The 125,000-nt window shown below is 39.3% G+C and overlaps 4 protein-coding genes, 7 long non-coding RNA genes and 2 other non-coding genes across 18 annotated transcripts in view; 8 read left to right on the top strand and 5 right to left on the bottom strand.

The window, feature by feature from the left end:
• ilf2 (interleukin enhancer binding factor 2) overlaps positions 1 to 12,112 on the bottom strand; it is a 14,011-nt gene extending 1,899 nt beyond the window's left edge. The window contains exons 1-14 of one of the 2 annotated variants that reach the window (XM_047604949.1): positions 11,957 to 12,111; positions 11,523 to 11,582; positions 10,988 to 11,030; positions 10,531 to 10,635; positions 10,342 to 10,419; positions 4,072 to 4,174; positions 3,397 to 3,462; positions 3,197 to 3,313; positions 2,560 to 2,638; positions 2,365 to 2,452; positions 2,124 to 2,185; positions 1,916 to 2,030; positions 1,604 to 1,694; positions 1,309 to 1,467 (exon numbers count right to left, since the gene is read on the bottom strand). In XM_047604949.1, coding sequence (XP_047460905.1) covers positions 1,316 to 1,467; positions 1,604 to 1,694; positions 1,916 to 2,030; positions 2,124 to 2,185; positions 2,365 to 2,452; positions 2,560 to 2,638; positions 3,197 to 3,313; positions 3,397 to 3,462; positions 4,072 to 4,174; positions 10,342 to 10,419; positions 10,531 to 10,635; positions 10,988 to 11,030; positions 11,523 to 11,582; positions 11,957 to 11,961 — 1,164 coding nt within the window. In that variant the 5' untranslated portion in view covers positions 11,962 to 12,111 and the 3' untranslated portion in view covers positions 1,309 to 1,315. Of the gene's footprint in view, positions 1 to 1,308; positions 1,468 to 1,603; positions 1,695 to 1,915; positions 2,031 to 2,123; positions 2,186 to 2,364; positions 2,453 to 2,559; positions 2,639 to 3,196; positions 3,314 to 3,396; positions 3,463 to 4,071; positions 4,175 to 10,341; positions 10,420 to 10,530; positions 10,636 to 10,987; positions 11,031 to 11,522; positions 11,583 to 11,956 lie in introns of both variants that reach the window. The other variant, XM_047604950.1, reaches the window with a different exon arrangement.
• An 11,058-nt stretch (positions 12,113 to 23,170) lies between these two features.
• LOC125019548 lies at positions 23,171 to 25,783 on the bottom strand. Its single transcript, XR_007114086.1, has 3 exons — positions 23,813 to 25,783; positions 23,492 to 23,658; positions 23,171 to 23,319 (listed from the first exon to the last, which is right to left on the bottom strand). It is a non-coding gene; the product is annotated as an uncharacterized LOC125019548 (long non-coding RNA).
• On the top strand, positions 23,198 to 26,109 carry LOC125019549. Of its 2 annotated transcripts, XR_007114088.1 has the most exons (3): positions 23,198 to 23,344; positions 23,426 to 23,597; positions 25,774 to 26,109. It is a non-coding gene; the product is annotated as an uncharacterized LOC125019549 (long non-coding RNA). The 2 variants fall into 2 exon arrangements; XR_007114087.1 differs by having other exon boundaries at positions 23,314 to 23,597.
• A 1,218-nt stretch (positions 26,110 to 27,327) lies between these two features.
• snapin (SNAP associated protein) lies at positions 27,328 to 34,302 on the bottom strand. Its single transcript, XM_047605187.1, has 4 exons — positions 34,089 to 34,302; positions 29,690 to 29,736; positions 29,475 to 29,593; positions 27,328 to 27,941 (listed from the first exon to the last, which is right to left on the bottom strand). The coding sequence occupies exons 1-4, from the start codon at positions 34,202 to 34,204 to the stop codon at positions 27,834 to 27,836; spliced, it is 390 nt and encodes a 129-aa protein (XP_047461143.1). The 5' UTR covers positions 34,205 to 34,302; the 3' UTR covers positions 27,328 to 27,833.
• Positions 34,303 to 36,041: 1,739 nt separating this feature from the next.
• chtopa (chromatin target of PRMT1a) lies at positions 36,042 to 60,560 on the top strand. Of its 2 annotated transcripts, none has more exons than XM_047605186.1 (6): positions 36,042 to 36,308; positions 42,424 to 42,496; positions 43,430 to 43,580; positions 57,380 to 57,554; positions 59,575 to 59,721; positions 59,842 to 60,560. In XM_047605186.1, the coding sequence occupies exons 2-6, from the start codon at positions 42,432 to 42,434 to the stop codon at positions 60,042 to 60,044; spliced, it is 741 nt and encodes a 246-aa protein (XP_047461142.1). In that variant the 5' UTR covers positions 36,042 to 36,308; positions 42,424 to 42,431; the 3' UTR covers positions 60,045 to 60,560. The 2 variants fall into 2 exon arrangements, with proteins under 2 accessions (XP_047461142.1, XP_047461141.1); XM_047605185.1 differs by lacking the exon at positions 36,042 to 36,308 and adding an exon at positions 38,987 to 39,191.
• An 11,305-nt stretch (positions 60,561 to 71,865) lies between these two features.
• Positions 71,866 to 75,330, bottom strand: LOC125019598. Of its 3 annotated transcripts, XR_007114101.1 has the most exons (5): positions 74,864 to 75,330; positions 73,853 to 74,119; positions 73,569 to 73,731; positions 72,863 to 72,899; positions 71,866 to 72,726 (listed from the first exon to the last, which is right to left on the bottom strand). It is a non-coding gene; the product is annotated as an uncharacterized LOC125019598 (long non-coding RNA). The 3 variants fall into 3 exon arrangements; XR_007114099.1 differs by having other exon boundaries at positions 73,569 to 74,119; XR_007114100.1 differs by lacking the exon at positions 72,863 to 72,899 and having other exon boundaries at positions 73,569 to 74,119.
• Positions 75,331 to 76,071: 741 nt separating this feature from the next.
• On the top strand, positions 76,072 to 81,262 carry LOC125019597. The gene is made up of 7 exons (XR_007114098.1): positions 76,072 to 76,195; positions 77,002 to 77,063; positions 77,552 to 77,579; positions 77,765 to 77,802; positions 78,301 to 78,362; positions 78,787 to 78,830; positions 80,888 to 81,262. It is a non-coding gene; the product is annotated as an uncharacterized LOC125019597 (long non-coding RNA).
• LOC125020633 lies at positions 77,865 to 78,002 on the top strand. Its single transcript, XR_007114233.1, has one exon. It is a non-coding gene; the product is annotated as a small nucleolar RNA SNORA8 (small nucleolar RNA).
• On the top strand, positions 78,410 to 78,541 carry LOC125020638. Its single transcript, XR_007114238.1, has one exon. It is a non-coding gene; the product is annotated as a small nucleolar RNA SNORA18 (small nucleolar RNA).
• A 12,507-nt stretch (positions 81,263 to 93,769) lies between the features above and the next one.
• Positions 93,770 to 95,071, top strand: LOC125019599. Its single transcript, XR_007114102.1, has 2 exons — positions 93,770 to 93,804; positions 94,677 to 95,071. It is a non-coding gene; the product is annotated as an uncharacterized LOC125019599 (long non-coding RNA).
• A 4,380-nt stretch (positions 95,072 to 99,451) lies between these two features.
• LOC125019467 lies at positions 99,452 to 122,580 on the bottom strand. Its single transcript, XR_007114072.1, has 5 exons — positions 122,496 to 122,580; positions 115,824 to 115,890; positions 115,570 to 115,721; positions 114,725 to 114,876; positions 99,452 to 99,989 (listed from the first exon to the last, which is right to left on the bottom strand). It is a non-coding gene; the product is annotated as an uncharacterized LOC125019467 (long non-coding RNA).
• Positions 114,814 to 119,344, top strand: LOC125019466. Its single transcript, XR_007114071.1, has 3 exons — positions 114,814 to 114,918; positions 116,087 to 117,622; positions 118,705 to 119,344. It is a non-coding gene; the product is annotated as an uncharacterized LOC125019466 (long non-coding RNA).
• A 1,576-nt stretch (positions 122,581 to 124,156) lies between the features above and the next one.
• The window catches only part of LOC125019741 (CMP-N-acetylneuraminate-beta-galactosamide-alpha-2,3-sialyltransferase 1-like), a 10,230-nt gene continuing 9,386 nt past the window's right edge, over positions 124,157 to 125,000 (top strand). Inside the window, exon 1 of the mRNA XM_047604704.1 lies at positions 124,157 to 124,246. Coding sequence (XP_047460660.1) covers positions 124,157 to 124,246 — 90 coding nt within the window. The remainder of the gene's footprint in view (positions 124,247 to 125,000) is intronic.

Raw genomic sequence — 125,000 nt, 5'->3', positions numbered from 1 at the left:
CACAAGTGGTGAAAACAAAATTACTCCAGGAGCTCAGAGACAACTCATCCAAGAGGTCACAAAAAACACCACAAGAACATCTAAAGAACTGCAGGCCTCATGTGCCTCAGTTGAACTTTTTGGAAGGTGTCCGTCCCATTACATCTGGTGAAAAAGTAACACTTCATTTCAGAAAAAGAACATGATACCAACAGTAAAATCAAATCGTTGAGGACAGACAGCACCACTGAGCCTAAACTCCTTCTCCGCTCCTCCACCACCAAATCCAGTTTGGTATCCCCAGGACTTCTTCGGAGGTTAAGTGGGAATCTCAGCCTGGCATCCAAAGCACTTAGGCCTCAGTCTGGCCAGCTCAGGGGACGTGGACAATGCTAGCAGTTGATAGCAGGAACACACCACCGGACACAACGGCCACTCCACCCAACACCAAACCATGAATTCTGCTTCTACCTAAAAACCCTGAAGGAAAATGTCTGGCCATTGGTTGGTGACCTCAAGTTGAAGAGAACTTGGGTTCTGCAGCAGGACAATGATCCAGAACACACCAGCAAGTCCACCTCTGAATGGATGGAGACAAACTACATGAAGACGCTGAAGTCAAAGCCCTGACCTGGATCTTGCCGAGATGCTGTGTCATGACCTTAAAAAGGAGGTTCATGATGGAAAACTCTCCAATGAGGCTGAATTACAACCATTGTGCAAAGATGAATGGAACAAAACTTCTCCTCAGATAGAAAAGACTCATTGAAGTCATCACCAACACTGTCGAGGGTGTAACAACCAGTTGTTATGTTTAGGAGGCAATCACTTTTTTTTTTTTTTTACCACAGAGGCATATAGGTTGGGACTTTGTTATTTGTTCATAATAAAAACCTTAATGTAAAAACTGTATTTTGTGTTTACTTGTGTTATCTTTGGCTAATACTTAAATTTGTTTGATGATCTGAAACGTTGAAGTATGACAAACATGCAAAAAAAAGAAAAAGGAAAGAAATTAGGAAGGGAGGCAACACTTTTTCATACCACTGTATGTGCAGTGTATCATTTATTTCACAAGGTTTCAGCTTGTTAAACTATAAGTGGGCTTGATTTAGTTATTGATTACAAATCAAACTAAGACTCGGATCAATTAGAATTAAAGTGTTAATATTTGAATGGGTCCCGGACTACTTTGTACTTGGGCCCACAGGTCAAAAAGATTAAGAACCCCTGGTATAATAAACAGCTAACATTACATTTAACTATGCTAGCACTAATAGTTATGTACAGTAGTGGAACATGCGTGTTAAAATGTAGGACCGCTCCAACCTCTTCGTTACTCTTGGGTCTCCATGCTCTCATCCTCTCCATCTCCTCCTTCCTCCAGAGCCTCCTCTTCTTCTTCCTTCCTCTCTGGAGGTTTCTCATAGGCCTTCTCCGAAGGAGTTACAATCACACCATCCCATGTAGACATCTCTGTTGCCAGATCTGTGACGACAAATTATTGTGTATTAATTCAAACCCGCACACTTTCTTGGTTGATTAATCTCTAAATGCGGAGAGGAATTTTATATCTGTCTACTGTAAAAGCCAAAGTATTTGCTAGTGAATAAAATTATCTTACAGCTGGCATCTCCCTCGAGACCAAGAATCTTCCTGTAGCCTCCATGAGACAGAACCCTCACCAGTGTCTGCGCTGTAAAACACACCATGTCCTCCACAAACGGGAAAAACTTAGTTATCTCACATTGAGTTGAGGCAACATTTTAAGAGAGATCGTCTCTGAAGTATTCTCAGCTATGGTGCCGTTTTTTTTGCAGTCCAGCAGCAAATATGTGGGACAGCCATTATTTGTTGAATTATTTAATCAATACCCATTACTAGCTAGTACCAATGTCAATTATCACATGCAATAGAGAGATAGAACCAGACCTACCTGCTGTTCCAGATTCATGACTGTGTGTACTCTGAAGTTTCCACTTTCGCATGGGTCAGTGATTCCCACAGACCCAGGCAGAAAGAGACCAGCAGCCAACATCTGCAGGCAGCGTCTTTAACGGTTCAAAACAAAGTCTTGCTAAATTGTCCTACATCTACATAGTGCCAACACAGAGAAGGGAAAACTAAGGACAGTGAGAGCCAACCTGTAGGCCATGTTCAGCGACAGGGGCTGCCTAGAGGGATTGTTCATCACTGCTGAGTGGCCCTGGAAGTGGACAGACATAAAGCTCAGTACTATGAAACTGTCACTAATTATGTAGTTTACCAAACAGTTTCTAGCTAGTACACAAGGTTTGACCTATACTGCACATGCAGTCAGTCACAATCTTTTGTTATGTACTCTGAGTGCAACATTGTATGAAATGTCAGGACTCTGGGACTTACCAAAAGATCCAGGATCCAGGGTGTGAGAGGTTCAAAACCAGGGAACCGCAGCCTCAAGTCTTTCAGCAGGCGAATCAGTACTTTGACCCTAAATATTAAGGAAATAAAAAAAAAACTTGAACTGTTTCATGTGATCACAAACATATTGCTACAGCAGAGAACAGCAGGCCTAATGTAAGTAGTAAATTTACTCACGTTGACTGAGAAGCATTCTCTTCAAACCAGCGGGCGTGGCGGATGGCAGCAAGTGCACTCTGTAGTACCTTGATGTCCACTGAAGAAAAAACACAAAGAAAATGCGATCCATCTAGAGAATGTGGAGGCATGTGGCATTCTTCAGACTGTTTTTTATATATATATACATATATATATATACATAGAAATTGTGCGATGAGACAAGACAGTCACATGGGCAGACAAATATGGTCTGAACAAGGTGGTTATAAGATCGACAGATGTGGCAATAGTGACAAAAATATTATAATAGTATATAATATAATAGTAAAAACGATAGTACGATGAAATTTCAGGGGGGTCTGGTCTGGTCGAGATGGGTGGAACATGAGTAAGTAATATCCACATGAATGGCAGGTCCAAACATAACAAGAACATTGTATTGTTACAATATAGCCAATGTTATTTACTTCTCCTGTCAGCAGTATTACATGGCCAGGTAATAAAGCTTTTGAGACCGTGAGACCGGAGGAATTCTCTGCCCGTTCCTCTAAATCTCTAGTTACTTTCAAAAGGCAGCTAAAGGATTATCTGTTCAGACAAGCACTTGGGAAATGTGCATGAATCAAGTATGTTTGACATAAGCGTAAGCTCATACAGTGCAGCTCTGGGTCCAGCTTGCGAAGGTTGGGAGGGACCGTTGTGATGAGAATCTTGACGGTGGCATCAGCTGAACTGATCTCAAAGCCTGTCTCATTGGTCAGCATGGACAGTACTGAAACAAGTGACACATCAGTAATTCACTAAACCTTGACAAGTTATTTGAGAGCTAAAACAGCACTGCATCCTACATGGTACCTTCAGTAGGGTCCTGTGTTCGAAGGGTCTCCACTACTTTATTCCCAAGAGCAGCAACTGCCTCCACTGTGGGGAAAAAATATCACTTAAATTCAACATTTAACTTATCCCCTCATAACAGATTCATCTGTATGCCAAGAAAATTAGGGGGGAATTTGTGTTGGTATTGTGGTGTTTCCCCTACCATTAAATTAGTGAGAAGCACGAGGATGAGTGAGTACCTAATTGTAGATAAGTAAAGAACTTGAGTAAAATACTGACGTTACACATCAATCAAAAAGCCATAAAGGCTGATAAATTTGCAGCAACTTCCTTTAAGCCTCTTTCACACTGAGCGAAACACCCAGTGATTTATTCTAATATCAGCAGCCTTTTGAAAGCCCGGGGGTTTGACTTGTCAAACCGAAAGCGTTACAAAAAACACCATGCTGTTCATTGTTTATCTGTGACATGTGTAATAATGATGTTGTTGACGCAGTCACATATGAGAGGGAGACAAAAAACAGGCACGTAGCTCTGACAATGAGACTTCTGGCGATATGAAAGCGCAACAAAGGCGGGTAGACCTGGGATTTTCAGACCTGGGTTGACCCACCTTTGGTGGAATTGTTGATGTGAAAGGGGTATTAGACCGCATTACAGTTTGGATTATTACACTTCACAGTAATCACTCACATGTAGGGAGGATCTTGAGGATTACAACCAGGTCAGCAACATTGTGTCCTGTTGTCATTGTGCCCTTCTTGTATGAACCCACTTGACGCACCTCTTCAATTTGCTGTCAAGAGACACGGGTAAATCATTGTTAACAAAGATTAATAATAAGGTATACATTACCTTTCTTGGCCTCTCTCAGACCCTGCTATTTTTCTAAAAACATTAGCTATCAATGGTAGGACAAACAAGTACATAAGGATCGTTAAGGACAGAAGTCAGTAAAATAAATGTCACTTTCTGCCGTGTGATTTTAATTGGATTCCAAAATATGAGGTATCTGAATCATACTTAACCAAGAATTAGAGGAGATGCCCTCGTCAAACTAATTTGGTGTTACAAAGGACCCAATCAAGTTGTGAAAAATGAGTGTGGTTGAACCTCTCACTCTGGAGAAAAGTTATTATAAAAGTGAACATAGCTCCCAAATATAACTATGTGGCTTTGATGTTACCCATCACAATATCACCTACCAATTATAAACAATATGAAAATATAATCACAGTTTTTATGGAGAGGGAACCGAACCAGGATTAAGATAAGTAAATCATGTGCCTCAAAAGACAAAAGTTGGATTAGGACTAACAGACGATATAGCGACTTTAGTTTACTTGAAATGGCCAAAGTTGCTAATTATTGGGAACAAGAGGAAAATGAAGTAGACTGATTAAATATTGAGTAGAACTTAATTCAAAGGAGAGGTCAATTCAGAGAGTCAACACGACAAATCAAATTCTTATTCAGTCCAGAGAGGTTTGGGTGAAGACGCATTGTATTCTGAAACTGCCACAGTATGTATCCTTGTGGAACAATAACAGTATCTTTATTGTGAAAACACCCACATACTGGAAGTGACAGCACTCTATCGGCATACGTACAATAGGAGCAGGACCGGTTGAACCAATACGCTCACTACGCATGTTGCGTAGGGCAAACTCATAGAGGCCCCGTGGGGGGAAAAAAACATGATGACGTGAACGTCTGTCGCACTGGTGGTGCACGTCAGATTCCCAATGCATGTGCATCAACCTAGCAAGATGAAGTGGAGTTATCCCTCGGGGAGTGAAAAACGAAAAAGAAACTGCATGAAAATGAACAGCGGGAACAGCAGTCAGGTAACTCTCCTCTCCGGGTGGGAGAGTGGGAGGGATGGGGGTTAGTCGGTGTTTGACCTACATAACAGGGCGGTGAGCCCTGGGTGAACCCCGGGCAGTCTCTGTGTGCGTCTTGCTGGCTTCTACAATTTAAGTGTTATATCAATCATTCTGAGTGTAGTTACAACTGCACTTATACAAAATGGAAAGTAATGGATAAATATTTACCAAGATTGAATTTTGTTTGCTTGGATAGCCCACAGGCAAATACAGATGCAGATATATTAGTGAATAAATAAAACTCGTGAAATATTAGGACAATGGTGCTAAATAGGCTAAATAATAATCTAAATCATCTACATTTTAAGTACAGTATCTGAAGATAAAACAAGTGCAGCCAATTTGATGGAGCTGAATGGAAAGTAGCCTTATCTATATTTTACAGGTGCTATGCTTAAGTTTCTAACAAGCAGCACAGAGTCGAGCAAGTCAGCCAGCGGAGGGACAGAACCAGATAGGACAGACACAGATGAGCTACCTTCAACCAGCACAGATGACTCATATGCAGCTGGCTCAGGCAGTACAAGCAGCGGCACAGGTCCAGTACAGCCACCGTTGTCAAGTACAGACACGGGAAGAACAGGTAGCTTCAACCACTATTCACACAACCATGTGTGCACAGCAAGCATCAGAAGCGAGCTCAAACCCTAAAGCAACAGACTCTGCTCCACCATATGATCCAGCAGACTGGCCCCCAATCTTAACGGACTGTATGCGGACTGAGTTAGTGCGCAGAGGTCCATTCAAGCCAGGAGTAGATTTTTCTTACCCCAAAGACAAGTCCAGAAGAGGGTTCCATCCAGGATTATTACAGAGGCGGCTGCCACACAGCGAAAAGATTACCAGGAGCTGGCTTTCATATTCGGTTAAAAACAACGCTGTGTTTTTTGTGTGTGTTTATGCTGTAAGCTCTTTTCCACAAAAAAAAAAAACACAAAATAATAGGAGAAGGTGTTAATGACTGGTCAAATATCAATGCTATTCTGAAGCAGCATGAGGGTAGTCCTGAACACACAAGCAATATGATTAAGTGGAGAGAACTTGATCTGTGTTTAAGTCGTGGAAAAACACTTGACCACATAGAAATGACAGCTTTGGAGGCTGAAAGAAAGAGATGGCAAGATGTCCTTACAAGCCTCATAAGTATCATACAGTCTCTAGCTGAAAGAAACCTAGCATTCAGAGGTTCGTCAGCTAAGCTCTTCCGACCAGATAATGGAAACTTTCTAAAAGAGGTTGAATTATTAGCTACATTTGACCCTGTTTTGGAAAACCATGTCAAAAGAATTAAAGACACAGAGACATTAGAGACACATGCTCATTACCTTAGTAAGGACATACAGAATGAGCTGATACAGCTTGTGAGTGACAGGATTCTCACAACTATTGTGGCTCAAGTGAGAGACTCAAAATACTTCTCCATTATCTTAGACTGTACACCTGACATTAGTCACCAGGAACAGATGTCCATTATCCTCAGGAGTGTGGCTTTAAAGGGACAGCCACTGATAAAGGAGCACTTCCTCTGCTTTGTGAATGTTGAGGCTACACCTGGCTTAAGCCTGTCAACAGTCATCTTGGACAAGCTGACTGATCTGAAAATTCCATTTGACAACTGCAGAGGGCAAGCCTATGACAATGTGGCCAATATGAAAGGTAAACACCGAGGAGTACAAGCCAGACTGTTGAGAATGAATCCCAGAACTGTGTTTGTTCCATGTGGTGCACACACATTAAACCTCGTCATTGCAGATGCCACCAATCCTCCAAAGATGCTGTTGGTTTTTTCAGCCATGTACAAAAGCTGTTCACCTTTTTTGCTGCTGGCACCCAAAGGTGGAATATCTTGAAACAACATATGAACATAACAGCGAAGTCATGGACTGACAAGATGGGACAGCAGGCTTCAAAGTGTCCATGCAGTCAGGTATCAGGCCTCGGAGATTCAAGAAGCCTTACTGGAAGTCAGTCAGAAGATTAATGATCCTGTGGCGAAAGTGGAGGCACAGTCACTTGCAGATGAAATTGGTTCTTACTGCTTGTTGATTTGCTGTGTATGTCTGTGAAGGTTCTCAGTGATCCAGGTCATGGTATTCAAAAGAAGCATTAAATTAAGCTGGACTTGTAGAATTTCGTGAAGAGGTTTCGCCACTCAACCAAGTAGCTTCTTCCATTCTGATTAACTAGTGGGAAATTGAGGTTTAAATAGGAAAAACTCTGTGGGCACCACCCACCTGAAACTTGCTTGACCAGAAACTGGGGTCACTAATTTCCATAATGGTTGGTACTTACCTGTCGTTGAATGGGGGGGGGACTATGTGCCTAGGCTACTTCACCCTATGAATAGAGCTCTAACAAGGATATGCTATTGTTGGTGAGAGCCTGGAGGCTCAAGGCGTGAATGGTGATGAAACTTCTTGGGGACAGAAGTCAAAATCGAATTGTAAATCACAGACAAAAAATCACAGACAGTGAAATGAACAACACCAGCAGCACTCAGGCATCACCAAACCATGACAGTGCCTCTACCATTTTTGACAGTAGATACTGTACATGCTGGAGATAATGCTTGGCCTGGCCTTCTGCGTACCCTCACATTAGTAGGAGGAAGATAGAGCTGCAAACTAGACTCGTCTGATCAACAGAATCTTCTTCCAATTCCTGACTGTCCAGTTCTTGTGTGCTTGGGCCCAACAATGCCAGGCGATCCTTCGTCTCTCATTGATCGGGAGCGTCTTGACAGCCTTGTAGGACCTTAAGCCATGATCTAAAAGTGGACCACGTACAGTGTGGGTGCAACTCTAGACACCAGTTTAGTTTGACCACTGCTGTTGGAGCTCTTGTGATGTCATTTGGTGTTTTTCCCTTCACATGTGGATCAGGATGCAGTCATTTCTTGCTGAAGAAACCCTTGGATGCCCAGATCTTGCTTTGTCTTCCATGCTGTTGGTTCATCTGTATTTCTGCAGAGTGTATACAACTGCTCAAGGACTGCATCTGTACTTTCTGGTGATCTTGAGGCAGCTGAACCCATCGTGGCTGAGAATCTGTATCTTCAGGCGTGTTTCCTGTGTTAGGTTGCTTGTTTTAGCCATTTCTGTTTCTGAAGATCTTTCAAATATACTGTCTTTATATAGACACGAAGAAAGGCAACAGAAAAATGTTTTTTAATAAAAATCACAGCCTTCATTAGTGGATCACTGGTACCAAAATGACCCAGTACTCAAAATTTCTTATTATGGAACCAATCACTTTTAAAATTTTAATGGATGCTTTAGAATGTTTAGTATTTTGTCTGTGCCTTTACTAAAAGAAATTGCACTTGAAGAGTGATTCTTAATGCAACTTCCTTGTCCTCTGATATAAGCAACTAACAAATCCGATGACCGAGGGAGTGATGCAACATAAAGTCGGGAGAACATTTGCATCAAAATGTATCACACATGCAATTAAAAAGCTGAATTTTATTTCAGTATGAGATTTTAAATATGCACACATATACTATGTTAGTGTCTGTTGTGTTTGTCCTCTTTAAATATTATACTCTTTATATTATCAGAAAACGTCTAACCCTTAGATGCATAAGTGTGGTCAAACATTACCCCAGCAGTTGTTGTTTTGTTTTTTGTTTTTTTGAAAAATCTTTGTAATTTCAAATTTTCATAATTTAATCCGCTTTGTATTCCTCGTATAAGTTTTCTTTGACATGAGGCCATTTGGATGTATATCCAATCACTATAGTTTATAGTACCCCACTTTTCGAAACATGCGGTCAAAAATAACGGCAAAAAACAAATGAACAGTGATGAACTAAGCCCTTGAAGATACAGTAGTGACCAATGCAAGTACGCACTGCATTTGGAGTGCTGTTAGGTAAAAAATAGTTTTAAAGGTTTTAGATGTAGGAAATGCACCATTACTGAGCAAAAAACAAGCATTATCTATGGAATATCAAAGTTAACCCAGGGAACCTTTGATTTTTATCAAATGTGACTGACAGGTACACATTTACTGTTGATCCACACAGCAGTGTGTTATCTTTTTTATACCTAATAAAATATGTACTGCTATAAAATCCAGATAATGCGACTGGAATCGGAGTTATCATCGGGTAATGCGTGTCCACATGCTCCACAACCACTGTGCTGGCGTGTGACCCCAGAACAAAAACATCGAAGAAAGCCGATTGCAGAAGAAGAATAAGAGAAATGGAGCTACTAGAAGAACCGTCTGAGGGATAGCGCGGATCTTACCTACACCAGAAGTATCACGGACATTACGTACGAAATTATAACATGAAACCAATCAACCGGAAATCGTGTCGTATTAACGTGGTATTATCCCGCTGAAAAGACGCTTATCGCCAGCTTGTGTGGATGAGGAGAACAGTTATTCGATTTTCTTGCGCTGCATGTAAACTGAAACAAGGACTGTAGTCAGAAAGTTGAATTTTAATCTTAGCTCGATTAAGCTCTGCATATAAACGCACTGAGTCATGTATGGTGGTGGTCGAAGAGGCCGTTGTTGTGGTTTGGCAGCCACGTTTTCTATCAGTCTGCCACAGGGCAGCTGAGACTACTGAGGTGATTTACCATCACTGAGTGAGCAGATGAGGCAGCTATGACTACTGATGGTAAACTATCTCAGTAGTCACAGCTGCCCTGGTGGTGGCGGTAAACTACCTCAGTAGTCTTTGGGTATTGAAAAAAATCGATGAATTATTATTATAAGTATTATTATTTTACCTTTCTAAATGCTGTTTTATGATACAATTTTAATAAAAAGTGATAAATGAACATATCAAACATGAAATAATTGTTTTGTTGTCCAAAATACAATGAAAAGCATCATCTTTAACTAAAATGAAAAATTTCTTACGTTTACGGCATAAAATGCATTGATTCTAAATGAAATAAAAGTTTATAAAAGCAACTAATCAATGAAAAGAATCATCATCTGTAGCAGCCCAAATCATGATACAAGTACAAGCATACACAACATACAGAGTTACTGAGTATCAACTAAATAGCAATGTAGTCATCACTGACTCACTTAGAATATTAGATGCATAACTCACCACTTCAAAGTTTCCAGGTGCAACAATCAGGTTGTCGATGACATTATTGATCTTAGTTACCAGGGATAAGATGGACGACTAAATGCAGGAACACACCAGTTAAACAAGGTTTCTGAAGCACACTGCATGTGAAAAACAACAATTGGTGAAAGAGGCTTTTATATTTCCTATGCATGTTTGTGGACTGACCTGCTCTGCAGGTGTGGGGCTCAAGTCCTGGTTTCTCTTCAAAAGACTTTCACTGAAAGCTGTTTCATCAGGTGCATGCTTCACTCTGGGGAAGGCCATCTCACACTTTGAGAGAAACGACAGTCTTCTTTAGTACTCACACTGTAGCTTAGTACTCTGCTACTTTACTATCAGCTTAATCACACGAGTAGACTACATCATAGTTTTTCACTATGTAAAGTTTACATTATACCTCCTAAAATGTACACTTCTTATTTAATTCACAAAATGTGTTATAATGTACTTCAAGACCATTCCATCTTTACCCACAATCACATAAAAAGTGACGCTTGCTCTTCAATTTGCAGTACTCTGTCTTAACAACATTCGCAGATTCAGCACTACCACCACTTCAATCAACTATCGTGTACCGAACCATGACAGCAACATCTCACAAAATAGATTTTTTTTTACTCACCACGTAAAAATCAAATGGAATGTGTGGAACAAATGGACGGTACCTAAACAGTAATAATGAAAATATCAGTTTGTAGTTTAAAAAAGAAAAAACACACAGAACAACATATGTATCTAATATAGGGTTTATTGTTCGCACATTATTTTAAACAATATGATGTTGACATGATGATGCTGATCAGTATTATTGTAAATCAAAATTTCCTTGTTGTACTTTCTAAAACTGTTCTTTGTGTTTAGCATAATTTCAAACAAATGAACAGTGATGAACTAAGCCCTTGAAGATACAGTAGTGACCAATGCAAGTACGCACTGCATTTGGAGTGCTGTTAGGTAAAAAATAGTTTTAAAGGTTTTAGATGTAGGAAATGCACCATTACTGAGCAAAAAAGAAGAGGGACGGTTTGAATTATTTCAGTTTTTTTGTTTTGTTTGTTTGTTTGTTTTAAATGCCAGGAGAGTTTAATGGGAACACCACGTCCCTGAATCTGTCCCTGAATGATAATGCGATGAAGACATCTGTGAGAACTGCTCACCCCTGAACCAGTCCACCACGGGATCCAAAGCGGCCTCCTCGCCCCCTTCCTCGGTCTCCTCTGGATACAAATACAGAAACGTGTGGAAACTGCTTATGCAACACACATTTATTCATCAAATATAACGTCACCGTTTTGATAACGTTGCCACGACAAATTTAGGGCATCTGGACCGTGCAAAACACACAATCACACACCACAACACGCCTAACTACGAAAACACATTTGTATATTAAAGATGGAATTTGTCACTTGACTGGCATTTCAGTTTTGTGGTAGGCTTTGAAATACACGCTGCTAACACCAAGCTACGCTAACTTAAGTGGCTAAATGCTCCGAGTTAGGATTACTTCCGCAGGAGACAAAAACATCATTTCAAAACATGCAAACATAAAACTCTAAACATAATGCAAAATGTACGACAATACAGTTACCTCATTGTGTACGACGTTTTGATTACCAAATGCCAATATTCTACGTGAACAGTTCCTTTGTTGAATGTCTTTGTAGCTACTGCTGCCGCTTCTTCTTCCTATGCTTTGTTTATTGGCGGGTTGTAACCATGTCTGTAAATGAGCATACCGCCACCTACTGTATCGGAGTATGTAACCCAGATTTAATTATATAATGCTCCTAAATTCTATTATATAATCCCGTGTCCTTTAAATATTCTACAGGAGCTCTCTATGCGCCGTTTACACCCTCTCCTACAGTTCCTAATATAGCATATTTAATCTCTTATTCGCTCCTGCGTGTATTTCTTACAGTGTAATAATATATGCTCCACATTTTCTGTCATTTTAAACATCACATGTTTGATGTGTAAAATGTCTGATTGACTTTTACCTACGATATACAATGTTTTGTTTAAAAACTTTCTCCTCCTTTTTGTGTCTACTCATCACACCCTGTGCATTGATAGATTTCTGTACACTCTAATAATTCCTTCCACTATATCTGTCCCACCGGGTTTCCCACTTTCTCATAATTTTTATTTATTTATTTATTTTTTGATGAGTGCTTTAATCTCTCCTTTTCCCCAAACTACATTTATTATATCTTGCATCTTGATTGCTTTGTTAGATATTCTGTGTGCTCCCTCATTCCCTCCCTCACACCCAGCAAAGTCTCACGTCTGTTCTTAGCATGTTCAGTCTGAATAAACTTTGCTGAGTTTCCAGCTTGATTTTGTACTTTTAATACTAAGGCTGCAAGAGAATCTACACAATATACTTCTTCTATCCACTGCAGATTTATGATAATGGCCACCATTTCTGCTGTATAGACTGGCAGCTGATCAGATAATCTTCTTCCAACACTATAGTTCATTATTGATACATATACACCAATTTCCACTATACTGTATATATATCTAAATAGCTATATATAATATTTGTTTCTAAAGTATTGGCTGGTCTGAGGTTCCTTTTCACTATAATTCTCACATAAAGCAAGTTACTAGGACTGCTTTCTTTCACCTACTTAATATTGTCAAAATTAGAAATATCCTGTCTCAGAGTGATGCTGATTGTTATAATTAATTTCTGTCTGGCTGCCTGAATAGCTCTTTAAAAAGCCTCATTCAAAATGCCACAGCAAGAGTAGGCCTACTGACAGGAATTATCATCCAGTTTGAGCTTCTTTTTATTGGGCCCCTTAAAAATCTAGAATTGAATTTACAATCCTCCTCCTTACATACAAGGCATAGCTCAATCATATCTGAAAGACCTCATAGTACCATATTGTCTCAACAGATCACTACAGTTTCAAAATGTTTCAAAAAGTAGAATGGGAGGTGTAACAAACTGCTGTATATTTATGGTGGATTTATATTTATGGTGGATTTACAACCGTATCCTACGGTTGTAAATACTACTGTTGTTTCCTACTGTATCCTACCTATTTTATAATAATTATAAAATACTGTTAAATATTCATCCCTCATATGTAAATGAACAGCATAAAACAGTATTGGTAATTAATTGCTGTAAATTTACGGTGGATTACTACAGTATCTTACTGTGTTTTAAAATAACTACTGTAAATACTGTATTCATGCTTACATGTAAATTAACAGTTAATGTTTAGTTAATAATAAGAAGCTGTAATTTACCAGCATAAAACAGTATTTTCTGTCAAGCAGTGGAGACATCCCTTCTCAAGTCCAGTCATTATCCATCAGCACCTTACTGACAATTGTGGGCTTATGTTTCTATTTTGATGATAGCACTTCTTTACTGATCAAACTCAAACTCCTCAAACTCCTCATTTTTGAGTGACAATATGCTAACTGGCTATTCCTGAACTTGACTTTGGAGAGCACAGCTCCATCATATAATTCAAGAAGTCCATGTGGAGTTCAGCGGTTCAGGTAAAGTAATGATATGCTTATCTCTCGAAACTGGTAGTGTCCAATGTTGTTTTGTCTGCATGATTAATGAACTGTTGACATTTCAGTCGTTTTATTGGGTTTGTTTCATTAGTTCAGATTGATGGCTACGTGAAAGCAAGCTCTGTAACTAGCTTGAGCTCAATTAGGTGTAGGTGTTGCTGACCTTCATAGAGTATTTGTTATTGTAAAATGTATGTGTCATTATTATTATTAGTTTATTGCATTGGGACAATGCACATTAATCAACACTGATGCATGAGTAATCAGTGTACATGCACCAGTCTTAGCATAGATGCTAATTTTCAGCCGTAGTCCCAAGGCAGACACAACACAGACAAAGAAGACTTTAAAACAACATTCATACAAAAGACAATTACAGAACCCGACACGGACAGACAATGTCGACACAGACAGACAGTATCAGAACAGACATGGTCCAAGGAGCCAGAGAGTATACATTTTTTATTTTTTTTGAAAAGTAAGTAGTTGTCACTGCTCTGGTTGTGTGGTGGTTACTTGTTCCAGCTATGTGTACCTCCTAGAGATAGAACTGTTTGGGAACATTTTGTTTTACGCTTCAGTACATTACAGTCACCTCTAGTTAGAGCTCTTGTTCTTCGTCCTTCAATGCTTTTTCTCTGGATGAATTCATTCAGAGGTGGGGGGTCAAGAGCATTTACAACTTTGAAGATGAGACAGGTATCCATAAAGATTTGATAACTATCAAGATCAAGAATATTATACCTTTTTAGGATATTACAGTAATGAAAGTGAAGAGTTTTCCTGTCTAAGATTTTAACTTCCTTCTTGAGGAGACTTGATAGGCTTGACTTGATAGAAATCCGAACTACATTGGATGGAGTGCGTTATGCCCATTATTGAGATGATCTGTTAACTGCAGTGTAATCCATTTCTCTGACATTTTTGAAATGACTGGCAAAATACTTATCAGCCAGTAATTCTGTAACTAAGTTTTGTCACCAGTCTTCAGATTTGGAGTACCCTTAGCAGTTTTCCAGGTTGATGGAACTCTACCCTGATTTACGGACAGATTTATTAAGTGTGCAATTGGGTGTGCGAAGAACTCTCTATGATGTTTTATAAGGTTACAGTCAAAACCAAAAACATCTCTAGCCTTTGAGCTTTTGATTTTTAGGACCTCACGAACAGTTATTTCCCTTAAGCTAAAGACTGGCTTTCTGTCATCTATAGAGTTATGTGGAGTGTCTGGACATTTAAAATTCACTGTCAACTCCTCAACTGAATGTATAAAAAAATGTTGAAACTACTAACAATGACATCCAGGTCGTTTATAAGAATACCATTCACCTGGAGCTGCATGTCATTTGGTGTTGTGTCTTTGATTTTTTCAATTGTCATTCGTCCCATCTATCATTTCAATGAAGAAATCTGCTTTAGCTTTATGAGTTTGTTTTGTTACTTTGTTTCTAAGTGCTGTAAATGTCTGGCAGTCACAGATAAGTCCTGTTTTTAGAGATACGTACATCATCCTTCACCCAAGGTAGTGCCTTTTTATGCTTTTTGAATTCCACTGTTTTTGTGAAGCAACCCAGAAATTCCATAACACATTCAGAAAAGGTGCTGCAGGTGTCCTCAACACCAATATTCATTAATACATTGGACCAATCATACACTGGCAGAGCATTCTTCGCTTTTAGATATTATATGGTAGCTGCTAACTCTAATGGGGCTAGTAGGACGTTTCCAATTAATTTTTCTTGAACATAGAATGAAATTATGGTCAGAGAGCCTGGATAAAAAATTAAGTTTTACTGATCCTATCTGGCTGTGACAGGCTGGCGACCTGTCCAGGATGTACCCCACCTTCGCCCGATGCAAGCTGGGATATGCTCCAGCAACCCCCCGGAGCCCTAGTGAAGGATTTAGCGGTATGGAAGATGAGATGAGATGAGATGAGATGAGATGAGATGAGATGAGATGAGATGAGATGAGATGAGATGAGATGAGATGAGATGATCCTATCTGGTTTATTTGTGAATATTAAATCAGTTGTTGTTTTAGATGTCTTGGTTATTCTTGTTGGACGCTGAATGATTTGAGTAAGGTTGTGATTATCTGTTAGTTGCTTCAGTTTTTTCCTGTCAGATTTTTTGTCCCAGTTGATATTAAAATCACCTAAGAAAATAGTTCCCCTTTTGAGATCATTGCATTTTAGGATGGTTTTAAGTTGATCATAAAATGTATTTTTAGAGGAAGGAGGTCGGTACAAACATTTAACAGTGAAGGACATTTCAGAGGAAATGGTAATGTTGAGTCCAGTACATTCAATATCTATTTCTGATGGCCATTCAATTGATTCACACTTTAAACAGTCCTTCACGTGAACCAATAATCTACCCCTCACCCTAGTCCCCTGTCTCTCCTAAACACCTTGTAACTTGAGATACTGATGGCAGCTGTTGGTGATGAAGAAGTTAACCAGCTTTCAGATATGGTTAATATGTCAACGTTGGAATCAACCAATAAGCGTTTGATTTGGTTGGTTTTCCCTAATATAATACGTTTGTTAATATGGCCCAGTAGTAGTGCCTTTGGCTTAGAACGTGAGTCTCAGATGACCTTAGCATTGTTAAGAGTCTGAAAGAAGTGCATTTTTTGTTGTTTCTTTCGCTGGATTCAGAGATTTCAGTCTAGTTGTCCTCATTTAATGTTGTAGTAACATTAACATCTTAGTGATTGTTACATTATTAAAGTTAATCGCCAATTTTGTGAAGATATAACTAACTTGTGTTAACTTGTGCTTTTATAGAGCTGACACAAACAGGAAGGAACGCAGGATTTTCCAAAGGGAGTGAGTTAGGACCTACAATTACTAGTCTCTCACCAAGTTTTTACTCTGTTTAATCATTTTGTCATATAGGCAAGTCTGCACATTTAAACTGCATGATATTATCACATTAGCCACGTTTGGCTAACATACATTAGCCTACTTTGTTTTCTTAAATGCTAGAAGTTATTGCTGAAAGCTGAAAATACATTTTTGTTGTCAAAGACAGACATTTAACTAAAGCAAGATGATATTGTGTGACACATATGCTACCACAATGGCTGCTAACACGGAAGAGCTCTGCTCTTGGTTCTGCAACTCCTGCTGGACCATACTGGACTCTGTGGCTCCATTAAAAACTGTGCAGCCTAAAACTAAACCTGAGCCCTGGCTTAATGACAGAACTCGAGTTGCTAGACAGGAGTGTCACAGAGCTAAACGCAGGTGGAAGAAAAATAATTTGCATGTTTCTCTTCAGATGCTAAAAGACTGTTAGCGTTACCAGAAAACTGGCAAAGAGGCCAAAAGAGAATACTTGGCAAAACCTGTTGAGTCCAACTGTCATAACCCATATGTGCTATTTAAAACCATTGATACTGTTCTTAATGCCCCACAGCCTGTCTGCACCGAGACATCCCCCGAAATATTAAGCCATCAGGATCTCCCTGTGATACTGTCCCTCCTCACTTTTTCAAAGAGGTCTTTTCCTTGTATAAGGGAGTGAGTTTTGGCCATTATTAACAGCAGTCTGCAAACCCTGCTGAAGAAACCTGGCCTTGATTGCAGTGTGCTGGCCAACTTCAGACCCATCTCCAAGCTGCCTTTTATCTAAAAATCTTAGAGAAAGTGGTTCATGCTCAGTTAAAAATCATTTCTTGATGAGCATAATGTCCTGGAGGTCTTTCAATCTGGTTTTAAAACATTGCACAGCACAGAGTCAGCTCTACTGAGAGTTTTAATGATATATTCCTGGCAAATAACCGTGGGGATTTTGTTGTCCTTGTCCTGCTGGACAGTCTTTGACACTGTGGACCATAACATTCTATTGGAATGGCTTGAAAACCTAGTGGGCATTCGCGGTACTGCTCTCGCTTGGCCCAGGTCTTATCTGGCAGACAGGACCGTGCATGTAAGCCTTGGTGGGTCTGAGGCCCGCTCCTCTGTTATATGGGGTTCGACAGGGTTCAATTTTAGGGCCTCTGCTATTCTCCTTGTATCTACTCCCTTTGGGCTCCAGCTTGAGGAAACATGGTATTTCCTTCCATTGCTATGTTGATGACAGTCACGTATATATTCCATTGAAGAAGAAGGATGCATTTTCAGTCAAACCACTCCTGTTATGTTTTGAGGATATTAAAACCTGGATTGCCTTGAACTTTTAAAATTTTAATGAAAAGAAAACAGAGGTGATGGTGTTTGGTCCCAGTTACTTGTGTGAACCTCCTACTATTGACTTGGGCTCCTTGGCATTTTATGTGAAGCTGGTAGTCTCAGCCTTGGGTTTTAAGATGGACAGTGATTTTAAACTGGATTGTCAAATAGGTACTGTAGTTTAGTCCAGCTTTTTTTCACCTAAGGCAGCTGGCAAAGGTGAAGCCTTTTCTTGCACATCAACACATTAAGACAGTAATCCATGCCTTCATTACATCTTGGCTGGATTACTGTAACACACTTTATTTTGGGGTTGGCCAGTCCTCCCTTGCACGGCTCCAGTTGGTCCAGAATGCGGCAGCTCGTCTCTTAACCAGAACATGTAAGAGAGAGCACATAACCCCCATTCTGGCCTCTCTTGACTGGCTGCCTGTGCACTTTAGTGTCCATTTTAAGATTCTTTTATTTGCTTTTAAATCTTTGAATGGTCTCTCTCCGCCTTACCTCTCTCTCTGAGTTTCTTCATCCCTACAATTCTGCTTTGTATCTCAGGTCAGCTGATCAGTTGTTCCTGGAGGTACCAAGGTCCAAGCGGAAGCTCAGAGGGGACAGAGTTTTTTCTGCTGCTGCTCCTAAATTGTTGAAAAATCTACCACTGTACATCAGACAAGCCCACTTGCTGTCCATTTTTAAACCTCATCTTAAAACCCATTTTTATTCCGTGGCGTTCAGTCCAGCATAAGAGTCTGCCCTCGCTTGGTGCTTTTAGTGCTTTCTATTATTATTATTTTCTATTGTTTTGTTGTTTTTATTGTTTCAATGCTTTTACCGTTTTATTTTTTTTATTGCTTTTAATTGTGTTATGTTTTATGCTCTTATTTTATCCATGTAAAGCACTTTGTCTCGGCTGTGGTCAAATTTGACTCATTTTTCAATGAGTTGACTTATTTTCATGTTTGCCAGCCTGGGTTACCTCCCTGCCTTAGCCATAACCTTTCCGAGGGCATAGTTTCCTTTGATTTGGCAATCTACATTAAACATCTTGTCATGGTGGAGAAGCATTTCACATATCTTGATTTGAATTTGCCATATTACTCAGTTCAAATATCTTGGAAGTGATGCAATAAACCCTGTGAGGTGACCCCAGGGGTGGAAAAACTGTCTGGACATGCAGTTCAAAACTTTGTCTTTTTTGTCTTTTTTGTCTTTGACTTTGCTTTGTCAGGGTGTTACCTGTGCTGATTGTTGACAAAATGATGAACCCAGTTGACTGTGAGGTATGGTGGTTAATTTTTCAGCTCAAGGAGATTGTGGACTTCATCACTGCTCCAGCTATTTCTACAGGTCAGGTAGTCTATTTAGTTGTCCTAACAGAGCAGTATTTGGATTCTAGAAGACAAACCTTTCCTTATCACCCACTTAAGCCCAAGCACCACTATATCTTCCATTAGCCTGAACTCACCTTTCACTTTGGACCACTGATCCACTTGTGGACATTAAGGTTCGAAAGTAAACATACATACTTCACGCGATGTGCGAGAAAACTGCAAAACTTTAAAAACCTGTGTGGTACCTTAGTGGAGAGACATCAACTTTTGCAAGCTCTTCTAGGTGCTGGCTCTCGTTTCCCACCAGATGTTGTGGTGGAAAGATGCACACTGTTTGTCTTGGAAGACCACAATGAAAACATCACACAATCAGTGGCACAATTCAACTTTGATCCTAAGAACACTCTAGTTACTCATGATGTGTCAGTAAAGGGGACTGAGTACAGGAGTAAAATGTTTGTTGCGATAGCTCATAATGACGATGACCTTTTTGTTGGGAAAATTAAACAGGGTCTTATTAGTTTGTGTGTTTTTTTTCATCACTAAACAGTATCAAGCTGTGCGTCTGCCAGAAATTGGTGTTTATTACATTACACAACTGAAGACAGAATACTGCTGTGTTGCTCACGAGAACCTACTTGACTATTATCCATTGACAGAATACACTGTTTGGGGAATGTCACTCCTAATTCTTCATCATTCTATCCCAACCTTTTAAAAGAGTGTCTTCACTGGAAGAGAATATCAAGAGGATTCTCCTTAACACTTTGCCCAGTCTCTCTGTGGAGACACAATTAGAGACAGTTTTCACGCTTCAGACATCTGGTGTAGAGTCTGTGGATGGCCTGAAATACGTCCTCAAAGACTTACTATCTGTTATACAGCAGAGAAAATTACTGGACGTCTTCAAATTAGATAATTAATAACCAAGCCATAGATTGATATGCACATTTTATTTTCATTCAGTTTAATCATTGCTGCATAAGGTGCATGCTAATAATGACTGTACGGTATAAGTATTGAGAATATTGATTTTCTTCTTTAAATGGGACCTATTATGCTTTTACTTGTCTTTGTCCTATATACAGTATATATATACATACATACAAACCACCAAATGGTGTCAGCGGTGTACCTCCAGATGACGTAATATGGCCTGATGTATATGTGGTACCATGGGACAAAATGCCCAAAGAAATAGTTTCAGCCATTACAAATGGTCAAAGACCTTCCTCCAAGTGGCGGTGCCAGATGATCCTTGTGCTGGTGGATGAAATTTGAAAATACAACAGCAACCCCACTTGTTTCCAGTGCCAGACAGTTTGCCAGAACATTATTAGGCAATACCCAAAGAGTGTCGCTGATATGACAAGAAAACTAATCCTCATTGCTGGAGGCTTTACCTCACTACTTCAGCAGGTAAAAACTCACACTGATAATATCAATTCCAGCCAGAGATCTCATCAGGGGAGACTACTGGCACTTTGGAAGAGAAGCGTTATCGAATTGAAAACATTTACAAACAAGAGGGCTTGAATGGAGGACAGGGGGTGGAGGTGATACATGTCATGGAAACGACCTACAGTCCTCATCGTATCCACATAAATCAAATGCCAGCATCCTCCATTGAAGATCTAACGATAAAATGGCCATACCGTTTTACACAGAGGGGCATCTACGCTCAGTTACTTCAGGCAGGGCTGGCCCGTGGCATAGGCAGTATAGGCAAATGCTAAGGGTGCCGTCCAGTGGGTGCCACGATGAGTGGAAGAAAAAAAAAAAAACTTATATTTTTATTGTTACTTTTATACTAAAACTAATTGATACTATTATTTCTTAGTATGAAAAGAATAACCCCACATGTATGGTACTGCATAGAAAAGCCTATTAAACACTAATAATACCTCATTAAGAAATTAAACATTAGTAATTGTCAATAATGATAAATCAAGTAGTTCTCGGAGCGATGTGCACATCGGAGACACATTAATGCACAATTAACACACGTGTTTGTAACCATGGATGGAAATAAAAGTATGCACAAAGTGATGAAGATGAAGAAAATGGTATTAACAATGGCAGCCTTGGCTTTGTTAGAAGATCTCGCAAATGGCAACATTGGGCGTGAGACAGTATTTAGAAAACGCGAAGATTTACTTGCAAACGACGACAAGTGGCTCATGAGTCGTTTTCGTTTAGCGAGGTCAGTATTACTGGAGCTGTGGGCAGAGCTACAGCCCCAGAGCACGACACAGTGCGGAGCCAGGGGTTGTCCGTGCCCACACAGGTGCTGACCACTTTGGGGTTGCTGGCAACAAAGGCTTTCCAACCTGAACTGGCCCGAGCCATGCCAGCTGTGTGGGACGGCATCATCAGAATGTCATCCAGATAGCTACATCAAATTCCCATACAATGCTGTTGAACAGGCCAACATTAAAGCGCAGTTTACAGCAAGAGCCAGTTTCCCTAATGTAATCAGAGCTATTGGCTGCACACACATACTATAAAAGAGCCATCACAGGATGAATTTGTTTTTGTCTACAGGAAACATTTTCATTCCATAAATAATATGTGATGCGCAAATGCAGCTCACTAACATCGTGGCAAGATGGCCTGGTTCAACGCATAACTCGTTCATTCTGACCAGCAGATCTGTTCTGGCAGTGGTATGCAGTGGCGGTGTGCCACGTTGTGCAGGATGCTACTGTAGCTGTGCCAATATTTTGATTATATTATAAATGTTTATTTTGATATTATCTAGGTGAACATTCCCAAAACTGTGTGATGGTGTCTGTATTTCTGTTTTAGTTTTTTGTTTTTTGATTTATTGATATACATAGTTCCGGTTTATTCGTCGTAGCACAGGGGACCTTAATTAATGACGCACAGAGTGTGACGCATGTGCAGTGTAGCCACACCTTCCCGCCCAGAACTTGGGAAGAGTGTATAATGGTAAGCTGTGTAGGGATGCTCTCTCTCATTAAACTATGCTAGCATTTTCAAAAGTTGGTTCTTCTGTTGGAAACGTCCTGAAAATGTAGGATCAGGTTGTTTGTAATGTTTTGGTGTGTTTTAGGTATTGTAAAAATGTTGTTTCTATTAGTTTGGTCAGTTTTGAGCCTCAATTGTATATTTTCTGTCCTGCTGCAGCTGCTGAGAGAGAGCTTGTGCCTGTGTCTCTGCTCACTGTGTCCCCCCTGCTCTGATAGGTTCGTCACTAAATTCATTATTAAATGGTTAAAACTGTTAATTTTATGATTTTAAATGGTCTGCCTAGAGGGATATCCACAGTATGAGTGTGTTGTACTAATTAAAGGACATAGGACACATAGAAAAAACGTTTTTATTTTATTGAAATAGGGACCCAGGTCACTTTGAATATGCTATATATTGCTTTGTTTGTTGTTTATTATTGATGTAAATTAATTTAGAAATGCAAAATTCATATTTAATGGCACATTTTGGTGTGTACATTTTATTTGTAATCATATATCTATATTCATTTTCCTTAAAAACAAAAGGCCCAGAACCTGGGAAGAGTGTATAATGCTGCTGAGAGAGAGCTTGTGCCTGTGTCTCTGCTCACTGTGTCCCCCCTGCTCTGATAGGGAATAAAGTGCAGATCCCACATTCTGGCCCTGGAGCATTTATTCTTCAAGCAACCAGATTAAAGCTGCTACACTACGGGGCATTACAATGTGGCACACCTTCGCCGGTCATAGAGCAGCACTTCCCGCAACCTGTCCAAGCAGCGCCAGGGTCTCTTCAGCGGGCAGATTGCCCTCTCCACCACTGCCCGAGTTCAGGACTGGAGGTCATTGTATCCCCTCTCTTGATCGGTGCCAGGGTTGGTGAGAGGGATCAACAGCCACCTTCTCAGGGGGTAGCCAATGTCCCCTGGGGTCAAATGAAGGCAGAAAACGTGCGAAATAGATCTAGTTTCCTTTGTTCATACACCATTTGATTGAATCACACTAACTTTTTTCTTTCTTTCTAATTATAGGTGCTTCAGTGGGAAACGAACACTTAGGGCAAAACAACTTTATTAACGGATAAATTATTTACTCACCGAGAAGCCATCGATCCTGCACCATGCCAGCCTCCAGCCTGTTCCCAACCATGCTGTTGGTCAGAATGAACGAGTCATGCGTTGAACCAGGCCACCTTTCCACGATGTTAGTGAGCTGCATTTGCGCATCACATATTATTTGAACATTTATGGAATGAAAATGTTCCCTGTTGACAAAAACAAATTCATCCTGTAATGGCGCTTTGATAGCATGTGTGTGTGAAGTCAATAGCTCTGATTACATTAGGGAAACCGGCTCTTGCTGTAAGCTGCGCTTTAATGTTGGCCTGTTCAACAGCATTGAATGGGAATTTGATGTACCTGGATGACATTTTGATGATACCGTCCCACACAGCTGGCATGGCTCGGGTCAGGGTTGATCGACACACTCCTGACCGGTCAGCCAGTTCAGGTTGGAAAGCCCCTGTTGCCAGGAACCCCAGAGTAGTCAGCACCTGTGTGGACACAGATGGGCTGCAGCTCTGTGCACAGTTCCAGTAATACTGGCCTCGGTAAACGAAAACGACTCATGAGCCACTCGTCGTCGTTTGCGAGTAAATCTTTGCGTTTTCTAAACACTCTCTCGCGCCTAATGTTACCATTTGCGAGATCTTCTAACAAAGCCAAGGCTGCCATTGTTAATACCATTTTCTTCATCACTTTGCGCATGCTTTTATATCCACATACGCTTACAAACACGTGTGTGTTAATTGTGCATTAATATGTCTCTGATGTGCATATCCTCCGAGAACTACTTGATTTCACGTTATTCATGGGTTTCACAGTGACGTCACACCGTCTCAACGGCGCCATCTTTATGACGTCAGATACAGGAAGTACGCTGTCGATATGCTGTCTATCTGCTGTGCGGTCGGCTGCAATAGAGCTAAAGCAAAAAAACACAGGACTTACGTTTTTATTAACCATTTAAAGCCTGAAGGATCTGTCAAAGTACGCCGATTTTGACTTACCGTACCTCACAGTTGTTTGCGCTATTGACAATATTCAAAGTGTGGTTGAACACTGGGAAGTTGTGCTTTTGTCTGGAAGACCTTCATGACATCTCAGGGGTATAACTAAAAACTTTGTTTTTACTAACAAATTCCTCCAAAAAAAACTCTCTTCCTGGGGCTCCGTGATCATGCTTCGGTCCTCAACCTGGAACCGACAGCAGTGGTGCGTTATCATTACCACAATGGCAGCTCTTTTTTTTTTTTCCAGAAAGCGCAACTTCAAAGTGTTCAGCCACACTTTGAATTTCATCAGTGAGTTATGGTAATTCAAATACTGCAAGCTTCTTTTTATGTGCACATGGATGTTCAGGTCTTAAAGGGTTAATGTTATGTATGTTTGTTTTTGTTTTTTTGTAAATATGTTTTATTCAATTTTCAAACATTTTCTGTGAAAAGGATGCAAATACCTCTTCTATGCGTAAGTCACGGATTGTTCTAATCCCATTTTCAAGCCATAGGTTGAATGCAGGGTCTGTACAAGAAGGAATGAACATGTGATTTGATTTAATGAGAGAGAGGATTGAAGGCCCTTGCAATCCAAAATGTCTTTTGACTTTTGACTATGACTATTGTGTTTGAGCTCAAGTTACTGTAAATAAAGGGTAAGGCCAAACAAATTACTGAATTTAAAAAATGTTGACACGAAGACAACTCTAATCACACCCATTCTGCCTTTCGTGCAATTTGTTTATCTTTGAACCAGTACATTAGCTTCTGTATGCTGCAAGCCCAATAGTAGAAGAGAAAATTTGGTAGGGCCAGTCCACCAGAGCGCTTTGATCCCTGGAGAACAGTCTTATTGATACAACTGGGCTTGTTCCCCCATATATTAATATTAGAATTTGAATGGGTTCGACCAGAAATGTCACTGGGTCCGTGCCTGGACCGGGGTGATGCCTGGCTTAGACCTTTCTGTGGAAATGATCAGTCAACTAGGCGCTGCGTCATCACCTATCGACTGCGGTAGTGTTATGATTACGCATCAGTTAGGCAGACAGTTAGACGTTCAAAAAGTACCAATAACAGTATTGTTTGTCCAGAATCTTAATGACACCCCAGTACCGTTAAGATTCTGGACCGGTACCAAACAATACTGGTACTCTGTATACATCCCTACCCCTGATCCACCAGGAGAGGTCCATACTGGCAGGACTGTTGTCGTTTCCTTTGCAAAATTCTGAGACCACAAAACAAGCTTTTAGGCACATTCCCGTGCTAACGAAAAAGGATTTAAAACTTTTCTCCCATTTATGTATAATCTACCAACAGGCACCAGAGTTAAAAACGACTGGACTTCTCCGCACCTGGACCACCTGTGGCAGATAAAGATCACCCGCTCAAGCTGTTCAGTGCAGCATCCAAAGAGTTCCCATAAGTAGACTATTACCTTCATATTTGAGCAGAGTTGATGTGTGTTGTAACTACATGAAACTTAAACAAATAATAATTAATTTAAGAAATTAGGTTCCATTTGCATTCACAGTCTACTTCTCATTTTCATTAAACTCATTTCAGTATCCTCATCATTTTCTATTACCCCATTATTCATCATATTATTTATTATTCACTATTCACCATTGTAAATAAACCACATATTTTACTTAAGTCATTGTCAGAAGGTCCTTGTGAGCTGGAAATAGATGATCCCTGTACTGAGAGCTTACGCCTCAGATATGAGATTAATTATTTACTTATAATTAATATTGATCCAATGTTAATTGATTAAGTCTTACAGGATACAGTGTATGCCTGTGAGTGGTGCCCCCTTTTGATGAGTGCAGTTATTAGACTTGATTGTTTAATAATTTGATTCCCCCTACAATTCTGTATTGATGTTTTTATAGACTGGGTAGCTACATGCACCGTAGTATAAGTGATGTCTTTAAATTCACTTGATTTTGGCAGTAAAAGTGACTCGCCGTAGTGCATCCGTGCAGCAGTCCGTAGCTGCTAGATCCATGATCAGTCACAACCGACAGTTTTGCAACAGTCACTTTGAAAAAGTAATCTGGTTACAGAGTGGTGATTGCTCCCTTAAAAAGTAACCTAGTTACTTCACTGATTACTTGTTTTTAAAGTAAAAAAAGTAAAAGTAAAAAGTGGGATTCTGGAAGTTAAATAATAGAATCACAATAACAGCTAACATTTTCACAAAATGTATGAATTATTTTTCTTTACCTGTTTGGTTAAAAAAAAATCTTGGGAATATCATACAATAGACTGAGGTTGAAAAATACATTATACCCTAAACTATAAGTACTGTACAAGTACTTAAAACACAAGTTGCGTTTTATATAGGCAGTGGATTTTGTTTCTCCATGTAAAAAATTATGGATTGATTTAATTGCTTTATGCAAAATGTACAAAGCATGGTATAAATAACTCTGGATAATCTTTGGCCCAGTATAGGATCACTGACTACAACACATGACAGAGTGAAGCTAATGAATATGACGGATTCATGTGTCACTCAGTTATAGGAGCAATAATAATAATAATTATGATAATAATAATAATAATAATAATAATAAGTACAAGCCAGTTAATTTTTCATATGTCGTGCATCTTGATGGTCACACAGTCACAAGTGCTTGACACCAGCTGGTCCCTACATATCGCTAGCTTCCACTGAAAATGCTATTGGACCCTGCTGCTTAGAACAAAAAAATGTAAATCTTAAACATTTATGTTCTGGCCGACAGCAGAATATGTTTTCATTAGCCTGTTGATGAAGTCACAATAGAACAAAATGTATTAATGTATTATCTATAAACATTCAAAGTCATGCAAAGAATATCATACCAACAATGAAAATCACAAGTGTTTGTGCATGGGATTGACGTCTTTAATTTTTCTTGGTTGGGATAATAGGAAGCAGGTGAATGCTAATGTTCTAAAATCAGTTAAGAGACTTTTTTAGACCACATATGTTCTCCCAGACCAGACAGCATAAAGCATGAAGATGGATGAAGGTAAACCTTTCTAAAAATTTTGCTAATGAGTAAAGGTATACGGTAAAATCAATGGATTTCATGTACATTAGAAGACAAATACTACCAACATGTACTTGTTATACAGAATGTGTAATCCAGTAACACCATAAGAAATGAGTCCTTTTTTCCAACATGACAAGACATAATGCTACACAAAGCTGATGAATGCTGAGAGCAACCTGAAGTTTTATGATGACAAAAGCAGTGCAGAACATCAGCAAGTCATCAGACATCAAATGAAGACTGGTGCCTTGGTGTTGCAATTTCCTGTCTTGACATATCCCTTCTGGCCAGAAAAGCTTGCAGTATTTGCGGTGTAGAACAAGTGAAGGAGCCTCAGGTTTTACTGGGGGAACGAGAGGTGAACACTCCTGATGCCTCCAGCATTGTCTTTCGTCTTGCTGTCTCTTTGGCCACATTGTGGTTGAGACGCCTCAGACGTTCCTGGAGACAGATATTGAAGTTACCTGACTGTATCACTTTCTGTTTAGCTCTATTTGCACATAACAAAGTCTAGTGTGTTCAGCAGGAGATGAAACAACTCCATTAGTTTAGCTAAGAGACTGAAAGAATATGAATAAGCTAAAAGTTAAAGTCTTAACGCTTAATAACCAGTCAGCTTAAGTACTATTAATTAAAAACACAAGCGGTCTACCATTTCCAGTGTTTTACCTGTTGTCTTATAGAAATATAAGCTAATTTTAACGCTTTATTTTTTCTGTAATGTTGGTTAACTGTTGAAGGCTCTGTCACATTGGACAGTGTCTACACTAAGCTATGAAATTAAGCTAATATACAAAAATGTTTGACTCATGTACTCTAAATCAGTGGTTCCCAACCTGGTGGATCACAAGGGGTGCCCCAAAACTTGTCTGATCTGAGCTCTCCATCAGTCTTCCCCTGTGTCATCAGTCACTAGATTTTAAACCAGTAGCCTATTGCGTGTGTCTCCCTACATGTACAATACAATATACAGTTAGAATACTATCTACAGTTTTTTGTATAAATGGATCTTTTCTGATCACTGTACCATCTTAAGAATATAGCCAGAGTCTGTCCGTTTCTCTCTCAGGCTAACATGGGGATGCTGCTTTTATCTCCTGTCATCTGGATTACTGTAATGCTCTGCTCTCTGGTTTTCCCAAAAAAATAATTTCCAACTTACAGTTACTACAAAATTCCACCGCACAAGTGCTGACAAGGACCAGAAGGCGGAAAGACATTACACCATCGCTGCATTGGCTCCTCGTCCGTTTCAGCATCGATTTTAAGGTTCTTTTAGTAGTTTTTAAATGTCTTAGAGGTCTTGGGCCATCTTATTTGTTTGACCCGCTATTACTGTATGAACCCTTGTGAACACTGAGGTCCTCTGGCTCTGGCCATACTACAAGTACTATAAGTCCAGTTTGTCATCGAGGGGCGGTGGGGGGTTTTGGAATTGGACCTGCGGAAATTGATGACCATTTCCGTGGGCTTGGTGGTGTTCAGATGCAGGTGGTTCCTGAAACTCCGCTTGCAAGGAACAGTGCCAGCACCGTCCCTTGGGGAGCCCCCATGCTGCTCATGACTGTCTCAGATACCTTGACTGTCATATGTCTTTTCGTCGATACATCACAGTGTGTTTTGCAAGCTGCACAGCTGGGGCCAGGAGAGTGCTGCAGCATGCGATGCAACACATGTCACACATACTAAGCAATATGGGAGATGCGAGAAACGGACAAAGAGAGGCACTCTTCTTATTATTTACGGATTTCGACCATGTGTCAGACCCTACTTCTTGCTCAATACAGCTGGGATAGGCTCCAGCACTCCCACAACCTTCCACAGCACAAGCGGTTGCAGATAATGAATGAATGGATGGATGACTCCTCAGAGTAACGTATAGAAATGCTTAGGGTTGAAGTGTACATGTTAACACCCATTGTTAAATGTATTGATGTGTGCTGTTTTGAAAACAGGCCATTACTAGTCACTCACCTGAGCATTCTGAAGTATGTTGTTTACAAGCACCACTCTGCGTCTTGCATTCAGCAGCTTCTTTACATAAGGGTCCAGGTCTAAGGCCACCTTCTGATGTTCATTTATCCTGCATAACTCTGAAATGAATGTACATTACACATGACTTCATGAACGTAACTTTAATGCTGATGTTATAGTAAGATATTGACAAGCTAATTAATACAGAAAATTACCTGTGGCCAGATTGTCAACGTGTTCCCTCAATTCTACCTGGCTTTCTCTGCAAAGAATAAAGTAATGACATATAAGGTTTAGGGTATGCGCGCGCACGCATGGACGCACGCATGCACGCACTATGAGGGGCATTTTATGCCAGCGAACTATACTAAAACGCATATACAGCGCCTATGCGATGATATCAAACCTGTAATGTGCACGTGTAAATTCCATTCCATCCTTATCAAACTGACAAAAGGTAGGCTTACAGGTACCTGTTAGTCTCTCTCACTCTCAAGGTTATTGAATTGATATTGATATTGAATGATATTGAATTGATAATTAATGATAGTAAGGGTGAAAGGGATAATTGAAATAATTTCAGCCACTTAAAAATAAAAATATCCTGACAGCTCTGTTGGGGCTTGGGGTTCATCTATAAGTTATGCTTTCTTATCAACAATCCCGTATGAACCTGAGACTATGTGTAACAGCTGATCTGTGTAGATATGCTGCAGAACATAGAAAATGAATAACTGTCAGGTCCTGATGATCCAGTGTACCAGTTTTGCATCTGAGCAATGGTACAGTCCCTGATATACCTCAACATCCTGTTATAGTTACGCAGCATTAACGCGTGTGTCACTATTGTACTAAAGCCAACAGTTCAGATGCCTGGACGTGTGCACGTGTGACTGAAATAGTCTAAACTGTCACATCGTCTCTCTTGGTAATACATGGACTGCTTGAATTGTGACGTGAAGCAGCTGTTAAACTCGAAATTTGTCATCATAAAGTAAATGATTATTTCTACACTGAGACAAGCGTGCGCACAGGTGTCCGCTGCGTTAACGCCTGGTACGGCACTGGAATGACGCCTCCCTATATGATTTCCACAAACACTACACAGTGTGTGACTACGCTCATGTAGAACTGTACTTAACAGTCACACGTGGTTTTCATGTTGCGTATTTGAGGCATAGTTCACCCTTCACGTTGATGTATGCGTAACAACGCGTGTGCAGCGTCTGCGTGACGCCTATGTGAAGCTCGCCTGTCCGTTCAAAGTGAATGGAAATTACACACGCATGTTAGAGGTTTTAGTATAGTTCGCTGGCATAAAATGCCCCTCATATAAAATGCCCCTCATAACATGCACGCACGAATGCACAGGGCTGAAAGCCTTATTTCAGTCCCACATTACATACTTGATCAGGAGAATCTATCGATCTATAAAGAAATTGATATTGGAGCAGCAGGCAAAAACTTTGTCAGTGCCCTCTTTCACACTACGGTGTGTTGGAGGGGCAGCCCGTTAAGAAATATTTCTTATCACTGGTCAACTCAGTCTCAGACTTCCTAAACTAATGTTTTTCCTGTGGAAAATTTTACTTAGATCCTTAGGCAGGTTGTATGTTGTCATTTCCTTTTAATTTGGCACTTTGTGTTTCCATGGGTAACTCCAAAAACTCTAAAAATGTCTTTGTACCACTGAGTTACAGTTGGAGGTTTCTCACTGATCCAATGAAATAATATACATTTTTTGGTTAAAAATAAGAATTTATTGAGTAATGTTTTGACCCGACTGATATGTATTATTTTGGGCCGATGCCAATTCTGATATTAGCTGATGCATCAGCTGATTAAATTTTTACATTTTTCAATAAAAAAAAAAACAAAAACAAATGACCTGCTTTTGATGGCTTAAATATAGTTTAAAAAAAGTTTTATTATCAGAATTTGTGAAGAACAAGCAGCATATGAATATTTTGACATAAAAAAAAATCGAAAACATAATAAATATTAAAATGGACCGGAAACACTTTTGTGAGGGTCTATTTGGGGAAGAGGGGTCGGGGGCTCCTGTGGCCACGGAGTTAGGGGCAGAGGTTCATAGTGCCACTCAGTTCAGACCCGCTGGCACTGATATAGGCTGGGGTGGACACAGAGGATGTGAAGCTGGCACTCCCCATGAAAGAGGTGGAGCTCAAAAAAAGAAAAAAGAAAAACGCTGAGGTGGCAATTGCGATTCAGCATGATATGAGAGCCAATCAGTCTTTTATGTTTCTGTGCTCTGCTCGCCTCTTATTACTGGCTTTGTGGAAGTTGGACATGTGCACGTTTCCCTGTATGCGGGGTGCTTTGCTTTCTCGTTAATGATTTGGGTGAGGGACAGTTTTTCTGGGGTCGGTGCCTGGGTGTGCAGGGGTTCGCCCAGATGTCACCCTGTCACGCTGGGGCTGGGGGAGCTGCAGTGAGTGGGGTCTCCATCCGCCTCAGGGGGACCCCAACCCCTCCGGAGGGTAGATGGGGGGTGTAGGTGATGCTATCACACCTAAATTACAGAAGCTGCAGAGCTCAAGTGGTGCTCCTTGGGAGAATCCTTTCAGGCCATGGTGTAGGTATGACAGCAAACCACAAAAACTACATAGTTTCACACGCAAAACCTGTTACTGTGCAACATATGATGGCATTTCTAGGGATGGCATACTACAGTAAAACTTACATACCTGAGTATGCTGAAATCGTACCCCCTTTAACAAGGCTTCTTACCAATGCAGGACATAGCCTGCTAAAGCTGTCATTCTTTTCCCTCTTTCATTTATGTCATGATTAATTAATTTAACATTATGGAATGATTATGAATTGACAACAGATGTCATGCATTACACAGACATTCAGTGAGGTAAGAGTAAATGTCAGGGTAGGACAACTCAGGGCATTGAGTGGTAGGCTATATGGACATACGCCCCTAATTTTTTGTAATGGGGGGATTTTGTAATGGTTTGTCGTCTATTCAGGCATCCACATAAATTAACGAAAAGTAATCACACAGGCTATTTGTGTTATTCACTCTGGATTCAAAAAAGTGTGGTTCCAGTCACTGAAAGATCTAGATCCGTAATGACGGTCGGCAGAAACGTTCAAGACTTATGCGGTTCCAACCAAAAATTGGATTCATATAAACGTTGACCTTAAACAACCCCAAAACCAACCCTCAGTGCCTGTGCCTGTATTATGTATATCCTTCTCGCTCTAGACTTCTCTCCGCTACCATATGCTACACTTCCATTACCTAGTACTGATCTTATTAATGCAATGTATAATATATATATTCTACTACTGCTTAATCCTCACTAGGGTCGTGGGGGTTGCTGAAGTCTATCCCAGCTGCAATCGGTGAGAGGCGGGGTACACCCTGAACAGATCGCCGGCCTATTGCAGGGCTAAAACAGACAAACAACCATTCGCACTCACACTGCCAGGCCTTCTCGCTGGGAGGCATCAGCACTAACCACCAAGCCGCTGTGCCGCCCCAATATATAACCTTTTTAATGAAAAACATCTTCTCCTCCTTTTTACATGGAGTCCCATCATCGAAAAAAAAAAAACGCTTTTCCTATATCTGTTGGAATACTTATTATGATATGACTACATCATAATACTTATGGTGAATAATAATGGACTTATTACATTCCTCTTAGCACTCCTTATAAGAAAGACTACTGATTTGATATCTCAGCACCGATCCTTACCCCACTCCAGTTTTCCTACCAAAAATAAAGTCTTTAACACAGTATTCCCAGTAATACCCATTTTTTCCAAATTGTCAACCTGGCCTGGCACCTCTGCCCAGAGGAAACCCATGCAAACATGGGGAGAACATGTAAACTTCATGCTGTGAAGCATCAGTGCTACCAACTGCGCCACAGTGCTGCACACACTCGAGCTATATTACTGCATCCATTGTGTTTCTCCCCTTCCTAAAACCACTCTGCTATCAGTAGTATCTGCATTTTTTTCCTTTTCCATTTATAGTATTAATAGTTGGGATGGCATCATAATTAGGTGCTTTTATTAAGATGGTAGAATTCAATTACAATTTAACACAAACAGTCAACATTATCACAATGTTATCAGATAACTGTTGAAATCACATATTACTGGACGCCTATAAAGCACATTTTTTAAAGAATTATAGGGTCTGAGAGATTGTTATCTAAATGGTGATAGACACCTCCATTCAGATAACAATGCCTACTAATCAAATTTGATAATTTAAATTCGGCAAGAGAGCGTGTCTTACAAAGGGTAGATTTATTAGTTGATATAAGTAATATTAAGAACTACAGTTTAAAGCTGCATTTGGAGATCAGTAAAATCGTTAGTTTTTCGTCGAATATTCCTAACAAGCTCTTAAAACAAGTTTTAAAACCCTATGTACGGTCATGAGGGCAAAAGGCCAAAACACGTTTAGGTGTGCGACACACTCAATGACTCAATGTGTTCAACGCTTCAACTGCTAACAGTCTGTCTCAGTGAGTTACTGTCAGTGACGGATATTCACGTGATTTTCGCATGTAACGTCTAATACAGATGGCAGTTTAAATACACTAAATAACTTATAGATGTTACCTGACAGAGTGAACGTGCAAATCCAGCTGCTGGATTGTTGGTCTCAGGAGGTCGAGCAGTCCTTCGGCGATAGCTTCTTTTTCTGAAGAAGCTTCGCACACAGGCGCAGCAGCCATTTTGATGAACCATCAACCCCACAGACATAATAAAGAGCAGGCTGCTCCAGCGCGAGAAACGTCACTACCATCTTGGACCGGTCTAAACCAGGCGGCTGGTTGCAACCTCCTGGTCTGAGCGATGAAAGCCCATGCGGAAGTGCAAATAAATGCAGTTCATCGAGTGGCCGCTTGAGGCTGGCTGCAAAAGGGAGCAAAACGCCATAGACCCCCATGTTAGAAAGTCCAACTTTACAACACATGTTTACAGCCTGGTGCAAAAAATGTTTTTTCTAACTCATTTGCTTATTTTTCATTAACGTTTAAAATTCTGCATAATTAAGGGCGTTCCCGCTTTGAGTGACAGGGGGCGCTGCCAGATCGCTAGCTGCTAGCTTTGTTCTCTCTGCTAGTCCTCATCTGAGCTAATGAGTTTAAAGTTTTGGTCCGTTTTGGATCATTTATAAAATAATAGTCTGCTTTGCTGCACCTCCTAAAAGACCATCCGGTAAGTGAATTTGGAGAATTATTGTTATGGTCGGTGTCAGTACCTAATATAGGCAGTCCGGTAGCTCAAGTTAACTATCTAAATAAACAGAAAGGGCGGTCTACCGTCTGCCACATGAACAACTCTTTATTATGTGAGTATTAGGTCAGCTGGACAAGGGGCCATATTAACTCGTTGATAAGACGCATATCACCACCTATTATTCGCCTGTTATTCGATTTTCTCCATTGCATCGCACAAGGACCACATTCAGATATGTGATGATTAAACTGCATGTAAATACATTGACTGACACAGATCAGATTGGCTCAGACAGAACAATTGTAGAGCTTTTCTAATTTCAATAAATTCTGAAAGAATATTTCATCAATATTTTTGATGTACTGTATGTCTTTTATGTGTTTTTCCCAACAAAAGGGATGGAACATTAATTAATTTGCATGCCAGTTCCAGTCCATTTTCTGCTGGTTCAATGTGGCGTGTCACCGGGTCACCTCAGACAAGGTGGCGGCATATGATGACACTGTGTCCGTATCTGCAGTGGAGATGTCCTCCGCTGAAGAGCTTCCATCTCCATTTGCCAACATTTCAGCCATTGTTTGTGAATGGCACCGAGGATGTTTTCTTGGTCAGAGAACACATTGAAGAGACATATTGAAGAGACACAGTTTGGCATTGATAACCATGATTAAAACTTGTTGCCTTTTTAACAAAGAAGCTATGCAAAACTGTCCTCTTTCAAGGGTTTTAGCTCAAACCGTTTCATTAAGATATATACTGGCTCTCATTAAATTTTCTTAGTCTTTTTTATGCCTTTTATCTTAATCCTAAACCTATTTTATGTCCTAATGTAAAGCACTTTGGCTTCTCCTGTGGTTTTTAAATGTGCTATATAAATAAAGTGGATTGGTGGTATGTATTTCAAATATCTTTCAAATATCTTTGTGTGCGTATTTATATGCATGTGTATATAATTATAGTGATTATGTTCATAGAATCAGATGTTATTTCTCCTACTTTTAATTAAGTAAAAGGGCTGAATAGCACTGTCTGTATGTGTGTGCATTATGTCATACACTACAAACATCATAAATATTCTATTACTGTTAAGTCTGCGCAAAGTATGAAAAACTGTTTCTCAATGTAACTACTCATCCTGTATGATTGTCACATGTCTGACATTCCTGTGATTTATTGTCACATTAATTCCTTTTAAACAGATTAGTGGATGACCGGTCCAACATGGCGGCCACACGGCTCGTCAGCTTCCATAGGTGGCAGCAACCAATGTGGCGTCTATCCTTTATTATGTCTGCGATCAACTCAACCACACAGGAAGTTACGAAGGTATGACGTTGGGGTCATTAGAATAGAGCTTCACCATTTTCTTACCTAGCTGCACCATTTTAAGGAGAAAGCACGGAACCTTATCTCGAATTTTAAAAATATTCTGGATACCATTCAAATTCAACGAGAGTATGCTTTAGAGTTTTTACAGCGCTTGTTTAAACAGCTTTAATAAGAAAAGAAGAATATAAGGACACGGACACGTCGCGCCGTAGTAGCAAGCTAACCTAGCTGAGTAGTAGGCTTTTCTCCACGGACGCAACATATACAGTAAGTAATAATTTACAATATATATATGCGTATTTAAACGAGTTAAAATTATTAGGTTATTACTGACATTGCGTGCAAATAAATTTGACAAACAGGATAGCCAATATTTGCCATGTTTGAATTAATATAGTTTACGAAAGAGGTTTGCAAATTACACTACAATTGTATGATTTTGAATAAAAAATATATGCCGTCTGTCGTGATGCAGATATTTAACCTTTGGAGGACAGCAGCTACCGACAATATGATGTAGGATGACACTTGTGGGCTCAGTCAGAAGTAGACTTGGTTCGAATCCTTGGACCCACTATATATTGTGCCACAGATTACCTGCCGAATTATAATTACACGATTTAAATGTCTTTCATATCTTATACTGTTTCTATGCGACGAATCTACTGGACACGTCCTACGTGTTAAATAAAGTATAACTATCTATCTATTCATTCAACTGTTTTTGGCAACACCATTTCAGTTGGCTAGGCTAAACAGTGAACATACTGTTGTATTTAATACAATACAGTTTAACTGCACCACAAACTATATCCTCCAAAATGATCACAACGTTGATAACGTAATCAGAAAATTATAACGTTCATGGAGGGAGATGTAGTCTGGCTGCTATATTAGAATGTGGTTGTTTCCAGTTGTGTATCTTACTAACTACAAAGGAGTTATAGTGGTTGAATGATGTGAATATTAGGTTTTCAGTCAGATATCTGTGGTTCAAGCCCTGTGATTAGCAGAAGTAGGGCTGGGCAATATGGACCAAAACTCATATCATGATATATTTAGGTTTAATATCAATATACTATATGTATGGCAATATTTGTTCTGCAGAGTGCGCTAAATGTTGAGTCAAAGTAAAAGCCAAATATGATACAGTAGTATTATTGAAAATGGCTATTTAAATGAAGTTAAACACAGTGCAGTACATAAACGGGTTTCTTCAGCTTATTAAAAAATTAAAAATTATGCTTAGCTGTTCAAACAATAATATAAAAAATAAAAAATACTGTATAACATGAGCAGCTTTTTTGAACTTCTAAAGCTTCATGTGAGGTTCACATTTAAATAAAGGTATCTTAGAAAAAATAGCCCATAAAATAAAACAGACCAATCTTTTTCTAACAAATCCTCAGCTTGAAATGAAGCTTACAACTTGTCACTTTTCTTGTCATAAGGCACACAGCTGGATAATGAAGCTTGCAGTGTGTCTTGTGTACACATACATTTGGGTGTGCGGTAGGGGTAGGGGGTCATGAAGTGAGATCTGCCCTCCTTCTCAGTTGCTGTTAATGTCTGAGGAGGTTATAATATTTTAGCCAGTGACTGTATGGACAAACCCACCGTGACGTCACCCTTTGGATTCTGAATCTCGAAAATGATGCCCGAAGTGGGCGGAGCCTGCGGTCGCCATGTTGGATGAGCTTTACTCCGCCCACAATCGGATACTCCAACTCCAACAGGCTACCGAGCTAGGCTAATCGCTATCCGAGGTGCTAGCAGTCGGCTAACACAGTGGGCTCGCTCCCGGTTACAAGTTATGAGTCACATTTCACATCTGGGCTGTACTAAAACTCAGCGATGGAGTGATGACTTTCAAAGTGTTCTCTACCCAGATTCAAGTCCTGCTAGTCCAGTTCTTCATCTCATGTAGAACATCTGGGTCACCTGAATTTTACACAGACAAACATATAAAATAATGTACATAATGTGTATGTGTACGAAATATTATTACGCATATTCACATTTTGGTTCCTCGATCTTAATTTATATTACCGTCTAACCTAAACTACTACCATATAAACCTCGTTTCAATACCTAGAGTAACGTATATTATGTATGAACCCATACAGTAATATAACATTAATATTTTCTTTTCCGTATTTTACCGTAACATTGGTCGCATGGAAAAGGTAACGTGAACGAGACATTAATGTCTCGTACTTTATGTGGTGAATTAATATTTCCCAAGTTGACACACTTCAAAGTATTATTAATTATTATTTACAGTTGACGTCGGTGGCGGTTTGATAGATCCCTCCCGTTAGCCTGGCTAACAAACCGGAGCCTCGCTGGAAGGCTAGCCTAACCCCGAAAATCCACCGGGTCCGTCTGCGTCGCGCCTCGCAAGCGTCGCATATTTGGTCCGTCCTCCACTCTGCGTCAGCACTCACCGGGCACGACATGGGCGCGGCACCGTAGCGCTGGTTTGCGAGCCGGCCATATTCACGCGGTATCACGAGATCACGCGATAATCCTGGACGTACACGAGACTGCGGGATTACATTCCAGGCTTTGTCCGCTCTTGTATTGTCCTTATAAAAAGAATGTGTTGGATCATAAATGATTTTATGCTGCTCCACTTCAGTTTGTAATGTTGATGTGAAGTTGTGTGCCTACGTGAACGGCGTATTGTGTTTTATTTTGAAAGGGGGCAGAAGTGTTTTACGTTGATTCTGTGTCGTATTTCCTGTCATGCGAGCTTGGCGCGGTTTAGCAACGGCTCAGTCAAAACTAGAACTGCTACGGAATGATAGCGTAATGTTGATCTAGCAAAAGGAAATACGACCCGGAGTCTGTTCATGGTGTTTTATTTTGAAAAAACGACCGGATTCGCTCCGCAATTTCTGTCTGACTTCCTGACCGAACGATCCGCTCTCTGTCCAGTTTGACGCGTGTAGCTCGCATCGAGCGTCAAAAATAGGACAGAGGCGTAATGCCCGAGTGGCCGAGCGTCGAGACGCTTCTGGGACGCGTCTGAAACGGAGCACTACAGAGCCGGTGGAGATTGATACATTGACTTTAATGGGCGCGTATTACTCGCGATGACGCGACGCTTACAATACGCGACGCGGACTGACCCGGTGGATTTTAGGGGTAAGACTTATTCATTAGCTGGCTAATTAGATAGTTAACTTCAGCTACCGGACTGGCTAAATTGGGCACCGACACCGACCATAAGAATAATTCTCCAAATTCACTTACCGGATGGTCTTGTGGGAGGTGCAGCACAGCAGACAATTATTATTTTTTATTTAAAATGATCCAAATGGGCCAAAACCTCAAACTCAGCCGAAAAGTTGTCATTAGCTCAGGTGAGGACTAGCACAGAAACCAAGGCTAGCAGCGAGCGGCCTCTGGCAGCACCTGTCACTCAAAGCGGGAACGCCCTTAATTATGCAGAATTTTAAACATTAATAAAAACTAAACAAATGAGTTAGAAAATAATCCTCCTCCATACAGTTGTTAGGAATAGTGAAATAAACCATTGAGACTTAAACCATTTTTGAACCAGGCTGTAAACATGTGCTGTAAACATGGCTAATAATGCTGTAAAGTTGGGCTTTTTAACATGGGGGTCTATGGGGGTTTTGTGGGAAAAAAACCTACACTTGTCGTGCCTCGTACAAACTTAACCTTTGGCCATTCACCTCACATAGCCGACATTTTTAGTCGGCTATGAGATTGGATATGTTAAAATCGTTTCTTACAGTACTGCCTCTAGAAATAGCACATGCATTGCAAACTGCGTATCGCAGATCTTTCTCCCAGACTGTGAAGTTCCATACACAATTGACTTCTTGTTTCAGCTGATCAAGGAAAATACACAGGTGATGCACTCCCTTCCATCAATTGCAGCTCCAAAAAAAGAGAGAAAGGGTATCTCTTAGCATAGTGATCGTGCAACATGCCAATCAAGAAACAAACATCAGCCACTGCCATCAGTCATGTCATGGCATGATGGTAATTTATGAGGCAAATCTTGGCCGACACCGATGTTCAGCCAATGTATCGGTGCATCTCTAGAAACAGATCAACTTCTTCATATTCTACTTACTATATTTTGTCCTTACTGATGCTGTTTCATAACTTCTGGATTGGCGGGCAGTGAACGCGGTGAAAGGTTAATTCCCACGATGTCCAGTGTCTTGAGCAAATACCTAAAATCCCCAAATTGCTTCTTGGACACCCTGCATGTTCACCCATTGCACCAACCATTCACATGTCCGGATCAGTATTTGCGCGGATCCAGGTATTTTTTAAATGAGTGACTAAATGAGATGTAACAAAATGAAAATATTATATCACGATTACTGTAACCAGAATTATCACGGTATTGTTGAAATCTGCTCATATGGCACAAAGAAGAAAATTTAATGTGGACTTCAAGAAGACGTTTTTATATGCACAGTAAAATACAGGAGAGGAAGCTGCAAAACACTTTAATATTGACCTGGAAAGGTGTGTATCTGTTTATGTTTATAATTGTATGAGTGATGAACTGACACAATGTCCAAACATAGAGCAGTTTAAGAACAAGTATAAAAACATAATTTTTAAAAAGTACAGGAATAAGACTGATTAAAGATCATGGTGGTTGACATAGTTTCTTTTATTCCTTTCTTTGTTTTTTTTTCTCTTGATGACTATTGGATTTACTATGATATTAGTAGTTGGTTTACTTTGTTTTTGTTAGGACTATTATTGTTATTTGGAAGTGGGTAATTATTGATTACTTCTTCCCACCCCTTTTTGAACATGCAAAGGACAAACGCGTTTGGCTCTTTGGTTGGTGTTGTTTTTTATGTTTATTTTTTTTATTTTATTTATTTTGTTATGTTTAATTATTCACGTTCAAAGTAATTTTTTATTTTTTTATTTTTTTTATTGTGCTATAATCCTGGGCTGCCGCAATTGGTCAGAGCGATGTTCAGGAATATTATGTGCCCAAAGAATGAGGTCAGCTGACACCCTAAAAAAACAGAATCCCCGGGTTATTCCATCATCATGGATTTCTTCTTCTCTGATTGCACGGGCATATTCCAAGATGACAATACCCCTATTCTCAATGGATTAGTTTTACCTGAGGACCATTACGTCTGTCTTTCATGTGGTGCATTCACACGGGATAAACAAACTCTGTTTTACTCAAATGCACGATGCGTTATGTCTACTTTCAGCCTCACTCCACTGCGTTTTAGAGACAGTTTTAATTACTTTGCAAATTATAATGGATGATAAAAATGTATTTTTGATACTATTTATCCTAAAGAAGAAATTATCAACAACCTGGCGGTATTTAAATCAGCTCCACCTTTGCCGATGAACACATTAATGAGTGATTTCATGGTTTCATCTGTCTAAACGGGAGAATAGTTCAGCGACATCTCAACTAACATCTGTCCAAACTTTGAATTAAAGCATATCCACGTCATAATTCTTAAGAGACAAAAGGCAGAAAAACGCAAGCTGCAAATCAAACAAAAGTCGCGAAAAAGTAAGAACTCACCCTTAAATCACAGAGATGTCGATTTGCACTGGATTAGTTTTATCAGAGGACCTCTGAGTTACAAGAATTATGGTAGGTTATTTGCAGTGTAATTTTTACTTTACAAATCATTGACATGGATGATTCGCACGGGATTAAGATCACAGATGACCTCTGCGATTGATAGAAATTACCGGAGGAACACAGGTAAAACGAATCCCATGCGAACAGGACTACTGCCAGTATTCATGGGGTATCAAATTGTGAAAGAGTGGTTCAAGTCAATTTCACACATGGATTGTCCACCACACTGTCCAGACCCGATACAGAAACGGATACAGAAGGCAGGCTCTGTGGTACAGGAACAGCAAGGGCCTTGAACAAACTCCAGTCCATCATGAACACTGTCCACCACATGACACCATAGTCAGGCAGAGAAGCTCATTCTGTGACAGGCTGCTGTCTCTGTCTTGCTCCACATACAGGTTGAGGAGGTAATTTGTCCCTTAGGCTATAAGACTATACAACGCCTCCCTGTGAGGAAACTCACTGGACTTTGGTCATTTCTGCCAATCCTTTTTACGCAGCATTATACATTCATATTATTATGAATATCTTTTTATCTGTGTCTGTGTGATGAAGCTACTGGACACCGAATATCCCCATAGGATAAATAATAATAATATGTGTGACAATACTATCATACTACCATGCTTAAATTTCGGGTGATGGGCTAGACTAGTCTAGACTGATACCATAGGTACTTATGGTTCAGATTTTGCTTACTTGCTATTTAGGGATTAACTTTTTTTTTCTTTTTTCTTTCTTGTCTCTCTGCAGGAGCCAAAATGACTACAGCCTCCTCCCAAAAAGTTGTCCTGAAAAGCACCACCAAAGTGTCCCTAAACGAGCGGTGAGGCGCTACGCACCCTGTCAGCAATTTGTCACAAGATGCAATGGCCAGCCTTGGCTTGTGAAGGCTCTAGTATTCTCTGCGAAAGGCTACTGTTGGGAACTGGACCTTACATGGATGCTCCTCTGACTGTTCCCAGTGTGTGCACAGCTCACTCAACTTTTTTGGCCCTTTCAAGATTTGTTGGCAGCAGATTTAATCTAATTACAATATTAGTATGGGCCAAATATCTTGTGTGAGCAGTACATACAAGTAAAAAAGGGGGGAAGCTAGTGGTCATGCTTGCTAAGCCTATACTGGACTAGACACTGTCCTACAAATTCCTTGCACAGGTTTGCACAGCAGTACTGTCTACATCAAGTATGCACCTCTAACAGGCCCAGGAAAGCGAGAGCTTAACCATGGAGATCTTTGTTCTTTCTGCTTCGTAGATTTGCCACTCGTGTTCCATCATTGTCTTTCTCTCTGCTCAAAGAACAATTATTCAGTCCGAGTTTGGACGTGACTAAGAGGCCACCTCCACCCTCTCTCTACACGTCACGGTCCATGCTGTAAGTGGCTGAATGGCCGGAAACGCCTCATGTCCAGGGCCTCATCCACGCCAGTCAGTTTGAGGCCTGTAAGTGGCAGAAATGTGGCTGTTCTTCTGGAACCTACACTATTTCTGTTCTGAAGCACTTATTTATTCATCTTGGTTTGCCTTTATTCATATTCTAATTTGAAAACGTGAGCCAAATTCAGTTATAAATAACTTGGTATTGCGATATGATTGAGGTAAAATAAGTGCCAAACAAAAGAGCCACCACACAGTCAGGGTGACTGCATCCATAATAAGTAATGACTTGATGTGGAACCCTGCTTCCTCCTCCTCCTCTGTATATCCCCTGTCCCCGTCTTTTACGTCCTCCCTTTTTCTCCCTCCCACCTCTAAAGCTTCACTAACATGCTGAAGAACAAGCAACCCACTGCGGTAAGCATTCGAGCCACCATGCAACAACAGCATTTGGCTAGTGCTCGCAATCGCCGGCTGGCTCAGCAGATGGAGAACAGACCCTCAGTGCAAGCTGCCTTGAATCACAAGCAGGTAAGGGCAAAAATCTGATGAGTGCCAGTGAATCCATTTATTGTCAAGTATATAGTGAATTATACTTTGACATTTAACAATTCTGCGATTGTGCAAATTGGTAATAGGAGTATCCAAAGTATCCACTTACAACTAAAGAGGACATATTATGAAAATCTCACTTTTATACATTAAGTCGTGTGTTTGGCATATCTGCCAACTCAGAAAAGCTGTTAAAAATCTGGGGTATGAAGGGCCTGGGAGCTAAAAATGTGTTGTTTTAAATTTTACCATATACCATATCCCTTTGTGAGGTATATGGTTGTTCCGAATATTAGAATCGTCCCTGAGCTCTGTCTCTACATGGCTTCAGATTGTCCCTCCTTCCGCCATATTTAATTTCAGCAAGCATTGGATACACATTTTCAGACATCTGTGAGTAGCTGGAGAGACGGTACACGTGAATGTGATTAAAATAAATGGTTGGAGTGAGACAGTCATCAACAACTTTCATGTTTGAAGCGCACACTTCATGTCAGATAAGATTCATATCTAATGCAGCAGCAGTTTCAGCCTGGATAATGTTATAGGTTAGAATAAAGTGTGACTGAAATTACATTGAGTTGATCATCGTTTGTGGGATTCTTGTTATATGTTAAAGCTAATGTTAACTGCTAGGTAACACATCGTAGTTGTATGTTTCTGGTGTATCCAAACAGAAGTTGCATTTGCTACGATCAGCGTTGCCACAGTTACCTTGAAAAAGTAATCTGATTACTGATTACTCATTTATTTTAATGATTACTTGATTTTCAAGGCTAGGTAAGATTTAAAGTTACCTTATTAGTCTCCATTTTTGTAATATCTTCGTTGGAAAAGCTTTACTTGATAAAGACAGCCCAGACTTCATCCTCTCTGTGTCCTCCTATGGTCAAATCATCCATCCAGTTAGTGAGAGTGTAGGGGTTGTGAATGTAGTCCCATCAGTCAGAGTCAACTTTTCACTCACAGTCTCCGGGAGTGAATGTTGTTGTTCTCTAAAATATCCGTTTCCATGTCCATTCTTGCCAAAACATTCTGTTGAAATATACTAACTGGAGTTTACAGGCTATTGTGTTTGAGTTGATTTTCCACCTGCCTGTTGTGGCAAACTGCAAAATGTATCTAAAACAGCAGGATGTGTCTCCATTTGTAACAACTGAAAATAAACACTAGTTAATACATTTACTCTTATATAATTTTCTTGTAACTATTTTGTATTTAACTTGTATTTTAGTACTCTCTACTGCTGTAACATAAACAAAGAAAAGAAAAGACCTCTGCAGCTATCATTATTATTAACATAATTGTAATGATAACCATTGCCACGCTTGTTTTGTTAGGGAATCAGAATTACTTCATTAAACCCAAGGGTCTGAAGAATTTTCTTCCCAAGACTATCTGGAACAACTGATGAAAAATCAAAATAAATCACGGAAAGGAAGAAAGACATTGCACCCACAAGCAGAACATATATTAGTGTTTTTATAAATAAAATAAAGACTAACTACAATATATTTTAGTTAAGTTTATTTCGAACATGTAAAAAGCAAACAAAAATAATCATACAGGAGTGGACACAATGAACACAAAATAAAAATAAACACAAACTGAATATTTTACATACCAAAAAAGGAGTGGCAGATGGTATAGACTTGATTAATAATTGAAATATCTCATTGTACTGTATTGCAACTTTGTTTCTTGGGCGTGTTTAAGCTGAATGGAACACAGTCCATGACCGACATACTTGGAGTTTAACCAACTGATTAGTTTGATCTGGTTTCATGGATAAATATAGCTGGGTGTCAGCTGCGTAGCAATGGTAGTTTATGCCATGTTTCCTAATATTGCATGTATAATGCATTATTAGGAAACATGGAATTGTATTTGTCCTAACACATAACCCTGAGTAACTCCATAACTTAATTTTTTGTATTATAGACGACTCATTGTTGACATGGACAACCTGGAGTCCATGTTAGCTGACCTGTAACCTTCAATTGGAATGACTTCAGTCAGGATGAGAAAAAAGTCTCCATGTAAACCTGGCTATTGTTGTCGTAAAGATGGAGAGTAAATTTATTAGGCTAGGAGAATGTGTCCTAACTGCAAACAAAGGACTGTAGTAAAATCGTAAAATGATAATAACTAATATTAAATGTTAGGATGTAAATTTTGCAATTTAGAGTTAGAATATGATCCTACTATATGTGTTCTATATTAAACTCGGCTTAGTACAGGTTATAAATGTACATTGTTATTATTATTATTCAGCATTCAATTTTAAGCTATTCAAATAAAACACAGGTTCAAATCTTCAATTTTTTTTTATCTATTTTTTGTGACAAAGTGATCCACTTTAGTCTCAGTAGTAGACTGATGGGAGCAAGATGCACTGTTAGATTCTCCTCTATTATTGCAGCATGTCTCTGGGATTTTACCTGAGGACTGAATAGGCCAGGGCTGGGCAATTAATTTCTACAGGGGGCCACATGAAAAATCTGAAGTGTGTTGGAGGGCCAAACCAAACAATAACTTGAACATAATTCTGCTCAATATTATATACAGTGGGGGAAATAAGTATTTGATCCCCTGCTGAATTTGTAAGTTTGCCCACTTCCATAGAAATGATCAGACTCTGGTTTTTATGGTTGTTTACTGGTTATGGGTATAGACAGAATATCAGTCGAAAATGCATAAAAAACACACAATCTAAAAGTTATAAATTGTTATGTATTTTATTAAGGGAAATAAGTATTTGATCCCCAAGCACAACACAAGTCAGTACTTTGTAGAGAAACCTTTGTTGGCAAGCACAGCGATGAGACGTTTCTTGTAGTTGGTCACCAGGTTTGCACACAGCGCAGGAGGGATTTTGGCCCATTCATCTTTACAGACAGTCTCTAAATCCTTCAAGTTTCTTGGCTGCCTCTTGGAAACTCGGAGCTTCAGCTCCCTCCACAGGTTTTTTGATCGGGTTAAGGTCTGGAGACTGACTAGGCCACTCCATGACCTTAATATGCTTCTTCTTGAGCCACTCCTTTGTTGTCCTGGCAGTATGTTTTGGGTCATTGTCATGTTGGAAAACCCACCCACGAGGCATCTTCAGTGTTCTTGCTGAGGAAAGAAGGTTTTTGTCCAAGATGTTACAGTACATGGCTGCATTCATTGGCCCCATAATGCGGTGAAGTTGCCCTGTACCCTTTGCTGAAAAACAGCCCCAAAACATGATGTATCCACCTCCATGCTTAACTGTGGGTATGGTGTTCTTTGGGTCATACTCACGTTTTTTCATCCTCCAAACACGGCGGGTCGAGTTAATGCCAAATAGCTCAACTTTGGTTTCATCAGACCACAGCACTTTCTCCCAAGCCTTCTCTGAGTCATTTAGATGTTCACTGGCAAACTTAAGGCGGGCCTGTACATGTGCCTTCTTGAGCAGGGGGACCTTGCGGGCACTGCAAGAGTTCAATCCATAACGGCGCAGTGTGTTGCCAACTGTTTTCTTGGTGACGGAGGTCCCAACTGCTTCCAGATCATTAACAAGCTCCTGCCGTGTTGTTTTAGGCTGCTCCCTCACCTTTCTCATCATCATCCTCACTCCATGAGGCGAGATTTTGCGGGGAGCTCCAGACCAAGGACAGTTGATGGTCCTTTTATGGGTCTTCCACTTGCGAATAATGGCACCAATAGTTGTCACCTTCTCACCAAGCCTTTTGCTGATGGTTTTGTAACCTATACCAGCCTTGTGCAGGTCTACAATCTTGTCCCTGACATCTTTTGACAGCTCTTTGGTCTTGCCCATGGTGCTGTAGAAGTTGGAATGTAAGAAACTGATTCTTAGAGCAAGTGTGCTTTATATACATGACGAGTTAAGATCAGGAGTATTGGTAATTAGTTGACTGAGCACAGCTGTGTGCCACATGCGCACCAGCCAATCTGTAGGAGCCTGAATTCTAAGTGAATTGTTAGGGATCAAATACTTATTTCCCTTAATAAAATACATAACAATTTATAACTTTTAGATTGCGTGTTTTTTATGCATTTTCGATTGATATTCTGTCTATACCCATAACCAGTAAACAACCATAAAAACCAGAGTCTGATCATTTCTATGGAAGTGGGCAAACTTACAAATTCAGCAGGGGATCAAATACTTATTTCCCCCACTGTATATTATATAATTTCCTCCCATTGTAAAAAGCAGTAAGTTATATATGTTGATAAGCTGCTACTGGTAATCAGACACATACGAATATTCTGTAAATATTTATTTCAATTTTTGAGTTTTGGTGTAGGTTGGAGAGGAAAATGAAACACAATCAAGTGGTTTTGGATATAACACATTGGAATGTTGGAAACTTTGTCCTCTCTGGAAAACTTCGGTGGACCAAGGAGGGACAATGTAGCGACCATGTAGCTACATGAATTATTTTCTGTATCTCAATAAATCTCAAATGTTTAACCCTTTAAGACCTGAATGTCCGTCTACCCATACAGAGAAGCTTGCTGTATTTGAATTACCGTAACTCCCAGATGGAGAATATTCAAGTTGCGCTTTCTAGAAAAAACGCTGCCATTACGGTAATGATGACGCACCGCTGCTGTTGGCTGCAGGTTGGAGAGCAACGATCGCGGAGCCCCAGCAAGAGAGTGTTTTTTGGAGGAATTTGTTGGTAAAAACAAAGTTAGTTATACCCTTGAGATGTGACAAAGGTCTTCCAGGCAAAAACACAACTAACCAGTGTTCAGTCACAATGAATATTGTCAATAGCACAAACCACTGTGACTTAGGGTTACTCAAAATCGTCCGCTTTGATGGATGCCAGCGATCCGTTCAGGCTTTTGAGGGTTAATAAATGGCAGAAGCTGTTTCAATCTTACTTTTTGAAGAATTGACGAACGAACAGTGCCATGACGTAAATAATATATCATGGCTCAAAATAAAAGCAACACAGTCATATTGCATGCACAGCATAAATACTTGTTCATTTGTGCTTATGACTGACATACCGCAGGCCAGACGGGAAAGCCCAAAGGGCCGTATGTGGCCCGCGGGCCGTAAAATGCCCAGGTCTGGAATAGGCTCTCAGAACCTCTCAGAAAATAAAATTTGCGAGGGAAAATTAAAAATATATGTATATACTGTATATCTAATCAACCAAAGGTTTTGTGACCTCCATTTAGTACCTCCGCGGACCCCTGTCCAGACCTTTTTTGGATACAGGACATTCAAAAAACATATGGGGGACAGTTTCTATTCCATGATTACAAAATGAGCAAGAGGTGTCGATTAAAAAAAAAAATGCTAGAAACTATTTGCGGAGTATATGTAGTGTGGAAATATGGTTTAATAACCATGATCTTTCCTGGTCCATATCCATAATCTGTTCACATTTGGATACGTTTAATAACACATTTCATGAGTTTTGGACTAGTTGGAGCTTATGGAGGGAATTGTGAGGGAGACGAACAGGAGAGTTGCAGTAATCGAGACAGGAGGTGACGAGACTGTGGACAAGAATGGAGGCAGTGTTGGGGGTGACAGAGGGATGGAGTCGGCTGATGTTTTTTGGAGTTGGAGGTAGGCAGTTTGAGTGGTGTTGTTGACCTTGTTGTTGTTGTTGCTCTTAACCTTAGGGGAGGGGGAGACTGAGGAGCTATCGATGAGAAGTTGGAGATGGGGTGAAGATTATTGTAGTTGTTAGAATCAGAAACATTGTTTTTAGGCTGATGACTGGTTGTGCACTCCTTATTTCTCTACCAAAACTACTAATACGTTGAAAACTCATATCTTTTACAATATTAATGAATAGTAAGTTGATCGCTAAAATAAATGAGCAAACAGCAACATGGCACGGTGCAGAAGCAGGAAGTGACGCAATATGCTTGCACACATGACAAACATCATGAGCACCAGCCAAAAGGAGATTTGTTGCCAAGGCAAAACTAACTATCTCATGTGGTTATATCTCCCAGGAAGAGATGGGCAGGGTTACAAGAGTCTATTCTCATGAGGGAGCGGGATTGTGCCAAACAGCTCACTGTTTTTGACATGGTGCATAGGGACCTGTTAAACACAATCACTGTGAGATATTGTTTTAACCAATGCATGTAGCAGAGATTGTATCAAGTCATGAAAAAAGCAAATCGACTTCTGGAAATGGGTGTCCATTTCCCCCTTTAATGCAAAGTTTTAGGATGGGACATAGCTTGCTGCTGATTATTCTGTATTCAATATTAGTACTGAAACTCGGGTGTAATGTGAAAAGACGCATATTTAATGCAATGTTTTTCCAACTACTACTGGTGAAATTGTAACTACTGTTCATACCAGCTCTTATTAATGCTCTGTAGGCAAGAGCTTTAGCAAAAAAGTTCAATACCTATTCAGCACCTCTTGGTGACGACAAGGGTCACTGGAAGCTCATTTCAAAAATACATGCTCTTCACCAAGTACAGAATCGACTGGCAGTAGTAGAGATTGCGTTCACTTTTATACACAGGTCCTGCATTAGACACGGCTGCATAGACAGTCCTGATAGAGTGATGTCTTGTTGATGTCAACCATAGATGATAAAGGGGCTTTAGATTGGGTGCCTCTGTGCCTTATCCATGGCCTATTTTCCTACTATTTGATGGTGCGGATAAGAATGAGCATCTTGTATGACAGTTTGACCTGACCTTAAAATCTCTGTGATAAACTGAGTGATAAACTGTGATAAAATCTCTCTCTCTCTCCTTTCATGTATTTGTATATTAACATAATGATTAGAATGATTTCTAGTTCTATCTGCTGTTCCTTAGCCTATGAAGCCATCTCCAAATGACGTGGCAGCACACATGTGCCAACGTACAGTAGTATGATCTGACATACGGATGAATTGTTACCCAGTTTAGTTTTATTTATTTGGAACATTCACTCTTGTGAACTCTTGAAGATTGTAATTTCTTTTTTTCAGTTAAAGATTTTTTGAATTCCCATTAGATGGCAATGGGGAGACCTTGACTTTCTTCGTCCTTGACTTTCACCTTCCTTGCTTCCTTTCTAGCACACATGGTGAAAGGTAATCACTGAATAATTTTCTTCAATTCATTTTGTTTAAATTCTTGCATATACCACATACAATCTTATATATTATATATGCATGCATGTGTTTTAGCTTCTGGTGAATTGTGTGGAAATTAAAATATATATATGTATATACACATGCACACAGTATAAACGTCCCTCAGCCAGGACCTGTTTGTCAGTCTGGAAGCTGAAGTCCCACAGAACCTTGGCCCTGTTGTCCTCAACCACCTTCTGTGGTGTGGCTCATTGGGACTTGGGTGCTTCTATTCCATACTGGGTACAGATGTTCCTGTACACTATCCCAGCCACTTGGTTGTGCCTTTCTATGTACGCTGATCCGTCTAACATCTTACGCCCTGCTACCTTGTGCTGGATCTTTGCACTGTCTGCACCTTGTATCTGATCTACTCTGGTAGATCCTGGCCTCTATGGCTCCTGTGCTTAGGGGCTATTCTTGTGACGCCATAATAAGTGCCTCTGTGCTGTCTGTCAGTAAAGTCTTTTCCAGTCATTGGTGGGTTTTCTTGATATCAGCCACCGCTTCACTTCTTTAATTTGTCTGTGGTACGCGCCATGTAGGGGCTTGTTCCTCCAAGTTGTCTGCTCCTCTTCCTCTGCACACTCATCAGGTTTCTGTTTTCTGAGACATTCTTTTAGCAATTCGTCATTTGGGGTCATTTTCTTTATGTATTCTTGGATTTTCTTGGATTTTCTGTTTCATCCTGGACCGTGGCTGCATAGTGAGAAGCTTACATATTGATAGTTTGGATCTTGTTCTTACGATTCAGCCGACTTCTCTGGACTTGCCTTACTCTCTGGAAGTATTTGGTTGTGGCTGACTTCTTTATGGCCTCCTCATGGTTTCCATTAGCCTGTGGTACCCCCTGTTGCCCTCTGGTAGGTCGACCCCTTCAGTTCTAATCATCTTGTGTCTCTCTCTTGAGATCCTCGGCCGCATTTTTCCAATCCGAATGTCGTTGCTGTAGATCCTGGTGGTGTGGATCAGTGAGTGAATTTCTTGGCATATAGCTTGATGTCATCCATATCCGCTCTTTGTGATGATCTGACTGAGGGGGTTCAGGCCTATGCAGAACAGCAGTAGTGATAGCACATCTCCTTGGTATATGCCACACTTGATGTTGATTTGGGAACCATTAGCCATTGGAGATTGGTATTGTGTGATGCCTCTCTTTCCCATATGCCCTTCCAGAATTCTTCAACCTCAGCTCTTGGTGGGTCTGACTGGTTGTCATTTCCCTGCCACTGAGAGTACACCTTGGCTGGTTCGATGGAGACCATCTTGTTTATCCTCCTATCCTGTCATTTTCGTGTGCTCTCATGTTCCTGAAGTAAGCACTGATAGCATTAAGGTTTAATAAAGATGAATAAAGATTTTTCATGTGTGGTCATTTCATTTGAAAATACATCATCCTCATACCATTGGTCTCCATGTATATACTATATACTATATGAGTAATTGCCTGTGTTTGTCAACATAAGTTTTGGAATTTAAATGGCAAAAGGAACTGAAGGCAAGGCAGGACAAATTAATTCTAACCATCAAGTTAAAAAACAAATTGTGGCAACAAAGAGAGATAGACGGCGGAAGAACGAGACAGACATAGAGTGTTTCTCACAGGATTTTAGGAGACTGTGGTGGGAGGGTCTCTGACCTTCAGGGGCCCAATGTATCGAGCTCGATGTACCTCTTGAGTGCATTTTGAGACCACTGAATGTAATGTAAATTGCTGAATATGAAGATAACAGGTTGGTAACATCCATAAGAACTTACAAAGGCATATCAGGAATATTTCAAATTTAATTTTGAAAAATAAAACAATGACACAAAGTCATTCATGCATTCATTCAGTCGTTCATTCTTTCATTCGTTCATTCATTTAGAGCATATAAAACTTAATATCGATCATATGAACACTCTTCAAACTGTCAAACAAAACGATAACCAAAGAACACATTTGCTGCATAACCTTGGCACATGCATGCTGCACCAATAGTTGGCTAAGACTAAAAAAGACTGTAAAGTTGAACTCTTCAGGGCTTGGCCCATTTATTGAGACCCTCAGGCAGCAGTGTTGGGCACGTTAGTTTTAAAAAGTAATTAGTTATATTTACTTGCTACTTCTAAATATTTCTAAATATATTTCATTGAGAGCCATATAGTATTTTAATGTATAATAAATTAAATATGTCTTACTTTAATGCGGCTTGCATGGTTTTGCTGATGGCCTTGTAGTCTGGTTCATACGTGGTGAGGTTGAGCTTCATGCAGGCGTTGAGGCTTCCATCAGTTAAACGTGAGCGTAGGTTGGTCTTAATGTTCCTCGTATCGAGAATGACTGCTCACATGCATATGTAGAGCCAAACATGGTCAATACGGCAATACTCACACGCTGCATTGTGTGGTATGTGACAGGAAGCTCGTTCCAAGTTTTAAGAATCAGCTGGTCTTCAGGTTGAAGATTTTTCATTTCTGTCCACTTGTGTTCCCTCGCCAGCTCTGCTCGCTGTTGCGCAAGACTTTCGAGCTCTTCATTAAGTGACTTGAACTTACTCATCCACATGTCTGATGCCTTCAGGTCAGCAACTTCCAGCTCAAAGTCTCCTATAGAGACCCCCGGGGTTGCATGTCAGGTTGATTTTGTCCACTGCATACTCATATGGATGAGTGATGAACTTGAAAAGACCAGTGCGTGCATGAAATTCTCCAAAACGTGCTTTCAATGACTGCAGGAGATTGGACGTAAAGTCAGCTAGCTGCTGGAGATCCAGATGTTGAGTGGAGTCACTTGCTAAGCATTCATCTCTAAATTGTTGCAGTCTTTCAAAGTGCAGAAGACGACCTCTTTCAATGTCCCTGAGAAAGACGTCCAGCTTGCTTTCAAATACAAACACTGCTTGTTGAAGGGATGAGATTGTATTTCCAATCCCTTGCATTTTCACACTGAGCTGGTTCAGATGGCCAGTTATGTCCCGGCGTTTATGTCCTTAATTTGTGTTTCCGACTTGATTTGCCATCATGATGCTACGATCGTGAACAGTTCTTGCTGATAGAGGCATGTCTTTTATTCGTTTGATTATCTTGTCTTTATTTGAGAAGTCATCAAACAGTCCATTGGCCACATCAAGCATGAATGTTTTAGCATACTCGCCATCTGTGAATGGCTTTCCATTCCTTACTATTGCCAAAGCACCTGCAAAGCTAGTGGAATTCACATCACCTTGCCTGGTCCACACACGTAGTTGCTGCTGACTCGTCTACACTCTTCGCTGTAGCTCTTAGCATGCCTTTTTCCTGCTGTCCCCCGCTGGATATTTCGATACAAATGAAGCATGGTGCGTATCCAAGTGCCACTTTATATTTGACCATTTCATCGATGCAATTTTATCATTGCATATTAGACATACCGCAGATCCTGCTCTCTCCACAAATGCAAATTCCTCTGTCCACACAGTCTGGAATGAGCGGTAATCATCGTCTTTTTTTCTTTTCGCCATCTTTTCCATTACAAGGGTTGAAGCGAATAAACTAGTTAGCTATCTGATAAAATGGATTTCTTCACCTTTACAATGACCTATGACATGCTCGCAAGCCATTGGTTCTCGAGCCGACCCACGGGTCACGGGGTCACGGTTGTGACCCGTGAAATTTATCTTCAAAACTAATTTCTGTTTACTTTAAAATGACACAGTATTATTAAGCAATATCACAAGTATTTTTTTTTTTAATTCTTTATTTATTTATTTATTTTTCAACTCAAAATTGCCCGGGAGCCATATGCCATCACCGGAAGAGCCATAGGTTCCCGACCGCTGCTCTACACGCTTCCTATAGCCTCTAATGAGTGTCCGGATTCTGGATGAAGGTATTTTGCACCATTCCTCCTTACAAAACATCTCCAGTTCACTTAGGTTTGATGGTTGCCAAGCATGGACAGCGCGCTTCAAATCATCCCACAGATTACAACATTGTACTTGTTCCTCTCCATGAATGCCTGTGTAGATTTTGAGCAGTGTTTTGGGTCGTTTTCTTGTTGAAATATCCTGCCTCGGTGTAACTTCAACTTTGTGACTGACTCTTGAACATTATTCTCAAGAATCTGCTGATATTGAGTGGAATCCATGCGATTCAACTTTAATAAGATTCCCAGTGCTGGCACTAGCCACACAGCCCCACAGCATGATGGAACCTCCACCAAATTTTACTGTGGGTAGCAAGTGTTTTTCTTGGAATGCTGTGTTCCTTCGCCGCCATGCATAACGCCCCTTGTTATGACCAAATAACTCAATCTTTGTTTCAGCAGTCCACAGGACCTTATTCCAAAATGAAGCCTGCTTGTCCAAATGTGCCTTTGCATACCTCAAGCGACTCTGTATGTGGCGTGTGTGCAGAAAAGGCTTCTTCCGCCTCACTCTCCCATACAGCTTCTCCCTGTGCAAAGTGCACTGAATTGTTGAACGATGCACAGTGACACCATCTGCAGCAAGATGATGTTGTAGGTCTTTGGAGGTGGTCTGTGGGTTGTCTGTGACCATTCTCATCATCCTTCGCCTTTGCCTCTCCGATATTTTTCTTGGCCTGCCACTTCTGGCCTTAACAACAACCGTGCCTGTGGTCTTCCATTTCCTCACTATGTTCCTCACAGTGGAAACTGACAGCTGAAATCTCTGAGATAGCTTTTTGTAGCCTTCCCCTAAACCATAAACCACAATCTTTGTTTTCAGGTCATTTGAGAGTTCTTTTGAGGCCCCCATGTTACCACTTTTCAGCGGAGAGTCAAAGAGAAGAACAATTTGCAATTGGCCACCTTAAATACCTTTTCTCATGATTTGATGCACCTGGCTGTGATGTTCAAGGCTTAATGATCTCACCAAACCAATCAAAAAAACTAAGTACTTACAGGTGTTCAAATCAACACAATGACAAGGGTGCCCAAATTTTTGCACAGCCTATTTTTTACATGTGATTTAATTTCATACAACTTAATATTGCTACACTAAAAATCTTTGTCTGGAAAATACCCCAGTACGCTTTTATTAGAAAATTAATGGCATGCCAATGTGATCATTTTCTGTGAAGACAGAGTCAGTTATTATGCAGCCTCAAAGGGGTGCCTAAACTTTTTCATACGTTTCAGATAACGTTGCAGTTTGTTGACAACCTGAAGAATGGACCGGTCAAACACCTGATCCTTCAAAAGGTTGCTAATATTAGAATAAATCACTGTGTCCTGCACAGTGCCCGGTATCTGCTGGCAAATCACCCCTTTTCTCGGATGCAGAGTGCTGCCATGGTCGCTAAAAAAAAGTGTGGGAGATGTATAAATATAAATACAGTCACCGTTAGCCTATGTGCTTCCATTAACGGCCGCGTAACAACACATTTGTTTTGTTTGATTGAAAAAGATGAACAAAAATCTCTGCCCTTCACAGATCAGTCTTTATGGGATTAGACCACAATTACAATGTTTCTACAATGATACAGTCAGGCCGTCAAGTCAGAATGTAACAGGCAGATGTATCAGGGTCAGAGCTCGATGTGAAAGGGGCTGTAGACTACTGTACTTCAGTATTTTCTTCTCTTTATTCTTCATGTACGCTTCACACTTTAGCTTATTACACGCCCCATTTAGCGTTGTAACGATGCCGGGAGCTGTGCATGCGTGCTCGCTCGCTCACTGGATGGCTATAGTCATATGAGGCAATCTTGTTAATTAATGGTAAATTAATGGTAAATAAATGATTTTACATTATTGGCTCAGTTATTTCATTTGCCAAGAATTTTTTTAACAGGCCAGTGTGACATAATAACCATACAACAACGTACTAAGTTATTACTTTATTGGCCAAAAGTTATTACGTTATCAGTTTAGGACTTTTATTATGTTATTTGCCATTTAGTATGTTATTGGCCTATTAATTTTTTTTAAATGGCAAATGTATTATGTTATCAGCATTTATTACGTTATTGACCTCTATAACTCTCATTGGTGCAATGTAGGGGGAAACTTTTATTATGTTATTGGTCAGTCTTTTATTACTTTGTCAGCCATTATTACGTTATTGGCTTCTACAGCAGTTCTTTTATGTTGCGATCGTGCTTTTACTGCTATTACTATCATTATTAATATTACAAGTAGCAGTGATACAATAATAATTACAATAATTACAACAATAATTGGTGGCAGTAGTAGTTGTAATAAAGGCCTGGAGTTCACACAGCCTATTTTGGTCATTAAACCAGAAAAATAAGTCTGCTATTAAAACAAAGGAACTTCAAAACCACTATATTCATTATGTAAATAGTAATTTGTGGACCATGTTCTGGACAAGTAACAAAGAACAGCCATACATCAAGTGGCACAGCGCAGGAAAGGAGTACCCTGAAACAGACAAATATCCCAACTTCTGAACAAACTCCTGTCAAACCTCTTCATACCATCAATAACATCAAATGGTGGTTGTTAAACAGTATATCCAGCAGCAAAACGTGAGAGAGGCAGCTATTCCACAGAGACGGCTTTCAGCAGCATTTCACATATTTTGACAACACAGGGCGCAGGCTGCTCATTGGTGTTCAGTCTAGTAGACTATCATTGAGGTTCTGTAGACACAACCTATATTATTCCCATGTTGTTTCTGTTATCGCTTTGTCATTATTGCATCCTTGATGAACTTTTCTCAGAGCCTGAAACAGCGTCTGGGAAAAATCAACATCCAAGCCAGGCTGGGCCGTCCTATTGGGGCTCTGATTCGTGGAGGAACTGCTGCAGGCAGAGGAGGAATGCGGGGGATGACCAGGGCAGGCCTGCGAGGACGAGGCAGAGGAGGGGTGATGAGGGGAGCTCTGCCTGCGAGAGGTGTGTGGTTATACATTTTTAATAATAATATTTTATCCAAAAAACAGCTGGACTTGTGATTTTAGAGAAGACCTTCCGCCACTCATCCAAGTAGCTTATTCAGTTCTAAGGGACTGGTGGGAAGTTTGAGGTTTAAATACAGAATTCTGTGGGTATAACCCATCAGGAAGTTCTTGAGGACAGAATTTAAGACTTAATAGTTAATTGATGGCAGATTATATCTCAGGCCACCTGCTCTGTTTAGAGAAGGTCTTTCCAATCTGACATACATACAGTTGTGCCCATAAGTTTACATACCCTGACAGAATCTATGATTCTTTGACCATTTTCCAGAGAATATGAATGATAACACAAAAACATTTTTTCCACTCATGTTTAGTGGTTGGTTGAAACCATTTATTGTCAAACGACTGTGTTTTCTCTTTTCAAATCCTAATGACAACGGAAACTACCCAAATGACCCTGATCAAAAGTTCACATACCCTGGTGATTTTTTGCCTAATAACATGCACAGAAGTTGACACAAATGGGTTTGAATGGCTACTAAAGGTAACATCCTCACCTGTGATCTGTTTGCTTGTAATCAGTGTGTGTGCATAAGAGCTGAGTGAGTTTCTGGGATCCAGACAGACTCTTGCATCTTTCATCCAGCCACTGATGTTTCTGGATTCTGAGTCATGGGGAAAGCAAAAGAATTGTCAACGGATCTATGGGAAAAGGTAGTTGAACTGTATAAAACAGGAAAGGGATACAAAAAGATATCCAAGGAATTGATAATGCCAGTCAGCAGTGTTCAGACTGTGATTAACAAATGGAGAATCAGGGGCTCTGTTAAAACCAATCCACGGTCAGTAAGACCAACAAAAATTTTGGCCACAACTGCCAGGAAATTTTTCTAAATGCAAAGAAAAACCCACAGATAACATCAGCTGTACAGGACTCTGAAAACTAGCGGCGTGACTGTTTCAAGATGCACAATAAGAAGGCACTTGGGCTGCATGATCGAGTCGCCATAAGAAAGCCATTACCGCGCAAATGCCACAAATTATCTCGCCTACAATACGCCAAACAGCACAGAGACAAGATTAGAAACTTCTGGAAAAAGTTCGGAAGCTGCGCATTGGACGTACTTGGACATTCCAACACGACATCGATCCAAAACACAAGGCCACGTCAACCTGTTATTGGCTACAGTAGAACAAAGTGAAGGTTCTGGAGTGGCCATTTCAGTCTACTGATCTCAGTATCATTGAGCCACTCTGAGGAGATCGCAAGCACGTAGTTCATGCAAGACAGCCCAGGAATTTACAGGAACTGGAGGTTTTTTGCCAAAAAGAATGGGCAGCTTTAACTTCGGAGAAAATCAAGAACCTCATCCACAGCTACCACAGAAAACTTCAAGCTGTCATTGATGTTAGAGGGGACAATACATGGCATTAAGAACTGCGGTATGTAAACTTTTGATCAGGGTCATTTAGATGTTTTTTGTGTCATTATTATTTAAAAATATAAAAAAACACAGTTGTTTATCAATAAATTGCTTCACCCAACCACTAACCATGAGTGGAAAAAGAAGTTTTTGTGTTATCATTTGTATTCTCTGAAAAAAAGCCAAGAAAGCAAAAATTCTGCAGGGGTATGTAAACTTTTGAGCACAACTGTAGATGGCTTCCTTTACTCTTCTTTCAAACCATCTGTCTTCTCTGACTAAGATTTGGATGTTGTTATCTTCAAAGGAGTGTCCTTTTGGAATGCTGAATTGTTTCCTGATAAGCTGGCTGTTGGTGCATGTGTTTGTGGATGGGTTGTTTCATTTCCCAAATGTGTACAGGCAAAAACAGTAAGTCATGTAAGTAATGTAGTGTATGCTGCTAGTGCAGTGAGGAATGTACAGACTTGAACATTGTTTTTTCAAATGCTTTTTGGATATATCTTGACCTGGATGACTGAGACTCTTCACGGATGTAATATGATGTTGTTGCGGCTATACAATAAGTGAATATGATATCACATTATAAAGGGAAGCGAGTGTCCGTAGGTGGCCCTATGCGTGGCCGTGGCTCTGCTGGCCGTCTGCCGATGCGTAAGGGAGGCAACCACCGTGGAGGAGCTCCTGGAAGAGGAGGGATTCTCTCCCGAGGAGCAGCTCGAGGAGCCCTGGTCAGAGGTCATTGTCTAACAACTTTTTCACCCCTTTTTTTTAACCGTTAAAAAAACATAATTTTAATTACCAGCAAAGAAAACTCTTGAATGTTCAGTCAGTATCCATGTATATTCTGTTGGATAGGTCGTGGTGGCCTGCGTGGACGTGGCAGTTTCATAACTCGAGTTAATCGCAACCGTGGGCGGGGCCGTGGTGTGGGTCGACCAACTGTTACCCGAGAACAACTGGACAACCAGCTGGATGCCTACATGTCAAAGACCAAGGGTCATTTGGATGCAGAACTGGATGCCTACATGGCCCAGGCAGACCCAGACAGCATGGAGTAAAAGACTTTGGAGCTAAGGCATATGTAGTGTCGCTGCATAACTGTACAGCTGAAGTCACATATGCAGCATAGTGTTAATGTACTGAGAAGGTATTGTTAATAATGTAGGAGAGACTAGTTATGTTTCAGGACTCTGAGCTTTGGAACAACAGATAATCACCTAAATTTGTTTCAACCAAAACTCAGTTCTGCCTGACATGCTCCTGCAGAACCAATTTTAATTGTGGAATAACTCTGTGAAGGGACCTTTGTAAGCATGATGGCATGTTTTTTTAAGATTCTGTTTTTTTTTTGGGGGGGGGGGGGGGGGGGTAGTTATAAAATGGGCGAGACAGTTTTTCAAAGAATTGGTACAAATATCTGTAATTTAAATTTGGTGATCTAAGTAATGTACTGTTACAAATTCTTAAAAGTTTAAGCATTTGTATACTCACACTCGAGGAATTATTTAGTATGCTTATTGTGAAAACGTGCGCAATGCAAAACATTTCTAAATTGCGTATTAAAATAAGTGGAAACAAACTTTTTTTAAGCTGGGTATCAATTTTTCAATATATACATACACACACATATGATATTGCACTCTGAAGAATATGAGCATTTGAATCCCCAAAGTCAGTTATATGTTTATTTAAAAAAGCATTACCTTGTGAATAATTAAAGAAGGATAAAATTAAAATTAAAATTTTTTCATTTGACCCATAACTAATGGACAATAGTGTTACAACCCAGCTAAGTGGTTACAACAAAGCACAGGGAGGGACAAGAGTGGGGGCGAATTTACCAGTACTTTATTTATCATAAAATAATTAAATACCATAATGAGTTAAACCGGTGAGATGTGAAAATCAGTGGAATCAGTAGTGAGGATGTGGATGCATGGGTAAATGTAATGTGTGCGAGTGTTGTAATGGGAAACAAAAGACAAAAGCATAAAGGCTGGCTGTGAGTTGGGCCGGAGCAGTAAGAAGATAAGAGAATGAGACCATTAGAGGCAGGGCTAAAGTAGTAGCAGAACACCGGGCCCAGGTGCTCCACATCAGGTGTCAATCAGTCACTTGGGTTCCATGGCAACCTCAGGGAAACACAGGTAGTGAGACACACCCACCATATGTAATTTTCACAATTCAGATGCCCATGACAACGGTCGTCACAATAGTAAAATGGAGTGAAGGTCTTAAGCGATACCTTACCCCATACAAATACTCACCCCCATACTCACTTTCAGTGATTGAGAGAATCTTGACAAATTGTTCCAAAATTGCATTAACTTATGTGGTTATAAAGTAACCAATAAACAACTGATATCAAAAATATGTACATCATGAATCTAAAATGATTTTATTTAGCACACAATTTTAAAATTACAATATTAACTAACAAATGTACTTAATTTTAAATCAGCACAATCTCAAAGGCTGATACGCATGTCTGTCTACATGAATTTCATACTATTTTACACTACTGGGGCCTTTCTGTGTAGAGTTTGCCTGTTCTCCCTGTGTCTGTGTTCATTCTCTGCGAATACTCCCATCGTCCATAGACATGATCAGTAGTTTCATTGGTGATTCTAAATTGGCCATGAGTGTGGATGGTTGTCTGTCTTTCTGTGTTAGCCCGGCGAGCTGTCCTGGGTGTACCTGAGCCGAGGAGGCAGCAATAAAAACTCTGTCGACAAAATGTGATCTGAATTATTGTTGATTTTGCTCCCTGAGCTACTCTTTCCTCCCAGATTGTGCCCAAATTCTTGTGCTATTTAGTACCAGTAATTTTTGAACATTAACAATTGTGTTCAAACTATTCTTCTCACTCACAGACAACCCACTGAATCAGCAGATAAAGAGAAAAGTTAAAAGACTCTCAATAAACGAATGATAAAAGTTATAAATAAAATAGTGTCACAGAAATTAAAAGAATGTTATTTCCTCATTAAATGAATTATTTGTTGACCCTGTTTGACAATAAGCTCAGTGTTTTCTTTAAATTTGAGCTGTGAGACAAACATAGTGCCAAGGTATTTGTAAGAGTCGATAAGTTGCTCCTGCCCATTGTGAACCGTGCTGGCTTCTGTCGTATCCTGATGTGGCCTAAAGTCAATAAGTTCTTTAGGTTTTGACATTTAAATCCAATAAGTGACCATCACACCATTTAATGAAGGCAGGTGCACTGTAAAAGAAAGTTGGTTAAACTTAAAATAATTTGTAACCTGGCTGCCTTAAAATTTGCAAACTAAGAAGCTAGTTATTTGCACATATATCTAAGTCCCTTCAACTTAGAGAAAATGGGGAAAAAGAGTAAAGCCGATGAAATAGTCCTATAAACTTAACACTTTAAGTTTAATCAACAAGTTTTTTCAGTGATACCAACAAGATATTTCAAGTCGTACATACCTAAATCCTACTTACAACATGAAATGACTAGTACAACAAAAAAAAATATTTTTTATTTAGTTGTACAAACATAATAATGAAAGTTGTTTAAACTAAGCATCTTGTTGTATTTAACTTATCTTTTTAAGGCAGCCAGGTTACTTTTTCCAGAATAGTTAATTTAACTTGCAATTTTAAGTTTATTCAAATAATGAACTTATTGCCAAGGGCTTTGGCAATATCCTCCATTGTTTTGTTGTTGGGTATGCACTGTACTCATACATAGCACTTCTTGTCAAGTAATAATGGCACCCTCACTAAGTAAGGAACTATCTTTTTCACAAGCTTTATTTCCTTTTCTAAGCTTCAACATCATAAGAGAAAGGTGGTATGATAAAATGGTCAGGCCAGTGCCTGGAACAAGGCACTGATGAAGAACAAACTGAGGATGTTAAAGAATTACAGTGTCTCACAAGAACCAGTCAAACCGTTTTGGTTCAAGGTGTCGCTCACTCTGTAAAAGTCACCGACCCTGGATCCAGCAAAACAGCCCCAGACCATCACACTTCCTCCTCCATGTTTGATGTCACACACTGTACAATCATCTTGCCTACTCGATGGCATACAAAGATCCTGTGTGATGAACCGCAGATTTGAAATTTTGATTTATCAGTCCATAATACCTTCTTCCAGTCTTCAGTAGTGCAATGGCAGTTTTTTGTGGCCCAGGAGAGCCTCTTTGTCTTATTCTGACCTCTTAGCAATGGCTTTCTTGCTGCAACTCGTCCTGTCAAACCTGCAGCACATAGTCTTCTCTTCACAGTTGAAACTGAGACTTGCTTACATGACTACTGTGCTTGAAGCTGTTGTCCTGTGAGCTGCCTATCACGCAGGCTGTTAACTCTCAGAAGCTTGTCCTCTGATTCAGTTGTGGCTTTGGGTCTGCCAGATCGCTTCCTGTCAGAGTTTCCCCCAGTTTCTGAGTGCCTTTTGATGGTGAAGAAAACTGTACTCACTGACACCTTGGCTTTCTTTGCACTTCCCCTGTAGAAAAGACCTACATTTTTAAGTGTTATGATGGTCTGTCTCTCTTCCATGTTAATTGCCTTTTTCTTGCCATTTTTGTAACAACACTACTTTCTGCAGTACAATACTGTTCACCTGATGCTCATGTGGGTCTGGTACCACAGTGTTTTCCAACACTGTTTTTATGCAGACAGAAGGGGTTGCAAGTAATCCAGAAAAGTTGGAACACCTGTAGGAATTGGTAGCACCAGCTTTCAAGGCTGATTCAACTTTCATTGCTGTAGAACAGCTTTAAATTGTTAACCCACTTCATGTTCCCTGAAAAAGGCCTTTTTGTTTAATTATGAAATGTACATTATTTTTCTGTTTTGGGTGAACAAACCTTTTTTTTAACCTCTGGCTGTTCAGTACTCACCTTTGTACCATTTCAAGCTATTCATTGGGCTTGCATGACTTGAATTGCAATAAATAACTGGAACAATTAGGGTGTTCTAAAACGTTTGAACGTAGTGTATATGTTTTCTCATCTCCAGAAAACGCAATGATCCACAATCACGATCAGACAAATCAAATGTGTTGTTACGTGATCATTAATGGAAGCTCATAGTTGAATGATGACTGTGCTGATATACAGCTTGCATAGCAATCTCCCACACTTTTGTAAGGATCGTGGAAGCACTCTGCATCCGAGGAAAAGAGGAGATTTGGTGGCAGATATCAGGCACTGTGCAGGACACGGTGATTTATTCTAATATTAGCAGCCTTTTAAAAGAGCAGGGGTTTGACCAGTCCATTCTTCAGGTCATTAGCAAACTGCAATGTCATCTGCAATGTATGCGATGACATATGAGAGAGGAAAAAACAGGCACGCAGCTCTCACAGCGGTCCGTTCCCGGACTTTCGCCCATGTGAAAGTGCACCAAAGGCGAGTCGACCCAGCTCTGAAAATGTGAATGGGAATGTGTGGGATTTTTAATGTGAAAGCGGTATCAGACTCCTGTACCATCAGTACAGGTTCCGCTCAAGGGTGTGTCCTTATACCCCTGCTTTTCTCCCTGTACACCAACAGAGCTGCACCTCCAGTCACAAGTCTGTAAAGCTCCTGAAGTTTGGGGATTGAAGCCAACAGCTGGTATGTACTTATTTAAATAAATGTGAGGGAAGGAAACATTACTTGGTAATAAAGGGTATGCATGGGCGTCACTGGATGCATTTACCAAGAAGGTCTGCATGCCCCGGGAGCCATGACAGTGGAGGACATTTGATTATACAGAGCTATTATTATCAGTGGTAAAGTTATTATAGACAGCTAGTAAGTAACCTTTTAACCTTTGAAGAATGAACATATTTAATAAACTCAGAAACAGAAAGATGGATAGGAAGAGGATGATATACTACAATCCAAACAGTCAAATATTTATTTCCAGCCCTAAAATTAAGCCAAACCAATGTTTAGCTTTTTAAGTTACTTAATAGACTTAGACTGTCATGATCCACGAGGGAAATTACTTTGTCACCACAACTTCCTTGCATATAAAAGTAAGCACAAGAAAGAAAAAATAAAATGAGATTAGATTAAAATAAAATAACAATAAAAAATTGTAATCAAAAAATTTACAGAATAAGCATTATGAAAAATTATACAAAAATAGTTAGCAAACCAGTGTCAGAGGTTGTTTGGTCAGTTGCATGGCAACAGCGGCATGGATCGTGTCATGGCATTGTGTTTCCTTGTCATTGTCTGCTGAGGGAAGGATGTAAACACCAGCAGAGTGTGTCCGCCCACAGAGTCTGAATCCGGGCACAGACGCACCGTGGTCCTATGAACCAGGTTTCCAAAGCTCTTCTCATGACACTCTGGGTCCCATCAAGTGCACACAGTCCATCCATTCCACCGTCAAAGCTACTGCTACTGAATAAACTTGTTTTTTCCCCATAGTGCAGTGTTGATTGTCATAGATTTCGTAAGTGAGCATTCCCAGCTAAGCTACATCATTTTATTTATTTATTTTTATTTATATTTCTCAGTAGTTGCACTTTTATATTTCTTGTAGTTTGCATGAAAACACCAACTGAGTCTGTTAAAATGTATGTTAGTGAAATTTCATGTCATCCTTCTGATTGTACAGTAATGGCATTGAAAACAAAACAATAAGTGGCATACTGATTAATGACCAGTGATCATTTGCAAGTTTTCATTGTCTACGAGCATAGCTAGAGGAACAAAATAACAGATAACCTACTCAAGGGATTTACTTGGGCACAATTGGGAGGCAGGAAAATAATGTGGACAATTCATATGATATATTTTTGATTGTATTTCTACAATTGTACAATAAAAACTGCCCAGCAACTGTCAACAAAGCAACAAAAGGAATGTGGGATACATCAAACAGTATTATGAAAAAAAAAAAAAGTTTGTGACAATCCTGAATACTTTATTGCTAAAGAAAATGCAATCTGTAATGAGAGTGATCTCTTCTCATCTTCTACTACCACTTATCCTCACTAGGATCACAGAGTCTATCCCAGCTGTTATCAAGTGAGAGGCAAGGTACACCCTGGACAGGTCGCCAGTCTATCGCAGGACTAACACAGACAATTTATTAGACAATTTAAGTCATTATTTTGTGAATGTTGGGTTTGACTTGTCAGAAAATAATAATTAGTAATTATTATTAAGTAATAAGTAATTTGTCATTTCTCACTGGTTCCTTTCCCAATAAAATGGAAATAGCCAAGGTTATCCCACTGCACAAATGCGGTAACAAACATCATTGTGGAAGTAAGAAGACAGGTCTGAAGTTGTTGAAACTTCAGACCTGTCTCCTTATTTCCACAATTTGCCAAAATATTAGATTTGTTTTTTAATAACATTCATAACAAAACATGAATTACTCTCAGACAACCAGTATGGGTTTAAGTCTGACACACAGCAGCCTGCTTGGACATTGTTATTGGGGCCTAAATTGTGTTTGTAGTGTTTCACAGAAAATTAAGCTGGTACTGTTTACTGATGACACAAAAATCTTTTGTTCAGTATGTGCTGCAACAATTAACCCTTCTGATTTTATAGACAGCGAAACAGAGGTCTAAAGATATTGTCACCTACGGGCACAAATGTGCATAACACCCACAAGAATAAACAAAAATGAAGAATTTGGATTCCACACACCGGCCCCTAATTGTTAAGGGTGTGCAAGCATAACATTTGAAACAAACAAACAACAGGAACAAAATGTTCTCAATTGCACACATAACATATCATATTGGTGCATAAACCCCAGACTTCACAAGCTGCCACGAAGAAGCACAGTTTAGTTACAGGTCTTTCCATAATACTGCATTTTGTTTTGTGACGACCAGATCACACAAACCCATTCTTATCAGGAAAGGTTTCCAGCATTTTACCAAGCAACCAAGAGCCTCGAGGGACTGTTGAGTCCACCACTAAGACAATGTCTGCAGCAACAAGACTTCTTTTCCCTTGGTTCCATTTCCACCTCTCCTGAAGCAATGGAAGATACTCTCATTTCCTCAGATCTGAGAGATATTGTACCTGTTTCCACCGTCATTTGACATGCATATCTGGCTTCACAAACAATCCAGGTGGTACAGAAGGTTTGCTCTTCAGAAGGACAATGTGATTGGGTGTAAGAGGTTCAAGATCAAGATTGTTCGGTCCTCAGATAACTCAGTAATGGGCTGATTATTTAGTATGGTCTCAACTTCACAAAAGATTGCATGCATCATCATCTTTGTGTACACAGAACAGAATTAAGCACCTTCCTCATCATCTGATTTACATGCTCCCAAACACCACCATAATGGGATGCTGCTGGTGTATTGAAACTCCATTTCATATCTTGATTACACAGTGCTCTGAAAATTCCAGGTTGACCTGGCATTTTCAGGCCTGAGTTGACTCGCCTTTGGTGCACTTTCACATCTGCAAAAGTCCTGGGTCAGACTTCCTGCTGTGAGAGCTGAAAAAAAGTGTGGGAGATCGCTATACAAACTGTATATAAACACAGTCACCGTTCAGCTTTGTGCTTCCATTAACGATTTATTTGATTGAAAAAAAAACACAAATCTCTGACCTTCAGAGATTAGTCTTTATGGCAGTAGACCAAAACTTGTTTTTGAGCTGAAGCTTCTACAATGATACAGTCTGTCAGGCCGTCGAGTCAGAATACAACAGGCAGAAACATCCACATCAGAGCGAAAAATCAAGGTCGACACGGCATTCCTGTTCACATCGAAGCTGAGCCGATAAAATCTCGGGTAGATTGCCAAGTCGTTGACCCTTTCACATCAAGCGAAAAACCTTGGTCAACGCGGGTCAACTCAAGTAAAAAAATAAAACAGTGCCATTGTCAGACAGCATATGAATAACTTGGCCTCTTCTGCTCATAAATTGTGTCAAAGCATTAATGTACGCGTCAGTGTCTAATGAGGTTGCCATTCAGGCGAACTGCTGTGCTGGCCAAACAAGTAAAAATCACTCAATATCGCTTACACATGCTTCTCTCTCACTTTAACTGGTTCAAAGTAATCGACTCCAACGCTTGTAAATGGAGGGAGATCAGGCAGAGTCCTCTATAGTGGCCGATCTGCCATTTTCTGTTTGCCTGGTCTTACAGTGAAGCATCTGCAAGTGCAGCAGTCAGATATTACCTTCTTTACTGCTGAATCAGCCACTGTAATTCAATATTTTTTCCTCAGGGTGGATAATGTGTGGTTTCTTCCACTATGGCCCAGCTGACCTGTGTTAAGATGATAGTTGCAACATGTTGATCTTTAGAAAGGATGATTGGTGCTTACTCTTCTCTGGCCATGCTGCTCTAGTCAGCCATCTTCCAACTCTCAGCGGGCCATCTTCCAAGTGTGGATCCAGTTTGTACACAGAACTTTTCTGATGACTTTCCAGACCTGAGGTTCACCTTGAGGAACCATACAACTGAGATTGTAAGTAAGTAATCTGCCAGCTTGGGAAATAAGGGAGTAGCTGGTCAGTAACACTAGGCCTTTCACAATTACTGCACACAGAATGAAATCTCTTTTTCCAACACATTCTGACCAAAACGTCTCTGACATCCATTGGAAGTTGGGCCCTTCCACCCAACTGCTCCCAGTCAGCAGTGCGTCAATGTTCACACCTCGGGATGCATTGTCGTCTGGATTCATTTTAGAACTGACATATTGTACGTATCTCCACTGTCACACATTGGTGGCATTCCTGATGGTTGAAACTCTGTTTCAAAATAAATTAAATTGTTTGTCCTCATTCTTTATACAGTATTGGAATTCCCTTGTTTTTGTTGTTCACTGAAGACATTTGGGTTTAAGATTAAAAGATGAGTATGAGACAAGAGTTCAGAATGTCACCATTTATTTCCTGGTATTTACATCTTGATGTGTTACACAACTCAGCACATACCACACTTTGTTTGAACCCACCCATTTTTCAAGTGAGCAAAACTACTGGAACATGTGACTGACAGGTGTTTCTTGTTGACCAGGTGTTGCCTTTAAGGTTGACTGTTCAAACATTAAATAGCTCTGCAAGACTACTTTTTGGCCTGGGTTGAAACCTATAAAGTATGCATTTCTTGTTCAGGAGGATAAACTAACATGAAGACCAGAGAGCTGTCTATGGGAGAAAAGCAAGCCATTTTCAAGACGAAAAAATTAGGAAAATCGGTCAGAGCCATTGGACAAACATTGGGCATAGCAAGCACAACAATTTGGAATGTCCTGCATAAGAAAGAAACTACTGGTGTATTGAACAACAGACATCGAACAGGTCAGCCAAAGAAATGTTGATGACAGAAATATTGCAAGAGCTATGAGGAAAAAAAAAAAAAAAATCAGTAAGTGACATCACCAATGACCTCCACAGTGCAGGGGTGAAGATATCCCCATCCACTGTTCGAAGAAGACTGTCATGGTCTGTATCTGCCTTTTATTTTGTGAATTCCCATTTTATTTTGTCAAGTTTCTGGATTTCCTGTCTTGTGCCTCCTTGTCTCTTGATTATTAATTGGTTTCTCCTGCTGTCTTTCCCCTGATCTGTTTCACCTGTGTCTTGGCATCCCTGAGCTCTATTGTGTATTTATAGCCCTTCCTTCCTTTTGTTCCTTGTCACGTCGTTAATGTTACCCATATGTTGTCCTCACTGCAATGTAGCAACTGCAGCTATACAACTTGCTAAACTTGCTAAATGTCGGCCCCACGGTGAAAAAAAAAAAAAAAAAAACACAAAAAACACATTTTTACTGAGTCTACTACTCAGACATACTTTCACCTACAGACTTCATTTAAACTACTTAAAAATGTAGACACAAGCCTTGTGTATTGGTGTATTACTTTCTCGTTTTGATACGTCTTATAGTTGTTGATCAATCACTGTTCAATGACGATGATCTTTTTCAAAAAATCGCGTTTTACAGTGCGGAATGTTGGTACTTAGAGTGAGACAGCGTGTGTGAAAATCGCCTGAACTTTTTCTCTTTTCACGCTTGTTCCAACCACAATTTACACACTAGACACATGATTTTTTTCCACAGTTGTAGACAAACTTGTTGTGTCTCTCACAATGTGCTCAGCAAAGCAGTGAGACGTACAGAATTTAAACTGCGAGCCTCTGTTCGCGGTAAAGTACCTGTCTGCTCTCCATTCACTCCAATGCAAAGATTTTCTGAGAAAAGGAGAAGGGATCTTTGTGTTTAACTCGCGAGTGTGTCCAAAATATTTACTATACAAGGACAAAAATCACATCAAAGTCTCCGGGAAGGTCTTACGACACCCACGGTCTGCTTGTTTTTCTGATAGGAGCTACCGTTTGGTCACAGTAAGCCCAAATGTGAGAACAGTGAAAAGGCGGGAAATCTAGCTCTTTTCTGTGTCCCGCATTAATCTCTCACACACAGGCTAACTGTGCTAACCGTAAACTAACTGTGTTAAATGTAGGCTAACTGTGCTAACTTACAACAACACACATTACACAGGTAACTTTGTGATTACAGTCACTCATACATGTACGCGCAAGCGTGCCCTCCTCACCCTCCTCACCCACACACAGACGCACACTCACTTCACAGGTAATTTTGCAATTAGTTACACAAACACATGCGGGTGCAACGCGCACTCCGCATCCTTACCCAGCCACACACGCACGCACACACGCACACACGCACACTACACAAGTAACTTTGTGATTACAGTTACACACATACATGCGCGCGCAAGTGCGCCCTCCTCACCCTCCTCACCCCTTGTCTGTGGAAGATTGTGAATCACACAAGAAATAAAACTCTGCATTCTGTTAGTAACATCTGAATTGTGCTGTTTCACATCTTTCATACTTAACACTTTGTATAGCTATGCTCTCAGCAGAACACTTGGGGAGTTAAAGATAAACATGACTTTTGAATCATCGGTCAGATTTCCTTTTTGTGAGATGTATTCTAGGTATAAGCGCACGTCATGGAGTGAGTTCAACTCATTGTCCAAGATGGCTTTCACCTTGTGGAGGATTCTCCTGTCTGACACCACTGTCAGAGGGTCCAGCTTCACTCCTACAACATCACTGGCCTTTGCTTGAGAGAATGATTTAAATTCTCTTTCTTTAAAAAATTGATTAATTATTGTACGTAGACCTTTGTCGCCCCACCTTCGAAACTCACTATCCCACAAGGAAAGTGGGAATACTATTACAATTGAACCTTGAGATCGACTTCGGTCCCCTTAACCTTGTTTTTTTTTTTTTTTTTTTTTTTTACTGTTGTCCAGACTTTGAAAGTGTATTTTAGCGAGTCATTCTTTATTTCGATTTTGTTGACTGACTTTGTATCAACAAATATAAAATATTACTGATAATAAAAATACTGATAAGGAGATGCCTGCAAGAGAATCCTGCTCTATCTGAGTCCATATTGCCTCAGGATAATTTTTAATCAAGGCCACTATTGCATTTAATTGTGCAGCACAAAAGTATTTTTTAAGATTTGGTAAAACTAGATCTCCCTTGTCTTTGGGTAAATAGAGGGATTTTAATCTTACCCTTGGTCTATTTTTTTGCCAGATAAATGTTAAGATCAGTTTATTTAGCATGTTTAAAGTGGAAGATGGTACTCTAACAGGAAGGGATTGAAACAGAAAAAGAAGTCTAGGTAGTAGGGCTGCACGATAAATTGTTGAAAAATCGCAATTTCGATTCACACATACATGTGATCTAATTTCGAAACACAACAATTCTTAAGCATTTTATTTCATGATCGGCATCACAAACAAATGCTCCCATTTCTTCCTGGATTTTTAAATTATTTTTAACAACTTTATTTATGTCATTTTCAGTTATAGAAAAAGAAGATTACATACATAGATAAACATAATCCCACACCAAACCCTCCCTTGGGACCAAGAGTATAAAAAGTAGAGAGAAAAAAAAAGGATCCAGTCCTGCAAGTGTAACCTGTAAATGAAGCTGGGGAACAATAGTCTGGATAGGCGGGGGAAGAAGAAGGAAGAGGGGGAAGAAGGGGGAAGAAGGGAAAAGACGGAAAAGAGAGGAAATTTTGAAAAAATGGAAGGAGCCTGCACTTATTAGTGTCTCTACTGTCCATCACAAGTAAAATCACACATATTCTGGTCTATTAATTTGAGAAAGCTAACCAAACATGACACTTAACTGCAGAAAAGCATAGGAGGCTCTTGACCCAAAGGTCGCCGGTTTGATTCCACCATTGGAACATGAGGCCTTTAACACAGACTACTACCAAGTGTTATCACATGTACCTAAATGTACTTTTATAGTCATTTTTATATTTCTGAATGAAGTACTGCAACAATATTATCGTTTTCTATGAGTGAGTTTGCATTTTTGCAGAAAAAAATTAAGACAGTCACTGAAATGTAACAAATTTATTACAAATTTCACACACACACTCACAAACACGTGTGGTAAAGTTAAAAAACAAAATAGAACAGCAGCATATTAAGACTTTTTTCTTTTAAAACTATTTACATTATATACATATTGACAAAGAATGTCACACCATGTTTTTCCATGAGAGAAGTCGTGGTGGAAGAAGCGCTCAGGAGTGAGGACGTGATGGTATATGAGGGATACCACAGTTTTGGGTCTTTGAAAAGACGCTGGTCTTTCCATAGGGCTGCTGAAATGTATGGTCTTCAGCAGTTTTGTGGGCAGCCAAGCAGCGTCTGAAACAGGTACGATCCCCACATTTTTAGGCAATGGCAAGGTGAGAAGAGCGGAGGGGGTTCCTGGGGAGACACAGGAGGAGGTGGCAGATAACACTTAATAAAAAGAAAATAAAATACTTAAAATAATAAGTTTAATACATAGATATGATAACAATCTACTCAATAGCAGCTCCTGTGTAGTAGAGTATGTTCTTACAGCTGTAGCAGTGGAGGGCAGAATGGAAGAAGCTGGGCTTGATACAGGAACAGGAGAAGGAGGAAGAGACACAGGAGAAACAGTGTGCACAGATGGTAATGAATAAATGAATCTATCATTATTGGCACAGCAGTCAATAAAACCAAATCAATTTAACATGGAATGAATGCATGAAAGCCCCACTATAGTTACTGCTACATGAAAACAATAACAGTGTTCCAGTGTATTTATTAAATCAAAGTCTATCTATGTATCATTCTCTTTACATTACCTTAGGTGAATGATTCCCAGCCAAACTTAAGTTTGGCTTTAACATGGCACCATGAGAGCCACTAAACCGTGGCTTTGTAAACTGACAAAAAGAAAAAAAAGTCCTTAACTGGGACATTTTTTATAGTTGAGTATATTAATAATCTCATCTCATCTCATCTTCTGTATCACTTAATCCTGCACTAGGGTCATGGGGGTTACGGGAGTCTATCCCAGCTGGCATCGGGCGAGAGGCGGGGTACAACCTGGACAGGTCGCTAGTCTATCACAGGGCTAACGCAGAGACACACAACCATTCACTCACACTCACACCGAGGGTCAATTTAGAGTCACCAATCAGCCTAACGAGCATGTCTTTGAAGGTGGGAGGAAACCGGAGTTATATTAACAATAATAATAATGTAAATATCAGCACAAGTAAATCCTCATTACTTACTGATGCCAAGGTTCACCGCTAGCTAAGGAGACATCCTTTGGTGGTGGTGGTGAACCTGCAGGTAGAGTCCTGGCTGTAGCATCTCACCAGGTGAAGGCCCTGGCTGCTGTGCCACTGTACATGAGGTTCTTGGATGCACTGAGACAGGGAGCGAACTGGAAGGCTACAGGTTCACAGATAAGATTAAAAAAAAATTGTAATAAAACAGAATTCAACACCAGCACGTCATAAGAGACTTCAGATACGTTCTTTGCATGAAAAAACACATTTACAGATCTGTGCACCTCCAAACAGTGACATCTGTCCCCTCATCTACATTGGGCATTTCTCAATCTCTGTGTTTGACAGCGAATAAGAAGGTGTTCCCTTTAAATATGTCATAGCTTTACATTTAATATGATACACATATCACTCTGTCCAGGTTTATCTTCAGATATAGATCATGCCACTTCTTCTGCCGAGGTGCTGGTCTGTTTCCTGCCTCAGAGGCCAAACGCCTGACCTCCTCTCGTCCTCTCCCACGGCCCTATGTTTTTTTTGTTTGGACCCATCTGTTATTAACAGGAAAATTATATTTATACCAATACAGCTAATATTTGCTCATAACACAAATATGAACAATGTGCACACTTTTGTAACTTACTAATACACAGATATTTGTGCACACTGTAGGTTCTTACTTGCATACAGTCACACAAACAAACAGCTAATTATAAACTAACAGCAGTAGCCTACATACTATATATTTATGACAACAGAAGTGAATACTAGCTTATTATCAACTAGTAGCCTACCAGTAGCAGCGGTGCATGTTGAAGACAGTGGTTACAACAGAAGTGAATGTTACCAGTAGACAGATTTACTGCCTAACGTTACTGTAGCTTATTATTAACTGGTAACAGTGCATATTCAAGACTTTTGTGACAACAGAAGTGAAAACTATACAGATTTCATTCATACTGTTATGCTAAAAGTACATAAGAACATACTCTCATACTCTGACGTCATGCTGGCATACTGATAAATAGTACGTTACAGTGATAGAGCGTTACTGTACGTTACCGGGGGTTACAGTAACGTACGTTGCTGTCGGAGCAAAACGTTCACGTTTGAACTACACATGCGATGCGACGTCAAAGTCGTTTTTTTTAATAGTTATTTCTCTCTTTAATATATTATTAATATCTGCCTAGCTACCCGCTAGTTTATTTAATACAACATTAAAAAGGAGCGTGTTTACGTTTTGCGATGAATGAAAAGTTAACACCGAGCAAGTTAGACAGTTGACGGAATACCTTTTGTAGTCACAGACGGCACATCATTCAATTGGTTAGCCAAGACTTTAGTCAGAATGTTATAATTTCCCGGATTTTTTCAAGCGCCCCTAAAGGCAGCACTGCCGCTGACTCCTTCCTCGACCTATGGTAAAGCGTCTTTACAACACGTGATTCCGTCAGTGGAGGAAGCCCTCCTGTGTGGAATCATCAGGCGGATGTGTTCGGCCTGACAGATATATTTGGCCATAGGATCCAGCGCTTATGGATGACGTCACTTCATGTCAAATGCATAATCGTAAAAATTCGCACGTATTTGACAGGGTGTGACGTCATCACGAAGCGCCGGATTCTCGGGCCGAACATATCTGGCAAGCCGAACACATCTCGTACCGACACCAGCTCTAAGCGATGAAGCCCATGCAGAAGTGCAAAAAATTGCAGTTCATCGAGTGCCCGCTTAAGGCTGGTTGCAAAAGAGAGCAATTCCCCACAGACCACATGTTAAAAAAGATGCCTAACTTTACAGCATCATTAAACATGTTTACAGTCTGATTCAAAAACAGTTTGGGTCGCAATAGTTTATTTCAGTACTTATGACAACAGTACGGGGGTGATTTTTTTTCTAACTCTTTCGTTTAATTTGGTTTTAAGGTTTAACATTCTGCATAATTAAAGGCGTTCCCGCTCTGACCGGCGGTAGCCCGAGCTAGCCGGTAGCGGAGGGTTAAGGAGTGGGTCTCAACGTCCGACACGACCCCCTATGTCCATATTTGGAGTATCCGCGTGTGGGGGGAGTGGGTGGCTCATCCAACATAGCGACGGGGGGCTCCGCCCATTTCGGGCTTCATTTTCGACGTTCAGAATCCAATGATTCAGCTACACACCGCCAACCGAATGTTGAAATACCTTTTTGTACTTCATATACTTTCCTTTGTTTAATAAATTGCTTCAATATAATTAATTGCTAGATATGTCTGTTATGCTCTACCTCAGATGTTAGCAAGTAGAAGAACAGAAAGACAACGTGTTGTTACTTAAAAATGTCTGCCACGTATAAAAAACGCGACGACTAGGAAATAACGTGAATATGTTCATATTAAAAGGCTTTGGCTTCTTTACGCAGTTTTGACTGAGGGCAGTGACTCAATCGGTCGGTATCGGGTAGATTGGTCTTTAGCGTAGAAAAACTAAGATTTCCGAGGTCCTTTGAATGCAGAACTGTGAGACGTAAAGCGTCTTCAACTGACGCAACGGATCCTATAAAAGATTGTGTGCCGCTCAAGTCGTTCTCTTTTCCTCCTACATCTCTTCAGTGCTTCAAGCGGAAATGCAGGAAATTTCGTGTAACCGGTAAGTAAATATAATTTAGTTAGTAGGCTGCTCCCCGACAGACACGTCAGAGAAGTCACTTACAAGACACTTGACGAACATTGATCAGTATTTTTATTTGGCCGTTGCATTTCCATCAAACAGGCCCCACGAGTTGATTCCCTCGGCCTAAAAATGTTTCCGATTGATGTTAAATGTTAAGACCTACATTTTTAACATTTACAGTGTATATACACTCAAACACACGTTTCGGCAACCTTTGGTATTTTTGGAATGGTAACGTACTTTTTTTTTTTTTTTTTTTTTAAGCGGCCTTGCAACGATAGTTCAAGCTGAAAACCACGTGGGTCGAGCAACACATATGTGGTGGCAGCTTGAACTAAACTACACCGACTCTGCACTACCAATATGTTAACACTAATATGTTAATAACCTGCAGAAAACTTGAAAGTGCATTGAGGCCAGCATTTCAAATGGGTGAAGTTGTGTTATCTACACATATAAAGTCACTGTTTTAATCTACTTCTATTTTTTTTTTCCTCCCCTCTTGGAACTCCAGTTTTTATGATAGTGTGCCCTATATCTCCATGCCACAGTCTAAATTATTGAGTGGGATTTTCCTTTGTGGTGAGGTGATCCCAGGGCAGCAGTGGCTATAGAATATCAGGTTTTGCTTGCACCTCACTGCATGTTAGTTGCTGAATGGTGACAATGAGGCCTGGCACACTTGCCTTATGAATGAACTTTAAATTAATTGACAAGCTGTTTTACATGCATAGCTAAATTGCAACCCTTCCTGGTTGTAAATTCAGCCTTTTGTTTTGCAGGAAATCTAAATGGGACAGGCATCAATTATCCTACAGTGACTACTGCCACTCTGGTACAGGAGGTCAGATTTTCTTTACATCAGTAGCTCATTTTTAATAATTCATCCACAAAACCTTGATGTGGACAATTGTAATGTACAATGGAGATGTTGACTGTAGCAAATCTAAATTACTCGTGTGATGTACATTTGTTATCCACCGGGGGGACTTAAATCACTGAAAATTTTTTAGGTGAGGTAGTTTTTCAGACGTATTGATATAAAAGTATTGCAAAAGTACAATGGAAATTGGTTTCATTCCAAATTAATGTGCAAATGATACAAACTGCATTTCATTAAAATGGGTACCAACTATGTTGTTGGCACAGTATGCGGTCTGGTCTTGTGAAGTGGACCATAGAGCTCATACAGTGCATAGAGTAATTGATTCTCTTGCAACTCACTGTTGATTCTCTGCAGCAGTGCTACTAATGGGAATGGACAGATTTAATTTTTTTTTTTTTTTGTGAAAAGCTATTTTATTTAAACTGTGCTGATTTGCTGTCCACCAGGTATTGGCAGTTTCCTGCGACTATCTTGGTAAGTAGGATTACAGAATTAGTTTTGTTTAAGCGATGATGATGATGATGATTGGCTAAATATGTTCAACTGCTCTGAAATGTGAGTGACAGTTGCCTCTCTGAACAATATTCTGCATTAATACCTGAATATAATGATGGTTATGGAAAAACATTCCCACTTGTGCCCTCCTCCCCCATCTACAGGTATTCTGTCTTGATATGCCGTAATCCCACAATTTAATGTAAGTAAATGATGACAAAATACAGTGACATAACTGCCAGTAGTAATATGTTATAAAATGATTGCACTGTGTGGTATCTGCAGCCAGTGGTTTCATCCGCTGGGTTGTTCAAATTTCGGTGCAAGACAAAATCAACACCTGGCATCGTTGGTCTCCATTCTGCTTGTGTTCGGAGTCCTGGTATATTTGTTGAAACACACACTTCATGCTATTTATGCATCTGTACCAATAAGCATACTGGGCTACTCTGCAATGTTTTGTCCTTGGTATACAAGTTGCACTCTTTGCAAATTATGGTCATGACAGTTGATTCATGTAAGACTTGATATTCTTGGATTCATATGTTCTATCACGGGAAGTCCACCTACTTTGGGGACTCCATGGATCAGTAAATGCAATAAGTTAATTAGAGTACAGTTGGAACTCCCCTTCCACTTAAAATCTTTGACTTTATTAATCTGTTTTAAAACAACTTCCAATTGTTTTACTTAATTGCAGGGTTCTGCTACAGCAGTGCATGACCTCCTAATGTGGGGGTTGAGCTGCAATACAGCAACCAGGTGAGTGTTGCAGTTGGAAGCAACTGGATCAGTGGTAACTGGGGAAAGCTGAGGTCTATCCCGACATGCCTTTTTCTGTAGGGTTGTGTCGTTGGAAATGCCTCGGAGAGTAAATCTGGAGTTTAGCTTTACCCACATGTTCACTCATGAACCTTGTGGGATATTACTGCAGAACACATGGCAAGTACTCAAGTTTCCATATTCTATTGAAATCTTGCTACTCAAGAGGGAGTAACTTGAACCAGGGCATATTTTTTAAATTGAGGATGAAGTGTCATTTCCATACAGATGAATATTTTGATCTGGGGGTATTTATGTACACAGTTAACATTCAGTGATTTTCTGTTTGATATGAAATACTTGACATTTTTGTATTTAGGCCAATGAAATTGACATTTTACTGAAAGTTGTGATTTGTGTATAGGTCATAGTGATGGCAAGAGCACAAGACACAAATTTGTGTAAGTGGTAAGTAAAGTTGTCTTTCTGCAAATACAGAATCCTGTAATGACATGATTGTAATATCTGCAACCATATTATTAGGTGGTTGAGATTTGTTTCAAGGGCAAGCTTTGGAGAAGATGCATTTTGGATATCGATATATAAATGGAAGATGACATATTCAAGTTTGTAATTCCCATTTCATGTTTTCAACTAGGGCTGCAGCTATCGATTCTTTTTGAAGTCAAGTTGTCTACCAAATATTTCAGCGTTTAATTGAGTAATTGGAATTTAGGCCAATGAAATTGACACAAAGCCATACTGCCATCTAGCCCAGCTCACTTTAAATCAAACTGATTACATATCTACTTTAAGTAATAGCCTAATATGTGTTTATGTACGGCATTTTAAATTATTAAAATGCTATTCTCGTGCACTGCTTTCTTTTACCACATTTGGACTAGCCATCATCGAGACTCGCATTACTATAGACTACAACAAATGCGTAGCTTACATTTAAAGCCGTGCTACTGTATTTCTCAGCTAGCAATCACGCTAAATTGGCTAATGTTAAGCTACTGTTGAGTGGAAGACGGGCATTTACCTTGTGCTGCCTTCGGATGAGCTGGTCTGGTTCCCACTCAAGATGTTGAATCATCGAAGTGCTGTTGTGGTAGGCCAGTTCAATTTTGCAGTACACACACTGCACGAGGCTCTGTTTTAGTTGTTTTTGTTTTCAGTTTAAAGTGATCCCAAACTTTAGACACCTTTTTCCATTTTCAGATGCTCTCTTTGCTGTCCTCCATAGCGCCAACTTTTTGACTCAAGCATGGCATCTGTCATTGTTTAGTCCACGTAGAACACGATCCTGGAGCAGAACGCAAGTGACCACTTAAACGAAATTGATGATTAAAGGAATACTCGAGGCAAAAAATGCCTTTTTTTTTTTTTTTTTTTTTGTTAAACTTGAATTACTCATGTATTTGCCATTTCCAACTACTTAACATTGTTATCCTAGATCTAATTTCTATTCTGTCTCTTAAGCTGATAAACTGTGGTAAAATTCCGGACGGTTAGCATTACCATTTCAAATTTTTATCATCAATAAAACCATGTCTGATTACTGCACAGAATAATTCACGGTTATGCGACTCATTTCTGGAGAGGCAGCAGCAGTCGCTCCCTCAGACACCAGCGCGCATGTACAGAGCGGAGCTTGAACACAATCTATTGTGGGAAAAATCGCACTCTACAACCACAGCAGTGGAGTCAACTAATCGCACGCAACACAACATAGAAGCATGAGCTTATCAATAGTGTGTGCTCCGGATGTATTTATCCTATATAAATCAGCAGTCAATGGCATCCAATAGTGGATTACAGCTTGTTGTAAGATGATGTATCGAACTTTGTTTAAAGTGATATATCTCCAAAGCCTTTTTCGTGCAAGACAATTAAAATTAAATAGCAAATTGCTGATTTGCAGCCTCCTTCTCTCTGTTACTACGGGTTAAGTTGGTAATTGGCTGTTGCTAAGAAGATTTAGACCATTCCTCTGTTAGTGTTGAATTTCCACACCGTGGCTAGTTTGCTGCAATGACACACTGGACTCTCCATCTCTCTTGAGGCTTCTTTGTTGTCACGTGATTGGCTACTAGTCAACTTCCAACTTAAACTGTCATGGCACAGCAGTAAAGTCTATTAATTATTATTTTAAGAAATACAAATTGTGTGTGCGTGTGCGCCCAAAATTTGTATTTTTTAAAATGCACATTAACCTGAATTAACAGACCTACACAATATTGGACAGGTGCTCATGTGTGCTTTAAGTATTTTGTGTGTGTGTGTGTGTATACACCTTACAAGTGCTTGATGTATTAACTTTGGTCATATACCAAGGCTTTCAGGATGCTTTGTTCCTGAATTGCTGTGGAATTGACCATAAAATAACCATCCCAGTGGACTTGTCACAACCTTCTTTGAAGGCTGGCTGGAAACATTACCAGGCCATTTTAGGGCAATAGACCAACTCCTTGAACATAACTATTCTGTAACAGCTGAAACTGGGCTTCCTTCATTTTCAGAAACATCAGGGTGATGCAGATCAGAAACTAGTTTGAGTCTGCACCGATCTGCGACTGGCTTGGCCACACTTGCCTGACCTGGTATGTCTGACGCCACCAAGTTGTGACTCAAACAGTCCTGTAGCACCCTGATTCCCTGGTCCAGGTCTGGAAGGAGATACACCAGAAGAGCCTCTGTCTCATCAGGAGTATGCCGTGACTTGGGCAACAAGTTGCTCCAAATGCTGCTGGTTAATCTTCAGGGTTTCATGCAATGTTAATACTATGGTGACCTGCATAGTCACATTTTGTTATATTTAGGTCTCAGAATATAGATGGTTAATGTAATGTCAAGCCATTTCTGTTCAGTAATAAAGTGAATTTGTTACAGTTTGAGATATATATATATATATATATATAATATATCATTTTATTTTTTGAATAAGAAGCTATTTTAAGGGAGTTGAACAAAACCTGGAGTAAATGTCAGTGAGCTAGCTAGCATTGTTCATTTAAAGTCAACCATTTACTATACAGGGGTGAGGGGAAATAAGTTTTCTGACACCCCATGTATTTGTGAAAAATTGCATTAGGAGTCACTCTTAGGTCTTCAAGTGCAATTTATTTAAACACAGTCAAAGACAAACTGCTAAACAAATCATAAAAGCCATTTAAAAACTTAAAGTCGGTCCAAAAAATACTTTGTGATACTTGTGATCCACTAATGAAGGTTATGCCTGTTTTTTTTTTTTTTTTTGTTTGTTTGTTGTTGATGCTGCACTTCCTGTCTATATTAAGACAGCACAAGTAGTTCAGAGACAGACACTGCAAAGACAAGGAACCCAACACAGGAAGCATCTGAAAATACCAGCCAGGAGGGTACAGCTGCTATCAGGTAGCCAGGAAGTGCAGCTGCAATCCATTAGCAGTTGGATACACTCTGAAGAAATGCAGACAAACCAACAACTTGGAAAACAAATGAAGATCTGGGAGAAGAAGAAGCAAGAAATGACCACATCCGCATGTGTAGGGGAAAATTGCCAGATGATATCAAATGAGCTTCAGCAGCATTGGTCAAACCAAACTGGTGACAAGTTTTCCACCCTCATGCATATGGTTGACTTTTAGATATTAAAGGGGTCATAAAGCAATAAACAGTTATGATAATTTAAAGGAGGTCTCTAATACGAACAATATGTAAGGTTTAACACTGATGGTGAAAGGAATTTCAAAGGCTTGACATCCATCTGAATTTTACTGTTACAACACAGAGCTTCACCATTGCCGTTTGCCAGATGTTATGTCACTGGATTAAGTTTACTTCAATTATATAACACCTTAAAAAGCAAAGAGCATTTGCACCGAAGTGCTTCACATTCAACATGTCATATAAACATACAAATTTCAGATCAACATAATTGTCTCAACAAATGAAAAACTATTAACACCCAAGCTAACCAGATGAGGAAATAAAGCAAATGCCATTGAAAGGCAGGGAATAAAGATGAGTCTTGAGGTGCTTCTTAAAAGCCTCAACAATTGGAACTCCTAATAATCTCTGGCAAGCTGTTCCAGAGCCGCTGGGCTGAAACAGAAAAGGCCTGGTCCCCTGTCTTTTTTCCCCCAAATGTGGCACTGCAAATATACCACGGTCTGAGGATCTGAGGGTTCTGGTGGTGATGTAAGGGGTGAGGAGCTCAGAGATATATGAAGGGGCTAGATAATAGAGGGATTTATAAACGATCAGAAGATCGACTTTCCCCTACGTGGCCAGTGTATTGGAGAAACTGAAGACAATTTTCACAAAACAGTTTATTTCAAACCCAACAATACACATAGAAACTGGTCCACCCGGGAAAGACACCCGGGCCGAAACAATGGAGAGTAGAACAGAGTAATTAGCCTGGATGCCCAGAGGGCGTCCGAACAAATAAATAAGGAAGGAACCCATTGTTTTTGTTAGTGTTAAAATCATTATTGGGGTCTAAGCAGCAAATAAACGCGCACAATAACAATATAGAAGCAACGCGTTGCATTGCCTCTATATTGTCATTGTGTGTGAGTTTATTATAAAGGCAATGCAAAGCGTGGCCTCTATATTGTTTTAATGTGCGTTAATTATAGAGGCAATAAAACGCGATGCCTCTATATTGTTATTGCTCGGCGTTTATTATAGAGGAAATGCAACGTGTTGCTTCTATATTGTTATTGCTCGGCGTTTATCATAGAGGCAATGCAACGCGTTGGTTCTATATTGTTGTTGCTCAGCGTTTATTATAGAGGAAATGCAACGTGTTGCTTCTATATTGTTATTGCTCGGCGTTTATTATAGAGGCAATGCAACGCGATGCTCTATATTGTTATTGCTCGGCGTTTATTATAGAGGCAATGCAACGCGTTGGTTCTATATTGTTGTTGCTCGTGTTTATTATAGAGACAATGCAACGCGTTGCTTCTATATTGTTTTCATGCGTGTTTATTATAGAGGCAATGCAACGCGATACCTCTATATTGTTATTTCTCGGCGTTTATCATAGAGGCAATGCAACGCGTTGGTTCTATATTGTTGTTGCTCAGCGTTTATTATAGAAGAAATGCAACGTGTTGCTTCTATATTGGTATTGCTCGGCGTTTATTATAGAGGCAATACAACGCGATGCCTCTATATTGTTATTGCTCGGCGTTTATCATAGAGGCAATGCAACGCGTTGGTTCTTTATTGTTGTTGCTCAGCGTTTATTTTAGAGGAAATGCAAAGCGTTGCTTCTATATTGTTATTGCTCGTGTTTATTATAGAGGCAATGCAACGCGATGCCTCTATATTGTTATTCCTAGGCGTTTATTATATAGGCAATGCAACGCGATGCCTCTATATTGTTATTGCTCGGCGTTTATTATAGAGGCAATGCAACGCGTTGGTTCTATATTGTTGTTGCTCGTGTTTATTATAGGGGCAATGCAACGCGTTGCTTCTATATTGTTTTCATGCGCGTTTATTATAGAAGCAATGCAACACGATGCCTCTATATTGTTATTGCTCGGCGTTTATTATAGAGGAAATGCAACGCTTTGCTTCTATATTGTTATTGGTCGTGTTTATTATAGAGGAAATGCAACGCGATGCTTCTATATTGTTATTGCTCGGCGTTTATCATAGAGGCAATGCAACGCGTTGGTTCTATATTGTTGTTGCTCGACGTTTATTATAGAGGAAATGCAACGTGTTGCTTCTATATTGTTATTGCTCGGCGTTTATTATAGAGGCAATACAACGCGATGCCTCTATATTGTTATTGCTCGGCGTTTATCATAGAGGCAATGCGACGCGTTGGTTCTATATTGTTGTTGCTCACCGTTTATTATAGAGGAAATGCAACGCGTTGCTTCTATATTGTTATTGCTCAGCGTTTATTATAGAGGCAATGCAACGTGATAACTCTATAATATTATTGCTCGCGTTTATTATGGAGGCAATGCAACGCGTTGCTTCTATATTGTTGCTCGTGTTTATTATAGAGGCAATGCAACGCGTTGCTTCTATATTGTTTTCATGCGCGTTTATTATAGAGGCAATGCAACGCGATGCCTCTATATTGTTATTTCTCGGCGTTTATCATAGAGGCAATGCAACGCGTTGGTTCTATGTTGTTGTTGCTCAGCGTTTATCATAGAGGAAATGCAACGTGTTGCTTCTATATTGGTATTGCTCGGCGTTTATTATAGAGGCAATACAACGCGATGCCTCTATATTGTTATTGCTCGGCGTTTATCATAGAGGCAATGCAACGCGTTGGTTCTTTATTGTTGTTGCTCAGCGTTTATTTTAGAGGAAATGCAAAGCGTTGCTTCTATATTGGTATTGCTCGGCGTTTATTATAGAGGCAATACAACGCGATGCCTCTATATTGTTATTGCTCGGCGTTTATCATAGAGGCAAAGCAACGCGGTGGTTCTTTATTGTTGTTACTCAGCGTTTATTTTGGAGGAAATGCAAAGCGTTGCTTCTATATTGTTATTGCTCGTGTTTATTATAGAGGCAATGCAACGCGATGCCTCTATATTGTTATTCCTAGGCGTTTATTATAGAGGCAATGCAACGCGATGCCTCTATATTGTTATTGCTCGGCGTTTATTATAGAGGCAATGCAACGCGTTGCTTCTATATTGTTTTCATGCGCGTTTATTATAGAGGCAATGCAACACGATGCCTCTATATTGTTATTGCTCGGCGTTTATTATAGAGGAAATGCAACGCTTTGCTTCTATATTGTTATTGCTCGTGTTTATTATAGAGGAAATGCAACGCGATGCTTCTATATTGTTATTGCTCGTCGTTTATCATAGAGGCAATGCAACGCGTTGGTTCTATATTGTTGTTGCTCGGCGTTTATTATAGAGGAAATGCAACGTGTTGCTTCTATATTGTTATTGCTCGGCGTTTATTATAGAGGCAATACAACGCGATGCCTCTATATTGTTATTGCTCGGCGTTTATCATAGAGGCAATGCGACGCGTTGGTTCTATATTGTTGTTGCTCACCGTTTATTATAGAGGAAATGCAACGCGTTGCTTCTATATTGTTATTGCTCGTGTTAATCATAGAGGCAATGCAACGCGATAACTCTATAATATTATTGCTCGCGTTTATTATGGAGGCAATGCAACGCGTTGCTTCTATATTGTTATTGCTCGTGTTTATTATAGAGGCAATGCAACGCTTTGCTTCTATATTGTTTTGATGCGCGTTTATTTTAGAGGCAATGCAACGCGATGCCTCTATATTGTTTTCCTGCGCGTTTATTATAGAGGCAATGCAACCTGTTGCTTCTATATTGTTATTGCTCAGCGTTTATTATAGAGGCAATACAACGCGATGCCTCTATATTGTTATTGCTCGGCGTTTATCATAGAGGCAGTGCAATGCGAGGCCTCTGTATTGTTATTGTGGATACTTATTTTAGAGGCAATGCAACGCGTTGCTTCTATGTTATAATTGTTTGCGTTTATTATAGAGGCAATACAACGCGATACCTCTATTTTGTTATTGCTCGGCGTTTATCATAGAGACAATGCAACGCGTTGGTTCTATATTGTTGTTGCTCGCCGTTTATTATAGAGGAAATGCAACACGTTGCTTCTTTATTGTTATTGCTCGTGTTTATCATAGAGGTAATGCAACGCAATGCCTCTATATTGTTATTGCTCGCGTTTATTATAGAGGCAATGCAACGCGATGCCTCTATATTGTTTTCCTGCGCGTTTATTATAGAGGCAATGCAACAAGATCCCCCTATGTTGTTATTGCTCAGCCTTTATTATAGAGGCAATGCAACGCGATGCCTCTATATTATTATTGCTCAGCATTTATTATAGAGGCAATGCAACGCTTTGCTTCTATATTGTTTTTGTGCGCGATTATGATAGTGGCAATGCAACGCGATGCCTCTATATTGTTTTCCTGCGCGTTTATAATGGAGGCAATGCAACGCGATGCCTCTATATTGTTATTTGTCGGCGTTTATTATAGAGGCAATGCAACGCGATGCCTCTATATTGTTATTGCTCGGCGTTTATTATAGAGGCAATGCAACGCGATGCCTCTATATTGTTATTGCTCGGCGTTTATAATAGAGGCAATGCTACGTGTTGCTTCTATATTGTTGTTGCTCGTTTTTAGTATAGAGGCAATGCAACGCTTTCCTTCTATATTGTTTTCATGTGCGTTTATTATAGAGACAATGCAACACGATGTCTCTATATTGTTTTCCTGCGGGTTTATTATAGAGGCAATGCAACGCAATGCCTCTATATTGTTATTTGTCTGCGTTTATTATAGAGGCAATGCAACGTGTTGCTTCTATATTGTTGTTGCTCGTGTTAAGTATAGAGGCAATGCAACGCGTTGCTTCTATATTGTTTTCATGCGTGTTTATTATAGAGATAATACAACGCGATGCCTCTATATTGTTATTGCTCGGCGTTTATTATAGAGGCTATGCAACGTGATGCCAATAGATTGGTATTTGTCGGCTTTTATTATATAGGCAATGCCACGCGATGCCTCTATATTGCTATTGTGCGTACTTATTATAGAGGCAATACAACGCGTTGCTTCTATATTACTTTTTTTGCGTACTGATTATAGAGGCAATAAAACGCGGTGCTTCTATTTTGTTATTGCTCGTGTTTATTATAGAGGCAATGCAACGCGTTGCTTCTATATTGTTATTGCTCGTGTTAATCATAGAGGCAATGCAACGCAAGGCCTCTATATTGTTATCGTGCATACTTATTATAGAGGCAATGCAACGCGTTGCTTCTATGTTGTTATTGTTCGCGTTTATTATAGGGGCAATGCAACGCGTTGCTTCTATATTGTTTTCATGCGCGTTTATTATACAGGCAATGCAACGCGTTGCTTCTATATTACTATTGTGCGTACTTATTATAGAGGCAATGCAACGCGTTGCTTCTATATTGTTATTGCTCGTGTTTATCATGGAGGCAATGCAACGCAAGGCCTCTGTATTGTTATTGTGCATAGTTATTATAGAGGCAACGCAACGCATTGCTTTTATCTTGTTATTGTTCGCGTTTATTACAGAGGCAATGCAACGCGATGCCTCTATATTGTTATTGCTCGCGTTTATTATGGAGGCAATGCAACGCGTTGCTTCTATATTGTTGTTGCTCGTCTTTTTTATAGAGGCAATGCAACACTTTGGTTCTATATTGTTTTGATGCGCATTTATTATTGAGGCAATGCAACACGATGCCTCTATATTTTTATTATGCGCACTTATTATAGAGGCAATGCAACGCGTTGCTGCGATGTTGTTATTGCTCGTGTTTATAAAAGAGGCAATGCAACGCGTTGCTTCTACATTACTATTCTGCGTACTTATTATAGAGGCAATGCAACGCGTTAATTCTATATTGTTATTGTTCGTGTTTATTATAGAGGCAATGCAACGTGATGCTTCTACATTACTATTCTGCGTGTTTATTATAGAGGCAATGCAACGCGTTAATTCTATAATGTTATTGCTCGTGTTTATTATAGAGGCAATGCAACGCGATGCCTCTGTATTGTTATTGCTCGGCGTTCAGTATAGAGGCAATGCAACGCGATGCCTCTATATAGTTTTTGCTCGGCGTTTATTATAGAGGCAATGCAATGCGATGCCTGTATATTGTTATTGTGCGTACTTATTATAGAGGCAATGCAACGCGTTGCTTCTATGGTGTCATTGCTCGTATTTGTTATGGAGGCAATGCAACGCTTGCTTCTATATTACTATTGTGCGTACTTATTATAGAGGCAATGCAACGCGATGCCTCTATATTGTTTTCCTGTGCGTTTATTATAGAGGCAATGCAACGCGTTGCTTCTATATTGTTATTGCTCGTGTTTATCATAGAGGCAATGCAACGCGTTGCTGCGATGTTGTTATTGCTCGTGTTTATAAAAGAGGCAATGCAACGCGTTGCTTCTACATTACTATTCTGCGTACTTATTATAGAGGCAATGCAACGCGTTAATTCTATATTGTTATTGTTCGTGTTTATTATAGAGGCAATGCAACGTGATGCTTCTACATTACTATTCTGCGTACTTATTATAGAGGCAATGCAACGTGTTGCTTCTATATTGTTATCGCTCGTGTTTATTATAGAGGCAATGCAACGCGTTAATTCTATAATGTTATTGCTCGTGTTTATTATAGAGGCAATGCAACGCGATGCCTCTGTATAGTTTTTGCTCGGCGTTTATTATAGAGGCAATGCAATGCGATGCCTGTATATTGTTATTGTGCGTACTTATTATAGAGGCAATGCAACGCGTTGCTTCTATGGTGTCATTGCTCGTATTTGTTATGGAGGCAATGCAACGCTTGCTTCTATATTACTATTGTGCGTACTTATTATAGAGGCAATGCAACGCGATGCCTCTATATTGTTTTCCTGTGCGTTTATTATAGAGGCAATGCAACGCGTTGCTTCTATATTGTTATTGCTCGTGTTTATCATAGAGGCAATGCAACGCAAAGCCTCTATATTGTTATTGTGCATACTTATTATAGAGGCAATGCAACGCGTTGCTTCTATGTTGTTATTGTTGACGTTTAATATAGGGGCAATGCAACGCGTTGCTTCTATATTGTTTTCATGCGCGTTTAGTATACAGGCAATGCAACGCGTTGCTTCTATATTACTATTGTGCGTACTTATTATAGAGGCAATGCAACGCGTTGCTTCTGTATTGTTATTGCTCGTGTTTATTATAGAGGCAATGCAACACGTTGCTTCTATATTGTTATTGCTCATGTTTATCACGGAGGCAATGCAACGCAAGGCCTCTGTATTGTTATTGTGCATAGTTATTATAGAGGCAATGCAAAGCGTTGTTTTTATGTTGTTATTGTTTGCGTTTATTATAGAGGCAATGCAACGCGATGCCTCTATATTGTTATTGCTCGCGTTTATTATAGAGGCAATGCAACGCGATGCTTCTATATTGTTGTTGCTCGTCTTTTTTATAGAGGCAATGCAACGCTTTGCTTCTATGTTGTTTGAATGCGCGTTTATTTTTGAGGCAATGCAACACGATGTCTCTATATTGTTATTGTGCGTACTTATTATAGAGGCAATGCAACGTGCTGCTGCTATATTGTTGTTGCTCACCGTTTATTATAGAGGAAATGCAACGCGTTGCTTCTACATACTATTCTGCGTACTTATTATAGAGGGAATGCAACGCGTTGCTTCTATATTGTTATCGCTCGTGTTTATTATAGAGGCAATGCAACGCGTTAATTCTATATTGTTATTGTTCGTGTTTATTATAGAGGCAATGCAACGCGATGCCTCTGTATTGTTATTGCTCGGCGTTCAGTATGGAGGCAATGCAACGCGATGCCTCTACAGTGAACCCTCGCTATAACGCCGTTCACTTTTCACGGTCTTGCTGCTTCACGGATTTGCATCATGCATTGTGTTCTGCATTCTGATTAGCTAAACAGTCTCTCCGCGTCTTCTCTACCAGTGTGTCAATAACGTTATGGTTTAATATGTACACGTACGTAAAACCTCTTGCCAAATTGAAGTTTGCTAATTCTCTTGCAATTTCAAGTTTCTCTAAAACCCATAATGTCGACAAAACGTTCTGCACCGACAAAGGCACTTGCGGTCGGGCCCAAAAGGCAGAGGAAGATGCTAACTATTGCAGAAAAAGTTAAACTTCTGGACATGCTAAAGGAAGGTAGAAGCTATGCGGCTGTAGGTCGCCATTACGGAATTAATGAATCTTCCGTTCGTTCCATAAAGAAGGAGGAAAATAACATAAGGACGACAGCAGCAATAAGTTTTAATAAGGATGCAAAAAGGGTTGCAACTGTCCGCAACAAGACCGTGGTAAGGATGGAGTCTGGTTTAGCTTTGTGGATTAATGACTGCAGAAAAAAAAACATCACGCTGGATACGAACGTTAACTGCACAAAAGCTAGAACACTGTATCAAACCTTTGCTGACAGCGACAGTGACAGGTTTTGTTCCTTGCTTTCAATGTTTTATGGAGTATTTAATTGTATAATAACTGTAAAAAAATAAAGGTTTCTACTTCACGGATTTCGCCTATCGCGGGTTCTTTTTGGAATGTAACCCCCGCGATAAACAAGGGTTCACTGTATATTGTTATTGCTCAGCGTTTATTATAGAGGCAATGCAATGCGATGCCTGTATATTGTTATAGTGCGTACTTATTATAGAGGCAATGCAACGCGTTGCTTCTATGGTGTCATTGCTCGTATTTGTTATGGAGGCAATGCATCGCTTGCTTCTATATTACTATTGTGCGTACTTATTATAGAGGCAATGCAACGCGATGCCTCTATATTGTTTTCCTGCGCGTTTATTATAGAGGCAATGCAACGCCTTGCTTCTATATTGTTATTGCTCGTGTTTATCATAGAGGCAATGCAACGCAAAGCCTCTATATTGTTATTGTGCATACTTATTATAGAGGCAATGCAACGCGTTGCTTATATGTTGTTATTGTTCGCGTTTATTATAGGGGCAATGCAACGCGTTGCTTCTATATTGTTTTCATGCGCGTTTAGTATACAGGCAATGCAACGCGTTGCTTCTATATTACTATTGTGCATACTTTTTATAGAGGCAATGCAACGCTTTGCTTCTATACTGTTTTCATGCGCGTTTATTATAGAGTCAATGCAACGCGATGCTTCTGTATTGTTATTGTGCATACTCATTATAGAGGCAATGCAACGCGTTGCTTCTATGGTGTTACTGTTTGCGTATATTATAGAGGCAATGCAATGCGATGCCTCTATATGGTTATTGCTCGGGGTTTATTATAGAGGCAATGCAACGCAAGGCCTCTATATTGTTATTGTGCGTACTTAATATAGAGGCAATGCAACGTGTTGCTTCTATATTGTTTTCGTGCGCGTTTATTATACAGGCAATGCAACGCAATGCCTCTATATTGTTATTGTGCATACTTATTATCGAGGCAATGCAACGTGTTGCTTCTATGTTGTTATTGCTCGTGGTTATTATAGAGGCAATGCAACGCGTTGCTTCTACATAATTATCGTGCATACTTATTATGGAGGCAATGCAACGAGTTGCTGCTATATTGTTATTGCTCGTGTTTATTATAGAGGCAATGCAACGCGTTAATTCTATATTGTTGTTGCTCGTGTTTATAATAGAGGTAATTCAACGCGTTGCTTTTATATTGTTGTTGCTCGTGTTTAGTATAGAGGCAATGCAACGAGTTGCTTCTATATTGTTATTGCTTTCTATATTGTTATTGCTCGCATTTATTATCGAGGCAATGCAACGCGTTAATTCTATATTGTTGTTGCTCGTGTTTATAATAGAGGCAATGCAACGCCTTGCTTCTATATTGTTGTTGCTCATGTTACGTATAGAGGCAATGCAACGCTTTGCTTCTATATTGTTTTCATGCGTGTTTATTATATAGGCAATGCAACGCGTTGCTTCTATATTGTTTTCGTGCGTGTTTATTAAAGAGGTAATGCAACGTAATTCCTCCATATTGTTATTACTTGGCGTTTATTATAGAGGCAATGCAACGCGAGGCCTCTATATTGTTATTGTGCATACTTATTATAGAGGCAATGCATCGTGTTGCTTCTATATTGTTTTCGCGCGCATTGCTTCTATATTGTTGTTGCTCTTGTTTAGTATAGAGGCAATGCAACGCTTTGCTTGTATATTGTTTTCATGCGCGTTTGTTATATAGGCAATGCAACGCGTTTCTTCTATATTGTTTTTGTGCGTGTTTATTAAAGAGGTAATGCAACGTAATGCTTCCATATTGTTATTACTCGGCGTTTATTATAGAGGCAATGCAACGCGAGGCCTCTATATTGTTATTGTGCATACTTATTATAGAGGCAATGCATCGTGTTGCTTCTATATTGTTTTCGTGCGCGTTTATTATAGAGGCAATGCAACTCGAGGCCTCTGTTTTTTTATTGTGCATACTTATTATAGAGGCAATATAACGCGTTGCTTCTGTATCGTTGTTGCTCGTGTTCATTATAGAGGCAATGCAACGCTTTCCTTCTATATTGTTTTCCTGCGTTTCCTGCGCGTTTATTATAGAGGCAATGCAACACGATGCCCCTATGTTGTTATTTCTCAGCGTTTATTGTAGAGGCAATGCAACGCGATGCCTCTATGTTGTTATTGCCCGTGTTTACTATAGAGGCAATGCAACTCGTTGCCTCTATATTGTTTTTGCTCGTGTTTATTATAGAGGAAATGCAACGCGATGCCTCTATATTGTTATTGCTCGTGTTTATTATAGAGGCAATGCAACGCGTTGCTTCTATATTGTTTTCCTGGCGTTTATTATAGAGGCAATGCAACGCGATGCCTCTAGATTTTTATTGCTCCCGTTTATTATAGAGGCAATGCAACGTGATGCCTCTATATTGTCATTGCTCGGCGTTCCATCTTATTATTCTTCTTCCATAACTTTTCATATGGACATGGACAATGTTATATTAAAACGTGCGTCCTGATCGGGAATGGTGTGCTATGACTTTTATAAGGGATTGATGAAAGGGTTTGAGAATAAATGACAAAAAAGCGACCGATTTTTCCCATAGGAATGAATGGAAAAGCCAGAAAAAAGCGCCAATATTCCGAAATCGTCTCACTCGCTTTGCTGAATGAATACTCGGCCATGCTTTGGAGTAGAGAAATTCTTTAAAGTTTGTACGAGGCACGACAAGTGTAGCTTTCTTTTCCACAAAACGGCGTTTCTGTACTTGCTATGGTTTGGCGCAGTCGCAGTTTACGTTTGGGTGAAAAAAGTTGAAAAATATCGTTTAACATGGGACCCTATGGCCGCACTCTAATCGCACTCAAGCGAGAGGATTTTTCTGTTTTAACCGAAAAAAAGTTGTTCAAAGTTGTTTGGTGGCCACAAATTTGGAGCTACAGAAATAAAAATTACATAAAAACGTAGGAATTTTTGTTGGCTTTTCGATGGTGCATCTCTGATTCGTGTACGTCCTAGGGTTTGGACTCCAGCCTCTTCCAAGCGAGGTATGCGACCAACATTCCGCCCATCCGCTCCCATGTTAAAAAGAGATCAGATTTGGGGTGAAAAACGGCAACGTGAGGTGTTCTCTCTCTCGTCACAGCGGCCACAGTTTTCGCCGAACGTGCGTGGAACCAACATTAAATCGAAGAGGACCCTCGTCTGACGCTCACAATGCATTTATTTTCCCCGTACAACCTATCGTTTGGGGAGTTATGAACATTTGTTCGGAGGCCAAATCCTAGGGTACAGAGATGGCTACTCCCCACATACATAAGAACTGAAGTTCTTATGTAAGTGGGGAGTAGCTTACATAAGAACTAAAGTTCTTATGTAAGCTGTGAGAGAGCAGGGGAGGGGCTGTAACCATGGTTACAAAACTCACATGCAGGAGGAGCTCACAACAATGGAGGAGGGAGGGTCTCATAGTGACAGCATTATATAGGGAGGAGGGTCTAATTAACAGTAGGTGTGTACCTGCTCATGATGTTTGCTGCAGTACTTAAGGAGGGGGGCTTTTACTCTAGTACTGGACTCCACAATTGATGAAATAACTGAGTACTTTTACTCTAGTACTGGACTCCACCCGTAATAAAGTAACTGAGTACTTTTACTCTAGTACAGGACTACACCATAAATAAAGTAACTGAGTACTTTTACTCTAGTACTGGATTCCAGCATTAATGAACTAACTGAGTTTTACTCTACTACAGGACTCCACCGTTAATGTCATTTAACATGGGACCCAATGGTCGCACTCTAATCGCATTCTAGCGAGAGGATTTTTCTGTTTTAACCGAAAAAAAGTTGTTCAAAGTTGTCTGGCGGCCACAAATTTGGAGCTACAGAAATGAAAATTACATAAAAACTTAGGAATTTTGTTGGCTTTCCGATGGTGCTTTACTGATTCGTGTACGTCCTACAGTTTGGACTCCAGGCTCTTCCGAGCGAGGTATGCGACCAACATTCCGCCCATCCGCTCCCATGTTAAAAAGAGATCAGATTTGGGGTGAAAAACGGCAACGCGAGGTGTTCTCTCTCTCGTCACAGTGGCCACAGTTTGCGTGGAACCAACATTAAATCGAAGAGGACGCTCGTCTGACGCTCACAATGCATTCATTTTCCTTGTACAAGCTATCGTTTGTGAGTTATGAACATTTGTTCTGAGGCCAATTCCTAGGGTACAGAGATAGCTACCCAGTGAGCTAAACAGTGAGAGAAACTCACACGCACAGAGGAGCTCACAGAAATGGAGGAGGAGGGAGGATCTCATAGTGACAGAATTATATAGGGAGGAGGGTCTAATTAACAGCAGGTGTGTACCTTAAGGTTTTGTCCAATTATGATGTATCTAAGGAACTATTTTTATAATAATCATGAAAATATCATAGATATACATCAGGTCTCACTTTGATAGCATTTACCTTCACTCCTAGAGTGTCATGTGAAGACCTTTATAGATGTTGCTTACGAATAACATGTTCTTCTCAACATTTAGATGAACACCATTCTCTGCCAAATTCTTTGGTTTAATGTGAGTCTGATGATAGGAGTGTAAATAGTTCTTTCCTTAATAAACAGCAAATGCTCCATTAATCCACCTTCATGTCCCTTTCAGTTCATACCTGGGTGACTCGTTATGATTCTTGCTATCAACTTAGCAACCAACTTAACTTATAATTAAAAGTAACTAGCAAAACACTGCTTTGTGTAGTTAAAGAATGTACTTATTAAAAGAAGAATTTATCAAAAATACATTCAATGCGACTATATTTGAATAATTCTTTTATTGTTCCCTCAAAATAATCTTTGTTATTTCTAATAACCAAGCTAGAAATTAGAAAATCACAAACACCAGACAGTACAATAACTCTTAATGAGTCTTAGTTGGCCAGCTAAAAAAATCTGTGTATGTGATATATATATATTATTATATATATATATATATTATATATATATATATAATATTATTTATATATATATATATACACACATACACAGATTTTTTTTTTCTGAAAAGGATGCTTCTAAGACAGGAGAGACTTTCTGGGAGATTAGTCCACAGAGAGGGAAAGGAACTTCTGTGGCTGTGAAGGCACGCTTTGTTACACAAGCTTTGTTATTGATTATTAGGAATCATATTTTGTTTTTTAAATATTTTTTTTTATTAAATACCTTTTTGAAAAACAGCCAGTAATGTTTTAATTGCATATCAAGCCCAACAGGTCATCTGGGCACTTTGAACTACAAAACATCCCACCAGGATAAACAGTGTTAAAACTCCTCTCAACATCCTGACATTCTGGGTACCCTGGGTATGGACAGCCAAAGCGAGGTTCATTGGGCCCTGTGATCGTGTCTGAATTAAGGTAAGAATCATAGAATGAATGGCTTGTGTGTTTGGACTGGTGTTGTCCTATTTATCATTGCTGTATTTTTAATGAGTTGTGATGAGTCTGTTTCTGAACTAAGATATAGCCGTTCCCCTTTGTTTTATTGTCACTTGATATTGATACCACTTTAGTCACTTGATATTGGAGCTTGTTTCAGCACTGTTTGTTGTGTGTATGGCGTTTGCACCTGGGTGGAAGCCAAATGTTTGCAATGGTGATTTAATTTCTTGCATACTTTTTGGGTTGTTGCTATTGTGACTACTGTCATGTGAAATGTTTATGACAGTATTAATCGCATTGCTGTGGTAATAGAGTGTTTTCCTCAGTAATCCTGTTACTGACCCACAATTGGATGTTAAAAGCTTATGCATGTGAATTGGAAAGTTGTGGGGTGCACTGTAAAATGGGGCTCCGCAAAAAGCCACTGTTAAATTCGATCCCTGGTATAAAAATACCGTTGTTGTTTTTTTGAGTAGGTTCCATGTATTTCAGTTGAATATTATGTGGAAGATGGCTGCATGTCAGTGCAGTCCAAACATCGCATTTGTTTTCTGTCTGAAGTTGCCTAATGTTCCAGACTAATGCAATTAAACTCATTTCATCATTTGTTATGCTAAATGTAATGGAAATGCAGTAGATTCCATGCAAGAGAATGACTGTTTGCCTCACTGAGACATCCAGGTGTCCGCGAGCATGTTAAGCCCGAGATATTATTCCCTTTCTAATGAAATTAACTTTTTTTATTTACTTTTTATTAGCTTTCTTTCCGTAAAATACACATACTGTACGTATGCGGTAACTGGAACAAGACAACAAAAAATAACATGACAAAGGAGGATTTGTGCACTAAGTACAACAACAGCGTCATACAAAACACATTCACACATAAGGATAAAGATGCTGCTTGAAATTCAAAGGGAAGAAAAAACATTTGTTATTAAGGGGACCTTATCGTTGTGATTCTATATAAAATCAGTCTCAGGTTAACACATAGCTGAGCCATTCAGGCCAGTTCTCTTCAAAAACATCAGTTTAGTTCAGTTTGGATATTATCTTTTGGAAGGGGACATTCTTGTAGGCTCTTTGAAAAGTGTGCATGTGCACACTCACTTCAGGCCCCCTCTTTTATCCAATTTCTCCTGCAGTGATCTGTGATTGCTTGATTTTAAATTTTCCTGTTCTGCTTTTCCCCGCTGTCCCCTGTTTGCATTCTTTTTTGTGTTAATTTCTCCATGTGTAGAATGATCTTCCAGTTTCTCCAATGTATGTTTTTGGGCATTTTTTAATGTTTTGCACGATATTTCATAGTTTGATGTTGCATTTTTTGTCCAGTTCTATTTTGTAGTCTCGTCCAGTAGTCTTAACACTTAAACAGTGTTACACAATAATAAGACTAAAGCCCTTGAGGATTAACAAGCCAAGAGAACAGCAAATGTCAACAAATGGGCACAACAAAACCATCAATACAGATGTATGTTGTGGAAAGTGCTTCTTTTATGGTTCCACCCCAGTGCATGTCCACACGTTCAGTTGAAAACAAATAATGAGTTTATCAAATGTAGTCTTATCAAAGCTAAAACGTGGCAAATGGATTAATCAGCTGCTTTTGACATATCTTGTCATCAGGCACAACGAGATAGGTAGCTAATAACTTGCTCCACCTCCTCACCAACCGCTGTCCGTGCTCCTGGTTCTTGCCACTTCATTTGATCTATGAGTGTTGATATCGCAAAAGGCTACATACCATTGTTATGCATCAACTTTAAATTCTATGTTAATATTGCTATTGTAAACATTGACAATGCACTGACAGCTCCTAGAGGACCGGAAGGACACTGGCAGCTTTGCTGAGGAAGGGTCAAAATTCGCAAGCTACATTGATGGCAAAGAACTGAGGTTTGCCGACATGCAGTGACTTCCATCACCTCTTCATCCAAATGTAAAGCCTTCTCGGATCTCTCCCTTGCTGCTGTTCACTGGAGTTCCTACACTTTCCTTTCCCTGTGCTGTGACATAGACAATAAATATAAATTAAAAGGAAAGCAATGGGGTCCACTAAAAAGGTCATTGCTTCTCTTATTCAATTTCAGTAACAATTCAGTAATACAGCTAATCTGTAACATTATAAATATAACTTCCATTTTCACTGCTTTTTGGATGGTAAATATGGCAACTTAACTGACATTTGCTACAAAGAGCCCCTCAAAAAAGAAAAGAAAGAAAAATAGACAGATCCATTAATCACATAAGAATATAAATTATTAATAAAACACTGGAAAAAAGAGCACCCTCCACTTTGGCTAAAGTGATACAATTTTCCATCAACAGAAACAGGCAACATTTCAGGCTAGCAGGTTGGACAGGGAATTCATGACAGCAGAGTTGGGTTTCCTCAAACCAAGAGTAGGAAAACTGCACTGCAGTGTATCTTGATATGTCCACACTACAAGTAAAGAGAAATTGTACATTTTTGGATGTTGTCTGCTGAAATACAGCTTTTTAATATGATGAAAAACAAATATACTTACTCTTCCTCCACACTTGTGCAGTGCTCCATTAACGTTACAAAGACCTTTCTGGAAGACGGGAGAAATTATATTCAGTTCCTGAAAGGAGCTCAGAAGGTCCAGTGTGTACAAAGCAGACACATTAAGAGTCCACTACTTCTGACATGTTCCACACAAATATAGTGGATGATGCAAGTCATAAAACCCTTGGAACAAAATCCAAATAAACAACATCATGAATACTTAACAATTCAATTCAGTTCAATTCAATTTTATTTATATAGTGTCTATAACAATACAAATTGTCTCAAGATGCTTTCCAAAAAAAAATTAAAAAACTCCATAGCAAGCCTGAGGGCTACGGTGGCAAGGAAAAACTGTGGCAGTTTGAGAGTATAAGAGGATTCATGGGCAGGTTGGTGAATTTTTCATCGAGGTAGGAGTGGACAGCTGCAAGCCGTGAAGACTGGGGCAGATGTAGTTTTTTGAGCTCCATGGGTCTGATACACAGCACTCCAGGCCATGAAGACTGGGCTGGTTAATGAAACCACAACAGCAGGTGTAGCTTAGCTCAGATATTCAGCACTCCAGACAAGAGACCCTTACAATGCTGTTCTAGTCTTACAGAGAGTTTTTTTTTTCTTTTTTTATATATATATATAAAGTTAATTAAACTATCTTCCCAGGCTATGTGAGCTTTCTTCAGATTTAGTGGAATGCCAAATTCCTACCATATTTCGAACTGCCTGCTTTGAAAAAACTCATCAGATCGATCTATTTAGTTTGACTGAAATGTGGCTGCAGGATGATGAATATGTCAGTTTAAATGAGTCCACGCCACCTAGTCATAGCAACTGAGTTTCTACGCGATTTGGTGCTTAGAACAGATAAAGTCATCATAGTAGATGACTTTAACATCCATACTGATGTTAGCAGTGACAGTCTTAGCTCTTCATATATGTCATTATTAGATTCAATTGGCTTTTCTCAGAATGTAATGGATCAAGTCACTGTTTCAATCACACCTCTGATCTTGTTCTAACTACGGCATAGAAACTGAAGGTCTGACAATATATTCTCATAACTCTCCTTTGTCTGATAATTTCCTTGTTACATTTGAATTCACAATATGGGATTACACTGAAATGAGAAAGACTTTCCTAACTAGATATAAGGAATAATTCCTTCATGTATTTACCTCAGTGCCTTATGTCAGAGATGTGGATGCCAGCAACCACAATCTAACTCCAACACAAAAACATTATTTTGTTGATAGTACGACAGCATCACTCAGTACAACTTTAAATGGAATTGCTCCTCTGAAAATGGTGATAAATCGGAGGAGGGTAGCTCCATGGTATAATTCACAGTCATGTAGTTCAAAGCAAAGTTCGAAAAGATGGGAAGAATTTGGCATTCCACTAGTTCTCACATAGCCTGGAAAGATAGTTTATAAACTTAGGAAAAAAAAAATCTCTGTAAGATTAGAGCACTCTTTCAAGTCATGTGTTCTTTCTAACAAAGGGCTCTGCTCTCATTCAGTGCGTGGACAACCTCCTCGTTTGTGCACCCACAGAGGAACAGTGTCGCTCTGACTCACTCTCCTTGCGTCACTTATCTGCAGAAGAACACAAGGTAAGTCTGTAAAACCTCAGTGGGTACAGGAAAAGATTATTATTCGGGCTGTGTTCTCACTGCTGAAGACAAAATCCTATCAACCAAACGCATAGAAACCATCCCAGATTACTCCAACCTGGAATAGCCACCCAAACGAAACACAGTTCAATCCCCAAGCATGTATGGGCATGTAACAAAAATGAAAACCGCGTATGTCCACTTCAGTGCTTCTGTTAATTTCACCACTTCAACAAACCACACAAACAAGGTGTCCCCTGAAATCAGAGACTCTGCTGATTACAAAGATATGTGTCTCATCACTGTGCGAAAACTCAGTGAGCTAGCCCCCGAAGAGTAGAGAAAAAAAAAATTCCCACACGAAACTGTATGTTTTATCTTTGCTGTTTGTGGTCAAAAGTTGTATTAAATTTATATTGAAAATGAGGTGTGACTCTTGGTTCGATATACTATCTTTGGGTTAACCTTATTCATCGACGTAATAAAGAGTAGATACAGCATGTGTAATCTGACGAGAGAAATGAAGCGTCACCGCATTTAATCAATCATAACTCTGAATTAGCAGCCAAGTAAAACAGGCAAGTATTTTACCTGGCTCTGTGAAATCAAGTGCTTGGTTGTGGCACAACCAATCATGTGAAATATGAGTTCATGAATGAAAAACAAGGCAAAGGATGAGAATTAAATTAATGATACATATATATATATATTAAAAAAATTAAAAAACAAAACAAAACACTGTCCTCTTTATCCTGAGCAAAACAATGTAAAATGGGCCACATTTACTAACATTTCTAGACTAATGTGGATGTGCTGAGCTCCTTTTCCTGATGAGTACACTCATTGTAATATGAGTTTTATAAAATTGTATTGAATTTTAAAATCAGTCAAACTTCCACCAAGCAACACCACACAGGAAGAACAAAATGCAATTAAATCGTTAAAAGGAGACAAAACCATTACCATCCTGCCGGCCGATAAAAGAAGAACAACAGTCATCATGGACACAAAAACATATGAAAACAGATGGAATCCATGTTGAGGGACAGGAACACCTACAAAATACTGAAAAAGAACCCCACGAAGAAAAGAAAAGGACCCTGAAATCATTACAAAAACCCTTTACTACAAAGTAACAAAATAACACGGGACGCATATGAACACCTGATACCCACAGCCAACATCACACCCCATATATACGGAACAACAAAATTCACAAAAAGACACCCCTCTCCGCCCAATAGTTGACAGTATCGGATCAGTAACATACAACCTCCCAAAAGCACTGATTGAAATCATCAAACCCCTCCTCAGTACAACAGAAGTTGTTTTGAGTTTTTGCAATGTTGCAAAAAAAAAACAACAAAACAAAAAACAACTGGCACAAGAACTCAACAGCATAAGAGTAGAAAAAGATGAAATATTCATATCACACGACGTGTTATCACTAGTCACAAAACCCCCAGTTGACGTCACATTACACATCGTACAGGAACGACTCAAGGAAAAACCGAAACCCTCAAAAAACACACAAACCTGAACACCCCTTGAAGGATATTTCCAACACTCTTACATTTTGTTGCTAATCCACTTTTTCAGTTTAAAGGAATCTATTACAGTCAGACAGAACGTTTTTCGCAATGGAGATCCATTTCAGCAACAATGAGTCAGTTTTTTCTCTTTATGGTAGGACCTGGAATCAAAACCATCTACACAGCATCCACACTCTGTAAACCCACACTGTGAAAAAGTTTACGTGGACGTCATTCTTGGAAAAAATAAAAGTCGGACACACACAATGTCACACTATGGACAACACTGGAAACATAAAATTCACGCACGAAGAAGAACACAACCGGACCATGTCGTTCCTCGTTTCTGAACATCCACCACAAAGAAGACGGCATCAAAAAATCAGTGTTTACAGAAAACCCCACTCACACGGACCAGTCCCATCCTCTGGACATCAGAACATCCCACAGCACACAATCACTCAGTCGTCAGAACACTCTACTAACAGGCCAACATCATCACGGAAGATAAAGACAGACAGGAAGAGGAAAGACACATAGAACACGCACTCACACTTTGTCAATATAATACAATACAATAAACAAAAAGAGAGAACGAAGAAACACACTCAGAAAACAGAGGACCAATACAAAGACACAAATCCTGATACTTATGTGAGTTGATTTTCTATCCCAACCCTAATACACTATACACTTAAGCTGATCAGGTCGGACACGCTCTCTGGAGACACGCCCACTGGAGACTCTCCACAATACACCTAGCGCAAGATAGAAACAGACACACCAGTGCATGCACACACACATCAAGAGGGGGGAATAATTGTGTACACCACTGGAAAGTTTATCAGATGACTAAGCAGAATGAATCCCATTTACTACCGTTCATTAGAGTGAAGCTAATTAAATTAAAAAAATGTTATCCTCTTGTCTGGATCAGGGTCGAGAGGCTAATAACCAATGGGTAAAAAATGGTAGAAGCATCACTCTATGTTGCTTTTGTCTACATGCAGACATGCATGGCAAACTTTTTTGTTTTGTTTTTATGGGTGTTTTATTCAGTTGGATAATTCTTCCTATTTTCAATGTTAAATTGTATGCTGACATTGTGACTTTCGTTTTTTTTTATATTAAAATAAACTGTTGTGTTGTGAACTGCACAGGTGTTTTTACAGGTTTTGCGTATTTCTGTTTGACACAGCCACTTGAGATATGTCAGCAATGTTGTTGCTGTTGTTACAATTGTAATACACTGCTCAATGACTTGTATATGAAATGGTAAAAAATGTTTCGAAGTATTTGATCATAGGTCAATAACACTTGGAAGTTATTATTGTTATGGAGCTACTTGTTCTGCACTTTGCTGTAAGTAAGACAGCAAATTCTCTGCTGCTACTGTTAAATTGTTAAATGGAACAATTTTCCAATTATTTCAATAAAGTATGAAGTAAACTTTAAACTGTTATTGTATTCTGTAAATGCAATTTTAAATGTTATTAACCTTAACTTGAAATGTTAACTTAGCAACCCTAACTTACTTTTTTGAGTGAGTAAAATTCTTAGTTGGTATAACGCTAACCTTTAAGTTTTACTAATGGAGAAAACGACTTTATCTGAACAAAAGATTATTAGTTGGCCAAACTGTTTGAAAACATAGACTTGGCACAAGTCTAACTTTTCAAGTTTGTCTCAAAAGGAAAATGTAAAAACAAAACAATATGAGTTTTTGGTTGGGCTCAAAACTCAAACATTGATTGCAATAATTTGCCTTGAAATTTTGAGTTTTCTCAACTTTTTTCATTTTTACAGTGTCTGTATCTGACGACTAAAATGCAACACAAACCAAACCAGGAGACATGGACTCAAACACCCACAGCCATGGCACAAAACTTTCGGAAAGCTCAAATCCCTGCTCTATACATAGTCAGAGTCAAAACTCAGTTAGTGATATATTTCTTTTTTCATTGAAATTGTAGATTAATGACAAATCGTGTGCCACAAAAACTTAAAATAACGGATTGCTTCAACGGGGCAAATGTGAGCGGGTTTTCTGCTTGGCCCAACAAGCCTCAGCAAAACACTCTGCGAAAAAGGTCTGTTTAGTGACCTTTCCGACTTACAACACCCACACTGGTGGGACAAAACTTTCTGAATTCTCCGGAGCATCTCTCTGACATATAGCAAATTCACACTGTTGGCACGTTGCTTTATATTGGACCTCCAACATAAAGATCACCAAACTCTTATATACCCACATACAATGTGTCTTTAATGAGGCCCAGTTACACAACTTCCTCATCTTTAGTACAACATTTAGATCCAACATATTCCTGGAAAGGTCTCAGTGTTGAATCAAGCTACCTCAGACCCAGCGCTATGGGGCATACCTGAACAGAACTAGATGATGCCTATTTTTTTACCAAAACCCAAAAAAACATACACTGAAACACTCACACGCACGGCACAAAATGATTCAGAAACTTCTCTCCCTGCTCAATCACATATGTCCAAAACAAAGTATCAGTAACTGATAGGTTCACATTTCTTTTGTCACTGAAATTGCGGATTAATGACAATCACACAAACTTTAGTTGGTGAATAATTTAATAACAGAAAAGGTGAAGACAGAGGTCCAACATTCATTCAACTTTGAGCAAGACATGTGAGTTGAATGTACAGATTTTTGAGAACATCGATCACAGACTTTTTTGATAGTCTTTGTTTAAACTGTGTCTTATTTTAACTACTTTCAGTCTCATTATTAATTCCACATTAAGGTGTCATTTCTTAAAGTTCAGTTAAAACTTAAATTTGAATTTAAGTAACTGAATCTTAAATTAGTGCTTTTACCGCAGAACTTGATTAATTTTAAGATTTCTGTCTAGTTTTGAGTCTAATTTTAGTCTTTCAGAGCCAAGAACTTTGTGCTTATTTTAAGAATTCTAGTCAAGCAAACAAACCTCATTGCCAGATTTCTTTGCTTTCTATTTTAATCTATTTTAGCTTTCTATTAGACTATTAGTCTCAGACCCAGCGCTATGTGCTATGTCTGAGCAGAAGTAGGTGGTTGCCTAGTTTTGGAAAATATTACCTTGTCAGCCCTTGTATCTTGAGAACTAAACACAACACAAACTAAACCAATAAAACATACACTGAAACAGCTACAGATATGGCACAAAATGTTTCAGAAACCAATCTACCTGCGTTATAACATAGGTCAGAGTCAAAACTCTAACTTCCTTAGTTATTGATATATGAGTTTTACTGTATGTGTGTGTCTCCGTCCATGCAGAATATTTGCAAACAAACCAACAAAAAGTGATCACTGAGACTGAATCATTACTAACTTCTCAACAACCCTCATTTGTTGAAATTTTCCACAACACCTTGACACAACATCCCATGAGGGGACAGTTCAATTCAATTCAAAAGTGAATAATATAATGATATAAAATAGAAAAGGTGAAGACAGAGGTCCAATATTCATTCAACTTTGAGCAAGACATGTGAGTCGAATTTATGAATTTTGAGAACATCGATCACATGAATCTAAAAGGCTTGGATGCTTTTTTGATAGTCTTTGTTTTAGTAACATGAATGCTGTCATATAAGAAATTCCCAAAATAATTACTTTCTCTCATACTAAACGGTATATGCTGCTGCAGCCTCAAAACAATACATATTACATAGACACACTGCATTGTTTTATGTCATCATTCTAAGCAAAGTCTTCGTTTTTTAGAATGAACCAGAAACCAGAGCATCAAAATGTTTTACAATAAATAAATGATGAAATTCAGTGGAATAACAAGAGTGTTTGCCTTATTTTAAGAGTAAGACCATTTGTGCAACAATGAAATTATTATTTCATTGCAGGCCAACTGAACCTGAGAGAACCTGCTGCTTCATATCATGTTAAGATGCCATTTCTATACCACAAACAACATACAACTTAATACAAATAAGCATGCTGGATGACAACTGCATGGCCCACAAATAAAAAACAAAACAAAAACAAACACAGCCAAAATGAAATGGCCCTTGACTCAACTGCATCCTGAATCACAATGTAGCAAAGGCAGCAAGAACAACAAAAACTACGGTCACGTCAGTTGGCGGAGGCAAATCATTAAACAAGGTGCCTTTACAGTCTATTAGAAGAACTGTGTAGCCCAAGCACATCTCCCAGATAATATTGTGTAGGGAAATATATAACATCCCTGTGATAACGCAGGGAGAGTGGTTTCTGAAACATTTTGTGTCATATCTGTAGCTGTTTCAGTGTATGTTTTATTGGTTTAGTTTGTGTTGTGTTTTAGTTCTCAAGATACAAGGGCTGACAAGGTAATATTTTCCAAAATGGGCACCCCCTTTACTTCTGCTCAGACATAGCACATAGCGCTGGTCTGAGACTAATAGTCTAATAGAAAGCTAAAATAGATTAAAATAGAAAGCAAAGAAATCTGGCAATGAGGTTTGTTTGCTTGACTAGAATTCTTAAAATAAGCACAAAGTTCTTGGCTCTGAAAGACTAAAATTAGACTCAAAACTAGACAGAAAATCTTAATTAATACAAGTTCTGCGGTAAAAGCACTAATTTAAGATTCAGTTACTTAAAATTCAAATTTAAGTTTTAATCTGAACTTTAAGAAATGACACCTTAATGTGGAATTAATAATGAGACTGAAAGTAGTTAAAATAAGACACAGTTTAAACAAAGACTATCAAAAAAGTCTGTGATCGATGTTCTCAAAAATCTGTACATTCAACTCACATGTCTGCTCAAATTTTGAATGAATGTTTGGACCTCTGTCTTCACCTTTTCTGTTATTAATTTATTCACCAACTAAAGTTTGCGTGATTGTCATTAATCCGCAATTTCAGTGACAAAAAATGTGAACCTATCAGTTACTGATACTTTGTTTTGGACAATGTGATTGAGCAGGGAGAGAAGTTTCTAAAATCATTTTGTGCCGTGCGTGTGAGTGTTTCAGTGTATGTTTGTGGGTTTTGGTAAAAAAAATAGCATCATCTAGTTCTGTTCAGGTATGCACATAGCGCTGGGTCTGAGGTGCTTGATTCAACACTGAGACCTTTCCAGAATATGTTGGATCTAAATGTTGTACTAAAGATGAGGAAGTTGTGTAACTGGCCTCATTAAAGACACATTGTATGTGGGTAATAAGAGTTTGGTGATCTTTTGTTGGAGGTGCAATATAAAGCAACGTTGCCAACAGTGTGAATTTGCTATATGTCAGAGAGATGCTCCGGAGAATTCAGAAAGTTTTGTCCCACCAGCGTGTTGTGTTGTAAGGTCGGAAAGGTCACTAAACAGACCTTTTTGCAGAGTGTTGCTGAGGCTTGTTGGGCCAAGCAGGAACCTGCTCACATTTGCCAGTTGAAGCAATCCGTTATTTTTAAGTTTGTGCACACGATTGTCATTAATCTACAATTTCAATGAAAAAGAAATATATCACTAACGAGTTTTGACTCTGACCTATGTGATAGAGCAGGGAGAGAGCTTTCCGAAAGTTTTTGTGCATGGCTGTGGGTGTTTGAGTCCATGTCTCCTGGGTTTGGTTTGTGTTGCATTTTAGTCGTCAAGATACAGACACTGTAAAAATGAAAAAAGTTGAGAAAACTCAAAATTTCAAGGCAACTTATTGCAATCAATGTTGAGTTTTGAGCCCAACCAAAACTCATATTGTTTTGTTTTTACATTTTCCTTTTGAGACAAACTGAAAGTTAGACTTGTGCCAAGTCTATGTTTTCAAACAGTTTTGGCCAACTAATAATCTTTTGTTCAGTTTAAAGTAGTTTTTCTCCATTAGTAAAACTTAAGGTTAGCGTTATACCAACTAAGAATTTTACTCACTCAAAAAAGTAAGTTAGGGTTTTTAAGTTAACATTTCAAGTTAAGGTTAATAACATTTTAAAATTGCATTTCACAGAATACAAAACAATTTAAAGTTTACTTCATACTTTATTGAAATAATTGGAAATTGTTCCATTAACAATTTAACAGTAGCAGCAGAGAATTGCTGTCTTACTACAGCAAAGTGCAGAACAAGTAGCTCCATAACAATAATAACTTCCAAGTGTTATTGACCTATGATCAAATACATTCGAAACATTTTTACCATTTCATATACAAGTCATTGAGCAGTGTATTACAATTGTAACAACAGCAACAAAATTGCTGACATATCTCAAGTGGTTGTAACAACAGCAACAAAATTGCTGACATATCTCAAGTGGCTGTGTCAAACAGAAATACGCAAAACCTGTAAAAACACCTGTGCAGTTCACAACACAACAGTTTATATAATATAAAAAAAAATCAATGTCACAATGTCAGCATACAATTTAACATTGTAAATTGGGCAGAATTATCCAACTGAATAAAACACCCATAAAAACAAAACAAAAAAGTTTGCCATGCATGTCTGCATGTAGACAAAAGCAACATAGAGTGATGCTTCTACCATTTTTTTCCCCTTTGGTTATTAGCCTCTCGACCCTGATCCAGACAAGAGGATAACATTTTTTTAATTTAATTAGCTTCACTCTAATGAACGGTAGTAAATGGGATTCATTCTGCTTAGTCATCTGATAAACTTTCCAGTGGTGTACACAATTATTCCCCCCTCTTGATGTGTGTGTGCATGCACTGGTGTGTCTGTTTCTATCTTGCGCTAGGTGTATTGTGGAGAGTCTCCAGTGGGCGTGTCTCCAGAGAGCGTGTCCGACCTGATCAGCTTAAGTGTATAGTGTATTAGGGTTGGGATAGAAAATCAACTCACATAAGTATCAGGATTTGTGTCTTTGTATTGGTCCTCTGTTTTCTGAGTGTGTTTCTTCGTTCTCTCTTTTTGTTTATTGTATTGTATTAAAATTGACAAAGTGTGAGTGCGTGTTCTATGTGTCTTTCCTCTTCCTGTCTGTCTTTATCTTCCGTGATGATGTTGGCCTGTTGATAGAGTGTTCTGAGACTGAGTGATTGTGTGCTGTGGGTTTCTGATGTCAGAGGAGGTACTGGTCCGTGTGAGTGGGTTTTCTGTAAACACTGATTTTTGATGCCGTCTTCTTTGTGGTGGATGTTCAGATCGAGGAACGACATGGTCCCGGTTGTGTTCTTCTTCGTGCGTGAATTTTATGTTTCCAGTGTTGTCCATAGTGTGGACATTGTGTGTGTCCGACTTTTATTTTTTCCAAGATGTCGTCCACGTATCTTTTCCACAGTGTGGGTTTACAGTGTGTGGATGCTGTGTAGATGGTTTTTGATTCCAGGTCCTCCATGAGAAAACTGCTCATTGTTGCTGATAGTGGATCTCCCATTGCGAAACGTTCTGTCTGTCTGTATATGATTCCTTTAAACTGAAAATAAGTGGATTTAGCAACAAAATGTAAGAGTGTGGAAATATCTTCAACTGTCAGGTTTGTGTGTTTTTTGAGGGTTTCGGTGTTCCTTGAGTCGTTCCTGTACGATGTGTAATGTGACGTCAACTGGGGGTTTTGTGACTAGTGATAACACGTCGTGTGATATGAATATTTCATCTTTTTCTACTCTTATGCTGTTGAGTTCTTGTGCCAGTTGTTTTTTGTTTTGTTTGTTTTTTTTGCAACATTGCAAAAACTCAAAACAACTTCTGTTGTACTGAGGAGGGGTTTGATGATTTCAATCAGTGCTTTTGGGAGGTTGTATGTTACTGATCCGATACTGTCAAATATTGGGCGGAGAGGGGTGTCTTTTTTGTGAATTTTGTTGTTCCGTATATATGGGGGGTGATGTTGGCTGTGGGTATCAGGTGTTCATATGCGTCCCGTGTTATTTTGTTACTTTGTAGTAAAGGTTTTAGTAATGATTTCAGGTCCTTTTCTTTTCTTCCGTGGGGTTCTTTTTCAGTATTTTGTAGTGTTCCTGTCCCCTAACATGGATTCCATCTGTTTTTCATATGTTTTTTGTGTCCATTGATGACTGTTTTTTCTTCTTTTATCGGCCGGCAGGAGGGAATGGTTTTGTCTCCTTTTTAAAGATTTAATTGCATTTTGTTCTTCCTGTGTGATGTTGCTTGGTGGAAGTTTGACTGATTTTAAAATTCAATACAATTTTAAAGCTCATATTACAATGAGTGTACTCATCAGGAAAAGGAGCTCAGCACATCCACATTAGTCTAGAAATGTTAGTAAATGTGGCCCATTTTACATTGTTTTGCTCAGGATTAAAGAGGACAGTGTTTTGTTTTGTTTTTTAATTTTTTTAATATATATATATATGTATCATTAATTTAATTCTCATCCTTTGCCTTGTTTTTCATTCATGAATTCATATTTCACATGATTGGTTGTGCCACAACCAAGCACTTGATTTCACAGAGCCAGGTAAAATACTCGTCTGTTTTACTTGGCTGCAAATTCAGAGTTATGATTGATTAAATGCAGTGACGCTTCATTTCTCTCGTCAGATTACACATACTGTATCTACTCTTTATTACGTCGATGAATGAAGTTAACCCAAAGATAGTATATCGAACCAAGAGTCACACCTCATTTTCAATATAAATTTAATACAACTTTTGACCACAAACAGCAAAGATAAAACATACAGTTTCGTGTGGGGATTTTTTTTTTCTCTACTCTTCGGGGCTAGCTCACTGAGTTTTCGCACAGTGATGAGACACATATCTTTGTAATCAGCAGAGTCTCTGCTTTTCAGGGGACACCTTTTTGTGTGGTTTGGTTGAAGTGGTTTAAATTAACAGAAGCACTGAAGTGGACATACGCGGTTTTCATTTTTGTTACATGCCCATACATGCTTGGGGATTGAACTGTGTTTCGTTTGGGTGGCTATTCCAGGTTGGAGTAATCTGGGATGGTTTCTATGCGTTTGGTTGATAGGATTTTGTCTTCAGCAGTGAGAACGCAGCCCAGAATAATAATCTTTTCCTGTACCCACTGAGGTTTTGACAGACTTACCTTGTGTTCTTCTGCAGATAAGTGACGCAAAAGGAGAGTGAGTCAGAGCGACACTGTTCCTCTGTGGGTGCACAAACGAGGAGGTTGTCCACGCACTGAATGAGAGCAGAGCCCTTTGTTAGAAAGAACACATGACTTGAAAGAGTGCTCTAATCTTACAGAGATTTTTTTTTTTCGTAAGTTAATAAACTATCTTTCCAGGCTATGTGAGAACTAGTGGAATGCCAAATTCTTCCCATCTTTTCGAACTTTGCTTTGAACTACATGACTGTGAATTATACCATGGAGCTACCCTCCTCCCATTTATCACCTTTTTCAGAGGAGCAATTCCATTTAAAGTTGTACTGAGTGATGCTGTCGTACTATCAACAAAATAATGTTTTTGTGTTGGAGTTAGATTGTGGTTGCTGGCGTCCACATCTCTGACATAAGGCACTGAGGTAAATACTGAAGGAATTAATTCCTTATATCTAGTTAGGAAATGTCTTTCTAATTTCAGTGTAATCCCATATTGTGAATTCAAATGTAACAAGGAAATTATCAGACAAAGGAGAGTTATGAGAATATATTGTCAGACCTTCAGTTTCTATGCCGTAAGTTAGAACAAGATCAGAGGTGTGATTGAAACAGTGACTTGATCCATTTACATTCTGAGAAAAGCCAATTGAATCTAATAATGACATATATGAAGAGCTAAGACTGTCACTGCTAACATCAGTATGGATGTTAAAGTCATCTACTATGATGACTTTATCTGTTCTAAGCACTAAATCGCGTAGAAACTCATAGTTGCTATGACTAGGTGGCGTGGACTCATTTAAACTGACATATTCATCATCCTGCAGCCACATTTCAGTCAAACTAAATAGATCGATCTGATGAGTAGTTCAAAGCAGGCAGTTCGAAATATGGTAGGAATTTGGCATTCCACTAAATCTGAAGAAGCTCACATAGCCTGGGAAGATAGTTTATTAACTTATATATATATATATATATATATATATATAAAAAGAAAAAAAAAACTCTCTGTAAGACTAGAACATCATTGTAAGGGTCTCTTGTCTGGAGTGCTGAATATCTGAGCTAAGCTACACCTGCTGTCGTGGTTTCATTAACCAGCCCAGTCTTCATGGCCTGGAGTGCTGTGTATCAGACCCATGGAGCTCCATAAACTACATCTGCCCCAGTCTTCACGGCTTGCAGCTGTCCACTCCTACCTCGATGAAAAATTCACCAACCTGCCCATGAATCCTCTTATACTCTCAAACTGCCACAGTTTTTCCTTGCCACCGTAGCCCTCAGGCTTGCTATGGAGTTTTTTAAATTTTTTTTGGAAAGCATCTTGAGACAATTTGTATTGTTATAGACACTATATAAATAAAATTGAATTGAACTGAATTGAATTGTTAAGTATTCATGATGTTGTTTATTTGGATTGTGTTCCAAGGGTGTTATGACTTGCATCATCCACTATATTTGTGTAGAACATGTCAGAAGTAGTGGACTCTTAATGTGTCTGCTTTGTACACACTGGACCTTCTGAGCTCCTTTCAGGAACTGAATATAATTTCTCCCGTCTTCCAGAAAGGTCTTTGTAACGTTAATGGAGCACTGCACAAGTGTGGAGGAAGAGTAAGTATATTTGTTCTTCATCATATTAAAAAGCTGTATTTCAGCAGACAACAACCAAAAATGTACAATTCTCTTTACATTGTAGTGTGGACATATCAAGATTACACTGCAGTGCAGTTTTCCTACTCTTGGTTTGAGGAAACCCAACTCTGCTGTCTTGAATTCCCCTGTCCAACCTGCTAGCCTGAAATGTTGCCTGTTTCTGTTGATGGAAAATTGTATCACTTTAGCCAAAGTGGAGGGTGCTCTTTTTTTCAGTGTTTTTATTAATAATTTATATTCTTACGTGATTAATGGATCTGTCTATTTTTCTTTCTTTTCTTTTTTGAGGGGCTCTTTGTAGCAAATGTCAGTTAAGTTGCCATATTTACCATCCAAAAAGCAGTGAAAATGGAAGTTATATTTATAATGTTTTCAGATTAGCTGTATTACTGAATTGTTACTGAAATTGAATTAAGAGAAGCAATGACCTTTTTAGTGGACCCCATTGCTTTCCTTTTAATTTATATTTATTGTCTATGTCACAGGCACAGGGAAAGGAAAGTGTAGGAACTCCCAGTGAACAGCAGCAAGGGAGAGATCCGAGAAGGCTTTACAATTGGATGAAGAGGTGATGGAAGTCACTGCATGTCGGCAAACCTCAGTTCTTTGCCATCAATGTAGCTTGCGAATTTTGACCCTTCCTCAGCAAAGCTGCCAGTGTCCTTCCGGTCCTCTAGGAGCTGTCAGTGCATTGTCAATGTTTACAATAGCAATATTAACATAGAATTTGATGATGCATAACAATGGTATGTAGCCTTTTGCGATATCAACACTCATAGATCAAATGAAGTGGCAAGAACCAGGAGCACGGACAGCGGTTGGTGAGGAGGTGGAGCAAGTTATTAGCTACCTATCTCGTTGTGCCCTGATGACAAGATATGTCAAAAGCAGCTGATTAATCCATTTGCCACGTTTTAGCTTTGATAAGACTACATTTGATAAACTCATTATTTGTTTTCAACTGAACGTGTGGACATGCACTGGGGTGGAACCACAAAAGAAGCACTTTCCGCAACATACATCTGTATTGATGGTTTTGTTGTGCCCATTTGTTGACATTTGCTGTTCTCTTGGCTTGTTAATCCTCAAGGGCTTTAGTCTTATTATTGTGTAACACTGTTTAAGTGTTAAGACTACTGGACGAGACTACAAAATAGAACTGGACAAAAAATGCAACATCATCTATGAAATATCGTGCAAAACATAAACATGCCCAAAAACATACATTGGAGAAACTGGAAGATCATTCTACACATGGAGAAATTAACACAAAAAAGAATGCAAACAGGGGACAGCGGGGAAAAGCAGAACAGGAAAATTTAAAATCAAGCAATCACAGATCACTGCAGGAGAAATTGGATAAAAGAGGGGGCATACACCCTGGACCCTGGAGTGAGTGTGCACGTGCACACTTTTCAAAGAGCCTACAAGAATGTCCCCTTCAAAAGATAATATCCAAACTGAACTAAACTGATGTTTTTGAAGAGAACTGGCCTGAATGGCTCAGCTATGTGTTTAACCTGAGACCTGATTTTTATATAGAATCACAACGATAAGGTCCCCTTAATAACAATGTTTTTTTCTTCCCTTTGAATTTCAAGCAGCATCTTTTTCCTTATGTGTGATGTGTTTATGTATGACGCTGTTGTTGTACTTAGTGCACAAATCCTCCCTTTGTCATGTTTTTTTTTTGTTGTCTTGTTCCCAGTTACCGCATACGTACAGTATGTGTATTTTACGGAAAGAAAGCTAATAAAAAGTAAATAAAAAAAGTTTAATTTCATTAGAAAGGGATCAATATCTCGGGCTTAACATGCTCAGCGGACACCTGGATGTCTCAGTGAGGCAAACAGTCATTCTCTTGCACGGAATCTACTGCATTCCATAGTTTCCATTACATTTAGCATAACAAATGATGAAATGAGTTTAATTGCATAGTCTGGAACATTAGGCAACTTCAGACAGAAAACAAATGCGATGTTTGGACTGCACTGACATGCAGCCATCCTCCACATAATATTCAACTGAAATACATGGAACCTACTCAAAAAAACAACAACGGTATTTTTATCCAGGATCAAATTAAACAGTGGCTTTTGGCGGAGCCCCATTTTACAGTGCACCCCACGACTTTCCAATTCACATGCATAAGCTTTTAACAATCCAATTGTGGATCAGTAACAGGATTACTGAGGAAAACACTCTATTACCACAGCAATGCGATTAATACTGTCATAAACATTTCACATGACAGTAGTCACAATAGCAACAACCCAAAAAGTATGCAAGAATTTAAATCACCATTGCAAACATTTGGCTTCCACCCAGGTGCAAACGCCATACACACAACAAACAGTGCTGAAACAAGCTCCAATATCAAGTGGCTAGAGTGGTATCGATATCAAGTGACAATAAAACAAAGGGGAACGGCTATATCTTAGTACAGAAACAGACTCATCACAACTCATTAAAAATACAGTAATGATAAATAGGACAACACCAGTCCAAACACACAAGCCATTCATTCTATGATTCTTACCTTAATTCAGACATGATCACAGGGCCCATTGAACCTCTCTTTGGCTGTCCATACCCAGGGTACCCAGAATGTCAGGATGTTGATAGGAGTTTTAACACCGTTTATCCTGGTGGGATGTTTTGCAGTTCAAAGTCCCCAGATGGCCTGTTGGGCTTGATATGCAATTAAAACATTACTGGCTGTTCTTCAAAAAGGTATTTAATAAAAAAATATTTAAAAAACAAAATATGATTGCTAATATTCAAAAACAAAGCTTGTGTAACAAAGCATGCCTTCACAGCCACAGAATTTCCTTTCCCTCTCTGTGGACTAATCTCCTATATTTCTATTGCTTGGTTATTAGAAATGACAAAGATTATTTTGAGGGAACAATAAAAGAATTATTCAAATATAGTCACATTGAATGTATTTTTGATAAATTCTTCTTTTAATAAGTACATTCTTTAACTACACATAGCAGTGTTTTGCTAGTTACTTTTAATTATAAGTTAAGTTGGTTGCTAAGTTGATAGCAAGAATCAATATGATGTCGCAGTTAACGTTAGCATTCTATGTTAGCTAACGTTAGCAAATCCATTTCACAATAGACGTTTCGAAATGATATCATAAAGACCTGTTTTTGCACAGGCAGGTATTTGTTGGACCATTGTCAGAGTAACATGTGCAGATACCCAGACTAATCTGCAGAGTGAAATTGAATATGAGTTTGCGAGATCAGGAATGGTCTCACCAGGCTAGCCTCAGGTACCTCCTATGTCAGCATTTTAGACCTCAAGACAGTCATTGAGTTGGAAGCCTGTACTATAATGTGAATTACAAGGTCAGATGTGATCTTTATAAAATACCTTTGAATGAACTCCAGCGTCGACGATCCAGTGGCAGAACACTCGAGGTTGAAGACGTAATAGCTGCTGAAGAAAGCAGCTACTCCGTGTAACAATAAAGGGTGTGGGCCCATCATTACATGTAAGCCTTCCAGAGGGCTTCATCATGTCACCTGAAATGAAAAGATATAACATTATGTGTTATGAGCACTTTGAGATCTGCTTCAGATACAAAGGGCTATACAAATGTTTACACTAGATCAGAGTAACATTACCTTGAATGATCAAGCAGGGGGTGCTGGGGAGTTCTGCAGTATTAATGTCCACAGCAGTGGCACATGGCTGTAACATAGCACAACACAATAGCATTGATTTAAGATGAGATGATAAATATCGTTCATTGGTCAGAGGTACTTACCAATGTGTAAGCTTCCTCCAGGAAGTACTGGAGCAGGACTACAGTTAAGCACGTAGTCTATCGACCATAGCCCTACATCTTGCTCTATCTTAATTAATAAATTGTTTTTGTGCCTTCTAGGACTAGTTACTATTAATATGGAGTTGGTCTCTGCACCCGATCCAAGTACTCCAAGTTCCCGAATTCCAAGTTCTCCAAACACAACATTCCATATGTGCTGCGAATGTATTGAATCAAGTAGAGTGTAAATTTCCTTTAAAAGCAGAACAAAATGCTTTCAGACCTTTTATTGAAAAGGATGTGTTTGTCATACTTTCAACAGGGTTTGGTTTAATTTACCAACTGGCCAATTGCGTGAAGATGCATTTGAGTGGCGGCCTACTTTGCCTCAGGCAAACCTAACTTGAGGCACCCTGGCTAAAAATGGCTTAAAAAATGTATGGTGGGACAAAGAAGTTTGGATTATAAATCTATTAGGGCTTGATATGGGAAAAAGCACAGGTGAATTGTATTTGTACAATGATTGTAAATCCACAGTAAATGGAAGCTTTATCTGCATTATCTTCACAGTAAATTACTGGCTGACTTCCACAATATACATTGCAAATTTAAAGTAAATTACTGTCAAGTTGTACATTACTTTCACAGTACATACTGTGAAAGTACAGGGCCTTGTTGTCATGATGTAGAGCAAAAGGTTGTAATTCCCCAGTAATGTAATTACTGGGGAATTACAACCTTTTGACAACCTTTTCATATTACCACTGTAATATCATGGTAATTGCTTTGTCATTAAAGCTGTAAAGTTACAGTACACATTTGTGTTTTTAAAACAATGCATTGTGATATCACAGATGTGAAATTGCAGTAAATTGCTTTGAGTATATTTCACAGAACACTGCTGTAATCCTTACTGTGAAAGTCATGCAAAACTTATGCAGAGTTCTATTTGGATGTAATTATGGTTCAGAAATGAAATAAAATGTAACTCCTTCTTTGTACAATGTCATATTGACAGTCCTCCTGAAAGCACGAAATGTCACAGTTTCATGATCCGCCATGAGACCGGGTTGGCGTGAAACATACCAACGAGTTGGTAGTTTTTCCTCAGGACTCTTAGTTTTTTCCCCCAACCATATTTAAGATATCATCCTAGATATTCAATTATCATCGTAGATGATAATGTGTGGGCCCTTACAATTGCCTATACAAGGGCGCTGCACCTGTGCATGACCAAATATTATATATTATCTTCATTTGCATGTATAGCAGGATTCTTCAGCTCACTATTTATGATGCACACAATCACAATTGCAGGTGCAATTTCCGCTGACACAGACGCAGACGAGGTGCATTCAGTTTGACCAATCAGAATCAAGGTTTTCAAATAACTGCCCAATTACGCTGCTATACACTGTCAACATGAAAAGAATCGAAGGTTGACTTAAAATCGTGTTGTTCCCCACGTTTGCTTTATTTTATTTTACCGACTCAAAGTTGGCGAAGGTGGACGGCACAGACCTGATACGAAGACAAGCACAGAAGGTCCGATACGAAGGCCTGAGCAATGAAGAGAGCTGTGTGGAGCTGAGTCTGCCGAGCCGAAGCAGACGTGGGCAGACGAGAATACGGCCAGCAAAATACTTTGTTTTAGTGGTAAGTTTCGTGAAAGTCACTTTGAGCTAAGTGTTCTTATCGGGCTAGTGATGCATTTGCTAACGTTAGCTGACATAGAATGCTAACGTTAACTGCGACATCATATTGATTCTTGCTATCAACTTAGCAAAAAACTTAACTTATAATTAAAAGTAACTAGCAAAACTGCTTTGTGTAGTTAAAGAATGTACTTATTAAAAGAAGAATTTATCAAAAATACATTCAATGCGACTATAATAATTCTTGTTCCCTCAAAATATCTTTGTCATTTCTAATAACCAAGCAATAGAAATTAGAAATCACAAACACCAAACAGTACAATAACTCTTAATAAGTCTTAGCTGGCCAGCCACCTATGGTAGTGATGCTTAATTAGTGTATATATATATATATATATATATATATATATATATATATATTTATATATATATATATTATATCTGCACATGTTACTCGGACAATGGTCCAACAAATACCTGCCGGTGTAAAAACAGCTCTTTATGATATCATTTCGAAACGTCTATTGTGAAATGGATTTGCTAACGTTAGCTAACATAGAATGCTAACGTTAACTGCGACATCATATTGATTCTTGCTATCAACTTAGCAACCAACTTAACTTATAATTAAAGTAACTAGCAAAACACTGCTTTGTGTAGTTAAAGAATGTACTTATTAAAAGAAGAATTTATCAAAAATACATTCAATGTGACTATATTTGAATAATTCTTTTATTGTTCCCTCAAAATAATCTTTGTCATTTCTAATAACCAAGCAATAGAAATTAGAAATCACAAACACCAGACAGCACAATAACTCTTAATAAGTCTTAGCTGGCCAGCCACGTATGGTAGTGATGCTTAATTGTGTGTGTACATATATACATATATACATATATATATACATATATAGCTAGGAGATTAGTCCACAGAGAGGGAAAGGAACTTCTGTGGCTGTGAAGGCACGCTTTGTTACACAAGTTTTGTTTTTGAATATTAGCAATCATATTTTGTTTTTTAAATATTTTTTTAATTAAATACCTTTTTGAAGAACAGCCAGTAATGTTTTAATTGCATGTCAAGCCCAACAGGCCATCTGGGGACTTTGAACTGCAAAACATCCCACCAGGATAACGGTGTTAAAACTCCTCTCAACATCCTGACATTCTGGGTACCCTGGGTATGGACAGCCAAAGAGAGGTTCAATGGGCCCTGTGATCGTGTCTGAAATAAGGTAAGAATCAAAGAATGAATGGCTTGTGTGTTTGGACTGGTGTTGTCCTATTTATCATTACTGTATTTTTAATGAGTTGTGATGAGTCTGTTTCTGAACTAAGATATAGCCGTTCCCCCTTGTTTTATTGTCACTTGATATCGATACCACTCTAGCCACTTGATATTGGAGCTTGATTCAGCACTATTTGTTGTGTGTATGGCGTTTGCACCTGGGTGGAAGCCAAATGTGTGCAATGGTGATTTAATTTCTTGCATACTTTTTGGGTTGTTGCTATTGTGACTATTGTCATGTGAAATGTTTATGACAGTATTAATCGCATTGCTGTGGTAATAGAGTGTTTTCCTCAGTAATCCTGTTACTGATCCACAATTGGATTGTTAAAAGCTTATGCATGTGAATTGGAAAGTTGTGGGGTGCACTGTAAAATGGGGCTCCGCCAAAAGCCACTATTAAATTCGATCCCTGGATAAAAATATCGTTGTTGTTTTTTTTTGAGTAGGTTCCATGTATTTCAGTTGAATATTATGTGGAAGATGGCTGCATGTCAGTGCAGTCCAAACATCGCATTTGTTTTCTGTCTGAAGTTGCCTAACTCCAGACTAATGCAATTAAACTCATTTCATCATTTGTTATGCTAAATGTAATGGAAACTATGGAATGCAGTAGATTCCATGCAAGAGAATGACTGTTTGCCTCACTGAGACATCCAGGTGTCCGCTGAGCATGTTAAGCCCAAGATATTGATCCCTTTCTAATGAAATTAAACTTTTTTTATTTACTTTTTATTAGCTTTCTTTCCGTAAATACACATACTGTACGTATGCGGTAACTGGGAACAAGACAACAAAACATAACATGACAAAGGGAGGATTTGTGCACTAAGTACAACAACAGCATCATACATAAACACATCACACATAAGGATAAAGATGCTGCTTGAAATTAAAGGGGAAGAAAAAATCATTTGTTATTAATTGGACCTTATCGTTGTGATTCTATATAAAATCAGGTCTCAGGTTAACACATAGCTGAGCCATTCAGGCCAGTTCTCTTCAAAAACATCAGTTTAGTTCATTGGTTTGAATGTAATTCTCTCCAAAATATATTTTTGTTGGTTTGTCTTTCTTTTCTGGTCAGAGTCTTTATAGATACAACTAAAAATACTTTCAAAAGTTATTTGTCTTACTTTATGTATTCAAATCAAAGATTTTCCTTTTAAAAACAGCCCCCAGCCTCAAAACATGTGAAAATGATTTGCTATAGGACCTCCAACAAGCAGTCTGGTTATACTAGTGGATCTTTTGAGCTGGAGAACAAAAGAATCAAGACTAATTTTTCCAGCTGAATTCCCTCCAGGAGGGAGAGCTGGTCGCTAACCACTGCTGTGAGAATGTGAGGCCCCCTCTGTTTCTCATCTTTCCTTAATATCTAAAGTATGGCCAAGATTTTGAAGACCTTTGTGTAGTTTGGATATTATCTTTTGGAAGGGGACATTCTTTTAGGCTCTTTGAAAAGTGTTATGAATTCCATCTCTCTCTGAAGTAACATCCCTTGGGAATTCCTTGCCTTTAAAGTCTTATGAATGGTTCCTTCCTGAAAACTCAAAACTTTATCTGTGGGCTACTAATATTTGTGTGTCTTTTATTGGAGGTGTAAGTTAAAGCAACATGCCAACGAACATATCAGAGAGACGCGTATTCAGAAAGTTTTTGTCCCACCAATATGTGTTGTTAAATTGCCTTTAATGTTCTTAAATTCGCCAGGCGGAAGATATCCTTTGCACTAAATTTTGCGTGATTGTCATTAATCTGCAATTTCAGTGACAAACGAAATGTGAACCTATCAGTTACTGATACTTTGTTTTGGACATATGTGATTGAGCAGGGAGAGAAGTTTCTGAATCATTTTGTGCCGTGCGTGTGAGTGTTTCAGTGTATGTTTTTTGTGTTTTGGTAAAAAAAAAAATTGGCACCATCTAGTTTCTGTTCAGGTATGCACCATAGTGCTGGGTCTGAGGTAGCTTGATTCAACACTTGAGACCTTTCCAGGAATATGTTGGATCTAAATGTTGTAATAAAGATGTGGAATTTGTGTACGTGGGCCTCATTTAAGACACATTGTATGTGGGTATATAAGAGTTTGTTGATCTTTTGTTGGAGGTGCAATATAAAGCAACGTGCCAACAGTGTGAATTTGCTATATGTCAGAGAGATGCTCCGGAGAATTCAGAAAGTTTTGTCCCACCAGCGTGTGGTGTGTGGTGTTGTAAGGTCAGAAAGGTCACTAAACAGACCTTTTCGCAGAGTGTTGCTGAGGCTTGTTGGGCCAAGCAGGAACCTGCTCACATTCGCCAGTTGAAGCAATCCGTTATTTTAAGTTTTGTGGCACACGATTGTCATTAATCTACAATTTCAATGAAAAAAGAAATATATCACTAACTGAGTTTTGACTCTGACCTATGTGATAGAGCAGGAGAGAGCTTTCCGAAAGTTTTGTGCCATGGCTGTGGGTGTTTGAGTCCATGTCTCCTGGGTTTGGTTTGTGTTACATTTAGTCATCAAGATACAGACACTGTAAAAATGAAAAAGTTGAGAAAACTCAAAAAGTTTGAGTTTTGAGCCCAACCAAAAACTCATATTGTTTTGTTTTTACATTTTCCCTTATGAGACAAACTTGAAAGTTAGACTTGTGCCAAGTCTATGTTTTCAACAGTTTGGCCAACTAATAATCTTTTTTTCCAGATAAAGTAGTTTTCTCCATTAGTAAAACTTAAAGGTTAGCGTTATACCAACTAAGAATTTTACTCACTCAAAAAAGTAAGTTAGGGTTGTTAAGTTAACATTTCAAGTTAAGGTTAATAACATTTAAAATTGCATTTTACAGAATACAAAAAAAAGTTTAAAGTTTACTTCATACTTTATTGAAATAATTGGAAATTGTTCCATTTAACAATTTAACAGTAGCAGCAGAGAATTGTTGTCTTACTACAGCAAAGTGCAGAACAAGTAGCTCCATAACAATAATAACTTCCAAGTGTTATTGACCTATGATCAAATACATTCGAAACATTTTTACCATTTCATATACAAGTCATTGAGCAGTGTATTACAATTGTAAAACAGCAACAACATTGCTGACATATCTCAAGTGGCTGTGTCAAACAGAAATACGCAAAACCTGTAAAAACACCTGTGCAGTTCACAACACAACAGTTTATATAATATAAAAAAAACAATGTCACAATGTCAGCATACAATTTAACATTGAAAATAGGAAGAATTATCCAACTGAATAAAACACCCATAAAAACAAAACAAAAAAGTTTGCCATGCATGTCTGCATGTAGACAAAAGCAACATAGAGTGATGCTTCTACCATTTTTTTCCCCTTTGGTTATTAGCCTCTGGACCCTGATCCAGACAAGAGGCAAACATTTTTTTAATTTAATAAGCTTCACTCTAATGAATGGTAGTAAATGGGATTCATTCTGCTTAGTCATCTGATAAACTTTCCAGTGGTGTACACAATTATTCCGTACCCTACCGTGCGTTTGTTTCTTTTTAATGCACACACAGTCTAAGCGATTATATCTATCCTCTTGTCTGGATAGATATGTTGAGCCTCCTATTGTACTCACCAAGCATGTCCTGAAGAAGTTCTCTGAATCCTCGCGAAGAAACAGGGTTAGACCTTGCAGGGATGTGCTCCTTCTGTGTAGTCCAATGTCAGATGTTTGAAACCCTAGCCCTAACCCTAACCCCTAACCCTAACCCCTAACCCCTAACCCCAACCCTAACCCCTAACCCTAACCCTTACCCTAAACCCTAACCCTAACCCCTAACCCTAACCCCTAACCATAACCCTAACCCAACCTAACCCTAACCCCTAACCCTAACCCCTAACCCTACCCTAACCCTCTAACCCTAACCCTCTAACCCTAACCCTTACCCTAACCCCTAACCCTAACCCTAACCCCTAACCCTAACCCCTAACCCTAACCCTTACCCTAACCCCTAACCCCTAACCCCTAACCCTAACCCCTAACCCTAACCCCTAACCCTAACCCTAACCCCTAACCCCTAACCCTAACCCTAACCAATTCATCCCCCGGCTCTAACCCTAACCAATTCATCCCCCAGCCCTAACCCTAACAATTGGCCCTAACCCTAACATTAGTTTTCATAGCCCTAACCCAAACATTTGGCCCTAACCCTAACCAATTCATCACCTGGCCCCAACCCTAACCAATTCATCCCCAGCCCTAACCCTAATTAATATATTTTATTCATGATATCAAAAATATAAATATATAATTAATGGGGCTAAAATACTATTTACAACAATAATTATAGGAGTTAAAACTATTTTTCAGAATTGATTTATTATTAAAAACTATTAAAAAAACACTAAAAAACTATTAATAAATTCATAATATATATATATCTACCAGTTAATTCATGATAGAAATTACATTAAAAACACTTATTTGGGCATTATGGGGTTTAAAAAACAGTGGGCAGGGTCATAGGGAAACTTTTAAAATTCATTTGAAACATTTAGGCGATAAATTCATGAAAGGGAACAGAGGGTATAAAAGGAGCGCCAAGAGCGAGAAAGCTCATTTCTGCTTTGACGCTCGGACGGACAACATCCTCCTCTTGTCAGCCACATTCAGATTTTCGTTTTAAAGTGTGCCACAACCTGAAGAAGGCCCCACGTGGCCGAAACGTCGTTTGGGCACACTTTTTTTTGTATTTTGTAATAATTTAAACTTAAATAAAACTTTTATCTTATTTTTAAAGACAATTTGTCTCCTCTTTTAGTTTTTTATTACTTTTTGAGGCCAATTTGAGTTTTTTATCCTATCCCCATTTTGGGATAGCGCTTTTCTTTGATTAGTTCATATTTTACAAACTAAAAAATTAAAAAACATTTAAAGACAAAACAAAACAAACATACATCCGACATGGATGGACAGTGGACCACTGTCCATTATGGGAGGAGACGCCGCCCCCCCTACAGATGGGGCCAGGGTTACGGGGACTTCCCAGGACGGATAGACCGTGCTCCCCCCTTCTCCTTTTCGAGGAGAAGGGCTTGAGGTCCCTATCCTAACCCTAACCCTAACCCTTACCCTAACCCTAACCCTAACCCCTAACCCCTAACCCTAACCCTAACCCAGGCCATATTGGAGAAGGCCATCAACCACGTGAGGGTTGAAAAAGTGGTTCTGTCTTTTGGGCTGAATTGCAGGGCACAGAACGCTAAAGCCACGGCTATTAGGCAACTACAGGCTGCATGCCGGACGGCAAGGAAGGCCTTTCCATATTCAGAAATATGGATCCCACTGATAAACATTCTTCGCCCTTGCCCTGGAGAGAGCAGGAGGTGCTGAAAATGTTGAATGCACATATTCATCGCAACATGCCTTACATCCGTTGTTGAAGGAGGAGGATTTCGAGACGGAAAAGGATAACCTCCATTGGACACCTAAAACAGGACGGCAATGTTACTTCAATTGGGCTACACATTTAAAACTGGTAGATCCCCGAAGTCTTGTGGAAGGGGATAGTGAGGGGGTGACACCCCTAGCTGTCACGATATGTGAATGTATTTTGGCCAAGAAATATTCAAATTGTCTCACTCTCAATTTGATTTAATTGAACAAGGATTAACCCATTATTCCAACTTTGGACATTAATAATAAAATCAGAAGCGGACAATTACAAGCGGACATTTTCAGGAATATCATCGGAAATAATTGGCCCATTACTTTAAGACAGGAAGCAGGGTAAAGGCCCCTTTTGTATCACCTTCAGGCTGGAGGCCACCATTGGATGAGTTGCCACTGGCTGCGAGAACTCTAATGGAGAACGATGATATGGTATTTAAGAGTCATTATTGGCCAGGACGTGAAAGTCCCAATCTGACACGTGGGGAGGTCAAAGCATTGAGAGAATTAATGCATTGCAAGTAAATAGTAATAAAACCAGTGGATAAAGGAAGTGTAGTAGTTATACTCAGTAGGGAACAATACATGAAGGAGGTCTATAGACAATTGGGGGACAAAATTTATTACAGAAAATTGGAGGGGCCGATTTATTTGGAAACAGTACCTATAGTTCAAAAAAAAATACAAAAA

This window comes from Mugil cephalus, chromosome 14, assembly GCF_022458985.1.
Source record: "Mugil cephalus isolate CIBA_MC_2020 chromosome 14, CIBA_Mcephalus_1.1, whole genome shotgun sequence".
Classification (NCBI taxonomy): domain Eukaryota; kingdom Metazoa; phylum Chordata; class Actinopteri; order Mugiliformes; family Mugilidae; genus Mugil; species Mugil cephalus.
This window is presented reverse-complemented; position numbering and strand designations above follow the sequence as displayed.

Bases quoted from the DNA above. Each gene is read 5' to 3' on its own strand.
- snapin (XM_047605187.1), bottom strand. From the start codon at position 34,204: ATGGCTGCTGCGCCTGTGTGCGAAGCTTCTTCAGAAAAAGAAGCTATC. The intron at 29,594-29,689 runs GTAATTTTCTGT...CATTCATTTCAG, and splicing joins CGTTGACAATCTGGCCACAG to AGTTATGCAGGATAAATGAA. The intron at 27,942-29,474 runs GTGAGTGACTAG...ATCTGTCTCCAG, and splicing joins ACATACTTCAGAATGCTCAG to GAACGTCTGAGGCGTCTCAA.
- chtopa (XM_047605185.1), top strand. From the start codon at position 39,140: ATGACGCGACGCTTACAATACGCGACGCGGACTGACCCGGTGGATTTT. The intron at 42,497-43,429 runs GTGAGGCGCTAC...CCACCTCTAAAG, and splicing joins AAAGTGTCCCTAAACGAGCG to CTTCACTAACATGCTGAAGA. The intron at 59,722-59,841 runs GTCATTGTCTAA...TCTGTTGGATAG, and splicing joins TCGAGGAGCCCTGGTCAGAG to GTCGTGGTGGCCTGCGTGGA.